The sequence below is a fragment of the Malaclemys terrapin genome, chromosome 3 (genome assembly GCF_027887155.1).
Source record: "Malaclemys terrapin pileata isolate rMalTer1 chromosome 3, rMalTer1.hap1, whole genome shotgun sequence".
NCBI classification, from domain to species: Eukaryota; Metazoa; Chordata; order Testudines; family Emydidae; genus Malaclemys; species Malaclemys terrapin.
In genome coordinates this window covers 81,075,675-81,188,796 of record NC_071507.1, presented here as the reverse complement: position 1 = coordinate 81,188,796, position 113,122 = coordinate 81,075,675, and the positions used below count along the sequence as shown (strand labels likewise).

The 113,122-nt window shown below is 40.9% G+C and overlaps 2 protein-coding genes and 1 pseudogene across 5 annotated transcripts; 1 reads left to right on the top strand and 2 right to left on the bottom strand.

Moving 5' to 3' along the window:
* Positions 1–13,456: 13,456 nt before the first annotated feature.
* On the bottom strand, positions 13,457–34,900 carry ARV1 (ARV1 homolog, fatty acid homeostasis modulator). 2 transcript variants are annotated; one of them, XM_054022621.1, is made up of 5 exons: positions 34,608–34,900; positions 20,617–20,736; positions 17,426–17,579; positions 15,325–15,549; positions 13,457–14,434 (listed from the first exon to the last, which is right to left on the bottom strand). In XM_054022621.1, exons 1-5 carry the CDS (start codon positions 34,824–34,826, stop codon positions 14,328–14,330), a joined length of 825 nt encoding a protein of 274 aa, XP_053878596.1. In that variant the 5' UTR covers positions 34,827–34,900; the 3' UTR covers positions 13,457–14,327. The 2 variants fall into 2 exon arrangements, with proteins under 2 accessions (XP_053878596.1, XP_053878597.1); XM_054022622.1 differs by lacking the exon at positions 34,608–34,900 and adding an exon at positions 33,644–33,822.
* Positions 32,832–32,913, bottom strand: LOC128835179 (U4 spliceosomal RNA; annotated as a pseudogene).
* Positions 33,981–107,011, top strand: TTC13 (tetratricopeptide repeat domain 13). Of its 3 annotated transcripts, none has more exons than XM_054022615.1 (23): positions 33,982–34,246; positions 38,733–38,827; positions 50,776–50,851; positions 55,085–55,155; positions 57,418–57,483; positions 59,959–60,051; positions 66,415–66,531; positions 68,429–68,539; positions 70,618–70,700; positions 75,321–75,462; positions 76,952–77,126; positions 77,545–77,701; positions 78,828–78,958; positions 79,563–79,695; positions 85,407–85,499; positions 90,422–90,505; positions 92,568–92,652; positions 93,802–93,911; positions 97,236–97,371; positions 98,433–98,512; positions 98,987–99,065; positions 103,983–104,062; positions 106,860–107,011. In XM_054022615.1, exons 1-23 carry the CDS (start codon positions 34,006–34,008, stop codon positions 106,981–106,983), a joined length of 2,562 nt encoding a protein of 853 aa, XP_053878590.1. In that variant the 5' UTR covers positions 33,982–34,005; the 3' UTR covers positions 106,984–107,011. The 3 variants fall into 3 exon arrangements, with proteins under 3 accessions (XP_053878592.1, XP_053878590.1, XP_053878591.1); XM_054022616.1 differs by having other exon boundaries at positions 33,983–34,246; positions 93,805–93,911; XM_054022617.1 differs by lacking the exons at positions 98,433–98,512; positions 98,987–99,065 and having other exon boundaries at positions 33,981–34,246.
* The last annotated feature ends 6,111 nt before the right edge of the window (positions 107,012–113,122 follow it).

Genomic DNA, 113,122 nt, shown 5'->3' with positions numbered 1-113,122 from the left:
CCCTCAATTTTTTCTCCCTACATACCAAAAAATAAAGCTGAAATGAACATAGCGGACTTGCAGCTACTTGTAGAATGTCTTCTTATGGCAAAATACTTTAAAGTCGCTAGGAGTAGGACTGAGCCCCTGACTTGCAGGGCCAGCAAAACTTAAGCTAGTGGTTAAAAAGAAAAACAGCAGTGACTAGTTGCAATGAAACAAATATTTACTAGGTCAGTATAGAAATGACCAACTTGTACAGTATCTTTGTGAAATAATAGAGCTTATTACACTCAATCTATTTTACTCTAAAGTAAGGAAATTAAAAGTTAAGACACCTACTACATACTCTCTTCCCCTCCACAAATAATGTAAATCCCTACTAGGTGATAAAACAGAGTGTGGTAGAAAGTCAGCATCCCTGTGGAGCAAACTTAAGAGTGGCATATGATATTTGGAATACTTAAGACACAAAGGAGAATTTTTCAGAAACTCATGAATGATGGAAAGAAAGGGATTATAGTTGAAACACTTTACAACCTTTCTAACAGTGTTTCCTGCTGAGTGAACACTAAAGTTATAACTATTTGTCTTTCTTTTTACTAATTTATTCTGGCATATGCCTTCTGATGGTACAAGCAGTGAGTTGGATGTTGAGTAAATGATGTAGCCCCTATCATGGCAGTCATCCAGAGCTGTCAAGCACATCCATTCACCATCAAGAGGATAAAAAGGGCAGTCCATAAGCATAACTTGAGCTCCACAGGGGCAGGGTGGGGAGCTCAAGAAGCCTCAGCAATAGTTAACCCCACCCCCGGTGACCACAATAGAGCCTGTTATAACAAAGAAGGATCTTTTGGTTCATATAGTTGTTCTTTGGGGGCATGTGAGAGCTGAGCCAGTGAGACGAGGGGACTCAGACCTGAGTTGTCTATCTGCCAAGAAATGCACCGCTGATCCAAAATATAATCCTGCACCACCTGTTGCTGCTGTTCTGATGTACTGTCTGAGAGGCTCGACTTTTTCAGAAAAGGAGTGTCTTGACTTTAACAGGGATTTTGATGTGGCTTTGGGATGAAATTATGAAGTAAGCTGTCTTGATAGTTTACCACATATAATAATGTGGCCAGGGCCCTGCCTTCACACCTAGCTGCCAGGGGAGCATGGTAGTCAGGACCAGAAGGTTGGAAATGAGTTGTCCGGGTTGCACCGATGATGATATGAAGGGCAGTGTTGACACTGAGTCCAGCTTTCCACAATGATGTCTGAAGCCCCATGTGGCTGCACGGTATTTGGCAGATGCAATAATTAGGGCATTGGAAGATGTTTATAAGGTTGCAGCACTTCCGCACCATGAGTTGCCAGAAAGAGGAGTGTGACTCTCGACTGGATTTTAGGGAGTGTCTTCTTTGAAAAGTACTCAGCCAAGATGTCAAGATCAGGTAACAGACGAGACTCCAGTGCCTCAAGCTTCTTCTGGCTCTTGCCAGGTAGATGCTATTAGTGTACACGAACTTAGCTGCCTAGGTGGGCGGCAGGTCAGCTATATATATATTAAAGAGCATCAGCACTAGTCCAGATCCCTCGGGAAGTCTGTTGTTCATACAATATGGGAACCTTGAACTGTCTCCACACTTGATGATCACTGTTCTGTTATAAATGAGCTGCATAATAAAATCTACATTTTTCTTGTCCAGGATGATAAAATATAATTTTAACTTATTAGCAGCTTGTTTTACTAACTGAATAAGGTAAAAGCAATTTATATTTCCAAGACCAAGAAAGGGAAAAAGATAAATGTTTAACCTTACTACCCCAAGGTGGACAGTTTTTCCTGCAATAGTAAAATATCTTGAGGGTAAGATTCCATTGCCAAATCACCACCTTTAAAAGAAAAAAGATCCCCTCCACTAAGCAGTTTTACAGACTCATCAGCTATGAGTTTACACTGGTTAAAAATGAAAAGAGAGTAAGTAAGGCTTCTGTTACTAAGGCCATGTCTACATTTACAAGCTTACAGCAGCACAGCTGTACCAATACAGTCCTCAATGAGCGGCGGTAGCTGTGTTGGTGGGAAAGCGTCTCTTGCCTACATAACACTGTGCACACAAGTGTTTATGCCAGCAAGACTTATGTCGTTCACATCCCTGTGCGACAAAAGTTTTGCTGCCATAAGTGCTAATATAGACATGGCCTAAGTTACTTTTTGATTTTATGAAGTGTACAAAAATAGCAGTAGAAGCCAGAAATGTCACGTTGGTAAATTACTATTTAGTTGCTTTGAAATGTTCTCCATCTCCAAAAGGAGAAAAAATCTCTTATGGGCATTCTGCTGCTATATCCCCTCCCTCATGAATCAAAGTCAAAGTTCCCAGGAGCCAATGGCTCAACAGGCTGAGGTGGGTAAGGCACAAGGTGTCATACCTAATGGAACAGAAAGGGAGCAATGTAGCCAACATCACATCCAACTGCCTTTGACTGCCCTAACCTGCTGGATCAGGTAGCCAGGTTGGCCTTTCAGTGGGAGATCAAGCAAGACTCAAACCCACACCTTTCAGGATTGTGGTCAAGCACTGTAACAACCCATCTATCTGTGGCAGCCCCTATAAAGAGATGGATGGCTGCAGGGCTTACAGCTATGGTGAATGGGTTTTTAGGACCAGATCCAACTTCTGTTGAAGTCAATGGAAGTTTTACCATGGTTTTTAATGGAGCTGGATCAAACCCTTAGTAAAGGAGTTCAAAACTAAAGCTAAGTCGAGTTAGATTATTTCCAGGACTATGGATGATTAACATGAAATGACATTTCAACACTACCACATAGGAGGTGCTTAGTTAAAACCTTCAGATCCTCACTGTACATACTATTTACTGTGTAACAATGAAATCTGTCTTAAACCATTAAAATGACTCATGAAACATGGTTGCTTAAAAGAAGTAGCTTTCTAACAAAGGTGGAGCAGAATTGTACTCTGTATGTTTGGGATACTTTGGGCCAGTCTCTTAAGACAAGAAGCTGCCTAATAAGGGTGGTATCTCTTACAAGTTTCACTGTAGACATTGTAAAGTGGAAAGACCAGGTGTCCTAGGACTGTGTCCTTGGATATCTACTGGGAAACAGATGTACAAGGGATCAACACTTGAGCAACAGTGACAGGCATGTCCTTGTCAAGAGTCTAGCCATGCCTTATAGCTGCAGATTACTTTGAACTGCACTTGGTATAGATTACACATCCTACCCCATGCTTAATTTCAAATTAATCAAGATTCAGAATAATGGACACTCAGATTCTTCCACACTTTGGAGGGGAAAAGTCATGTCACGCTGAACAGCAGTGCACGCTTTTGTCTGTCGAGTTAAACAGAACAGATTCAGTCTTTTCTCTATGAAATGGAGAGTCATCTGTTTTCAGTTCACTAGAGCTAATATATTTGTCATTTCATACTTGACAAATCGTTTACAGCCCTGACCTGCTTTCAGTGAACACCTTGGGAATCTCTTCAGGGACTGTATTGGGCATTAGATTGGGCTTTTATCAGTATAACAAATAAAAGATAATGCAACTCTGAATTGTAATAGAGAATTACTTAAGATATAATGTTAATTCTGAGGCCATAGAAAAAAGATTAATGCTGATATCTGAATTTAAAGCCATTGAGATTAAAGCTTTCTTTCCAGCCAAACTGTGAGATTTGTTGATGAGAAGAAATTCATACTGAGATTTTGACATTGCCAAAGCTTTTCGAACAGGTTAATTAGGTGACAGGCATGTTTCAATGCAGAAGAACTGGATAACTTTGATCATGGCCCTGATCCTGCAACTTGTTCCATGTGAGTGCCCCTTGAGCCTGCACAAATCTATATCGACAGGAGTCTGTCCATATGGAAAAAGTTGCAGGATTGAGGACTAGATGGGTAAAATTATTGGTTACTGAATAGTCTTTTAATATGTTGTGTGGCATTGCTTTTTATAAACAACAAAATGTATCTATAAGCAGATGGGTTTTTAATTCCTATTTGCTTTATTCCTGGCTCTGTTTTTTGGGGAATGGATGTTTGTTTGAATTGCTCAAGTTGTTTTTCAGGACTTTTTGTATCATGTTTTTATTTTTATTAAGATAGCCTCCAATGAATTAAGTCTGCAAAATTATAAATAAAATGGAGAAGGAGAGTGAAAGTTCCAAAATCCTTATATAGTAATAGCTCTACCACTTACTGTCCACTTCTTAAATGGGGATCCCTACCCCTTTTCTTTTTGTGTTCTTTTTCACTGTGGTTTAAAGACTAGATAACTATACTTTACTGGTTGTTATATTAATGAGAAGGTGAGTTACATCCAGTTGTTGCAGGATGCCAGTTTGCCTAATTGGAACATACCTGCTGTAATTAGGTTGCTACATAGCAAAACCAAAACAATTTTATTTAAAAAATTAGGTAATACTAAGATTAATGTAGCATCCTCAGCTAACTAATTCCCTCCCCCTGGGGAATTCAGCTAATTGTAAGGTGAGAAACTTGAAACAGGTGGACTAATAGGTACGTGTTATAGCCTCAACTATTTGTCAAAACATAATAATTTTTCATTTAGGGTTGTCTGCAAGCTATTACCAAATCATTTACATCTAGTTTCTTGGTACCTGCCATTTGAGGTCACATTGAGAAACCTGTTTAAGGCTCATATTCCTTGTCATACCCTGCATGCATTTTCTTAAAGGACAATTAATTTAATTTGAATGCTAGATAATGCAAGACTAAAGAGACTCATTTAGAAGGATTTCATTTGTCAGTTGGCTCTTACAGTAACTTACATAGAAGTAATTTATGAGCCAAACCATTGCCTTACTCACCAGATACTTGGTTTTTTGGCGTGCTTAAATCCCGCAAGGATCCACATAGGGTGGACCCACAAGGACCAACTATTCTGGGACCAGATCGCCTCAAAAAACAGCCATAGCCTACAGTTTGTGGAGGTGCTCAAGCATAGATATAGTAGATTAAACTATGTAGCTAGGCTTGATTTGTGCTTTGTTGGGGTCTATAGCTACCAGGCAAATAAAATTGATCTCAGAGTACTAGGTGTTCTGTGATCTTATTGATTCACGCTGCAAAGGTACAGATTCAATAAGAGCACACTGGACTGAGGTACACAGAAAATACCTTTTGTGAATAAGCTAATAATTTTGGACCAAGTTCTCTGCTGGCGTAGCTCAGTTGACCAGCAGAGAATTTTGCGCTCTGTTTTTTTTAAATGACAAAATTCAATATTTTTGGATGACACTGTCATATCCACAGCAGGAGCCCATTTCCCCTGCTTCCTTGGCTTCCTGTTGTCCCTGCTAATCAGGAAACTGCACCAGAGAATGTGGAAATAGCAAGCACTGCGCAATCTGAAACTGATCTAATTTCAGAGGAATGTGGTTTTAGCAAGAGAATTTGTATTTTATAGATAAAGGTGGTAAGTAATTTAAAGAGATTAATTCATTTATTTCTGAAACATAGCACTATTTCAGTAGCCAACTAAACTTCATTATTACTGTACTATTGTTGAAAATTAATGACTATTGTGTTTAGACTTTAAAAAAACAAAACAAAAAACAACCCTTTTCCTGGACCCCTCAATTTAAAATCAGCACAGGAAGTTTCCCAAAATCCTGGATTACACACACTCTGGAAACATGGCAGCCATTGACTACAGTCTGCTGTTCATTATTGTATTGTGACATAGTGTGGTGATGTTTAGCTGTCAAATTATTGTCTTAAATTCATAATGGCAAAGACTTTTCTTCTTTCTTGCAGCACTCTGTGTGCTCCCCTTTCAGAAACCAGAAACATTTCTCACATGGGTCATAAATCTCTGTTTGTGATTATCTGGGTAGACATATGAGTAATAGTTCTAGAGCCCTGTCACAAATGATAATTATGCCTGTCTGAGTCCTATCAGTTATCGCTTAAACTGTTCTGACTGTCAAACAGCAAAGCCATTTGAATCATTTAAAAAAAAAAAAAGCCAGTGTGTTAAGGTCATTATTTCTTCTGTAAACGTAGCAGTACAATACATGGTTCTTTTTACAAGATTCCAGGGGGAGGTTGGTATTTTGTTAATTTTCATCTAATCTTGACCCTTTATAGTGCCTTCAACTTAAATGAATCAATATGTCATTTTAACCAAAGCCTCTATCACTAATCATTTAGATTAAAAAAATAACATTCAGATTTTTATTATGAGCAGTTTTGGTATTGGCATGTTTAGAGAGTAAAAATAAAAATGATCCAAAGATTTGAATGAGAAGAAAAAGCTCAGATAAGACCCATTTTAGTAAAAGATGCCAATTATAAGTTGTTCAGCTTTTAACAAGACCACTGTATGTTGTCCATGCGATGGAATGAACCCCATTTTATATACACTATGTTATACTGAATATAAACCATTTCTCTGAATCAAAGTGATAACATACTTGTTTGAGCTAAGATGAAGTACTATTCTTATCAGAATCAGCTCATGATGAAAAATTTACTTCAAATGTGGCAGACAATTATATTTTCTCTCACACAGTTTGAATTTCAAAAACCTCTTTTGTCCTTCAGCTACAGCCATTTTGTCTTTTAACCACAGCACCTCTATATTTCCTTTAAAGGTATGATTTTAAAAGTCCTGGAGTGCTTTCTTTCTTCTGTGTGATATTCACCACAGAGTCTCAGATCTCATCATATCATAAGGGGTCTTTACCAGTATCTGCAGATTGTCTTTGTTCTTTTCATACATTTAATCACATCTTTCAGCTTGGAACAGATTATTTCTTCCTCTTGCAAAGCCATTATAGCATATCATTTACTTGCAGAGAGAAAGAAAATATAATATCGATTCAGCATATTATTATTATTATCATCTCTATATATTTATTAAGGAGAAGAGACATTTATGGGCAAAGGTCTAATGTATTTTGGGAACTGTAATTGGACCAATAAAGGATTAAATTTTAATGATTAACAATTTGGGGTAGAATAGGATAGAGTACAGCTGAGAGGAAAGGTCATCTTCCCCATTTGTTTCCTATATTGCTTCTCTCATACCCTCTTTCATGTCCAATGGGGTTTTCTTTAGATCTATGCTTATCACATATAGATCTAAGATAATAGCAAAATATTGACTCTTGCCTGGCACAAATGCTATTTTATGATTATGCAATTAGACTTTTTCCTCTCATGTCTTGTCGCTAGCCATTCATGCAAAAAGTCCTTTTTATTTATGTTTTACATGCATAGCTTTTCCACAACTTTAAATATTATACATTCCTATGGCTGTACAGCCCTCCTCTGTATCATTCAATTCTTGTGTATATATACATCAACCAATCCTACAGAGGTCAAGGGTATATCACCATTCCTATAGACACACTAATTTGGTAGTGCATTACTCAAAGTAGGCTAAGTGCAACAATATAGGCTGCAAAATATTTCTGTTATAAGCAAAAAAGTGAGATTATGCACAGCTGTGTTTATTATCCTAGAACAGGGATTACAACTAATGGGTCATCCCCATCCACCTTTTCTTCCATTTTAAAATCATTTAAAAAAAATGTCACTAGCTCTTAGGGTTGCAGTGATCACTTTTTTTTTTTTTGGTTTGCCATGTATATTCTAGTGCAGGGGTGCCTTCCTGAATCTAAAGACAGCCTGGAATAATGGCTCTAAGAGGTGTGAGCTGCCCTAGTCAAGTGCATATGGACTCTGAAATTCTGCAGGCATGGAATTTGACATTTTTTCCAATATGCCATAGATTGCAGCAGTAGCTGGCAAAGGATTATGGGGTATGAATATGCTCACTAAAAGGAAGGGGCACTGACCAATTTGTAGACCACACCTCTATCTTTACACCAAACACTTCACATTAAAGCTTATACATTTATAAACTCAGCAGACTGTTTAATTAAATGGCAATACTGTAAACATGAGCCCCTCTGAGTGTCATATTAAGTGTCAGTACACATAGCCAAAGCTGCCATGCCTCAGAACAGGGGAAACTCTGATTGGGAGCCCATATCTTGGATCGTGGGAGTTGCTGCTGCCATCAAGTCAAAACAAAACAATTTGCAGCTGACAAATTCATGATCTAGGTCCAGGTGTTCAGGAACAGCTGTTTAGAAGAGTCCAGGAGAGCCAGTATTTATTAATACAGTACAACTGAATGTCATCATCCACCCACCTTTTATTATTTTCCATGCTGAGTGGGACGGCTCCATACATAAAGACTTCCTTTTTTGCTGTGCTCTGACAGGATGTATTAGAGAGGGGAGAAAAAGAAGTCTTTGAAGCTCTCTACAAATCAGCTCCTGCAGTTGAGTTGGATTGGTATCACTGTGTTGGTATTTGCAATGACGGAGACCAAGCAATGAGAGGAAAGCCTGGTCTACACCCATTTTTGTACAGTTTATATTGGTACAGTCCCCATGTGGATGCAGTTATACCCGTGTAAAGATACCTTATACCCATATAGCTTATTTGCCTCTGTGCAGGCCCAGCTATACCGGAATGGGCATCTTTCTATTAATACAGGGGTAGGCAACCTATGGCACACATGCCAAAGGCGGCACGCGAGCTGATTTTCAGTGGCACTCACACTGCCCTGGTCCTGGCCACTGGTCCGGGGGACTCTGCATTTTAATTTAATTTTAAATGAAGCTTCTTAAACATTTTAAAAACCTTATTTACATTACATACAACAATAGTTTAGTTCTATATTATAGACTTATAGAAAGAGACCTTCTAAAAACATTAAAATGTATTACTGGCACGCGAAACCTTAAATTAGAGTGAATAAATGAAGACTCGGCCCACCACTTCTGAAAGGTTGCTGACCCCCCTATTAATGTAACTATGTCCACACTGTGCGGAAGGGGTTATACAATTTTTGTTGTAGACGAGCCTGAAAATACAGAGGCTACTCAACTAGGATTATATTCCAAGCTATTTGGGCACATTGTTCAATTCACCAGGAAGCTTTTGCAGAAAAGAGGATGCCACTGGAAACGAGAGGTACTTGACAAGGCTGTTAAAGATGTGAACTTTAATAGAGCCAAGCCTCTTCCCTATTTTATATGAAGAACTGGGCACCCAACATTGGCAGCTCCTCAGCCACCATGAAGTTTGTTAGTTTTCACCCGGTGAAAATTTGAAGCTCTTGCTTGAGTGCAGAGACATACCAAGGGTTTTCTTTACTGAATGTGGCTCTGCCCCTGCTGAATACTTCACTGATCTGCAATGGCTTACGTTGAATGCTTCTCTTGAGGGGCAGAAAGTGACAGGGGTTTTCAACCTGGGGGTTGTAAGTCGCCTGCCCTTCCCATATTGTTAAGTGGAAGGGAGGCCCCAGCAGGGAAAAGGTTGAGACCCATTGTCCTAGAAATGATTATATTCATTCTCACACTCTCTAGCCTGAACATCCCCAGACATTTTTCCTAATATAGGTATAGTGTTGGTACTGGGTCCTTGCTATTTTCAATCTCTTCTGTACCTCATTCAACAGTAGTATAAATTTCCACTCTAGTTAGTTGTGATCATTTTATTTTAGCTTAGAATTTTATAATGCTATTTGTATTATTTGAGCACATTCCTGATTTAAAAGATTAGCAAAGGCCATAGTGGGCTTCATGGAGTCTGTTTCCCCTCCAACCCCTCTTTTTAACGAGATAGAAAGCTCTGCCTAGGATAGGATTTTTTTTGTTATTTTTTGGGGGGGGAAAGGGGATCGTGGGGAGCCAGGGTTGATTTGACAGGGGAATGGCTGATATTGTGAATGTTTTTCTGGTTATGTAAAAAAGCTTTAGCAAAGCAAGAATGTTGTGCAGAGTTTCCTAAAGGTTGGTCAGATTCTGGATTACTCTGCTCTGCGGCAGTTCATTCCACCTGTGATCACCTCAGTTGAGAATGTTTTGCTGTCAGTTTAAATGTGCATGATTCTGGACTTTGTGAATGGTATTGTGCCAGCAGAGCAGGTAATTTGTAGAGAAAAATGCTCTCGCTAACTTAGCTGGGACTTGATCCATTATTTGCTTTGAAGATTAGGACCAATGCCTTAAAGAACAGAGGCTTGATGCATTTATGGCAGCCTAATCTGAGGAGGCAGCAGGTAACTAATAGGCAGGAATAGCACACGTAGAAATAGCAATATGAAAGTAATAACCATAGTGGCCTATGTGAAATACTTACTCTGGGAAAAGTGCTGAAGGTGATTAGAAGCACTGCTGAGGTTTTTTTTTTTTTTTTTAAATGCAGATTACAGTTTAGATCAGATATTGGATTAATTTGTCATCAGAAGATTGTTTGTTCTCCTTAAGATCTGTTAACTTTCACCCACCATTTCCCAAACTAATTTCACGCTTATTTGGTACAGGGCAACTAGGATAACATCTAAAACTTCACATTAAGGAAAGCAGAGCTTTCTGTATGCATTGTGAAGAGTCTGCAGCTTCCTCTGCTATGGAACAGTATGTTAGGAAGAGTCAAAATCAATGCTTCACTTAACATAACTAAGAAGGATTCTTTAAACGTGCCATCTTGAATAATTTCATATTCTCAGGTTCTTGGCTTGTCCGTTTTAATATCAGAGTTCAGAGTACTTACTGACTTCCAACCTGCAGCTAGGAGAAAAAAACCTCTTATCCTTTTCATCTGCAGACAGACATTAGCCATTTAATCCTCTTGTTACCCCTGTAAGGCAGGTATTGTTACCCTCATTTTACAGACAGGGGGACAGCAGTAAATGACTTGGCCAAGGTCACAGAAGACATCAGTCTCAGATCTGGAAGAGAATTCAGAATATCTTGTTTTCAATTCCTTTGCTCAATTAACCAGGCCTCTTGCTCTAGTTTATGCACAACAATCCTATTGCTTAACAATGGTTTCAGAGTTCTATATAAGTTTGATAAGTTTAGACTTAGGAATTTCCGCTAAATCTTACCCCAAAACACAAAACAAACGTCATCCTTTCATGAATAACAATGAAACCCTTATTGATTCTATCCCTATCATAGCATCCTTTCCCCAAATTTGCTGCTTTTTTATATAGTACCTAAACATGTGCTAGGGCTTTAGAAATGTAAGCCAACAGGTCACGTTTTTGAACTTTTTAGAAAAATGCTACCCTTCTCCGTTCCTCCTCCTAGCCACCCCCAAAAATGCAATATCACTAGAAAAGCAGCACTTTAAAAGCATGAGAGAAAAACACAAGTCACATTAGTGACCTTCTTGCAAAATCCTCATTACCATATCTGGGGCATGATCCTATTCCCAATTAACTCAATGACAAAACTCCCATTGATCTCCCTTGCAAAGGAGCAGCCTCATACAGCTAGCATGTGTAGTCTCATTGAACATAATGGTACTACTTGTGATAATCAGAGTTTGCACTATCTTGTAATCTTAAACAGATGTCCACTGCAAAGTAACTTTCATTAAACAGGTTTCATTGGTGACTGTGTAATATTATGTGCCTTTACTTTTCAAGTAATCACAAAACCAGTTATTTTATGTACTCTATCATGAGCATTATCATCACTTATTTTTAACACTTCTACAAAAGTAGAATAAAACTTTTAATTTAGAAAAAAAATTGAATTTGTAAAGGTTTACATAAAAAATTTAAAGTGTTAAGCCAAAATATTTAGTTTTAACAGAACCGGAATGAAATTTAAAAGGAAAAAAGCATACATCAACTTCCAAATACACTTTCCTATTGAACAGTTTTGAAAGCAAAACTAAGTCCCTTTCATTTTGGACTCCAGGTGGCACTGTGGGCACTAGTATTGCTTGGTTGGGAGAGCAGAGATGAAGTACTCAAAAAACATACGGCTTTCTCGACAGACAATTGCTTTCTTTTTTGAAAAGAAGCTGGGAAATAACTTTTCAATTGAGATTAGTTATTTTATTCCCTGTTCCAGCCACAGTCTATTAAGACTAGGCTAACAAATTTTAGTATATATGTCTCTAGCTTGGCTAATGGGTTGACAGAATACTAATCAATGAGAAAGGAAAGGAAGGCCTAGCTGATTTCCTTGTGTTTAGTCTGCTAATCAGGACGTCTTCATTACAATACATTCTCAAGGGATGGGGCTATCAGAGTCCCTAGGGCTATCAGTATCACATTCTCAAGGGATGGCTATCAGTATCACATTCCACAGTTTAGGAGACCTTACCCTCAATGTTATGAAATGTTTCTTGGGCCTGGTCCACACTAACCCCCCACTTCGGACTAAGGTACGCAAATTCAGCTACGATTCGAAGTACCTTAGTCCGAACTTACCGCTGGTCCAGACTCGGCAGGCAGGCTCTCCTGTCGATGCTGCGTACTCTTCTCACTGAGCTGGAGTACCGGCGTCGACGGCAAGCACTTCCAGGATCGATCCGGGATCGATTTATTGCGTCTAGACAAGACGCGATAAATCGATCCCAGAAGATCGATCGCTTACATCCGGACCAGGAAGTAAGTATAGATGTACCCTTGGAATCTCTTTATACCACGTTGGCCCACTCAAATAATACCGGTTTCTTTAATGTTTGTCCTTTTAATATTTAGAGACACATATGATATCCATATACACAATCATATAATCATTCCTCATAAGGTAACCCCTTCAGACTCCCTCATCCCTCTCTCTTGCTACTGGGGCTTGCTGGGCAAGGAGGGGGTAGGCCTTTTTATTATGTATGAGGAAGGCTCTGGCCCAGAAATGTAGCAGCCTGCACGCCTAGTAACATGTCTATAAATCAAAAAAAAAAAAAACCACAATTAAGTATTAGTACCATGTTACTGAAAATTGTTTGTTTTTAAAGAAAATAGCTTTTGAAAAAAAAAAAAACAAACCCACATTTTGTTAATGTTGCTGTTGATGGTTAAGTGATCTCATTCCAAGGCAGAAATGTAGCAGCCTGCCTCAGTCAACTCCCCCAGGAGCATAGAACGTGTAAAAGTTTTAAGGCTCCTACCTTGCCAGAGTGATGTAAAGCCCTATAAATGGGAATCAGCTAGGAAAATCTATGTGCTTTTTCACTTTTTTTCCTGTGCCAAAGTGGCACAATGGGGTTAGATTACAGCTCAGGATTTATTTTACTTCCCCATTAAAAAACAAAACAAAACGACTTAGAGGGAAAATAAAACATTTACCAAGCAGTCAATAAAACGTAAGGACAATCAGAACCAAGCAATTCCGAAAGTACCCAGCCAGGTACAATGATTAGCAAAACTGTATGACTTTCATGTGTGAAAGTCTGAGCAATTTAAAATGACATTCTACTTTTTTTTTTTTTTTTTTTGGGCTGTTTAGTGTTCTGTAATGTAATTTAAATGAAAATCCAGGATTATAACTGGAATGCAGGGTATTAGTTACCAAGTGTTTGTAACTTAACTTTCATATTTTTAAGAAATGCTGAATAGTTAGTGAATTTTTTCTGTATTGTAGTTTAAATAACTTACCAAAACAATTGAAAATGTGATTATATTGTATTATTTTGACAAAAATTTCAAAATTTTTCAGATTTTTTGGCGCAGAATCCCCCCAGAAGTAGTTTCTGAAGCACTGTAAAGTATCTTTTCTTAAAGGCATAGGCCAGATATTCAGCATAAACTGGCAGATTTACAACAAGTTAGGATCTCACCTATATTATGTGTTAGACCACTTCAAATCCATTTTACCACAGTTTGGTTTGTTGTTGCTGTCCCTTTGAACACGTCCTTTAAAACACTGTCACAAATATTACATTTTGTAGATTAAAATACAAATAACTCCTTTATTGTTTAGACTTGTTTCGCAAACATCCGAGAATGAAGCTTAGTCTGTCCATTGTAAGTGTACTGTACCACGGAACAGTCAATTCTGGCCCTACTTAGTTCTTTATCTGTTCATGACTCTGAGAAAGTACTGGTTTTGTTTTCCTATTTCAATTTTCTCAATAACTCCTTTTCCCTCCTAAGGAAAATATCTCATCCAACTCCTTCTGAAAAAACATCTGAAGTAGTGATTGGTGGTAGTACTGAAATTTTTAGTCTCCATTTTCCTGTTACAGCTGGATCTATGAAAGCTATTAGGATAGTGGCACACTCATATTTTTGGTGGGAAAGTAAGCAAGTTTAGACTGAAGTTTTCTGGTATAACACACACACAATAGTCAGACTACTGAAGTTTTTCATTTTAAATCATAATGGTTTACAGTCAATTATCATGGAAAGTTTTTGTTCAGAAAACTATTTGAGGCTTGCTGTAGGAGGATAATTCTTTGAGAATGTACCATGTTGGTTTTTCTTTAGATTTTCAATGTAATCCAAGATTTAGAAAATGGACACTGGGCTGCCTTTTCAAACATTCCATCCCATTCTCTGGAACAAGTAGACTATACCATTTTCCAACATTAATCCACTCAAGATGGCCAACAAAGTGAGCTTTTGGCTTAAATTCAAGGTAACTGCAAAAGAAAACAGAACAAAATGCTCAGTATGTCCAATAATTGTATTACTGTGGGAGAGGTTTAAACAGTTTGGTCAAAACCTCTCTGAAGTCAATGGAAAGTTTGTGTGAGACTTTAGATCAATATGTATATTTAAGCAGGTCACACAGAAAAGATTCTATGCACACCTGGGGAAAAAATGCCTCCTTAAAAGCTAACATACAATTTTCAACTTCAGTAAAAATGATGACAATCAAACTAAATATATGTTACATAAATCATGAATTCTATTTTCCTTCTATGTCTGAGTGACCCACATTGAGTTGCCTCAATTTGTAACTGATTTGCACCTACAGAGATAATTATTGTGAGATAAATTTAAGTTTTCCACACACATTTTCTGCTTCATTCACTTTTGATGAAAGGTCCGGTGTTAAAATTTTAGGCTAAAAAACCAACCAACCACCCCTATTTCAACAATACTTCAGATATGAAACAGATTGTTTTTTTAAATCACTGAAAATGTAAGTAGAACAATGTGTAGTGGTAACTTACGTAATAGCAACAGTATCTCTTAGGCTACATCTATACTTACCTCCGGGTCCGGCAGTAAGCAATCGATCTTCTGGGATCGATTTATCGCGTCTTGTCTAGACGCGATAAATTGATCCCGAAGTGCTCGCTGTCGACGCCGGTACTCCTGCTCCGCGAGAGGAGTACGTGGAGTCGACGGGGGAGCCTGCCTGCCGCGTGTGGACCCGCGGTAAGTTCGAACTAAGATACTTCAACTTCAGCTACGTTATTCGCGTAGCTGAAGTTGCATATCTTAGTTCGAAGTGGGGGGTTAGTGTGGACCAGGCCCTTCATTTAACAGATATTATACTAATAAAACAGAAGCAGAAAAGTACCTCTAATCGCTTGAGAGTTTGATGTCAGGACAAAGACTTTTATGAGTTTGAGGCACAAAGGCGTATAGTCGTGTTCCCAAATAACAGCTGGAATCAGCAGAAGTTTTCCATAGCTAGACAACAGCAGGGCTTTCAGAAGAAAGATGAAGTCTGACTTTGTTTTCAGACTCTCAGGTCTTGCTAGCCAAAGGGCAGTAAAGATGCCAACCAAAAATGCAGTTTGTTCTGAGTGGAAAATGGGAGGAAAAACAGCATGACACACCAAATCGAAACCTTTCTTGATTAATCTTAGTGAAACGACAAGTGCCAAATACAATTGAGCTTCTGACTATTTAAAGAAAATTTTATAATCAGTTATGAACAAAACAGCCTCTCATTGTCTCCACACCCACCGTATATCTTTATTAACCTAGCCAAGCATGACTCATTCTACCAATAACCCAAATCAGTCCAATCTCCATCAAAAGGATTCAGTCACTTCCATCTATATGACTGCACACATCACAGGAAAATTAATGTGCAAACTTTCCTCTATTTCTACTTTTCCTTCCTAAATACAGTCTGTCTTTTCAGCTAGTCTTTACCCGGTTAGCCAATGTCAACATTACGTATATTCCCTGAAAGGTTAGCAACAAAGAATCTTTTGGCTCAGGGAAGAACACAAAAGCTCAAAGTGTTACTGAATTACTAGGCCTTCCTTACACTAGTAGCATTTGGATTAATTCACCATCAGTGCTGCTCCAGCAATGGTAGCACTGGAGGAAGTGCTAGCGAAGGCCGAGCTCAGAGGCACTTTTACCACCCTTTAATAAAAACCTGCTCAGAGCAAGGTTAGATACAGCAATATAAACACCAATCCTCATCTACAGTAGCACTTTTGCTGAGGATGTACACAGGTGATGAATTACAGTTAGTAACTTCAGTCTAGGGGTGTAGCTATGCTACCAAAAACTAAGGATTCTCTCAACTCTGAAGTTTATGGTTCTATTAGATGTGTCTGAATTAGACAGCAGTACCACAAGGATTTAAATATACTTAAAAAAAAAAAAAGTTAAATTTTTATTTTTTCCCCTTCTGTTGTTTCAAATGCACTTTTAGAAGCTTGGAAACAACATCTCTTCCCTACCTACCAGGTTTGTCATTGTTCATTCTGGCAAATGTTTTTAAAAAATTATTTGTTTAAGGTTTAGAAGTCAACATGTTTTTTCCTGGTTACTGTTTATTTTCATAAGCATCATCGTCAATATCACTTCAACTCTAGGAATAAGCTTTGCAGTGAATCAATATGTAAGGAATTTATGTTTCCAGTTGCTAATTGCCTCTACAGTAAAAGAATTAAAATAACATTTGGCCAGTCAGGAGACGTGGTTTTAGTTCTCTTTTCTTTCTCAATGGCATGTAAAACAAACTAGCTATAGAGAATCCATACAACATTTCCCAAAGGTTCCTAACATTTTTAGAATAGGACAAACGAGAATCTTCAACTACTAATAGGATGCATTAAACAGGCTATATTTAGAAGCAGTATATTTTGGACTGATCTGGCTTCAACATGTGGAAAGGCAACTGGCATTAAAATGTAATGGTGGGCAACCTAAAATAAGACACAAAGCATGTGGCAGAACACGTTCGTTAACTGATATTTGAATCAATTAAATCTTACATAAAATGCAGCATGCTGCTAATATCCTAAAATAAGGCATAGCTGTCCATTACCCCTTATAAACAACACCGTGTAAATGGATGCCTATTCAGACCTAGTATTCTGAAATACTGTCATCGTCTGGCACTGATATTTAATGCTGATCACCCCAGACTGCACTGCAATCAGGTGATTGCCATGTACAGTGGCATTAAAGGAAGGCAGGAAACAGAATATGAATATATGAAGTAACTTATGTTGTGCTATTTTTCCCTGAAGGACCACAGAAATGTTTTCGACTGTCTATATATAAATCTAATCTATCAGAGAGATCACTCAGCCACCTCTGGGGTGGAATATGACATGCATTCTGTACTAGCAAATTCTTCAATGTATTCATCTTTAAGATTTAATATAAAAGATCATTTGATAATGATATGAAATAATCATAGTTCTCACCTAAAGAAGCAATTCCAAACATTCTATAAAAATCCCATTCTTTGGCATATCTGATTAAGTCATCAGGGTCTGTGTTTTGGCTTGAATCCTGTAGCTGCAGCCACCTGAGATAAGCTTCACAAAGCAAACAAAATATGCAAAGCTTCCCGTGAATCTGATATGAAAGAATGTTGAAAGCATCAGTATTAAGTATTTTTAATTCAAGGTAATCTCTTAGCATCTCTAGGCACACAAGTGAGGTAGCTTTATTACTTTTGCTCAGGAATAGAAACAAATGACCGTTGTTCAGTTCTACTTGATTAGCACACTTTTTAATAACAATTAGCTGCTTTAACACATTAGCCCAATCGGAGAGTTTGGGCTTGACAAGTCATATGAGCAGCTTGGGGCAGAAGAAAAAGTTGTAGTATGTGAGTGTGTTTGGATGTGGAGGGGAAGAAAAGGGGCTCAATGCAAGCATAATTCAGTGTCTCAAACAGAGCTTAAAGTATCACCAGAAAAATGTGACTGTAAAAAAAAATGGCACAGGCTGTTTGTGTTCAAAATAAATGTGTATGCATATCTAATGTGCCTGGTTTATAAATAAAGTGATCTTCCATCACTAGCAATAGGAAAACTCAATCAGGGATGTGACTATCAGCCTAGTTCAGGGATAATCTATGTTTTGTCAAGTTCCAAATCTCTTGGTCAAAGCATAGTCAAGATCCAGACCTCCATCCAATTCCCCTCCCCTAACCAGCCCGAGCTCCCCAATTGCCTGCCAGCTCCCTGCCCACATTTATGTGATCTTATTTCCCTAAACTGAAAACAGGATGCACGGGGCTGGCCTGAGCCACCTGGCATTGCTGCTCAGCGCCCCAAAAAACATTTCTCTGTGCCCCCAGTTGAGCAAAGTAGCAGAAATGGAGTGGAAGGGAGGGAGAGGAATGGGTATGGGCTGGGATCTGGGCAACCAAGCAGGGTGTGAATGTGTACTTTTTGAGCTTGGAGCCAGGAGGTGAAGCTATTGGACTATGATCCTACTAGTGGTGTGAAGCTCCTTTGGGGATTGGGTAACAGAGGGGCAGGAAGGAGGCTCTGGGTCATGAAAGGGACCAAGGAGACTCCAGATAGTAGCCCTGGGGAGATAGGGGGAGGCCGGGATGTGGCAGAAGCGGGTAATGAGGTGGACTGGGGAGGGAAAGAAGCCAGTTGGGGCAGGGGCTAGAAAGGGCTCCAGGGACTGGCACCGAAGGACAGGGGGTAGGGAAGACATGAGGCCAGGGTGAGGGGCTCCAGGAACTGCTCAGGGGCAGGGGGCATGAGACCAGGGTGAGTGGGCTCCAGTGACTTCTGAGGGCTGCGGGGCACAAGGCCTGGGTGGGCTCCAGGGAGGGGGTACATGAGGCCAGCGGGTGGGCTCCAGAGACTGCTTGGGGGCAGGGAGCACGAGGCCTGTGTGGGGCGGTGGGCACAGTGGTGGAGCATTGGGCTCTGGGGACCGCTGGGAGCACAAAGCATAGCTCTGCATGGCTCCAGCCCCAGCTCCAGAAGAACTAGGGGTCACCAAATGAAAATTAATAGGCAGCAGGTTTAAAACAAAAGTATTTCTTCACACAATGCACAGTCAACCTGTGGAACTCTGTGTCAGAGGATGTTGTGAAGGCCAAGACCATAACAGGATTAAAAAAAGAACTTGATAAATTCATGGAGGATAGGTCCATCAATGGCTATTAGCCAGGATGGGCGGGAATGGTATCTCTAGCTTCTGTTTGCCAGAAGTTGGGAGTGAGCGCCATGGGATGGATCACTTGATGATTACCTGTTCTGTTCATTCCCTCTGGGGCACCTGGCATGGGCCACTGTTGGCAGACAGGATACTGGACTGAATGGACCTTTGGTCTGACCCAGTAGGGTCATTCTTATGTTAACTAAACCAATTTCAGTTACATTGGTGCAATTTCTCAATATAGATAAGCCCTTTCAGAAGCCTCAAGTAAGACGTCTCTATCCTGTCTCCAGAAGCAGGTATTTTGCCCCCTCAAGTCTTATTGCTTAAACTCTATGCTCCTTTTCACCCTTCAGCTCCTGCACTTCTCACCTGGGAAATCACTAGTCCACAATTGCTCACCAAGATCACATGGCCTAGAAAGATGACCCTGAGTGACTAACTTTCCTTTTGTGCAGCTGCTCTGCAGCACAAAGGGCTTGTCTACACGGTGTGATAATGCGCACTAGAAAGATATGAATTCTGAAGTGCACCAAAGTGTTGTGCATTAACTGGCTTATGTAAACCCTGCTGGTGTGCATTAAGAGTTTTAGCGGGAACTTTTTGTGTGCACCAGCAGGGTTTACATTGGCCAGTTAGCGTGCAAAACTTGAGTGCACTTTAGAATTCACACCCCTCCTGTATGCGTTGTTGCACTGTGTAGACATGCACATAGGAACTTCAGAATTTCAACTGAGACACATGGAAGTGCTTTAACCCACACAATACTCTCAACAGCTCTCTGGATCCTGTCATTGCATGGCAGCTTTAGCTCTTTCTACGGCATTTCACAGTGGGTACTTAAGCATCAGCGATTCCTAACATGCAACCATCATCATCTTTTGCCATAATAATTTTTCTAACTGGTTTTACTACAGTAGAGGAAGCCTGTAAAAGGGTAATACTAGTCTCTTCTAGTATACTAATATGTTAGTATTGTACCTTATATTACTGCTGAATTTAAAGAGATGCATTTCTAGTGGTGATTGTAATAAGCAATTTGCAGCAGAAGCAGACCTCTTCCAATGGCTCTGGTCAGAAAATGACTACTGAAATATGGCCTCTTCTTGTTCAACAGCTCTGCTCCTTGTGTGTATTCCAAATCACGTGTGCTCACTCTTCTGACAAAAATAAGTTTTTAACTCTTGTAAGCAATATCTTTAATATGATAGCTGTGTTTGCTAACTCTACCTAGATGGTAGCTCTCCCAGCAGCAGCTACAGAGTTTGGTATTCCACATGCTTTGTTTATAGCATTTGACCCTTAATTTGGGCAGAGAACAAAATAGTAGTTAAACTTCTTAGGACTTGTGGAGGGGCAGGAGAAAGAAAAAACTCTTAGGACAGCTACAAAAGCTTGTTTTCACTGTGATTCTTATTCACTTGTCATCAGAGTCTTATACATCTCGTACAAAGCCAAAGGGAGAAAAAACCCAACAACTTACATTTATCTGTGTATTGAAAAGAATATGCCTATAAGCCTGTGTTTTGCATAAGATGGCATTAATCAAGATGATAACAGGATCATACTCAATGTACTTGTCCACAGGTTTCTGGCAGGATTTCTGAAATTAACAAAGTAACAAGAAGTAAGAACAAGCATGAGTTTATTGAAAAACCTGCTGTTCTTATTTGTTTACAGCAACACTATAGAGGCATCAAAGTATTTCTTTAAGTTATGTCAGGATTTCTGTGGTGAAGCCCCTATTTGCAATGGATTTTAATTCAGGCAAAAAAGTTCATTTTTTTATTCTGGCATTCAAGCTTTCAATTGGTTTCCCCACCCCAACAAAATAAAAGATATCAGCTATTTTTATATGTTCTAAAATTAAGTTCTGATTTATATAGAACAATAAATTACACCTGGGTATGCTACATGGTATTTTGTGACATCTCAGTCAGACACAACTGAGTGCCTTTAAACATCTAAGGAATTCACCAGCAGCCTGCTAAGGCTTGTTATTTGAGCATGGCTGATTTATATTTTCATTTTTAAAAAAACCTAACCTTATATTGCAATAATTTCTGTAACGTAAAGAAAGATAGTTCAGAGTAGAAAGCTAAGAGACAATGTTGGGGAAAAGAACCCTTTTCCTTGCTGTGCAGCCCTTTCACAATACAGTAAATGCTGTGTTATCTGGCCCTGTACCAACCAGAAAGCTCTATAAACCAGCATTTCTAATCTTCATAGAAAGTCTGGTTTATCGTCCAGTTGGCATGGGACCAGTAGGCTCCCCGGAAGCGGCGACATGTCCATGCTTCTCCTAGGCGGAGGAACGGCCACGAGGGGTTCGGAGTGTGTGGGGGGAGGAGGGATGCGGGGCTAGGGTGCGGGGCATGGGCTCTGTGAGGAGTTTGGGTGCAGGGCAAGGAATTGGGGCATGGGAGGGGGTGCAGGATGCTGTATCCCAGGGGCGCTCACCTCAGGCGGCTCCCTGCAAGTGGCAGCCAGTCCCTGCAGCCCCTAGGCAGAGGCGTGGCAGGCAGCTCTGCATGCTGCCTCCACCTCTGCCCCGCCCTGAGCGCTGGCTCCGCAGCTCCCATTGGCTGGGAACCTCCATTTTTGATCCTGTTATTGTTGGAGAGTTTAAGAATCCAAAAACAGTTAATGAAATTTACCAAAAATTTGACATCATCAGTAGTGAAGCCACCATCAGGAGCATTGAGTCACAAGGCTTTGTGATAGAGCAGGAGCGGGCAAACTTTTTGGCCTGAGGGCCGCATCGGGTTTCAGAAATTGTATGGAGGGCTGGTTATGGAGGGCTCTGCCTCCCCAAACAGGCAGGCATGGCCTGACCCCTACTCCCTATTCCCCCCCCACACTCCCTGTCCCCTGACCGCCCCCGGAATCCCCACCCCTGACTGCCCCCTGCCGCCCCAACCAATCCCTCCTCTCATTCCTGACTGCCCCCCTGGAACTCCTGCCCCATCCATCCACCCAACCCTTCTCCCTAACTGCCCCCGGAACCCCTGCCCGACTGCCCCCTGCTGCCCCATCCAACCCCCACTCCTTCCTGACTGCCCCCTGGGATCCCTGCACCCATTCAACTCCCCCGTTCCCCACCCTCTGACCGCCCGACCCCTATCCACACCCCCACCCCTGACCACCACCCCAAACTCTCCTGCCCTCTATCCAACACCATCTCATAGACTCATAGACTTTAAGGTCAGAAGGGACCACTATGATCATCTGGTCTGACCCCCTGCATGCCGCAGGCCACAAAACCCTTCCGTGGACTCTGCCGTTGAAGTCCCCAATCCTGTGTTTTAGTGACCTCAATCGGCAGAGACCCTCCTGCTAGTGATCCCTGCCCCATGCTGCGGAGGAAGGCGAAAAACCTCCAGAGGCTCAGCCAATCTACCCTGGAGGAAAATTCCTTCCCGACCCCAAATATGGCGATCAGTAAGACCCCGAGCATGTAGGCAAGAGTCTCTAGCCTGACCCCTGTTGGCCATTATACTATTTACGTACCATTGCTTGGTTTTCCTTGGCTACTATGTTTTACCATTAAACCATTCCCTCCATAAACTTATCTAACTTAATCTTAAAACCGGACAGGTCCGTCGCCCCCACCGTTTCCCTCGGAAGGCCGTTCCAATATTTCACCCCTCTGACGGTCAGAAACCTTCGTCTAATTTCAAGCCTGAACTTCCCCACGGCCCTGCTCCCTGCCTCCTTACCGCGCTGGCTGGAGCATCAGTGGCTGGTGGCGCTACAGGCTGCAGCTCTACAGCAATGCTGCCTGGCCACCGAGAGCATTGCACCAGCGGTGCGGCGCGCTGAGGCTGCAGGGGAGGTGGAACAGCAGGGGAGGGGCCGGGGGGGCTGGATGTTGCCCACCTCTGTGCTAGAGGTATGGTGTCCCCCCCCAAACCAGTATAGTTTGGCCAGGTTCTAAGGGAACCACATTTTGGATCAGAGAAGAAAATGTTACATAGGATTATGTAGCAGGACAGAGTTAGAGGTAATGGATTCAAAAATTGACTTAATTAACCAGCAGTTTGATAGGCTTGAAATTAAAGTCAGAGAGATGGAAGAAAGGATACAATTAATTGACGAATGTAACGACCATTTAATAGTGTGTGAAATCTACCATGGAACAGATTACAGCTCTAATTAAAGGCAATGTCTCACTTCATTTTTTTTCCCCTAAAGAAGAATCATGAAAGAACATTCTGAAAAGGCAGTAATTTACACAGGCTTCAGGCTGGTGTAGCACAAGAAACTTGTAAAGAACTGTTTGGGGTTGTGTTCACAGAAATTCTGGACAGTCAGAAGCAAAACGAACTCACCTTTGAGCACAAGGGAATAGCGTAGGTGCTTGATGGAGACAGATGCAAGGTGCCCCCATGTTCACATTAAAAGCACAAAACTTTAAAGCATGGATGCATAAGTGCAACTCTAGGAGAGACTTCCCTATTTGGAGCCAACAAAGAAGAAAAGGATGACAGAGCCAAAGTAAGGGAACATGCAGAAAGACTACACTGAAGAAGGTCAACTAAGCAAATGCCTGTGTCAAGGATACAGGCAGCATACTATTAGTGAATGATTTGCATGCAGTTTAGAAATACCAGACCATCCCACTCTACCCAGACTATGAACAAAAATCCCTACAGGGATTCCTGTGAGGAGGCTGCTGTGAACACGCACATATAAATAGCAATTTTGATGACAACTGTGGGTTTTCTACTTTGCAGCTTCTGGAAACCATATACACACAAAACATATGAAACAGACAATGTAGCATCATGAATAGGAGTTCTAGTCTGTCACCACCAACACATGCTATACATAGAACACAACAGAAAGAGGATTAGTAGGAATGAAAGCTTGTCACATCACAAATGGCTGGGCGTTTTGACAAATTAAATAGTCTGCAATAACTGCTGAAGTATGCAAATTGATAATCCTTCTTCAGCCATCTTGCAGAGATAAGATGCATTGAGAAAAAGGTAATTGCATATTATTATTAAATTAGACCATTTAAGTCTTAGATTGTATTGAAGTTAAATCCTCTGTCTTTATTCTGCCAGTGGCCCGATTTGCATGAACTCCCTCAGACTAATAGTAGGGAAACACTTCTAATACCACATAATTCTGCTGAATTATATATATATACATATATATATATATGTATATATAAGAATGATAACACGTATTTTATTTTCAGTGTTGCTTTTGGACTCCTGACAGCCTCTTTGCCCCATCTCCACCACATGAATACTTAGCCCTCATCCCTGCTTTTTCTCTCTCCTCCTTGCTGCTTAAAAAAAAAAAAAAAAAAAAAAGGGCTTTTCAATTAAATTTTAACTGCATAAACGCTAACTGCAGATCGTGTGCATATTGCTCAATTAATCCAGCTGTTTTATTGTAAAGTTTGAGGGAGAGACTGGTTGAATTACATAAAAGTGCCTTGAATTGCTTATGGGGTGTCACCTAGGATTATGAATTTTACCTCACTGAAGCCTTCCTTTTAAATGCTAGATGTTTCCCTACCTTCTCTTTCCTTCCTTCTATCAATGAGGTTTGTTTACAAAAACTGAAATTTTCTCTCAATTTTTGGGCATTGTCAAACCTTGATAACTTCCCTTCACTTTCTTTGCAGCGTGTCTCCAGGATGGGAAGCTGGATCACCCTTTAACTATGGCCACCCAAGATAAAGGAAATCATATATCCTCTATCTTCCCAGGGGCACTGAGGCATGGAGAAGACTTCTACTGAAAAATGGCAATTGATAACCAATATGTAGAATTTGGTGAATTTATGTATGGATGTCCACATGGCCATCTAGTAGATCTCATTAGTGGAGACATGACTTTTGTCCTCAGACTGTGCTCTTACCGCATGAACTATGATGCTTGACGGAAGGAATACTATTTCTTGAATTTACTTTGTGACTCAATGTTATGACAGTTGTGAGGACTACCTATCTGAACAACAATAGAATAGTGGGTCTCATCCAAGAAGGCTCCCAACTTCAAAAGCTCATTTGATTAGAGATAATAATTACACTGCTCTACAGCCAAAATGCTTCTGAAATAAATGTAGTCAAACTTTACTAATTCTGGGTCACTGAGAACGAAAATGATGCTTAAAATTGTTGATTGGCTCTAGTTTTCAAGATATGCTATTGGGCAGGATATACGACCCTTGACTTGGGAATGGTGGAGGATAAGTGAGTTATAAAGGGAAGGGATCTCAATTTAAACCAGAAATGACTAAAATACATCTTTTATTTCATGGATTCTATGAATAAATCTATGACTGGGTTTGGACAGTACTTGCTTTTTAGGCAAAAAAATGAATGATGCAATCTGAAGCTGGTATTGCATCATACATGATCTGAATTGCATCATGTTATTCCTAGAAGTCATGGATTATGCAATCATAATGAAGCTTACAACACTCTGCTGAACAAATTGCCCTATATCAGCTCTAGAAATCATACAGTGGTGTGCTCTCTTATTTGTCAGTGTTTGATTTTGCAAAGGGACACGTTTCTGTTTAGCCAAAGTGAGCAGAGATGCCTCGTACGTGTGTGAACAGTGCAGATAACTTCTGCTATGTTTGTGGTGAAGTGACTTTTGCATCACAAAAGCACAGTATAACCACTATGGTTAAGAAAGCCTATCACCTTTATTTTGGCTGCAAAATTGGAGATCAGGACAAGAGGTGGGTCCCACACATATGCTGCAACACTTGTGAAACAAATCTTTGCCAGTGGTTGAACAGGAAAAGGAAAGCTATGCCTGTATCCCGATCTGTGTTTGTTTCAGCTTTTTCTCTGCACACAGCCCTGATCAGAATTTTCCAGGAAGAGATAGGCATGAATTTCCTTCTTCCTTAACCAATATTAATACTACCATGATCCTGAAAGAGACCCTGGAACCACTCATCACACTGTAATGATCGGAGTTGAAGAAAAAAATACCATTCATATGCAAAGTGGAGAATTGTCCATCAAATGATAAAATGGGAATGTGAAGATAAATATCTAAAGAAATTCCTTAATGAAGCTTCTTATGGAGCCTTGGGCTATTTATTCCTGATAACCTGAGGCTAGAAATAGTATAGGGAACAGCTCTTGAGGGGACGTAGGTTATATTATTCTGAAGTTGATGATGTAGGTTTCATTAATGTACTGACATTTCCCTGGGTGCTGGAGCTGCATGGACATCACTAATAAGGCAAAACTGTTCCTGTGATTCTTGCACAGCCCTACAGAGTACCTCCTTCTGAGAATATCTAGTGACCTCATTTTGAGTAAAGGTAATAGGTACCCCTTCCCTCCACCCCCCAATATGAAAGAAAATCTGGCACTATGTCAGGGGTCAAAGTCCAGACAGGGCTGCTTGAGAGTTACGCAGATTACTCGAAGGCACTTCACCTCACATCAGCACCCGAGACTTGTTCCAGCTACCATTTGCAAAGTGGTATTCTCTCTTGTACTTCAGGGATTGCTTCAACTTGCAATGTGACCTGCATTCCATTCTATAGTGTTGGTAGGAACCAAGATTTTCCAGTGACTTTGTAAATAGCCTCAGCTTTCTAACGATCTCCCTTAGAGAACGGTGGGAACTGATATGCCTGGGCACTGGACCTCAATGATCAAGGCCCCATATATTTGCAAAAAACAGTGTTTCTCTACTCCCCCCCCCGGAGAGGATATTGGTCTATTTAACTTTTAGGTTGAAAGGGAGTATACTTGCAATATTGACCACCCATTGTAGCATTGGTTGTGAAAGCAGGTGGAGGGAGTCAAAAGACATTTCATACTTTATTTTTGTTATTGGTCTGCTGCAGCTAGTTTTCATGCCCAGGGGAGAGAAAGGAAGAGATGTCTTCCTGGACTTGGCTGTCTCTAAAAGACCAGTATAGCAAGACCACCATTTTTTCCCAGGTAAAAAAAAAAATCTCCCCCACACAATAAACACTGGATACCCTTGACCATCAGGGAAGATAGCCACATTTACCTTTGGTGGTGACACCAGGTTGAATTTGGATTGATATCCATTGAAGAACCTTGTGTCCTTATAAAATAGAGGTCATAAGGAGTAGAAAGAAGGAAGCCAAGAAGTCCTTTAGAGCCTGTTTGTTCTTTCGTATGTGGGTTGGGAAAGGAGGCAGAGGCGGTACACTATGACAACCTGTAGCAGCAACTGGGAACAATAATCTGGACATTAAGGTGTGGTGAACCCCCAGTGGCAGCCAGTGGCAAAAGCATGATAGTTCAGAATAAATGAAGAATATCATATACAATTAAAATCACATGGGGAATTTTAAGTAGACAAACTGTAAATTGGACTTGACACTAGCATTAACACCCTCAACTTGTGCAAAAAGCAACTTTGATTTTTTAATAACCACAAGTTGCCCAGACTTCTGTTTTGCATCTAATCTGGACCATGCCCCTCCAGAATCACAGAACCCCTTAATACCAGTTTGTTAAATACTGAACCAGAGGAAAGAGTGCCACTTACTGGACATCAACAAGGCTCCTGAGTTTTCCCTGGAAGTTACTTCCTCCAAATACTCACCATGACTGATCCACATTAGTTTATGAGATGTGATAAATCTGATGTGCTATGGCTTGAGGTGTAAATATTGCACTTGTTTTATGGCATAGTATTTGAAGTGCCTTTGATTTCCATATTTGCACTGTTGTAGTTGTGCAGGTCCCAAGATATTAGAGAGACAAGGTAGGTGAGAATATTTTTTATTGCACAACTTCTGTTGGTGGAAGAGACAAGCTTTCAACGTCTGTTAGTGTAAGCTCAAAATCTTGTCTCTTTCACTAATGGAAATTGGTCCAAGAAAAGATATTACCTCGCCCATCTTGTTTCTCTTGATTTCCCTTTAACAGATTTAAAATTTTTATTAAACCTCATATTAAAAAGTTATAATACTCTTTCTTAACGTGTGTATCTGTTCGTCTGGGTATAGTACTTAGATTATCCACAACTACAAAGTTTGTTTTTAAAAGTCGTAAGATACATATAGTGCATAATTAGCAATAACCCAAATTTAGGTGAATAAATTTAACAATACAGTTTAGATATTAGCATCCAAGTATTCAGGTACATCACTCATGAAAAGTTATACAGTTAGTTGTGGAAAGCAAATATAGCAATGAGTGAGGATTGTCCCTCAGTAATTGAGAATTTAGGGTAGGTTGTCCATTTAGACGATACTTTCCCAACTGCGCTTATCAGCACTGCAGCTCATCCCTCCTGGTATTGCCGATGTCCCTCGAGCACCTGATGGCATCCGACACCATGAGTTGCCGCTACCATTAAACAGTTCCAGAATAGTGTTTATATTCCTACTGTACACTAGAATGATACACCATTGCAAAGATCTTTTAATTTGCATCTTATCAATGATTTACATAGTTTGTAGCATAGATCCATTACTAACATGATACATTACACTAAAACCAAGGGGGGGGGGGGTAGGAGGGAAGGGAAAAGTCAATCTTTCATTGCAATGTGCATTTAAGACCTGCAGAAATCTCCATTATAATGCCTTGTCTTTGCCCTGAGAGATCTACTGAACTGTGCACATTTCTAATGAGTCTGCAGAGATTTTGAGCATGCTTGCAGCTGTTTGATCATTAATTGATTGCTCTAGTGGGAGAGGAAGAGGATGAGAATGTCAACTTTCTCCATCATAATAAATAATTTATCTCTGCCTCGTGTTCAGCCTCTTCTGGGTCAAGGAAGACACTCTCTCTGTTCTATCTCAACTTATGCTAACCACTACTTTTTAAAAACCAAAATTAACCTAAGACCTTCACAAACCAGGTGTTTACTGTATATGCTGTTTACTATTAATATCAGAAATGTTCAAGCATAAAACTGAAGTGACAGAACACTTAAAGTTATTGTACATTTTGTCCAAATTCCCTGCTCAACTATTTCGTGTTGTGTGCCCATCATTTGGAGTTTAGTTACAAATTTAGGGCTTGGCAGGTGGCAAGATATTGCATTATTTCTTCTCAAGCTAAGAGCCCAAATATCATGCAAAAAATATATGAAGTATATACTGGATAATAACAATGACATTCCAAATGATACAAGGGTAATTTTTTAGCATAAACATTTTTCTATGAATTGTGCCATAAGCAAATTTTTCTGATTTGCAAGGAATAAACAAGTTCAGGGGTTGTACTGGGACATAACATGAACATGAATGGAAACCAACGGGTAATTGAGGCACACTTCCAGGTACTTCCATTTCAATACCAAAAATCAAAATCAAAGTCTTTCATACAATTCTGTAAGTGACCCTATTTTTCACCCACTACTAGAAATAAACAAGCCATTGGCAACAAAAACACAGGTAAGTACTACCAAAAATTGAAAGCTATAAATAAGGAAAGGTCTAAAACAGAAAGGATATTTCAACCTTAACTATGAAGTCAGTAAGAACATTTGGGAGAGAAAAACAGAAGTAAGCCTTTTCAAGCAGAATCGAAACGCACTGGACAAAGTGAAGTGTTTTGGAGGCAAATTGTCAAGAAAAAAGATTAAATATCCATAATAAAAAAGGAAATGCTCCTCAAATAGGTACTGCTTGGTATGTACAGCCTCTAATGGAGGCATTAAAGACTGGGATATGAAGGAGTAATTATAATAGTTCTCAGATGCACATAAAAGTGACCACCATTCTAACCCTGGTGTTGAGGCAGGCTGCCTCCCAATCTCATTCAAGAGTAACCTTCAGGTTTGGGTTTTGAAACACATGAAACCCAGAAGTGAGGGATGGGACCTCTTCGCAAGATAGTACTGACTTTAGTATGAGACTGTGAGGTCTGGTGGCATGAGAATACCCTGAACTAGGCACAGCTAGCCAGCAATTAGGATACAATCTACCAGAACCTGCTCATTGAAAATATTTGTTACTAAGACTGACTGACCACCAAATTGAGGGAAAGAGGAAATATCCATTCCAAACATATGGCCTGACTAGTGGTGGTGGGAGGGGGAAGGAGGGAGGTTTGCAGGAGGATGAGTAAGTAGACAGAAAACAAAACAAAATTTAGACTGAGGGAATTTGGTGAGTTCAGTGTTTTCCCCAGGAATTGAAATGGGGGTAGTGGTGGTCTAATTTACGAGGGGGGTGTCAGGGCCAATGAGGGGTGAGACTGAGGGTTAAGGTGGGCTGTATAGCACCATATTAAAAACTGAAAAATGTTTCATGACTATTTTATTAGATTTAACTCATGTTTCTAAAATCATCACACAAATTAAAGTTGGCTACTCAAGTCTTCTATGAAGCACTATATCTACATCCTTCTTGGTTTCTTGTTATAATTTTGCACAACTCAGTTAATGAACTTCTTGAATGCAATGCGTTCATCTTTGGTGGCTTCTCGTGTGTCCGGTACTTCCATTCCTTCAATTGATATGCTCATTAGTTCATTCACATGATCAGGCAGAAAGCGACTTCTTTCAGAACACAAAATTCTATTCAATAAGAACGCTCAACGGTAGCTGTTGTGACTGGGAGTACAAGAGATGAATTCCTATTTCTTTCATCCCAAGAAAGAGCATAAAGATCGGGTTAAGCCACTAGTGATGATAAAAAAAAGTTGAAATCAAATCTTCATTCATTCATTGTATGATATTCCACTCTATGTTCAAATTCTGTATTCTGTCCTGAGTACATGGCCGCCCCATTGCTGGTAGTGTCTCACTCCACTCAACTGTCGGTGTTTTATAGGACACGTAGATTTTTAAGAATAAAGTCTGTGTACTTTTTCAGTTGTCTTAAACACTTCTTGTCCTCTTCACTTAAGGATTCAATATAAATGCCTTCATTAATCAACTTCTGAAGTCTTTGCTTCTTCCAGTACTTTTTCAATGGATAGCTCACTGATTGATCCAAATGTAGCTTCTATTGCTGGACAAAGATCTACTACTGTTGTAGAAGATGCCTGGATGGCATTGTTTAATGATCCAAGTGGTTTCAACAGTAGACTTACAAGAAAGAGAATGGCAATAGTCTTCTCTGAACATAGTAGCAAAAGTAATCCATGAGCCTCACTACTTAGATCCATCCCATCTTGGTAGATACTTTCCAAAGCCAGAAATAACGTCTGGAGTAATTTTAAGACAACACCCAAAGATCGCTCATGAGAAAGCCAGAGGGTTTTCCCAGGTTGGACTAATTTGAACTTCAGTCCCAGTGTATCTTCTATATTTTCCAAGATATTCGGTCTTGTTGGACTCTTGCTGAAAAAATAATATAATGAAGACATTAAATGTATAGCTTTTTAAATGTATTTTGAAAAGTCTGCAGCTTGTACTAGCACTAGTTGGAGTAGATGGCCTCTGCAGTATGTATAGGAGAGATTAGATTTGCACTTTTATCTGAGAAAAGCTTATACTGAACCACGTCTTCCAGAGAAATTTGCAGCTCCACCAAATGCACAAGTAGCCATCTGTTTGGGGTCCACTTGACAAGAATTTAACTCTTCTAAGTTGTGGGTTGTCACAGATGCAGCCGATGTGTCTTCTATAACTTGAACATCTAGAAATGCATCAACTGGCCTACCACGGACATCAAGATAATGTACACAATGACTTAATAACTTGATGCCCATTTGCACTGGTGCATTCATCAGCCATATATGCAATTTTTTTGAATGTGGTGAGAAAGTTCTTTACTTTTTCACCACATGTTTCTGGCCAGTCAATTGAGTTTCTTGCAGAAAAATAGTTAGCATTTGCTGGTCTTGTTCGGAACCAGTGTTCAACTTCAGGATGAACAAGTGACAATGCACTTTACAAACTGGAGGCCAATGTTAAGTGCAGTATAGCTTACTTAAATAGAAAGTATGATGCCACAGCCATGTTTGTTCGCATGAACTGTCTTGTGTCTCCAGCATTCTTAACAGCCTCATTAACACTCACCAGTGTTGTCCTTGGTCGGCGGAGACTCAGAGGTGTTTTCACATGAGTTCACCTCCCAGGTGGGGGGCAAGAAGGCACCTTGCTCGTTCCCCCAGCTGCTCACTGTTTGCTCTGGCCACTGTTGTTCATTGTGCCACCGTTCATGCCATTGTTCTGTTGCCAATGGCCCTGTGCCATCACCTTCTGCTCCCACCTGCCACTGTGGCCTCTGGGAGTTGCTCTCTTGAGGTTCCACCCAGCTCTATGATTTCAGCTGAGCTGTCAGTGGGGGAACCTCACTGCTAGTGCAGACTGGGCCATCTCTTCCACAGAAACACTGTCCCACAGCAGGTCTAAGCACTTAGACCTGATTATCAGTGATTTCAGCTATAGTAGTCACTTAACAAAACAAAAGACTATCTATGGAGCCTAATCAGCTGTGTCTTTAAAAACAGTGGCGGGGGCAAGTTAACTAGTACTTGTGACTCAGGCAGACCATCAAGCAAAACACCTGTCCCCACCCTCTCTTGATAGCCTGTGCTAATTGAGGGTAAGTTCATTTCATTACCCCCTCTTCTCCCCCTCCATTCAAGTGATTTGTAACACAACCCCAGCCAAAATCTATCACTTGGGCAATACAGCTCTGTTTGCTGGATACCTAGGTAGATTAGGTGTGAATGTAAATACAGTCTGGTCCTGAAGCCTTTCCCCCCACAGCTCATCACTAGCTGTCAGGGAAAACTCATTTAGACTTTGCTTACAAATCATCATTTGAAATTTTCAATTAGCAATAATCGCGCCTCAGATTAACCTCATTGGCTATAATACTGCCACTGCACAAAGCTAATATTAGGTTGGCCAACATCACCAAAATGAATGCACTGACATGGTCATAAAAAACAACAGCTGTATAAGGGAGCTAGTCTATGTTCAAACTTTTCAAATCTATTATACTTTTTCAGATATGTGCATTTTATCATACACTTTAAATGCTTTAAAAGTGTGTATTAATGTTTCAATTTCAATTCAAGTTTCCAAACAATCACTAAATTAGCAACACTGCATGTAACTAGTTCACAAAACTGGGGGGGCGGGGAGGGTGTTGGGAAATCCCTGGGTGGGTTTGTGGGAATGAGAGATTAAAGAGATGCGGGACCAAAAATAATCACACCGCACAACGTCCTGGAGCAACCTGTAGGATTGAGCCGTTGCGGGGGGAGGGAACGGGTCAGACCCCAGGTTTTTGATTCCCGGTCTCGGGTTAGACAGCCCGGGGTAATCCCTGCCACAGCGCCGCTCGCACGGGGGCTGCCACCCGCGCAGCTGCACCCGGGACGGCTTGAAGGTTGCTCGGGCTGCGGACACGACGTAAGTGCGCGTGTGTATGTACAATGCCGAAAGCAAAGGGGCCGGTGTGACTAAAACACCCGCCCAGAGGAGAGCTCAGGAGACCGGGCGCCTGCCCCCGAACCAGGACGGACAGGGCCTGAGCTCGGGGGACCCCACCCGCTTCAGACACCCTCACTCCGGAGCCCCCACCCCACCCCACCCCACCCCACGGCCCGGCCCACTCACGCAGATGGCGATGCGCAGCACCCCGCGCTGATAGTCCCTGTAAAGCTCAGGAGCTTCCCGGTTGCACTCGACACACCTGTAGCCGCCGGGCTCCCCCATCCTTGGCGAGTGGCCGTTACCAGAGGAACCCCTCCCGGCCGCTTTAAATTGCCTCGCTTCCCGGTTCAGGGCAATGAGGAGGCGAGACGCCGCGCAGTGCATCATGGGAGTTGTAGTTTCCAGACTATGCTCGTTCAGGGGATGCAACGGCCGGAAACTACAAGTCCCATGAGGGAGCGAGGCCGCAGCTTCCCCCCACCTGTCGCTGTGGGGGGCGCGGCAGAAAGGAACCACCTTGAACATGCAAAGGGGGAGGCGCACGCATGCGCGCTGAGAAGATGGCATCTGCCACCGGGACCTGCTGCCGCTGTTACTGGGGCGCCGTTGCGCTGGGACTGCTCGTGCTGCTGCTGCTGGGGGCGGCCCGGGCGGCGCTGGCCCTGACCGAGCAGTACCCGGCCCTGTCGTTGCTCAAGCAGGAGCTGCACCGGCAGCCGCGGCAGGGCCAGGCTGGGGGCTGCCCCCAGGCGCCGGACTGGGGGGAACAATACTCGGCCGAGTGCGGTAAGTCGGGTCGGGCAGCGCCACGTCCTGCCCCGCTGCCTGCTGGGGGAGCCGCCGGGCAAGGGCCAGCGGAGGCGGCGGCAAGGAGTGGTGCATAGAAGAGGTTCCCGCTTGTCCTGGGACCCCTCTATGTAGGGGCGGCGTGTCACTGCGCGTGGGAGGCGCGCGGCGTGTTACCGGGCGTGGCGGTGGGAGGCGCGCGCGCGCGGCATGTCCTGGGGTATGAGTGCGCGTAGGGTGCGCGCGGCGTGTTCTTCCTTGTCCGTGGCTCTCAGGAGGTGGTGGCCGCTAGTCATTCCTTGCTGCCCTCCGCCGCGGGGTCCTTTCTCCCAGCCCCGTGATGGGTCCCATAGCTACTTACCCTACGAGCAGTGGGCTTGCCCTGTTTTGCTTGGCCAGCCTTGGCCTCTCTGCCAGCCCCCGTCTCCGCGGTGCCATGAGCCTGGCAAGCCTCTGAGGTGAGGTGAATGGTCAATACCTTCGTTAGGTACCTGTCACCTGAAGGCAGTGGGATGATGTGGACTTCTCCCCTCCTTTGACTGTATCTTGGAGAAGGAAGGGGTGTGAGTGATAGAGGCATTTCTAGTGAAATTCACTTCTTTTCTGTGCTTTGTGGGGCTGGGATGACCCTGGAGGTGACTGAAAGTAAAACAGGAAAAACAAAGCACAGAGTGATCTCTTGTCATAGGGACACTGATCAATTTCAGATAGACGAGAGAATTTTGGTTCAGGTCCTCTCGGCTGCTTTGCATGGGCAAACATCGCAGGGCTTAATTTGGGCACAAGTCCATGAACATGAAGCAATTTGTAGGCTCTGGTCCTTTAATTATAAGAAATGCTGGTGATATAGCCCTGTTTTTTGGATAACTTAGCTTCAGATAATCAAGATTTAAATGTTCAACATAACTTATTGTTACAGCATCTTTTGTATAAACCGTATTCCCGACAAACACTTTAGAGTTGTAGAGTACATTAAAAATTATCAGTGATGGTACCAAATCATGACTTTGGCTGTTGCAATAAGCTAACATGAAGAAAAAAGTTTTTAGTTTTCAAAAGGCCAACAGAAAGTGTGAGTCCTCTTGACTGATGTCGTTGGTTCTAATCCAAAATGAATGAAAAGAGAACTGGCAGGTTTGCAAAGTGCAAATACAGAGCCTGTGCAAGCCTGAATTGTGTATTTGGTGGTATGGAGACTTGCCAGCTCCTTATTTGTTAGTGTGTTGAATAGGGTTCAGTTTAAAAAAAAAAAAAAAAAAAAAAAAAGTTGTCTTGCTGGTAAAGTTAATGTTTCACTAGTACTATTTGTTTTGTTTGTTAATAAAGAATCTGCCTAATCTTGCAAAGGTTTAAGCATGTGCATAACTTTACTCACATGAGAAGCCCTCAGTGGGACTAAAGTTCTGCATACACTTAAGTCTTTGTAGGACATTCAGTATAACATTTGATCATAAGCATGTATTTGTTCATCCTTTGTGACTTAGATATAATGCACATCACTTACAGGCAATACATGTGAACAAAACCAAATGAATATAGAAATATGAAAAATAGAAAAAAAAATCCAATGTAATAAAGAAACTGCCAGAGTTATTTATGTAACTCTAGCTTGTGACTTCCATAGTTTCCAGTGTTGTTGTTGTTTTTGTGCTGTGTGTACTGGCATATCCTACTAAGGTTATTTAGAGAAGTTTAAAACAAGTTTAGCAAAGACTCGTGAAAAAATATTTTTGTCTTTATGTGCAAATATATATATATTTGGATATGGAAATATATTTGGCTCTGCTCTTAAGACTGCTGCCCTTTAAATTGTTTATGTAAAGCATCCACCTTATAGCAAATGGAAATGATTAGTTCAGGGGTCAGCAACCTTTCAGAAGTGGTGGGCCAAGTCTTCATTTATTCACTCCAATTTATGGTTTCGCGTGCCAGTAATACATTTTAACTTTTTTAGAAGGTCTCTTTCTATAAGTCTATAATATATAACTAAATTATTGTTGTATGTAAAGTAAATAAGGTTTCAAAATGTTTAAGAAGCTTCATTTAAAATTAAATTAAAATGCAGAGCCCCCCAGACCGGTGGCCAGGACCTGGGCAATGTGAGAGCCACTGAAAATCAGCTTGCATGCTGCCTTTGGCACAGGTGCCATAGGTTGCCTACCCCTGGGTTAGTTGTTTGTATTACTGTAGCACCTAGGAGCCTTAGTCAGGGACCACGTCCCCATTTTGCTAGGTGCTGTAAAAACACAATACAAAATTGGTCCCCACTTCAAGGAGTATAAAACACAAAATTCTTAGCACTGTTTGTTTGTTCCATGTAGCTTGCAGGCAAAGCAAGTCTGGTACTTTTATATGTTTACAGGTTGCATCCTAATAAATATAACATAGCTTATCCATTCCAGTGACCTGCTGTTTCTTATGTTCATAATGAAATAGGTACTTGTATGACAGGCTGAGTTAGGATTCTCCAATGGAGAGATGGTTGAAAGATGTAAATTTCGATGTACTGGTTGGGATACAGCTTGTAGCAATATCTGTGCTAGTTTTAAAACCAGTGGCACACCAATCCATTCTCAGCTGTTTACAAATCTTTCAGTTCTGGTTAAATGAATCAATAATTGGAAAAACTCTCCTTTTGGCTAAGAGGATTTGGTTTTCTCAAACTTCCCTACTGCTGTCATGCTCAGTCAGTTCCTGTCTATATTGTAGATCCAGTATGGCTTCTCCTTTGGTTGGATTCTCTACTTTGTGGTTCATAAAGTTGTCTTCTGCGTAACCTAGGAAACAATTTGATGCAAGTTTGACAGTATTTATTAACCTAAAGATTTATGGGTAGTGAAATCCCTCCATAAATAGATTTAATCTTAAGAGTTTTGAGAATCTTGTAAATTGGTCCAGGATATCTTTTTAAATGTCCTCTCTATCCTGTGATTTGTAACAGATAGTCCACTCTAATTTTTTCCTTGTATCCTTACGCAAAGAACTTAATCATTAAACACCTAGTAGTTGAATTGTAGCTCATTGGCATAGTAAATACTTCTGATGTAATGGCACGGCACTCCACCCCTTCACCTTGATTCTTTATGCAGATTAGGCACATTGCAGGAATTACTGGATGAAAATTTATATCCTGCATTAGGCAGAAGGTCACACTAGGTGATCATTGTAGTCCCTTCTGGTCTTAAAATCTGTGAATCTTGGGCTCCTCAAACAGTATAATTCCTGTTATGAGAATCCTCCCCCCAAGTTTCGTTTATGGTTCATTTAGAACTATAACTTCATTTTCTACTTGCAGTGACTAATTTTTAGTTGCTGTTCCAACTTGTATTTTATAAATAGACTGTGTTGCTTTTTGTTCTGTTGATCTCTCTCTCTCTGAATTACCTGGTTATACCATTTTTGTTTGGGTTTTATAATCAGGACACACAAGTAAGATGTATCCTACAATAGTAAAGAGGAGGAGCAACAGCTTAACAAAATTGAAACAAGAAGGCTCTTACAGAGTTTTTTGCCTTTCCACTGATAAATGTTTGTTAAAACTTTGCTATTTGCAGTAGATAAGTAAATGGTTAATATTGTTTCTTGCACATGTGGTAGAAGTCTTTTGCCTTCTTCAATATTTCAAACTGGTGAAGATTATTTTTATTTTAGTTTCTTGTATCTGTCAGTCCAGTTAACTGTAGTCATTAAACTCTGTAATGCCTCAGATTCTATTTTGATTTCTACAATTACGCAATGTATTATTTTTTTTCTTCCCTTTGCTCTCCCCCACTTCCCCACCCCATTTACATACTCTTTCTGGGTGTATTCCATATTTGGATTTTTATTCATGTTAAACTTTCTATAGTGCCTTTCACTGTAATATCTTAACTGCTACTTTTTCATGTGTTTGTGTCCCATCCCTTATTTTTACCATTCTTTCTACTCTTGTCTCCTTAATCTTTCTCATCTATCCCTTTCCAGTCTTTACCCCACTGTTTGCTGGCCAGCATACCAGACACCTTTCCTCCATCTGAAGGCTGGACATAGACCCATCCAGTGATTCTCCCTAGGACCTGAATGTGCTGGCTCAAAGAATGAGGGACCAAATAGTCTCAAACTGACATGCACTGCTTTTCCCAATCACTTTCACACTTCTTCCTCCTCACATTCCCCCCCCCTCCTCCTCATCTCCTGGTTTTCTCCCCATCCAGCTTCTCTGTGCTACTACTCTTGCACACAAATTTTGGTCTGCTCCATAGGCAGAAATAGTATAACAAGGTTCATGTCAGCTACTGCACTTCTTGCCATCACTCCTGGAACAAACATGATGTATGGAACATATGAACAATCCTACTCTATGGGACTGCTCTGTAGTGGAATTTTTAAAAGGTGGGGTTGGCATGAGGAAACATGTCATTTGCATTATCTGATACGTTTATACTCTGTTTAAGTATAACAGTTCAAGTAGACTATCCAGAGATAATTCAAATTTTTGTTTTTGCAGATTCACCACTTTTGCACTTCCATGAATCAGACTGTGAACTAAGAGGGTCTTCATCCTGTGAATCTCTGCTTTCTCTCAATACTGAAAAAATTCTGGTATGCTGTATACTGTTTTATTATGTACAATAAGAATGCTAATTGGTTGTAGATGTGAGAGAAATGGGTTTGTGTATCAATTTACTAGATGTCGGAATTATTATTAATATTATAAATTATTAATATTATGGGAGAGACCATAAGACACTAATTTTACCAAAAATTCATGTTTTTAAGTCCAAAGGCCAAATGGCATTTTCTAGCATTGTTCTGAACATGCCTAACAGTTTAAAAATAAGCAGTCAGTTCACCCAATACAGTAACAAAGTATTCATAAGCATATGATCAGTATACTTACTAAATAGACTTGACCAAGGGAAAACCATCTCATTGTGGTGTGCTCCAACATGATCAAATAGGGTCTAACAAAGAAACCTTAGATTCATAATGTGATGTGTCATTCCATATTCTTTATGAAAATATGCTTATCATATGAATATGACATAACTGAGATATACTTTATGCCAGATGGCTCATGTGAGATATCATTGGAAAGGTTATGATTTACTGAATGCGATTATCCAATTTGTATGCCTGTATCATTTCTGTATCTGAAGTTAGGAATATTGACTATGTATCTGTATTCCTACTATGCTACTTTGGGTGACGCCCACTGCTAATACTTCAGGTGTAACAATGGAAACGACAAACGGGGCGGATGGCCCATCAGCAAGGACAATGAGCTGTGAAAAGCCTGGCCTTCCTGTGGATGCTCCATACTGCCACTGATTCATGGAGGCTGTGATACTACAGAGTCAGGTGGTCTTGTCACTTGATACTACGCTTGATCTTAGCTCATAGAGCCGAGATACTAAACATTACCTGGGATTTATGGTAACTTTCCACTGTAAGGGAAGAAGGCGGGGGTCAAGTTTGGGAAACAAAGGATTCCTGCCTTATGTAAATCCTATGTAAGGGTGGGGAGTAAGGCAGACAGGACTCCTCTCCCTGGCCTGTCTGCCCAAGAAGAAAGACTGCAAAAGGGAAAGCAAGATGGGGAGTCCAGACTGAGACTGGGGTCCAGTCTAAAAAGGAATATAACTGGAACTCTGAACCACAGAAACTTTGCAAACTGCCTGCAACAATATCTAGGCTGAGAAATACTATCTGTAACCAATTCCTTTACTGAAATTAGCTTAGTTTGCATGTTTGGTTTTATTTACTTAGTAATTTGCTTGTTTCCCCTTCTACCACTTAAAATCCTGCCTTTTATAGTTAATACAATTTATTTTGTTTATTATTAAACCTAGTTTCTGCAATTTCTAACTGGGGTGGGGAGAAGTGTGCATACTTCTCTCCACATTGCGGGTGTGGGGGGCAGCAATTTCATAATATCTCTCTGGGTCCGCACTCCAAGGAAGGTGGACATCTGAGTGCTGGAGCAAGTCTCTTAAGCTGAATCTTCCCAGAGCCGATCTGCAGCTGGGTGTAGCCCTGCCTGTGTGTGTGTTAGAGGAGGTTTTGAGAGCCTGGCTCAGCAAGACAGGTTAAAGGGGACCCATGCTGGCAGAACAGGTAGACTCAGTGGTATCTCAGCACATCAGGTGGCTTCCCAAGGGGTCCAACCCGTCACACATAACTCTTTTTATACCCCTTAACAAACAAATGATGTCATTGTTTTTGAGAGGAAGTCAATAATTGGCAATTTGAGACAATTCACCCTTCATTCCAGTCTTACTCCAAATAAGATTTTCTTCCCAAGGCCTTTCCTCTCCTCCTCCTTGCTGACCAACATTTTTTCCATTGCAGCTGGGTCCACATATGCTTTACTTTTAAGAAAAAAGAACAAGGAGTACTTGTGGCACCTTAGAGACTAACAAGAAAGCTTATGCTCAAATAAATTTGTTAGTCTCTAAGGTGCCACAAGTACTCCTCGTTCTTTTTGCGGATACAGACTAACACGACTGCTACTCTGAAACCTTCACTTTTAAGATAACACTGGTATGTAGGGTGGGAAAGTTTATGTTGGCTCCTTTTAAGACAGATTCCTTTTGTCTTATTTAAAACCATGTGAAGTCACACCTGTTGGTCAGAGGCCTTCTTTTTAGAAACTTCCCTGTATCATATTAGATATTCTTTGAACCAGACATCCTCCCTATCTCATTCCTTCTGGCCTTATAACTCATTATTTTCAAGGCCTTCCTTCTACTTGCTAGTCAGGGCCTGTCTTTATAACACATATATTTTCTTAACCAAACTTAAGCTAATTTTAAATTCTTTAATTTCATATTCATCCTGCACTACAAATTTAGTTCAATTTGGCTATGTAGAGGGAATTTGTACAAATTATTTGCTGCTATGGCCACCTGCTCTTGGATCAATACACTACACAAGAAAAGTGCTCATGAAAGATAGTAGATTGACATCTTTGGATACTTAGGACTTCTACCCATGGAACTAATGCTACAACCAGGCCCGTGCACACAGCTTACTTGCACTCTGTTAGTATGTCTCAACTCCTTTCAAGAAATGCTGCCTCTGGAAGTGATAGATTAGTGCACGGGCTTCATAATGAATCTTCTACTTCTGAGACTGCGGGTATGTCAACACTACGGGATTAATCCGAATTTACAGAATTTGAATTTTGGAAACAGATTGTATAAAGTCAAATGTATGCGGCCACACTAAGCACATTAATTCGGTGGTGTGCGTCCATGTATCTGGGCTAGCGTCGATTTCCGGAGCATTGCACTGTGGGTAGTTATCCCATAGCAATCCCATAGTTCCCGCAGTCTCCCCCGCCCATTGGAATTCTGGGTTGAGATCCCAGTGCCTGATAGGGCAAAAAACATTGTCGCAGGTGGTTCTGGCTACAGCATCACCCCTCCCTCCATGAAAGCAACGGCAGACAACCATTTCGCGCCTTTTTTCCTGGGTGAACACTGCAGACTCCATACTACGGCAAGCATGGAGCCCGCTCAGCTCAAGACAGCAGTCATGAACATTGTAAACACCTCGCGTGTTCTCGTGCAGTTTATGCTGAACCAGGACCAGAAAAACAAGGAGAGGAGGAGGCGGCGACAGCAGCGCAGAGACAAGAGTGATGAGGACATGGACACAGAATTCTCTCAAACCGCAGGCCCCCGGTGCTTTGGAGATCATGTTGTTAATGGGGCAGGTTCTATCCGTGGAACGCCGATTCTGGGCCTGGGAAACAAGCACAGACTGGTGGGACCGCATAGTGTTGCAGGTGTGGGACGATTCCCAGTGGCTGCAAAACTTTCGCATGCGTAAGGGCACTTTCATGGAACTTTGTGACTTGCTTTCCCCTGCCCTGAAGTGCCAGAATACCAAGATGAGAGCAGCCCTCACAGTTGAGAAGCGAGTGGCGATAGCCCTGTGGAAGCTTGCAACGCCAGACAGCTACCGGTCAGTCGGGAATCAATTTGGAGTGGGCAAATCTACTGTGGGGGCTGCTGTGATGCAAGTAGCCAAAGCAATCACTGAGCTGCTGCTACGAAAGGTAGTGACTCTGGGAAATGTGCAGGTCATAGTGGATGGCTTTACTGCAATGGGATTCCCTAACTGTGGTGGGGCGATAGATGGAACCCATATCCCTATCTTGGCACCGGAGCACCAGGGTACCCAGTACATAAAGCGCAAGGGGTACTTTTCAATGGTGCTGCAAGCACTTGTGGATCACAAGGGACGTTTCACCAACATCAACGTGGGCTGGCCGGGAAGGGTTCATGATGCTCGCGTCTTCAGGAACACTAATCTGTTTAAACGGCTGCAGCAAGGGACTTACTTCCCGGACCAGAAAATAACCGTTGGGGATGTTGAAATGCCAATAGTTATTCTTGGGGACCCAGCCTACCCTTTAATGCCATGACTCATGAAGCCATACACAGGCAGCCTGGACAGGAGTCAGGAGCTGTTCAACTACAGGCTGAGCAAGTGCAGAATGGTGGTAGAATGTGCATTTGGCCGTTTAAAAGGTCGCTGGCGATCATTACTGACTCAGTCAGACCTTAGCCAAACCAGTATCCCCATTGTTATTGCTGCTTGCTGTGTGCTCCACAATCTCTGTGAAAGTAAGGGGGAGACCTTTATGGCGGGGTGGGAGGCTGAGGCAAATCGCCTGGCTGCTGATTACGCGCAGCCAGACACCAGGGCGATTAGAAGAGCACACTAGGAAGCGCTGCGCATCAGAGAAGCTTTGAAAACCAGTTTCAGTACTGGCCAGGCTATAGTGTGAAATTTCTGTTTGTTTCTCCTTCATGAAAACCCACCCCCTTTATTTACTCATTCTCTGTAAGGAACCCACCCTCCCCCTTCCCCCAGCTTGCTTTCAAAGGAAATAAAGTCACTATCGTTTAAAAATCATTTATTCTTTATTAATTGATTATAAAAAGAGGGAGAGAACCCGGGTGGGGTTTGGGAGGAGGATCGGTGGGAAGGAAAAGGCCACTAAAAAAGGTTAAAAAAAAATGACAGCCTTTTGCTTGGGCTGTCCACTGGGGTGGAATGGGAGGGTGTACAGAGCATTCCTCCCCCCCCCACCCGCGTTCTTACACGTCTGGGTGAGGAGGCTATGGAACATGGGGAGGGGGTTATACATGGGCTGTAGCAGCACTCTGTTATCCTGCTGCCGTTCCTGAAGCTCCACCAGACGCCGGAGCATGTCTGTTTGCTCACGCAGCAGCCCCAGCGTTGCCTCCTGCCTCCTCTGATCTTCCTGACGCCACCTCTCATCTCGAGCGTCTCTCCTGTCCTCACGTTGGTCCCTCCTGTCCTCACGTTCACTGGCATCTTTCCTATACTTTGAAACTATGTCCTTCCACTCATTCAGATGAGCTCTTTCACTGCGGGTGGATTCCATGATTTCCGCGAACATCTCATCTCGCGTATTCTTTTTCCGACGCCTTATCTGAGATAGCCTTTGGGACGGAGGAGGGAGGCTTGAAAAATTTGCAGCTGCTGGAGAGAGGGGAAAAAAGGAGAGAATTTTTTAAAAAGATGCATTTTACAGAACAATGCTTATACTCTTTCATGGTGACCAACACTATTCACATTACATAGCACATGTGATTTCTGTGCAAGGTCGCATTTTGCCTCTTAATATTGAGTGCCTGTGGCTTTGGTGCTAGAGATCACAGACGCAGGTCCGGGCAACAGAATTCGGCTTGCATGTGGCCATGGTAAGCCATTGTCTTTCGGCTTCTGTGCCCTCCTTTCCCACATACCAAGCAAAGCCCGTTGAGTGCTGCGGTTTTCCTGTTAACCTTCAGTAGCAGAAAACAAACTAACCGCCCTCCCACCCCTATCCAATTCTCTGGATGATCGCTTTATCCCTCCCCCCACCGCGTGGCTGGTATCAGGGAAGATCCCTGCTAGCCAAACGTGAAAAGCTCAGGGCCAATTCCTCCCCTCCCCCCCCCCCCCCCCCCCCCCCCCCCCCCCCCCCGTGCGCTTGGCTAACTGCAGGGAAGGATTTCTTTTCAGCCACAGGCAAACAGCCCAGTAGGAATGGCCACCTCTGTCCCCTTAATTAAATTCCCGTATTTCAACCAGGTTACCATGAGCGATATCACTCTCCTGAGGATTACACAGCAAGATAAAGAACAGATGTTGCTTGAATGCCAGCAAACACCGGGACCATACGCTGCCAGGCTTTGTCATGCAATGATACCAGATTACTTGCTACTAGCATGGCGCGGTCAAGTGTCCTACCATGGAGGACGGAATAAGGCTGCACTGCCCAGAAACCTTGTGGCAAGGCTTTTGGAGTACCTCCAGGAGAGCTTCATGGAGATGTCCCTGGAGGATTTCCGCTCCATCCCCAGACACGTTAACAGACTTTTCCAGTAACTGTACTGGCTGCGAATGCATCCCAAGTCCTCAGGGCAAAGTAATCATTAAAAAAACGCTTGCTTTTAAAACAAGTTTTATATTTTAAAAGGTAAACTCAGCTGAGGTCCCTTCCATGGGGTCATGGTCTTGGATACTGGGTTGGGAGGGTACTTCAGTCAGGCTGAGAAAAAGATCCTGGCTGTTGGGGAGAATGGAGTGCTGTGTGCTCTCCGCAAGCTCATGCTCATCCTCCTCCTCCTCTTCCCCGTCCGCAGAATCCTCAGGTGTAGCTGATGAGATTACCCCGCCTCGGAATCCACGGTCAGAGGTGGGGTGGTGGTGGCGGCTCCCCCTAGAACTGCATGCAGCTCGGCGTAGAAGCGGCATGTCCGCGGCTCTGACCAGGCGCGACCGTTTGCCTCCTTTGTTTTTTGATAGGCTTGTCTGAGCTCCTTGACTTTCACATGGCACTGATCTGAGTCCCTATTGTGGCCTCTCTCTATCATGCCCTTGGAGATTTTTTCAAAAGTTTTGGCATTTCGTCTTTTTGAACGAAGTTCTGCTAGCACTGAATCCTCTCCCCATATAGCGATCAGATCCCGTACCTCCCGTATGGGTCCATGCTGGTGCTCTTTTTCGATTATCGGCCTGCATGGTTATCTGTGCTGATGAGCTCTCTGTGGTCACTTGTGCTCTCCACGCTGGGCAAACAGGAAATAAAATTCAAATGTTCGCGGGGCTTTTCCTGTCTACCTGGCCAGTGCATCCGAGTTCAGATTGCTGTCCAGAGCGGTCACAATGGTGCACTGTGGGATAGCTCCCGGAGGCCAATACCATCGAATTGCGGCTACACTAACCCTAATTCAAAATGACAATATCGATTTTGGCGTTACTCCGCTCGTCGGGGTGGAGTACAGAAATCGATTTTAAGAGCCCTTTATTTCGAAATAAATGGCTTCGTTGTGTGGCCAGGTGCAGGGTTAATTCGATTTAACGCTGCTAAATCCGAATTAAAGTCATAGTGTAGACCAGGCCTGCCAAAGGTGCCAGGACCTGGTCTGACACCACAAGAGCATTTAATGTAGGACTCTATCAGTAACTAATTTAAGTTACTACAGAATGGCCACTATGAACTGGTGATGTAAAAGGAAGAAGTTTTGTATCCCATTATCTGTCTCCTAATCAATTCAGTCACTCTGCATCACATTTTGTCATGATCTACTATCATTGCATAGAGAATTCTGAAGGGACAGCTTCAAGATAAAAAAAAAAAAATCATAGTGTTTTATAACAATAATGCTGGCTACCCAACTTATTTTATTAAAGATCACAGTAGGTTTACAGGATATATGATCTCAGTGCTGTATAATGGTCACTGACTTTGTGGAATCTCTTATTTCTTTAGTATGTCAGCGAGAGAGAGATTCATGGTGTGTGTGTTTGCAGGGGAAACTGTTTTAAAAAATAATTGGTCATAGCCTGTGTAAACATGCACTCTGAGAAGACTATCCCAGTTGGAAGCAATCACTGTTGGGGTAATTTAAAAACAAAAAAAGCTTAACTCTCCTATGACAGGTTTCAGAATAGTCTCTAAGGTGCTACAAGTGCTCCTGTTCTTTTAACTCTCCTATGTAGTGCAAATCGGCCATTGCAGTTCTCAGTCTTAATTTTTTGTTCTGTCACCACAGCAGTTATTTATTTGGCCAAATCTCCTGATTGACCTAGTGATTCCAGGGTGTTCACTCCATACTAATGAAATATACTTGCATGTCTATAACTTTCCCTGTAGTTCAAGACCATAATCTTTCTGAAATATAGAACAAAAAAATATTGAAGAAATCAGTGCTGTTCTTACAGTTACTTTCCAGGGAACTGGATGGATGAATTGGATAAAGCACCTTATTTCCATATCCCAAGCAAATAAAAACAAGCTAATGATGGAATTCATCAATAATATTTGAGATTATTGATATGAGAGACCACCAAGTACTAATTTAATCATAAATTCCTTTAAGGCCAAAGGCCAAATGGGATTTTATACAATTGCTCTAAACATGTTTTACAGCCTAAAAAATAAGCAATCATTACACCTAATATTGTAACAAAATATTCATAAGATGTGATTAGTATATGTACAAACAGGCTAGACCTAGGGAAAACCAAATTTAAAATAACTCTTAATTCTTTAATTTCATACTTACTCTACAGCTAATCTCTCTAATCCTGGACCCTGTTAATTTAAATTGCCCAGGAAAATTAAAGTGGAAACACCATTCTGTTATCACAGCTGGGAATTTTTTTCTGACTTCAATGATACAAACTCTATATCCCAGCTCGTTGGTGTCACCACCAGCTCCTGTGATTTGCCCCTATATCAAGTCATGCAAGTTCCTTTTTGATTGAAATTTATTTTCCACTTGAAATCTTGAGCAGAATGCTAGTTCCAAAAACATTTCATGTCAGATGTATATCTGGTACCTAGACATATGGTGAAAGGTGCATTAGAAATATGTGCAGTACGGAGGAAGCAGGTCATGATTATTCATATCTTAATTTTAATAACAGATTTTAAAAGATTAATCTACAGATGTGAACTACAAGATCTTGTATGATGGATTTTCTATAAACAAAACCTTTTAGTTCATTCACTAATACCTTGTAACTACCATTGACACTCTAGCCTTGCAAAGTATTCTTTTGTAAATGTACCTTTAAACATAGCAGTGAAATCCAAAAATGATTACCATCCGTTTGGATTTCTAACTGTATCAGGGTGTTTAGTGTAACTCTAATTTCCTAGTTCAGACAACAATTGAAATATTATTACACTTGATCCTGTTGTTCATTCCAATCTTGTATAACAAAGAAACCATGCCTATCCTATCATAATTGAGGCATCAGATTCCAGAAACTGAAACAATAATACGGAGACTGTATGAGAATTATAACCTTTTCAATAAGAAATGCCAGTCTCATGGATAGGGAAATCATAATTAAGATTTATTGCATATAATAAAGAAACTGATATTCCTGTCAATAAAACCCCAATTAAATATCGGTCACTATTGATTTGCTTTTCCCTGAAGATTTTTTTTTTACCAAAGATAACTGGTATGTATTGGCATTTGAAGAATGCTAACAGTTTCTGGAAAAGGTTTTTCTTCCAGCCAGAACTATGGCTCTAGCATGTATTGGGCAGTGGCTCTCTTGTGCAGTTTAGGCAATGTTTGTTCTAGGGTGTGGATCATTCCATTAGTAAGGCTAAGATTTAGTCACAGGTATTTTTAGTAAAGGTCATGGACCGGTTACAGGCAATAAACAAACATTCACGGCCTGTGACCTGTCCATGATTTTTACTATATAAATACCCCCGACTAAAACTTAGCAGCTCCTGGAGCCCTGGACACTGCTGCTCTGGGGCCCCAGGACCCTGCTGCTGTGGGGCCCCAGCCACCCCTGTTCCGAGGCCCTGGGGACCACAGCCTGGGTGCTGCTCGGGTGCTTCCACCGGGCCAGCCGCCCGAGCAGCGACCGCAGGACCGCTGCTCGAACCCTCCTCAGGGCTGCTCCTGGAACCGCTGCTCAGGTGCTCCCTGGGGCCAGCCACCCCAAGCTGCCTGAGCAGTGGTCGGTGCAGCTGGCAGGACCGCTGCTCGGGAGCTCCCCAGAGCCAGCTGCCCTGGGACTGCCGGCTGGCTCCGGGATCAGCCGCACTGGCCCTTGCAGCTGCAAAAGTCACAGAGGTCGCGGAAAGTCACGGAATCCGTGACTTCCGCGACCTGCATGACAGAATTGCAGCCTTATCCATTAGTGCCCATTACTCAGATGCACTATGGAGTGAAACTTTTTAATGTAACAATTCTATGCTTGTTTGAAGGGGACAAGAACAAGGCTGAAGCCTTTTGCTGGGGAGGAAAAAACAGGAATGAAGTTGAAGACATGGGTGGGAGAGGGACATCTAAAGCAGAAGAAGAAAACTGAAGACCTGTCTCTCGCTTGCTTCTTGACATAACTCACTTTTGGAAAGCCTTTATCCAATGAGCTGTTATATTTAAATTCTTGAGTGCATGCAGTTTGATACTTCCCTTAGAATAATTTAGATGAGCAGTAATCTAAATTTGGGTAGCATTGACTTCAGTAGCAAAAATCTTTCACCCAACTTTGGTTAAATTCATCATTATTTTTTTTTTAGTTGTAAGTTTTTTAAAATTTATCAATGTAAATGTGGTTACAAATAAATAAAACATTAATCTTGTGGTAATGCCCAAAGGCCCCAGTCAGGATCAGACCCCATTGTGCTAGGTGCTGTACAAGCATGCAGGACAGACCAAAAAAGTCAGACTGACTGATCAAGAGCTTCAGGATTGTGTTCCCTCTGTGCAATGGGATTTGCTTTTGGTACTAAAAATGCTGTCCACGTTTCTTTGATTCTTTTAGAATTAATATGCCTTAAATTTCTCTCAGCCAAAGATTTAGCTGCATTGACTTCAACAAGAAAAATTGGAGACAGTAGTACAAAGTCTTTTGGATTGGTTGTTCAGCTACTTCTGGCTACAATTTTGCTCCTATAGTCCATTTCAATGCCTTCAGTTGTTTTGTGTGGTGTTTGCTGCACTGTATACTTACGTTGTGGCAAAACATGGCTGACTTAGCCTTGAAGTTCTGGCAACTGGCATAATGTGAGCATATCTTGATGCTGGCAAGAGTTGGGACTCCTTGATGTATACGGTTTTTGTGGGCAGAGAGGCAAAAACTTTTATAATAGACATTTAAAGATAGCAAGTAGAGAGTTGGTAACTTTGGAGATCCATCCTTTTTGTTTATTTGGTAGCAATTGTCTAGTTATTTTTGTAAATGCAATCAGTTATTACATGATAATGGACATAATCCATCTCAAAATAAAGGATTCTGATATATCTGCAGCAAGATCCTACTCTGGGTCCATGGTGCAATAGTTCAGTCAGCAGTGTTCTGTCATTTACCATTTCTGTTTTCAAGGTTGCCAGACATGACCCATTGACTAGACATGTGTTGCTCTGAATGGTGTGCGAGGGATATAATATGTACAACTCCTAAATAATGAGGTAGCTGACATATTAATGAAGTGATCTAATAACTTCTGTGATCTACATTTGGGGGGAAAAAAACATGGGACCAGATTCACAGCTGATGTAAATTGACTTAGCTTATTGACACTCAGTTATGCCAGTTTACTCCGGCAAGGATCTGGTACAAGATCTTTAGATCATTTGGAGCCCTCTTTCTTCTCTACAGCTTTGACAAAAAAGGAACTAAACCACTTAAAAATGTACTTGAATTAAATTAGTAAAGATTACTAGCCCAAACATCACATCCTCCATTTAAACTTGATCCATAAGAGGTATGTTTGCATCACAGTTTGAGAAAAGCATCTTTGTGGCCCTAAACTGCAATGGGAGTTCTAGGCAAGACTCAAGGAATCAGTGGGCGTTCTCTGTATGAATCAAAGGGGTTTATACTTGTTTGGACATCTCCATGTGCACTTCATTTTATATTATCCTGTTCTGCAGATACGTTTTCTGGAAAGAGATTTTTCCAGGCAAGTCAGCTTTTGTGGTCCCTACTTTCTCTATAATTCCAATATATATGTTTTAATTGTAAAGGCATGTAGTAGTGAAGAGATTAACAATTCCAGATTTAAAAAAAATTATTGGGTCTATTTTCTTATGTATTTGTTTTATAGTCCTCACTCTCTCTTCTCACTGGACAAAGGGTAAAACTTTCCTCCCACTATGTAATACATTGCTTAGGGACATTTCCATAATTCAAGTTAAAATGGGATGTATACTATAGTAAGGATATTGTTTTATATTTTTTGGTTGTCCTAGGTGTATATACTTTCATCTGGTATGTTAAGTTGGCTGTAGTATCAGAGGATAGCAGTCACATCTGAAAAGCAATTTATCCCCTCACAAAAGGTTAGGAATAAATTTTAGTGCCTTTCTTCAGTTTTGTTATATCATGGATTTTGCTTTAATAGTAGTAGTTACTTTGATGTCAGATGTTCTTTTAAGGATTTAAGCCTTAAATTGTCCAATGCTAAATTCTGATTTTGTAGGATTTTTTTTTTTTTTTTGCTATTGTCAGCTAAACGTTAAAACCATAATGTTTTACAGAGCCAAGCAAAGTCACTTGCAGAACAAAAGCGATTCCCATTTGCCACTGATAATGACAACACAAATGAAGATTTGGGTAAGATAATTATATAAGGTTTATGGGGGTGGTTCTAGATGCCACTCAGAGGCACAATGTTTTGATACTGTAAAATTATAGTTGGTAATTCTGATGGATGCTTTAGGATCACTTTTATCACTCCTGCGCAATAAAATTTCAGCCTTTTGTTTTTAATTATGTGGAAAGAACATCATGTACCTTTTTTCCTCATAGTACTTCTTTCTACTCTGCACAGTGGGAAATTTCACCATTCATTTGGTCATGCAAATGTGAAGAAAATATTTTCCCAAACCCTGTTAAACACTCATGAACTCTTTCTACTCTCTTTCCTGTCATGGTTGATAACTGAAGATTTTCTGGATGTTTGAGAGAAGCTTTCTCTCAAGCGAACTTGCTGCTCCATGGAGCTTGGAACTGCTGTTTTTCCTACCTTTTCTAAGTCTGATAGACTGGTGGGAGGTTCTTGTGGATTTCTTTCTCTATGCAGTCTACTTGTTGGCACCCTCTAGAAGTGCACCTGGTGAACTGCTGTGACGTTGCTCTACAGCCTTCTGCTTCTGTGCTGAGAGGCAGATGTCTTGTAAACAGGTATCTGAGGGAAACCTGTGCTGCTGAGGGTTTTTTTATGTTTTTGTTTTTTTGAATTGTTTGCCATTTTTTCTCTCTCTTGCTTCAGCTTGGTCTCTGTCTGGTAGGGGGAAAGTTCTCGGGAGAATTTTGAGGAAGGTTGGAAACTTCCTTAGTCTAGCAGTACATTTTCAGCCCCTCCAGTGGTTCAGCATTTGCCACATGGGAGCCCAGGCAGCAATGTCAAAGGAACCCCATTCCCATGTTTGGCTCCATGGCCTGTCATCCGACCTGCCCTACTCCTCCTTTAGGTAGATCTTTTCGGGAGTGTCTTCTTAGGAGTTTCCTAGATGTCTGGCATTTTTCTGAGCCTAGGTCCTTCTATTTGTGCTTCTCCTGCTCTAGTAAACCTTAGGGGAAGAAATGTGAATTGTGTGGGGACTCCTCAAAGCGTGCACTGCTCATATCACCTACAACATTCTAGGCAGTGTCTTTTCACTGTTTTGCTCCTTTCCCCAATCCTTCTCTTTCCCACAAAACTAGTGTATTCAGTCATCAGTCTGCCTTTATGTGACAATAGTTTATTACCTTGGGAATGATTGTGATACCATATGAATGATGGCTAATGAAGTAGATTTAAGAATTTGGCAGAGAAGAAGGACAAATGAAGAAAATCCAAGGAGCCTTTCTAGTTGCCATTGGGTCCCTTTCACTCCTCATACTGCAGCAATACTGTGTGCAGCCTCACCTCCTAACTGATTCTCATGTGGTGTATGCATAGTGACGATTTTTGTATATATACAAAGGCATATCCCTATACAGGATAAACAAACACTTTACCCTGCCCAGTGCACACATGTTAATAGTGATGCAGGTTGGGCTGGCCTTCTCCTAAACCAATTCCCAGGACAAAATTAAGAAATGTCTCCGCACAATGACAGCACTGTCCACCTGTATATGTATTTTTTTCTTTCCTTTACATCAGCAATGGCGTGCAACAATGCCACCTGAATGTGTTTGCTTTGCAAAAGCCAGGTTCTTCATGACAGAAAAACATCGAGATTGCTGTTAATTAGCACCTTTGTTGGCAATCTCAGCTGAGATGCCAAGGGTTGAATAGGCTGAAGAATGGTTCTCTTGTCCCTAGAAATTATCCCTCCAAGTCGGTTGGGAACTTTTGGCATGGGAAAATCTGTACTCAATCTCTACCTGTTTTGTGGATAAATGGGTCATTGTTCCCTAGGGATATATATCCAGCACCTTTCACAAACACTAAACTCACTGAAAAATATACTACATATTCTAGGTATTTATGTCATGGTGATAGATGAACATGTTAGAAAAATGAGTTTAACAAAACTTGCTTTCATCTTGCTTACTAAAGGGCTATTTAGAAATTGAGAAGTAGCCTGAATTCCTACTGCCTTTTTCTGACTCCTCCTCTGACAAACTTAGCTGGGCTGTCACCAAAAACAAATATTTTACTGAAAGCCTATGTCTGCCATACCTCTCCACCAAGTACTACATCCTAAAATAAACTTAATATGTTGAGTTTCTACTAATAACTCTTCTGATGCTTGAAAAATAAAGCCTTGGTAACTCCTTTTAGCAATACAGCTGTCAAGGTAAACTAACACACACACAAAAAAGTTTCTGATAACTTTAGCTGTCTTAATCTCTGCAGTTATAAAATGTTCTGAACAAACAAACAGACTTGTATCTTAAGCTACTACAGCCAAATTTTGCAATTTGATGGGCACATGCAGTTCCCATTATCTTCAGTAGAAGTTGCATCTGTGTATCCAAGAGCAGGTTTTGGCTCTTAAACTTTATTGAAGAGCTTGCTGCCAGACCTATTTAGAAGACCTACTAAAAGTGTTTTGTCATAAATGTGTAAAATTTCATCCCTGACACTTGCAACATAAATACTGCCATAGGTTCAGACTTTTTCTCCAATATAACTATAAAAGTTAAGTTATCTAAACCATTCTAAGAAGTTTTGCAATCTTCTCCAAGAAACATGACATACCACTGTTGAGTAAACAAGTGGAAAAAACACAGTAGCCTCTCATGTGAAGTATTTTTTTAGTTAAGTATTTGCAGTTGAAATGGTGTGGACTATTCTTTATACCAGACCGTAAGCTGTGGAGGGCAGGTATTGGTCTTCAAAAAGAAAAATAACATTGTCCAAATGGCCCAACATTATATAAGTGCAGAAGACAGGATTAGGAAAAGCCACAATAAAAGCCCTCTACTTTCTAACCTATCATCATCATTTATGTCTCCCAATGTGGACCTATCTTGTGTATCTTCTAGACTCCAAGCTCCGTAGCACAGGGTCTGTCTTTGTGTCTTATTCTATACTGACCATATCAACACTTAATAATAAGCAAAAATTCAACTAATCCATGTGTAATAATGTCTACCATCTGAGGATTTCAAACTGTTCTATGATCACTAATAAATTTAGCCTCACAATATCTTTTATGATATGGAGAAAATTTTACACATAAGGAAACTGAAATAGGAAGGCTAGGTGCCTGATTTTCAGATGTTCTGAGTACCCACGTCTAAATTTGTGGAGCAGGCACCCTGAACCTTTCAAAAATAATCCCTAAGTGACTTCTTATTATACATAATAAACCTGTGTCAGAGGTGGAATAGAACCCAAGTCTACTGACTCCCTATACTGTGCTTTAATCACAATACCATCCTCTTATTTATACTACTCACTCGCTTGCTGGAATGTTAAGGTTTCAAAGTCAAGCTCTCTGAAGTTAGGAAATGACAGAATTAAGGTTATATCAATCCTAGTCTCCTAGCTCCTTGTCCCAGACTTTCCCTAATCCCAGGGCAATCAATTATTTTTGTCAAGGTATAGTCAAGGTCCAGACTCCAGAGAAAATACAAAAATAATAACAAAGATAATAAGAAGTAAAAACAAAAACAAACAAACAATTTCACAGTCTATTCAAAAGCATCTGGCGGTCCTGATTTGGCCCCCCATTCTGCCTAGTGCATACCCTTGCCCTAACCAGTCCCAGTTCTCCTTCTGCACCCCAGTTCATTGTCAGCTCATCTCCCATTCCCCTGATGCTGGTTCCTAGTCCCAGTCTTTGTCCAGCCAGTCCCAGTCTCTTCTGGCTCCTCATCTGATCTGTATTTCGCCCTCCCTGTTTCCCTCAACGGCTCCCATCCTCCTTGTCCAGTCAGTACCAGCCTCCCCTCCGTCTTACACTCCAGCTATCGTTGCTCAGCCAGTCCTAGTTTCTCTTCTCTGCCCCCAACCTAGGGTTGCCAACCATCCCGGATTGGCCAGGAGTCTACCAGAATCTGCATTGATCTCCCGGTGGCTGTTGAAAGCAATCCGGGAGATTTTAATAGACTGCTAGAAGTCCAGTGGCAGCGGAGCGGGGCTAAGGCAGGCTCCCTACATGCCCTGGCTCCGTGTAGCTCCCGGAAGCAACCGGCATGTCCCTCTGGCTTCTAGGCAACTAGCCCTGCCTATAACTATGATAGCATCTAGTGGCTATATTTGGGATTGGGATCCCCTTGTGCTAAGTGATTTACAGTAAGATACTTAGTTTACATTTTGTTAAATGTGACCAAATTTTTGAATATTTGAAAATTTGACATGTTATCTATGTTGCTTTTATTTTAATGTTTGTAATCTTGCTTTGCCAGCAATTGCCTACGTGTTGATTGGCAGCGGCCTATATGATGAAGCAATAAGACATTTTTCAACAATGCTACAGGTAACTGTTTGCTTGTTCTAGTTTTGTAATTTTAAACTTAAAGATGATGAACCTTGAAATTAATCACTGAGGAAATTGGTTTGTATAAAATACAGATTGTTATAAAATTCTATCTTAGAACCATTATAGCATTTGTGGCTGACAAAGCAGATAAAATACTTAACTCTTAATAAATCCCAGGACTTAAATTGGAGAGATTCTGTTATCAGATGTGAAAATGAATACAATGGATAAATGTGGTTTTAAAAAAATCTCATTACCTCAGTCTCCTAATAAACTAGTAAAAAGTAAGCCAACTTACTTAACTGTTTTAGAAGGAATAGCTACAAAAGAACAAAAAACATACTTTATTTTGCACAGTTCAGTTTCCTAAAAGTTCACTTGATTAGGACTTCTTAGTGTATTAGATTGAGATTTTTTTTTTTTTTTTTTTACTACATTCTTGGTTATAATTAACATTTTGCCAGTAACTTACTGGCAGAATAACCTCATATGTGGCACTGGCATTATGGGAGCTCCATGTTATAAACCAGACTCCATCCCAGGTTAATACTGGGTTCTCAGTTAAAAACTTGGCTGCTGTAATATTTAAGCAAAATGTTATTTATTCTCTAGCATAAATTCTTTTTCTGATTGGATGGAGTGGAGTCCATATTATTTTATCAGATTGTTTAATGGCAGGCTGACAATTTTTTAAAAAGGGTACCATAGCTTAGTCATACTTGATTTATAAATATGTATACTTATAGATAAGATAGTCTAATTGACTGAAGCATAGGCCTGCTTTTTAAGCCAATACATATATAAAATACATCCGGGGTAGGCTATAAAATGCCATTAAAAAGTTCTGCATTGTAATGTAATAGCATCCTGCTATGTGTTTTTTTTTTTTTTTTTTTTTTTTAACTCTTTCTAATGGCATATGTGTTTATATGTACACTGGGGGTATGTTTGCACTACAGCTGCTACAGTGACACAGCTGTGGCACTGCAGCTATGCCTCTGTAGTGTAGACAGTTTCCACATCAACAGAAGGGTTTTCATCTATGTAGGTAATGCACCTCTCTGAGAGATGGTGGCTGAAGTCCTTTTGTCAACTGGGAGTTAGGTTGACCTAGCTATGGTGCTCAGGGTGCAAAATTTTTCACACCCCTGAATGACGTAGCTAGATCAACCTAAGTTTTAAGTGTGGATCAGGCCACCCGGGGGAGGGGGCAGCTCCCACCCAGGGCAGTAGCAGGACCTGGCTGGCTCCTTTCCTGGAGGAACCCATGGCATGGATCAGCCCCGGGCTCCTTGCCTGCCTCCCTCTCCCTGCCCAGAGCCTCTTGCTCCTGCAGGCTCTAGAACAGAGGTTTTCAAACTGGGTATTGGGACCCCTGAGGGGGTCATGAGGTTATTACATGGGGGGTCGTGAGCTGTCAGCCTCCATCCCAAATTCCGCTTTGCCTCCAGCATTTATAATGGTGTTAAATATATACAAAAGTGTTTTTAATTTATATGGGGGGTCACACTCAGAGGCTTGCTATATGAAAGGTGTCATCAGTATAAAAGTTTGAGAATCACTGCTCTAGAAGATCTAAAATATAGAAGGCTGCAGCTGGCTAGGTATCCAGGGCAGTAGCAGGGAGAGCATGCAGGGAGTCCCCAGCGATCAGGGAGAGGAGGAGGGGAAGAGCACCAGGGTGGGGCTGTGCTTCTTCCCCACCCCTGCAACCACTGGGGACTCCGTGCACACTCTCCTCTCTGTTGCCCTGCCTTGGCCTGGGCACCTGGCTAGCCACAGCCCCGTACGTCCTATGGTGTGGGAATCTCTGAAATAGAAAAAATGAGCACAAAAGTTACCTATGTGTTGATTTGCTGATGACTGCCCATGCCACATTTTAATATCGGGTATTTTTGCTATAGCTTTCATTTAAAAAAAACTGTGTGGTTAGAATTATTTTTACCATGGGAAAAGGGATTTCTCCTCACTAACTCTACTCAGATTTGGTGAAGACATTTTGCTCATTTTCCAAGTAATTCCCCTGCAGGCAGACATGAAACATGGACATTTTCAGCTTATAAATTGTGAGTTATGAGCTTGTGATGATGATGGATTATAATAATCTCTTTTGTGTTTTTACCTGGAGACCATGACTAATGCCTGCTAATTTTAAATACTGAGCATTAAGTAAAAGTAGGCAGCTGAAGAAAGACACCTTCGATTCACTTAGTCTAATTTTTTTTAAAGATTGTTTTACTTGTGTTTTCCTCTGAATAGGAAGATCCAGAGCTGGTTAGTGCTATTTATGGACGAGGGATAGCATATGGGAAAAAAGGACTACATGTGAGTATTTAATAATTTAAATGATTGTCAGGAGTACTTGCCTACAAACTGTAAGAGATTACAGGAGCTAGATCAACTAGAATTTATTAAACATATATACAGTTCCAAAGGCTTTCAGTATGTGTAGTCATGCTATTAATGTTTTCTCTGAAACATCCTCTTCCTCTTATCTGAAGATGCTATATGACTGGGGACCATACTTGTCAGGCATCAAAATCTTGTGTGTGTGCATAACCTCCTGGAGATCCCTGAAGACTGATAAGAAGTGGTAGAGGGGCACCAGCTACTTTGTTTAGCAAACATAGAGTGAGATGCTCCTGATGGCATTACTGTTTGGGCTGTTTCAAGCAGCTTCTATTTTGTATTCTTTGAATTGTCTTATTTATGTTCTGTAGTGTCTGTTGCTCCCCTTCCTCCTGGGGGTCATCCCTAAATACATATCCCATTCTTGGATTCAAGTCCTCAGTGGCACTAACATGAATAATTTGTTTTTTTTATTTTTTTTTATTTTTTTTTTGTTAAATAAGAAGTATCTGAAATGTACAGAGCCTTTCTTGTTTAACACAATAGCACTTAATTGAGCCATTTTCAAAGCAGTTTGTAATCTAAAGATCAATAGGTAAAGACCAACACAATGATCCAGAGTTTGAAGAGTTGGCTATTAATGATTGAAAAAAATTAGTAAGGAAAAATAGATTTTAAAAAATAGCCCTTTGTTTTATGTAGTATAATTAACGTATCCAGATCCTGTCAGGAAGCTGAAATTGGCTTTTAGAATTCTGACTTCCTCCAGTCCAGATTAATTGGATGACTCAGTGGAAAATCCCATTGTGCAGAACCACTGTGTGCTAGAGAAGGTTGACAGGTACTCCCTTTCTGTGATCTTCACATTTCTGTCTCAGCAAAAAGTTCTCTGGTTTTGGCAGCTGATTATAAAAAAAAGTCCACTCCACAAAAGATGGCTTCTGTGAGAAATATTTTGAAGTTTTTTTTTCCTGACTTGATTCTAAAGATGGGCAAAAGGTTCAGGCAAAAGCTCCAAATCACTCAAAATTCCTTCCCTTCCCCAAAAACTCAAACAAACAAATGAACCAACCAATAAAAACAAAACAAAACCCTTATCTCGAGTAGAGTTTCTCTAGCCCAAAACAACAGAAGAGTTAAAAGTTATAAAGTCTAATGTGGACTTTGCCAATCTATTTTATGTGTAAGTTACTCTGGTACTAGGATAATGCGTGGCAGTATTGCAAAACCTTTAGATAGGTAGGGGAAGTACTGGGAATGCCACCATATTTTCTAACCCAGATAATCAAAAGGTCTAGATGACATTGGTTTAAAGCACTAGTGGTTCCGCACAGTTCCCATCATCGTTGCAGGTGAATCAGTAGTGATAATGGTGGTAAACTTTAGGGAAAAGTTTAGTATAGACAAGGCCTAAGGAAATATTTTCTCCAGAGACTTGTGGGATAAAAAGAGGAGGCCTTATGAACCAGATATAATATTATCTGTGTAGACTTTGCAGCTAGTTTTGTCATGGTTCAGCTAGGTTATTGGAGATAAGGATGTCTTTCAGTTAACTTGATTTTTGAAAGTCCTTAACTATGAAACACAGCATTGGCCTTTCTGGCCGATGCAGCTAATGAATTGCTAATTTGTTCTTCCAGATAAAGCTTTGCTCTTTCTTGGGAAAGAGTGTCAGGAGGAGCTTGTTATATCACAGAAGGGAAGGAACTCCAGTCACATTTATCTGGCTGTAGCTGTTTCTGCTGGGACTGCTTTACTCAGCAAGAAAAAAAATAGTGTAAACTGAATCAGACAAAACCGTTTTATGGCACATGTTGTAGATCCTCATATTTTTTGGTTACAAGGGAGCGTGACGATGGCTTTATATTAGCTGACAAAATGCACTTCGTAGTACCATGATTCTTGTGAAGAGATTTTGAGCACTAAAACATAATGCTTATTGTATAAAGAATATTTGCGGTGCAACCCCAGTAAGTGAAGATGAAACACTGGGGGGTCTGTTTGCAAAATATTGCAGATGATGCATATGGATAAAAGTTTTAGTTATTAAGTTTTAGTATACAAACAGCTTGTTCAGTTAATACACCTCTACCCCGATATAACGCGACCTGATATAACACGAATTCGGATATAACGCAGTAAAGCAGTGCTCCAGGGAAGTGGGGCTGAGTACTCCGGTGGATCAAAGCAAGTTTGATATAACGCGGTTTCACCTATAGTGCGGTAAGATTTTTTGGCTCCCAAGGACAGCGTTATATCGAGGTAGAGATGTACTTGCAATATAGAGTATCTTATCCCTATTAGAAATGACATTGAAGTACTTTGATGGCTGGAGGTTACTGTTTATTGATTGTCTTTTGATCTTTGTCCTTAAAAATTATTAGTGTAACTCTAAGATCACTTAATAAAGTATGCACTGGCTGTTCATATAGTTTAATTTCTCTTTTTAAGGACATAAACAATGCTGAGCTTGCCCTGTATGAGCTGAGCAGAGTAATTAGTCTGGAACCAGATCGCCCTGAAGTATTTGAACAGCGAGCAGAGGTGAGATTTTTCTTTCTCAGACTTTCCAATTGCAATTCTTTCAAATATTTAAAAGTATTTCTTCTGGCTTCATTCACCTTTTTAATTGTTAAAACTCTTGCTTTCTCCACTAGATATATCTCCCTGTTTAAATGCTTTTAAAGTATACATATTTGCTACAAGAAAAGTACATATTTCATGGTATTTGAAAACTTGTATAGAATGTGTAGTGACTAAAGCCACATAGATTGGCAGGTAATTGACATAAACAAGTGTTTAGCTTTGTATATATTGAATAATGCAGAATCATACTTTTCTTTGTAACTTGTTGTAATGAATCAAATAGTACATAAAAACCCTGTTCAGTTATGGTTATTCTACTACAAAAAATTCCTAAGTTCAATCCTATTGCATTATGGCTGCCAGTTAAAACATCCAGCATTCAAAGTATGTGTTAATGTAGCACTTTTGTGTTCAGAAACATAAACGAGATTAATCAAGAATGCCGTAACTTTTAACTGAAGATAATGTTCAGTGTGGTCAATTACAAAAATGTGCACAATTTCTGCAGCCCAGCATCTCCCACAATTCTCAGTGTCTGGGCTCCTTCTCTCCTCTCTGCAGTTATTGAAGGTGGATCAAAGTCCTGGTGCCTCGTGCTCGGGCCACTCTCCCGTTCTCCCACTTGCCACCAGATTCTCGGTCTCCATGGCAGCATGTGGACAGTAGTTCTGTCTCTCCTGCCTATTTTCTTCGGTGAGCTTTCTGGTAATTTTGGGGATGGAGAGCAGTGTTCTCCCTTTCCTCCTCCCTGGTTTGGTTTACAGAGGGTGACTTAACCCACCCTGCTCCTCTGCTACAGTGTCTTCCCTGCTGGCTCCTCTGCACCTCTCAGGCATGACAGAGCAGCCCAAAAAGCACCAAACAAAATCTAAATGGTTCTCCATTTGTGAGACCGCCTTCCTGGGCTTAGCAGATAGTGAGTTGTGCCCAGGCTGTACCCAGTTTTCTGTCTGTAGCTCAGTTAGGTCCTGAGGCTATGATCTCTCCTGGCTGAAAGATCTCAGGGTCATAAAGAGTAGAGATCACCCTGACTTTGGCTCTATTTTAAATAGTTTCCCTGGCAACAGCATTCATGGATGAGGCCTCAAGGGGTGCAATGAGGTTCTCAGCCATAGCCATGGTTTCCAGCTCAGTAACCAGGAACCAGCTACCACTCCATCCCTGGAAGATGGATACCCACTCAAAGCACATTCTGTGTTCTGCCAGGTTTACAGACTCCCTTCTTTTCAGGGAAAAGCTAGACAGGGCAGTGGCGGACCATGTGGAAAAATCAAATCAGTCTTTCCTGGTGCTACTTACTGCTTTCAGTAGAGAGTACAGACCGGCCTTCAGACAGAGAGGCTCCTTTTGGCCTTCATCCTCTCAGATACACTAGAGAAGGCAGAGCAGATTCTTCAAAGGAGAGCTGTGGAACTGGGTTTTGGGGGAAAGCCCAAAGGGAGCACCACCCTTTCCAAAGCCTCTTTATGACAAAGACCACATAGGTCTCTGCCCAGAGCTGAAGCTAGAGGGCAGGCAGAATTTCCTGTTTCCTGGAGGAGTGGGTTGCATTGACTACAGACAGGTGGGTAAGGGAGATAGTGAGCCAGGGATATTCCCTCGAGCAACGGGCTCCCCTCATCCATTATTCATCCATTCCCCCATCTCCCACAACCCTATAAAGTGCAATCTGATTCAGAATGAGATGTCTTGTCTCTTAGATATGGAAGCAATTGAAAGTATTCCCTCAGAAGCACATGGTGGGAATCTGAGCCATTCTTGTCCTTAAAAGGTTCAACAAGTGGATGAAGAAAACAAAGTTTCGGATGGAGACCCTGGCATCTATAGTGTCATCCCTGCCTTGGGGAATCTTCTGGCTTCAGTGGACCTGGCAGATACATGCTTCCATATTTCTATCACATTGTGGCACTGCAGATTTCTAAGGTTTGCTTATGGCAGGAAGCATTATCAATACTGGATGTTCCCATTTCGCCTGCTCTTAGCCCCCAATGTCTTTGCCAACAACTTCTTTGCAATCAGCCAGACTCACATTGCAGGATATCCTCTGGTATCCCTTCCTGGAGTCCTGGATGACATCTTGATCAGCGCTCCATCTCAGTCATTAACACACACAGCCGTGTCCTTGACACTTAATCTCCTGCAGGTACACTTCTTTGTTACCAATGTCAAGAAAAGCCTCTTGACTCCATCCACCAAAAATACCTTACTTAGGAATGGACATAGATACCTTCATAGCAAAGATCTGCCCATCCCTAGAAAGGTTCCAGAAGATTCAGGACCTTCTTCCATTATTCTGGAGCCACAAGAGGCCTACCAAAGCACTGAGCCTTCTACTTTAGGCCTCCTAGTGTTGTGCACAGGGATCAATCCATGGGTGCAATCACACATCAGGTGCCTTCAAGGCTCCATCTTAAATGTGTGGGACCACTCCCCAGAACACATTATCACTAAAGGTCTTGATGCAGGTGCTCATCTTCTTAAAATGGTGGTCAGTCCAGGGCAATGTCCATGAAGATATGCCCCTATGTCTTCCAGATTCTCTGGTTCTCACAACCCAATGCCAGCCTGGAGGACTGGAAAGCACACCTGGGGATGCGAGCAGCTCAAGACATCTGAAGCCTGGAGGAAATGGCTCATAGCATAAACCACCTAGTACTAATAGCAGTCAAGCTGGCACTATGATGGTTCCAATCCAGTATAGTGGGGAACTACATCCTAATTCATGATCGCATATGTGAACAAACCAGGGGGAGCAAAGAGCCCAGTGCTACACGTGAAAGAATGGAAATTATGTGGTGGGTGGAGCACTTTCTCCTATCTCTCAGAGCGATTTATGTAAAAGGGAGACCTGAACCAAAGGTGGATAGCTCGACTCTGAATGGTCCCTGAATCATGAGGTCTTTGAGTTAATCAGCCAACCTTCCCTCAGCTGACTTCATTAGAGAATTGTATGAATATGAAGAAACCAAAATACTCCACCAGGGTGGTAGATCCCAGTTCCATGTGGACCGATGCCCTATGCACAGATGACTGCAGAGTTTCCTCTATGCATTTCCACCTTTCCCATTACTAGGGAAATTGGTCCAAATATAAAGCGAGAGCAGGTGTCAGTAATACCGATAACCCCACATTGGCTGAGGAGACCCTGGTTTTCAGACCTGATAGAGCTGAAAATAGGACCTCCGCCACCACTTCCAAAGAGACAAGACATTCTCTTGCAACGTCCTCTTCATCATCTGAACCTGAACTGGCTGCAGCTAAGAACCTGCTATTGAAAAGGAAGTGCTAGTATCACTGGGTCTGTCGTCCAAAGTCATCAAGACACTACTTACATCTAGAAAAATATCCACACTAAAAGTGTATTCCTCTGTCTGGTCCAGGGTCTGTGGCTAGTGCCAGGAACATGAGGCATATCTCAGGAATTTGGGTCATTTTTAACTTTCTCCAAGAAGGCTTGGACAAAGGTCCCTAACTGAACATTCTAGCATGTCAGGTGTTTGTCCTTAGTAGTGTGGGGTTTGCAGGATCCACAGGTTTGCTGGTGCGACAACGTGGGAATTTTCTGTAATATTTTTATGAAGCCTGGGCATGCCTCAGTTTCCTTCTATACTTTGCATTGCTATCCAATAGGTACAAACGGGTTAATTCTGCTCTTGGAGCAGAGCAGGAGATATCAGGTGGTTGGGTCACGTAGCTGTCTGGGGTGGAATGGATCAGTGATGAATCTGGAAGGACAACAGAATTCCTAACAACTGAACAATTAACATCTAAAAGCAGGAAATTCCAGCAGGTAGGCATGTGAATTCAGCATGTCTCTGACTGAGGATAAAGAACCAAAAGGTGTCAGGTGGCTGAAATAAGGGCTACCTTTGCTGGCAAGACCGAGCACTCACTTTGGACTGACAGAGACCAAGGAAAAGAGCCATAATGGACCCCATGGGTGCTTGGCGGTGGAATGCTGGCTTGGCCAGAATGGAGACTGTCTTAACCTTTATTTCTATGTGCTAACCTAAGGACTTCCCGATGCTGTGTTCTAGTTGACTAATAAACCCTACTCTGTTTTGAAAAGACAGCCTGGGTCACAGCAAACGCTTGCTGAGGTGCTTTGATCCCTGAAGAATGTAAAAAGTCTCTGACCAGGAGTCTTTTAGTTAGACTCCATGGGCCTAGAGCTCATGGTGTCAAACAGGACTGCTGGAGCTCAGAGGCTCAGTCTCAGAGGAATTGAGGTTGCATGGCCTACTCCTAAGAAGGAATGGGACTCCTTGGGGGTCTGCCACACAGAAGAGGTTCCTCCAAGTGACTGTTTGTAGCACAGATCCTGTGGTCTGGTAGAGAACCCACAGGTAGGCAGATTTCTTAGAGCAATCCGATTAGCCAAATCAGTGGTCAGACTGCTTTTTCAAAGAACCTGTTGCTTGTGCTGAGAGCCCTGACAAGTCATCTCTTCGAACCACTAACACCAGCATCAGCATTCTGTTTGTCTATCATTACGTGCTTTCTGATAGCCATCACGTCTGCCACATGAGTGTCGGAGCTGGTGGCCTTATCTATGCAGGAACCTTACTGCTTGTTCCATGAGGACACGGTGGTGCTCAGAACTCTGGAATCGTTTATTCCATGCTTCCCAAGAGGAGGTTATTCCTTCATTCTATCTGAGGTCACAACATCCTACAGAGAAGAGATGGTGCACCTTTGATGTCAGAAGAGCCTGAAAATCTACTTCAAACATACAGAATCCTTGAAAAGGTTGGGTGCCCTATTCATGTCTTTCCACCCAAAATGCAAAGGACCCAGAGCTTCCAAGCCTCCATTGCTAGATGGATTAGTCTGTGCATTATGGAGGCATACAAGGCATCAGAAAGTCCAATCCTGGAAAGGTTCAGGGCACGCTCCCAGCAATCCCTGGCTAACTCCTAGGCAGAACGAGCAAATGGCACACAAGCAATTGGCAAGGCAGCCACCTGGTCAACAGCTGCTACCTTTATCAAGCACTATAAGGTGGCCTTCCTGTCATCTGCAGAAGCTCCCTTTGGCAAGAAGGTGCTGGAGATAATAGCCCAGATATAAATCTTTTAAATGGGGAGGGATACCTTCGCCCCCCCCATCTTCTTTCTGGCCTTTTCTACAACCCTCCCTACATCTATTCACCTCTTGCTACTTCCCAGACATCCAGACTTGTGGAAAACGCTGGACTGTAGAACTGAAAATTTCTTACCGACAGTTTCCTTTCTGCTAGTAGAGGCTCCCACAATTTTACCCACCCCAAATGGTTTTTATAAGCCAAAAAGTCAGATACTGGCATGGGGTTTTTACCATGTGAACATTTTATGGTTAACTGTACATAGTTGGTCTAAAGCGACAAAGAGTCCTGTGGCACCTTATAGACTAACAGATGTATTGGAGCATAAGCTTTCATTGGTGAATGCTCACTTCATCAGATGCATGTCATGCATAGTTGGTCTAGTTACCTCTGGAGTGTTTGTTACTAATATTGTTTATAGAAGTTTGTATGGCTTTGGAATAACTCATCTGATAGTAAGTGGGATCAAAGGGGGAATGGCCCAGAGCACATAGCTCTGAGACTTTGATTTGCATTGGTGAGCTGCAGAAAGAAGGGGAGCTGCTCAGACATCCAAATATGTGGGAGACACTCCTAGCAGAAAGGAAATTATGAGTAAGAAATGTTCAGTTTTTTGCATTCCAAATATCAAGAAAATAAACATCTGTCAAAGCACAACATAATTGTGTATACATTTTTTTCTAATAAGTTCTGATTCACAGTTTTCATGCTATTTTAGGTATGGTGGTTTTGCAATACTCTCTTAATTTGTATCTAAGGGTGTATATACTAGAGTTGGTCAAAAACATTTCAATGGAACAGTTTTCTGTTGGAAAATACTATTTCGTTTGAAATCAAAAAGTTGATTGTGTCAACTTCAACTATTTTGACTGAAGTTTCAAAGTGAATTAAAATCAGAATAGACTATTTCAACTCATTTTGTTCTGATGTAGTATATTGTATTGACATTATCAAAATTCAAGTATATTTCCAAATATTTTGTTCTGTGAGATATTTTGAGATTTTGACTTTGTCCTGAATCAGGAGAAAAACGTCAGAATTTTCAGTGAGATGAAAATTCTGTTTTCTGACCAGCTCTAGTAAATACACAAAATAAACTGTGTATACTTGAGAACAAGATTAATTGTACAGGCATGAAAGTAAAAACCTATTGCAAGATAAAACAGTTCTAAGATTGCTCAGCATACTCTAGGACAACTGTACTCTTTCTAGGTTAATTGCTTACTTTGGATTTATAGATATTGTCTCCCCTGGGCCGAATTAGTGAGGCATTGGCTGATCTCACCAAAGCTATTCAGCTGCAGCCATCGGCACGGCTTTACAGGCACAGAGGTACTCTTTACTTCATATCTGAGGTTAGTTTTTTGCCATTAGATGCTACTTTCATGAAAGAATAAGGATTTCGCCCCTCCCCATTGAAAACTGATCTTCAAATAGTTGTGATTGACCAGTAGTTTACTTACCTTTTTAGAGAATTGTGATCAGAGGAGGCTTTAAAGTATTTTGTTTTCATGAATTACTTAGTGGAGAGGAGCAAAATGGAGATATGATGTATAAAAATGAATGCAGACAATCTATAATCTCATAACTATTTTTGTGCCTTCTGGGGTTAGTGGGGGTGCACAGAGAAACTTGCTTTGATAGTGAAGATCATAATTGCCCATGGGGATTATTGTTGGATACTCATTTTTAAAAAGGAAAAATATACAGAAGTGTGTGTGTGTGTGTGAGAGAGTGGGAGAGAGAGAGAACACCCCAGACCAGCAATATAAAACAATCTGTTATCCTTGCAAAATGCTGAAATCCTATCTTCTTGCTATGAAAATAATTATTACAGTACAAGCTGTTTTATCCGGCACTTCCCCAACCAGAAAGCTCTACAGGGGAGTCGCATCTTATGCGGGGGTTAGGTTCTGAAGTCTGCGCATAAGGCAAAAATCGCGTGTAGTCAAACGCTCATTGAGTGGAATGGCGGGCGGAATTGCCCGCACTACAGGTACAGTATTTAAATGGTTGTTTTTCTCTTTTTTGTTTTGTTTTGCCGAGCGCGTTTAGTTAAAATTGCGTAAATTAAATGCGCCTATGATGCGACTCCACTTTATTTCTATTTCTGATCTTAGTTTAAATACCGGTTTATAGTATGGTTGGTGCAAGGCCGGCAGGGGATTGGGGCACGGGAAGGAGGTAGAGCGTGAGCTCTGGGAGGGAATTTGGGTGCGGGAGGGGGTGCGGGGCTGGGGATTGGGGCGTACATGAGGTTGGGATGCGGGGTGCCAGATCTGGGGGGCACTCATCTTAGGCGGCTCCCCGCAAACAGCGACCTGTCCCAGCTGCTCCTGGGTGGAGGTGCGATAGGCAGCTCTGTGCGCTGCCTCTGCCTTTAAGTGCTGCCCCTGCAGCTCCCATTGGCCGTGGTTCTCAGCCAATGGGAGCTGCGGAGCTAGTGCTTGGGGCGGGGTGGGAGCAGCACGCAGAGCTGCCTGCTGCGCCTCCAACTAGGAGCAGCCAGGACAGGTCACTTGCGGGGAGCCGCCCAAGGTGAGTGCCCCCCCGGATCCGGCACCCCGCACCACCTCCCTCTTAGTTAATCACCACCCCAACCCTCTGGCCTGAGCCTCCTCCCGCACCCAAACTCCCTCCCTCTTAGTTAATCAGCATTTTTCACTTACCGGCACCCCCTCTTCCCCCAACATGCCAGATAAAACAGCTTTTACTGTATTATTATTTTGGCATTTTTAAGGACACGGCTTCAGGTTAGTTTAGATACTGTTGCCTCAAAAATGGTATGCATATTGAATTGCTGATATCCCAAGGGAATGATGTAAAATCAATTTATTCAGTTGACTTCACTCGGCCTATTTTCAACCCGTTTCTCCATTCACTTCATCCCATTTTTTTCTCGCAGCAGTTGCTATGAGAGGAAAGATGGAAATAAATTGTGCTGTACATTCCTTTTAGTTTGCCATTCTGACTGACATTTGGCTATCTCTGCTGCTTTAAATGGTACTGGAGCTGAATGCCTTCTATTTTCCTTCTTAAGGATATTTGCTTTCTTTGTTCCTTCTAAAGAAGAGGCATTTTATATTAGCACTGTTGAGATTGAGTCAGCATATTAGTATAAACCTAGAACTCGAGATCACTCCGTTGGAGCAAAATGCATACATGTAACCATAAGAGGGTTTGTTTGTATTCCTCTTTATCACCTAGATCTAGCAATTTCTATGTCATCTGAAAGCTATTTTTGTCCAACAGGACTATGCAACAGCTCATGAAGACTTTCAGCGCTCCTTGGAACTGAACAAAAACCAGCCTATAGCTATGCTATACAAAGGCTTAACCTTTTTCCATAGAGGACTTCTGAAGGTAAATTTGTTTTTAAATATCCACTTACAGAACAATGCCTTTAATATTATTTTATTCCTATAAAATATTCTAGCTGTTGTAGGTGTCCTTGTTTTTTCTCATGACTGAGATAAATCATTATACCAAACCTTTTTAGGCTCTGTTAAATCCAGTGGCACTTCTTGGTTCACTGAAAATATATCTGATGCATTATGTAGATATGTGCCGTGTAGATATCAGATATTCTCACTGGTACGCGTGTGACTGATGGAATATCTGATGTCAAATAGGGACAGATTTTCAAAAGTGCTTGACACCCAGGGTCTGACACTGAAAATATGTCCAGTTAAGTCCAAAATTTCTTTCTATCAAATGAAAAAGAATGCCTAGGAATATTGACAAGGAAGGGGGCTGGAGAGGAAAACACTGGTAGCTTCCTTACCGCATGAATCAGGAGAGGGTAAGGAGAGTCCCCTCCAGGCAGCCAGTGGGGATCTTTACATATGCATTTAATGCATGCCAAACCTGAAACTCTCATGCATACATTATGGAAAGGAAAAGCCATGTGCCTCCAAAGACTTGAAACAGAAGGCAAATAACTCTTCTCACAAAATGGATTTTCTAAAAATCACATAATTTTTGAACGTCTGACTCAGATTTTTGAATGTTTGAGGTTGGCAATACCGGTTCTGTTCCTAACTTACTGGAGTGGGAGGAGCTGCTGGTGCTTTTTTCTCAGGGTTCCTCCCTCCCAATCCATCTCCCAGCTGCTGCTTGTTTTCCCCTATACTTTTTCCATTCCTGGACTTTCAATCAAAAATCAGGAAAGAGCAGGTTAAGGACCTTAAATTGTCAGGCTGTCTATTGTAAATCTTATCTGAAAGTAGCACAGTGGCCCTTGGTAATGAACTAGATCCCCGGTGTAGTGCTGACTTGAGAGAAATGTGCTACCTACTGAATCACTGCCACCACTTCCTATGGCACCCTGGGTTATCATTGGTGTACTTCTATCTAAATTGTGATCTAAACCCACCCTGATTAATTTGAGACTTGATGAGATTAGATCCTGGAGTAGATGTTTGATTGTAATTAGTGCAGTAACTGAATTCTTAACACACTCAAACTAGAATTGAAATACTGTAATTTGCCAGTTCCGTCATTTACCTGTTCTCTAAATCAGAACACGTCTATTCATTTGTTTAAATCCCATCTTTGCCTAAAGGCTTAGTGGGCCTTAAATTCTTCTACTAAATGAAGTCCTACCTGTGTTGTTTGTCATTTAGTAAAGCATTAAACTAAGAAGTATCAAGAGAATTAATTTGAGTCCTAGTTAATGAGCTATGACTCTGAGGTTTAGGTTAATGAAGTCTGGACCATATAAAGTAATTTGAACTCCAACTGACATGGCTCTGCCAGCAAAAATCCTACTGTAGATGCAGTTATACCAGCAAAAAAATATTTTGCTAATGTAACTTATTCCATTTGGGCAATTAGTTTAAACTATACCAGCAGAAGAACTCTTTTGCCAGTATAAGCTGTATTTCCATGAGGGCAATATACTGGTATATCTATCCTGGCAGACCACTTTTAAGTATAGACAAGGAATTAATTCCCTCTGTGGGGCTTTGAGCACGAATCTGTAGCCACTTGAATACATCAGAACAATAAGGGGCAGGGCTGTGAAGTGAGTCTGTGTGTAAAAGTTAAAAGGGGTGTTGTGAGTGAGGCGGGGATCTGGAGGAAGAAAGGATGGCCTTGTAGTTAAGACGTTGGACTGAATCTCAGCAGAAGAGAGTTCTGTCCCTCGCTCCATGTGGTATTGGGAGAGTTGCTTACTTCATAGCTTATTATAGCCATAAAAAGGATTATAGCATTTTTTTATTGTGTGATTTGAAGCACAAACTACTGTAATATTTTACTTGTACACTTTTGGATTTTGTAATGTATAACGCCTTGGTCAAACTTTCCACAGGTCTTACATAACAGCACAAAATCCTTAGTAATTACTGAATTACTTTAAATTTAAAGTTATTGAATTTAACTTTAGACAGGGATAATTAATGACAGCTAATCATGATGCCTACTTGTGTTTTATGTAGGAAGCTATTGAATCATTCAAAGAAGCCCTGAAGCAGAAAGCTGATTTCATAGATGCATATAAGAGTCTGGGACAGGCCTATAGGTAAGCACATTCAGAAATAGCTTTTTAATACCACTGGCTTAAAGCCTCTACCACACTTTCAACACTACATATCAATAAAAATAACACAAGAGTCTTTAATCACAGATTTGTTTCTCTATATTTTGATGCGTTATTGTTGATAGTTATCGATAGCATGGTTGATAACACTTCAGGGTTGAGCTCAATATAAATGGAACAAAGGCAAAGAGGTTTTAGTATAAATCCAAAGTAAACAGGTCTCTTAGTGTATATCTACACTGTAGTCAGAGGTGTGATTGCAGCTTGGGTAGGCATACCCCTGCTAGCTTTAATCTAGCTAGCACTGCTAAAAATAGCAGTGAAGATGTGGTGTTGGGGGGGGGCCCGGCATGAGCTGGCAATACAAACATGTACCCAGGAGACCTTGTACAGTCCATGCCGCCACGTCTTCACTGCTATTTTAGCCTTGCTAGCTATATTAAAGCTAACACGAGTATATCTACCCGAGCTGCAATCACACTTCCAACTGCCATGTAGACATACCCCTTAGGCCCTCATTTACCTGATTTTTGGCTTCTATCAGGACCATAGTTGAAACATATCCCCAAGTGATATTGTATAAAGTAGGGTAAACATTATGAACCACAGTTGAATATTTTATTCTCATAATAAGAACTTGCTAGATGGTTTCTGAAATCATCATAATATTTAGACAGCAATGAGTGGTTTTTGTATGTTTAAGTTTTGACTTAATTATATAGCGCCACAAGTGTGATAGATATTATATAAATTAATATAAACACAGGGTCTCTGCCCTTAAGTGTTTGCAATCTAAATACTTACACTAAAACTGGGAAGTAATTATTTTTAAAAACCAACCTGTTGTTTTTTGCTTTAAGTATCAGCAAAATAAATACATTCCTTTTGAAAAACCTAATTTAAATTGCACTCTTATTCAGGAGTTAGGTAATGGGTCATTCTTTTGTTTTGCTTTTAATAATGATACTGAAATGATGAGAAGAGAACTTCACTTTGTTTATTAAGGCTTTGAATTTATATGTCTTTAAAAAGGTGATCTACAGATAATAACTAGGTAGAAAAGCAGTTGTGGATAGGTTATATATTTAAAAAAATTAATAATACATAAACCAGTCATTATCCTGACTACTATGCCTGTATATTGTATTTCCTCTCTTCCCCACAACCTTCTGTACTTCGTCAGTTTTTTCTTTTATATTTTGGACTATTGTGTTTGGAAAACACCTACATTGTGTGATTTGGTGCTACTGCAATATAAATTGTTGCCTGTGTAATCTTAATTTGGCCCCCGGGCAATACACTTTATAATATAGTCTTGAATTCCATGATCACCTACTATTTTTTCCTACAGGACCCCTGCCTCATTTTGTGCACAGGATGCACTGTGCACCTATTCGCAAGTTTTTATCCTTATCATTCAGTGTGTTATTTGCCTATGTCTTATTTACCACAGCATCTAAACTTTGCACTGAGTATGCAATTATTAATTCCTCATGGGTTTTCTGTGACACTCATCACTGTAGTATGGATGCTTCACAGACATGAATTCATTGATCTTCACAACAATCCTTTTATTCCTGTTCTATACATGGAAAATGGAAGCAAAAATTGTCAAATGTCTCCTATGTTTGGGTGCCCAGTTAAAGGATCCTAGGGCCTGACTTTTTCAGGTAATTCAGTATTGCCAACCCCAAAGGTTCAAAAATCATGAGTCAAACTCCCCAAAATCATGTGATTATTTTTTAAAAGATTATGTTGTGATTTTGATCTGTTGTTTTTTAACACTCTGCCCAATGTGTGGGTGTGGCAGTTAGCATTGCCAGCTCTCCCTGATTTGAGTAAGGTGATTTTGGCCACCACAACAGGAGCTTTTACTGTGTCCCTGATGGTGCAGAGCTTCCAGCATCTCTCTAATCCCAAAATTCTAATTAATTGTCCCTCCATCTGACCAGCTCCCTCGCCCCCAAGCCCAGCAATTCATTATACAACCCTCTCAGCCCTCGCATCAGTTCTGTCCTCTCCCATCTCCCACATCTACTGCTCCTGTAGGTTCATGAGTCTTCGCTGCCTGTAGTGGGGGCAGGTCCAGGGGCTCTTTCCCTTCCCAGTCCTTGTGTTGCAGGGATAGAGAAGGGAAGGGGGAGGAGCAGAGGGAAGATTGATCCATCTTTCACAGCAGGGAGGAGGAAGCAGAGCATCCTTGCACTGCTGGGCTTTGTGTTCCTCCTGTGAGAATGGTGTTGACTGCTCCCTCTCCCTTCTCTCTGCTCATGTGAGTGGAGCAGAGAGAGATCTGCCTGCTCCTATGGCTGTTTCCCAGGAGATAGGAGATAGGGGCCCTTGCACCAGGCAGGGTTGAAATTCAAGAGAGGGATGGAGCTTCTTGCATCATCGTGAGTCTGGTTCAACCCCCAGCCAAAATTGTGTTACTTGTGAGGAAATTGCAAGAGTTGGGGGACACTGGAATATTAAACATTTTATTGCCCTTTAAATGTTCATAACACAGATCCCATTGACTTCATTTACATTTATTAACGCTTAGCACTGCTACAAATCAGACCCCAGCACCTCAAGTTGGGAACCCAGAAAATGAGGAACACACAATTAGTGACCATCTCTGAAAAGCCTGGTTTAAGTGATTTCTTCAGAGTCCTATAGGAACTCTATGGTAGAGTAGGGATAGAATCCAGTTCTCCAGGATGGCCTTCAACTGTCTTCACCATGAGACGCTTCTTTCTCTTCCTACAGTCCCCTGCCTCATTCATTACACATCTTCCAACTTCTGTAACAAATGTGGCTAGGATTCTACAGAAAAAAGCCTCCTTCATTGTGCACTCTTGTTTCATTCCCTGAGCACCATTCATCCTGTCCACTGAATAAAAAAGGCAGAGATCCTGCAGGGGGAAAAAAGTATGGTTATCATGCAGTTAAAGACTATGCACGAGGGGGCAGAATTAACAATTGCACAAGCAACCTTATAATAGCATATTTAAAAAAAATAGCCTATTAAGGTTATGTAGTGGATGTCTCAAAATAGACCTGGTAGAGTAGTATTTCAGCACATTAAGTTCAAACTTACCTCCTTTTGTCTTTCTTGCCAAGCACAGACCCAATGCAATCACCAGTGCCTTGGTGCACATCTAATCATGCACTTTCCTGGTAACATCATACCCACCATGGCTGAGTGCTGGAGCCTGCCTGTAAGGCAAGTCCTGTTTTATTTTCCCCAGTAGTGAATGTGTAAATCTGTATCCATTAAGATACACGATATTAACTTCTTGAAAAGTAACCTCTTTATTCTTTAGGAGGTTTTTCAGCACAACTATTCTTTCTTTTCTAATATAGTCAAGCTCCGTCAGTGGGGTTTTTGGCAACTGTTAGCAAAATGGGTGTTGGGATATGCAACTGAACAGGAGCTGGCAGTCATGGGTATGCAGGAGTGTTGTTTCATTTCTTATTCAGGTCTGCTAATTTAAAGTTTAGCAAATATTAAAAACATGCCAAAATGTCTCTCTCAAGTCATTTGGAAAACAAAGTTTTATTTGCCAACATTTTTCAAACATTATTTGTAGATCACCTTTTAAGCTAACGATAAGATCATAAATTCATAGAATTTTTTTAAGGACAGAAGGGGTTCATTGTGATGATCTATTCTGACTGCCTACATAACACAAATCTTAAAATATCACCCAGTAACTCCTGCATCAAATTCAATAACTTGTGGTTGAAATAGAATGTATCTTTTTTCAGATCATCTGCTTTTGAAAAGGCTTTTGAATATGAACATTAATCAGTTAATGAACCAGCTTCAAAAATATAAATTAGTTCTTCTGCTTGGTAACTGCATGTGCTTTGATTCTTTATTTTTAATGCTGCTATCTTAAATGTGTGTGGTTGATTGGAACTCATTTAATATATTAAAATTGGATATTGTAAACTGAATTCAGAATCTTTGGTTTTACATTCCAGTTTTATCAAAAGGATATTAATTTAATTTAATTTTTACAACTAGATCATATTCTATTGGCTGTATCTACTTCTGAAATTAAATAATTCTAAATGTAATGATCAGTTTGGCCACTAACTGAAAACTGGCACATGTTTTTTCAAATGGCAGCTTCTGAAAAACATAAAATTTACTTACACTTCTGAATCCTATAAATAGCTTGGGGGTGGGGCTATCAGCTGGACGTCTTCAATTGTATCTTATTCAAGGGTGCTCATTGTAGGAGGCTTTCATTCTTGTCGATTCTGAGGAAGAACTGTCCAGGAAATGCATAAAGTTTCATAGTCAATAGTTAATGCCCACAGAGAATTGTGTGAATCCAGGCTCTAGTGGGATTCTGTATCCAAGAGTAGATCCTTTAGGTGAAGAATTGTGAACAACAGTTTGGTTGTCACTGCTGAAGAAGTTGCAGAACTCTTACCTTACTCAAAGAAATTGTCCCTAATGTGATTTAAAAAAAATCAGCCATAGCTAGATCATGTCTTTTCTTAATATCTTCATTTGGATTGCATTAAAATTATTTGGTAAAAAGGTAGGTTTGTATGTTCACCATTGCTTTTTATGTTCCTCACTTATGACTTTATGGAATTACCTAGGGAACTTGGTAACTTTGATGCTGCCACGGAGAGCTTCCAGAAGGCTTTGTTGCTAAATCAAAATCACGTTCAGACGTTACAGCTCAGGGGAATGATGCTTTACCATCATGGTAGCCTAGATGAGGCACTGACGAATTTTAAGGTAAGCACAGGTAGACCTTAGAGATGTGTACTAAATTAAGGATTGATATTTTTTAATTAGACCTAATACTTATCAAATTACAATTAAAATGAAATACAATAATGTTATGTTCCACATTCTGAATATGAATGAAAATTTGTATTGCAAGTAAAATACAATTCTGTATACAATCTGTTTTGTAAGCATGATTTGTAGTCTTACAATTAGTGAATGATGAATTAGTTCTGGCATGGGAGGGAACTGAGACATTTTCCCCCAGACTTACCAATTGTTAATACTAGACTCTTAAATGGTATTTTATAAGGTTTTGAAATGCTCAGATTGGTTTTATTCAGTAATTTGGTCAGAAGCGGTACCCAAAGTTTTGAAATTCCATAAGGGGTTGGAGGGCTGTTCTCATAAAACAAGAAGCCAATTTTGTAATCTCAAGGTTCAGATAAGCATCTGAACTTTTGGATCTGAATCTTTTGAGTTTTCTCCATCATGAACAATAAAAGCTAACACTTTTGTGCAGAGTGATCCATCTGAAATTGTAAAAACACGTGCCTGTCCATGAGGTAGATAAATTATATTCTAATTTTGCAGATCCAGAAACTAAGGCACAGATGTTAAATGACTTGCACAAAGTCTCACAGTGAGTCATCGGCAGAGCAAGGAACAGAGCCAAGTCTAAGAATCCCTACTTCCCTATCTTAACAAGCACACTTTCCTTTTTGTTTATTTAGAACATTGTATATCTTTATGTAAATTACCATGTGTCCCTGCTTTGTGACTCAATTTGTAGATCTTGTTGTATTTTAAAAAACAGTTTAAATAGCAAATGCTGTGTGAAGAGATGCAGGTAACTCCTGAGTGTTTAATACATCCATGTGGTCAGAGAATTTTGTTTTGGGGTACCAAATTCTAAAGTATCCTATTGTCTAGCATTATGCTAAAACTATCATGATGTAGTACAGAATTGACTGTCAGGTAATGGTAGTGCAGTGCGTGAATTTCAGAGCTATGATGCTTGGTGGAAGAGAAGAACTGATGGTGGATACATTGTATAAAGTTGCATCTTAAGAAAAATGTCTCCTATTTTTAGGGTCGGTTTGCACTAGGAAATGACATGTTATGCCAATGCTTGTCAACAGTGGTTCCTTCTAGCCTCTCATCTGGTGCTGAAAACTGTTTAGCTGCGAGTGTAGCTTCAACAAAATCACTTGGTTACCGAAAGTATGATCAAGATCAAGTTTCACCAACACTGTTACATTTTATGTAATGGTGATGAAAATATTTTCTCCATCTTAGCTAGCAATTAATTAAATTGTTTTTAACATCAGTTGAAGAAAAGTCATTGGGAAAACAGTTGCTGACAACTTTTGAAAGTAAAAGACCATTCCCTGGTGTCGGCCTTGTGACTAAAGAGCTTAGTAATGTATATTAGACAGTTCCAAGATACCCAGGTTAACTTTTTTTTATTTATTGACTTGTTTCTTTAATCTTCTAGAGATGTCTTCAGCTAGAGCCATATAATGAAGTATGCCAGTATATGAAAGGTCTCAGTCATGTTGCAATGGGGCAGTTTTATGAGGGCATAAAAGCTCAGACCAAGGTTATGTTAAATGATCCACTACCAGGCCAGAAGGCTACCCCAGAGTACCTAAAAGTGAAATACCTCCGAGGTAAGTTACGGTTGGGGGGGGAAATGTCCTTTGACATAGGACTAAAATTGCCTAAGTGTAAGAGTCACTTATGGAAAACTATTTTAAGTAAGATGTATTTATTCATCTGAGTGTTGTGTTGAGTGAGCTGACTTCATAGGTGTCTTGGCGCTTGTTTGTTCAGAGTTAAAAGCCAGGACCAGAAATCAAACTTGGGTCTTGGTTTAGTAGTAAAAGTAACTATGGTACCACTTAACTGGCCTAGACTTTTAACTGTTTAGCTAGGATCAAGTTTAACATTGATTAATTTAGTAAGGTATTTATCTTAAATATCTTAACAAATATATACTCCTGTTTTAAATTCTTCTTTGGGGGAAAGTAACTGTTGGCCGAGAACAAAAATAACACTTATTTGTATTGTTTTTCTTTACCTCTGCAGAATATTCTCGATATTTGCATGCCCATCTTGATACCCCTCTTACGGAATATAATGTAGATACAGATCTTCCTGGAAACTTTAAGGACCATTGGGCCAAAAACCTTCCCTTTTTAATAGAAGACTATGAAGAACAGCCAGGATTGCAGCCACATATAAAGTGAGTGGTTTTTAGACAGACCATTTAGAGCATTCCTGGTAGGATTTTTTCAAAAAATGGCATCTGAGGATTAATTTATCACAAATGTTTAACACTGCCTGAAGCCCACAGAAAATGTTGGGCACTTTTCAAATTCAGAGGGGCTTCAAATGCTTGATCCAGCTCAGTAAAAAAGAGGTGGAATCAGAACTTGGTCAAAATGATCTTCTCTAGTTCCATGTAATTCAGTAAAGATAATTCAGGTTATACAGCCATGTTAACTGTTTTGTTCTTTATTTTGTCTTGGAACTGGATTAGTAATTAGATTATAGAACACTTTAGTACTAGAGAAACTCAGGATAGACTTCCATCTGGACATCCATCCCTAGTGTAGAAACCTCAATCTGGAGTTTTCTTACTGTTAAGTATTTAAGATTTTTTTTTAAGGGTATAATTTCTCAGTTACTTGGACATTAGATATATTAATTGTAACTCTGACTGAAGGAAATTGTCTTACGCTCCACCTCTAGAGTGGTGGTAATCAGTCACCAAAGCAAAGGCTTTATCAGATTAGGATTTAAAAGTTTATCAGGGAAGTAGACCTTTTCCCTACATGAGATTTTCTCTTTCTGAAAACTAGCCTTCAGTTTTATGGTCATTTCACACAACATGGCTTAGAAACTTGCCATTTTGTAGGTATGGGCTCAAACCTGCATTTCTTATGCATGCAAAACATCTACTGACTTCAGTCGGCATTTTAGAGAAGAAATTACAGAATCAGACCCCTAGTCTGTGTTAGTCCTCATGTTTTCTTTCATGCCATAGCTCTGATCCCTATGAAATTGAGGATTAATATACACTGAGGAGGTGACTCACTATAAAGCCTTTTGCAATAATTAAGTCTGATGGTGAAATACTGTTCCTGTTGAGATGAATGAGTTTTGCTATTGACTTCATTGGGGTCAGAATTTCACCTCGTTTGGTTTGTGTGTGTATCTACAACACCTGTGTTTTTTGGTACCGCTTTTAATTCTTTTCTGGGCTTATGTTACTGACCACCACAAATAGATTGTTTTTAAGCTGTTTTCAGGAGCCATCATGGCAGATGGTGGTTGATATTTACTTTGTGACATTTTTTTTCTTCAAGGGATGTGCTGTTTCAGAATTTTGAAAGCTATAAACCTGAAGTGCAAGAACTTGTATGTGTGGCTGATCGTCTGGGTTCACTGATGCAATATGAGACACCAGGATTCCTTCCAAATAAGAGAATACACAGAGGTATGCGGGGGGACTCTCCACCTGGGAATGGAAACTAAAAATGTCGATGCTTGCTTTGATAGCACTTTGAGCTAATAAACTTAAGGTTGTTTTACACTGGATACTTATCGGCATAATGACGTCTCAGGGATGTGCAAAATCCACATCCCTGAAGGATGTAGCTTTGCCAACTGACTCCTGATGTAGACAGCACTAGGTCGATGCAGAATTCTTCCGTAGACCTAGCTACCAGTTATACGGGAGGTGCATTACCTACAGTGATGCAGCTGCAGCGGTTTAAGTAAAAATATACTCTTAAAGTGATATGCAGTTGTAAAACCTTTTTCTTTACATTTCCATTCATCTGAAATGTATTCTACAAAAATGTGTAGATGTAAAATTTACAGATAACCACACTTCGTATCTTAATAGGTACATATTTTCTGAGGCATCGTGGTCTAGCTCTGGACTGGAAGCCATGAGCTACTGGGTCTTAATACCAGCATTAATACTAGCTACTTCTGTTCCCTTGAACAGGTCTGTTATCTTGGCTGCTTCAGTTCCCCCTATACAATGGAAAGGCTCTGAGTGGACTAATTGGTTCTATATATTCTTTGTTGTTCAGCAATGGGGCTGGCTGCTTTGGAAGTAATGCAAGCTGTGCAGCGGACATGGGCAAACTCAAAAGTTCGAATGAATGGGAAAACCAGATTGATGCAGTGGAGAGATATGTTTGACATTGCTGTGAAATGGCGAAGGTAATGCTTAAGAGAAGAGAGCTACTAAGCCTTATCTTGTGATATTGATGTAAGTTCCAGTTAGTGGAATTTAAGACAGACTGAACAACTGCAGGCTTTGTACTAGATGTGGAGGCAGATCTCTTTGGAATCTTAGCTCCTACTGCTTTAACTGCATCCTCACTTATGGGCTGGTCCACTGTGCAGTGTTTGCAGGGATTTTCATAAAGGGATGTTTAACAACTCTTCATCCAAAGGAGGAATACTCTTGCAGGTTGAGGTCTCCTCGGTCTGCACTTGGCAGAGATTAGAGGCACTGCACTTTTTCACAAAATGAATTTGAAAAACTAAAATAAATAAGTGTTTTAAAGGAGACGGGGTAGTGGGATACAAATTCAGCTAGCAGAATAGAGGTTGGTTATTGTAAAGTAGTTTAGACTTTCTTCACACGCAAAGGACTCTTGCATTGTATTTTTTTCCATCAGTTAATCCATTTGGGGAGGGAAGTCCATTAAATAGTATGACCACTACTGAGTTAACTGTAGGAATCAAAAAGATTTGGTATGCAGAGCATGCTTTAAAGTTCCTTTTTATAAAGAAATTTCTGGGATTTTTTTTCTGAACTTTGCAAGGAAGAATAAAAACAAGTTGATCTCTTGTGATGACATGCATTGTTTTTAAATGGGAGCCTGAATCTAACCATCTTTCTAGCCTCTGCTTTCAATTTTACTTGTTCTCAATAAGGTAAAAATAACTTGAATAGTAAGACTATTTTTGTTGTAAAAATTGTTAACAAAATTTATACACTACATCTATTGAGTTATTTACAAAAATCTTACATTTTTTTTCACCGCTTCCTCCAACATACTGCCCCTTCCTGGGAGTTGCAATTCAGTTTGAAGAACTTTGTTCTAGATTACTGTTTCAAATGCAGTCCAACTGATGTCCATTTCTCAGAAACTTTTGGTCAAGGCACAATAATTAGCACCCTTAGTGACAGTCTCAGCAGAGATATAAATGAGAATCAACTATTTCATTCTTTTTTGAGTGATTGGCCCATGGATGTCACTCTTGGCATGTGTGTGTGTGTGATTGGATTCTTTTAAAAAGAACAGGAGTACTTGTGGCACCCTAGAGACTAACAAATTTATTAGGGCATAAGCTTTCGTGGACTACAGCCCACTTCTTCGGATGCATATAGAGTGGAATATATATTGAGGAGATCTATATACACACATACAGAGAGCATGAACAGGGGGGAGTTGTCTTACCAACTCTGAGAGGCCAATTAAGTAAGAGGAAAAAAACCTTTGGAAGTGATAATCAAGATAGCCCAGTACAGACAGTTTGATAAGAAGTGTGAGAATACTTACAAGGGGAGATAGATTCAATGTTTGTAATGGCTCAGCCATTCCCAGTCCTTATTCAATCCTAAGTGGATTGTATCTAGTTTGCATATCAATTCCAGCTCAGCAGTCTCTCGTTGGAGTCTGTTTTTGAAGTTTTTCTGTTGTAAGATAGCCACCCGCAGGTCTGTCATTGAATGGCCAGACAGGTTAAAGTGTTCTCCCACTGGTTTTTGAGTATTATGATTCCTGATGTCAGATTTGTGTCCATTAATTCTTTTGCGTAGAGACTGTCCGGTTTGGCCAATGTACATGGCAGAGGGGCATTGCTGGCACGTGATGGCATATATCACATTGGTAGATGTGCAGGTGAATGAGCCCCTGATGGTATGGCTGATGAAAAAAATTTCAATAATTTCCATCCCACGAAAGCTTATGCTCTAATAGATTTGTTAGTCTCTAAGGTGCCACAAGTACTCCTGTTCTTTTTGCGGATACAGACTAACACGGCTGCTACTCTGAAACCTGGATTCTTTTAGTTCTTAGTGTCTGTTAGGGCCATGCCTGTGCTGTAGATGGCTGTAAGCTGCCCACCCCACCCCCCACACACACCTGAGGGCCCAACTGTCCCTCAGTTCCTTCTTACTGCCTGTGACGGCGAAATGAAACTCTTGTAATGTCCACTCTTTGCTCTGTGCGTTGCTAGTGTGAATTGGGATTATAGTTGGTAAAATGCATGTTGATTTAAAAAAAATTGCTTTGTTAGATAGTCCAGATAGACTGGACACCCCAACCCCCAATAGAGGGTTGCTAGCAACACGGCAGAAACTAAATCACCAGAATTCATTGCTTATCCCTTGTGTGTTGCTTTGATGTCTATGAATCATGAGTGCCTCTGCCCAGGGCCGGCACCAGTGCAGCAAGCGGGTGCTTGGGGTGGCCAATGGAGGGGGCGGCATGTCTGGCTCTTCAGCGGCAATTCGGCGGCGGGTCCCTCAGTCCCTCTCGGAGGGAAGGACTTGCCACCAAATTGCCGCCGAAGAATGAAGCAGCGGCGGTAGAAGTGCTGATCGCGCCTCTTCTCCCTGCCCCCCGCACCCCTTTGCTGCTTGGGGCAGCAAAAACATTGGAGACGGCCCTGACTCTGCCTAGGAGAGGGACCCATCCCTGGGTGATGTTCTGTATGTTGCTCCTTCTGTGCATGCACTTAGAGCTAGAGCAGCCTGCTGGAAGCAGTTCCTCCTTCAGAAATTGATACAAGCCTCCTCTGACTCATAGAGGAAAGCTACTGCCCAGCCTCAGACATCTGTAAGTCTTGCTCCATTAGTGCCCTGATGAGCTGAGATTTCAGTCTGAGTTTTTAGGCCACATCTACTCAAAGGCCCCATTTGTCTGCCATTATTCTGGCATTGACGTCCTCTGGTGGGCAGGAAAGAACATGGTTTTAGGGATGAGCAAAGCACAGGTCACCATCTCTGGTGCCTAGTAAGTTGAGGCACAAGAGTCGTCATGCTTCTGATTTGTGTTGCACTCCATCTAAGAGCCAGAAGCCTGTTAAGGCCCCTTCTGCTTCCCAGGTACTGACCACTAAGCGAGCAGAAGTGGTACCTACTAAATATGTGGACTGCACTTCTCTTGGTACCAACCTTACCACTGAGCACCTTAGAACACAGAGTCTTGGCACCAAATGCATCAGAACTAGAAGCCTGGTACCTTCCGCCTCAGTCTTGGTTGCCTTGAAACAGTGTCCAGCAGTACTTGCTACCAGCTATCTTGGTACTAAAGCATACATGGTGCCAAATGGATTTGGTGCTGGAGTCACCTTTCCTTAAGAGCGTGACGGTGGTGATGTCCAAACCACCAGCTTCAGAGTTACCAGAATATCAGGCTAAGGAGGTATTCCTGGTACTGACCTCTCCTTCAGAGGCAGGGCAGTCCCAGTAGAATGGCCCCTTCCCTTGGAGGAAGTATATTACTCCTCCTCCTCCTCCACCTCTGAACATGGTAGGGACTCATCTCCCACCCATTGCTCTCAACTCCCTGGATAACACAGTGGGAATTGGGAAGACATTCTAAAGAAGATTCCTTGAGAGTAGCAGAAAGAGACCTGGGAGTCATAGGGAACATCCCTCCTGGAACCCCTCCATGTGCTGTTCACACCGCAGTGCATACTATGGCTAATGCAATAGCAATGAGGAAAGTCATCATAGCTTCACTACCTGGGGAATCCCAGGGAGTTCTAGACAACAAGCAAGGACTTACCATTTGAGGGCAACAAACTTTGGCCCTCCACTCCTTTAAAGACCTACGGGTAACTCTGTACTCTCTGGGCCTCTTTTTTCTGCCCCAAAAAGAAAATAAAAAAGTCAGAACCCTTATTCAGACAGCACTTCTCTGTCCAATATTGTCATCAGCCACAGAGGACTTCAGAGCTACAGAGGAAGAGAGAGAGAGTCCACTGGAGATGGCCCTCTGTCTGGTCTTCTGCTGCTCCTCAATCTGAGGCTTCCACCAGTCAATTTCAAAAGCTTGGTAGAACCATCAGAGGATACTTTAGACCCCTCCCTGCCCTTTCCACATCAACTTGGCAACTGCCTCTTTTATTTCCAGGAAGGTTGGGCTAGAATCATCTTGGACCAGTGGGTCCTACAACTGGAAGCAGTGGAGGAAGTGCCCTTAGAATTTAGGGGCAGACATTTTTATTCCCGTTACTTTCTCATTCCAAAGTACCATTAGTTGGTGACCCATCCTGGATTTTCAACATGCCAACAACTTCATTTGCTGTTTCAAATTCTGGATGTTCATTTGGCCTCCATAATTTTCTTGTTAGATCCTCAAGGCTCGTTTGCAGCTCTCGACATGCAAAATGCCTGTTTCCATACATCCATTCATCCAGCCCGCTAGATATACCTCAGATTCCTGATAGAAACATCTCACTAAATGACCCCCTCATCGCTGTAGTGTCTGAACATGTCAGTCTTTAATGTATTTATCCTCACAACACGCACATGAGGTAAGGAAGTGCGATTATCTCCATTTTACAGACAACGAACCAAGACACAGAGAGACTAATTGGCTTGCCCAAGATCACACAGGTAATCTGGCAGAGCAAGGAGTTAAATTTAGGGCCTCTAATTCCTAGGCCACTGCCCTAAACACTGGACCATCTATCAGTGAGTCCATCACTACCAGTACAGAGTTCTGCTTTTTAGTTTTCTATAGCACTGAGGATGCTCATCAAGTACTACTACAGACTCTGGCTAAAGAACTGAGAGACAATGGGGAGGGACGCATTAGGGCATTGACATGACCCCAATCGATATTGCTGGCCAGAAGAATCCAGTCTCATGCACATACTCACCAAAAGCTGGAAGTCATGTGGACAATACATCCTGAAGAACCATGTATGTTTGTAACTGTAGGCATTACTTTAGTATTGCCTAGAGTCCTTAACCAAGTCAGGACCCCATTGTGCTAGACTCTGTACAGACATGAAGTAAAAAGAGAGTACCTATCCAAGAGAAGTTAGTCTAAAAGACAAGATATATAACATGGATGAAACAAGTGGGAGAAGGGGGATGTAGTAACAATAACATGAAAAGGTTTTTATCCTAGACTGGCGGTGTGCACAATTATTAGGTGTAACGAGCTAATAAGTAGCAGTAATCTGTTACTGTTCTTAAATGTAAATCTACCCCCAAATAATATTTGAAGCATACCTGTCGGGCAATATTGGGGAAGCTTGACCTCCCACCACTTGTGCTCCACCTGTTCTTTGGATAAATGGAGAACTTTGCTCTTGAGCTAGTGCCCCCATTTTAGCAGCCCTACATGAGAAAAGATAGGGAAGTGAAGTTACTGCCCTCTTTTTCTTATGGGAAGTGGTTCTCGGATACCAGAAGAGGATACAAGTTGCTAGGTTAGAGCATGTGTTAAAATGAACCCACAGAAATTTTTATTCCTGAAAATATTCTTGTTTTCCCTTTTGTATTAGGTAGTTAAAAAAGAGCTATGAAAGATTGCAGGATACTTTGCAGCGATTTACTCTGCTAGCAAAGAGTTAACTATTTCAAACTGTCTAGCTGCATTAGTGAGAATTTTATGAGCTGCTTTCTTCCTGTTACAGAAGCTGATACACATTTCAGAAAAAAAAAAAAAATCAGCACCTTGTTTTATGATCTCTGAATTCAAGCTTTGCTTAAAGGCATTGATGCATGAACCAGCTTCTCAGAGCCATAGGTTACATCAGATGGCAGCACAGGTTGGCAGTTATGTTTAAGATGGAACTTTAGACATTTTCATAACTGATATTTTCTTGATTTTAAAATATGACCTGTAATAAGACTTCTTTAGGTGCACAAATTTTAACAGGGTATTTCTTTGTAGGATAGCTGATCCAGACCAGCCTGTGCTTTGGTTAGACCAAATGCCAGCTCGAAGTCTTAGTAGAGGCTTTAATAACCACATCAATCTAATCAGGTATGAAGTTTTTGCCTAATCTTGTTTGCATTAGGAATTGTGCTAAAATATGTAGGCTGTTCGTGAATTATTATAGCTGACCGTGTTCAGTGTGTACATACTATGTAATGTCTAACATTTTGACTGTTTTGTTTATTTTTCCACTCATTAAAAACAAATTATCCTCTCTCATGATTTTTTTTCACCCCCTTCTTTTTTCTGAATCTAATGTTTTACATTATCTTTATTATGGCGAGAGATAAATAGGTCCCAAAAGATAACTTTTCATTCTAGTTTTTAATTCCCAAATTAAAATACCTACTTCATATACCTAAGATTAAACCCATTGTCATTGATGTATTTTCCACAAATGCTACTCCCAGAAGGCAGTACTGCCAGCTGTAATTGCACAGTACTAGGCAATCTGTGTTTCCTACTTTGTAACCATCATCCATTAGTAGTATTTAGAGGAAATGTTTCAGCATGGAAAGGTTAAAGACACAGGTGTCAAAATACCTAAGAAGCTGAAAGGTAACTGCAGTTTCAGAAAAAGGTTCAAACTTGAAAAATTCAAATCATTGTTGTACGTTCCTCCTTCTTCATACCATAAAACAAGATTCTGTATCGCAAGCATTACAGCTCCACCTACCACGAAGCAATGGAGAAAGGAGAGACATGTGGCAAAATCACTGTCAGTCATGGATGGAGAGTGTGTGTACGCTCGCAAATATGTAGCCATGCTCCCATCTTCCTTTATGAGAAGCAGAATCCTTGTTCAGTCCTGCTACTTTTATTTCTAACCCTGTTTTTCAGTGTTACTCAAAAAGAAAAAAATTAGAAAAAGAACTTTCTAAAAATATTTTACAGAAAGAATTACTGACGTTTAAAGCTCTCAGTGCACAGGATGATAGTGTTCTTTCTCTCTCTCTCGGCAACTCCTACCATTTCCCATTCCACAAAATGGAGCCCAGCCGTCTGACGTTTTTTCTGGGGTATGCAAGTACAGGTTTGGCTGAAACTCTGATGTAGCTCAGTAACTGCCTTGTAGGGCCAGATACATTAGCTATTTCCAGCTCTTCAGGGCCAATGTTGTGCTCAGACTTCTGTATTCTTCCTCTCATATTAAATTCTGCTTCCTGGGCCCCAGTCTTCTCTTGACTTTTGCTTTATCCTCCTCTCTCTCCCATTAAAGATGTAGCAGAATCCAAACACTCTTCATTCTTAAAGGGTGGAGGGCAACCCCTACCTCAGGCCATAACTCATTACCTGTGTTTTTTCCTCAATATGGGAGATAGCGGGAGAAGCGGAGCTTGAACCTCCAGCTTTGGCTTGCATCGTCAGCAGAAAAAAGAGAACTCTAAGGAATGCCCTACTCTTGCTAGTGTTATTAATAGTGAGGAAAGAGTGCCTACTTTGCAAAGGCATTTCTCTGTCCCTGATCTTCAATTCAGTAACCCCGCTTGTCTCTCAGTAGTCTAAATATTTTTTATGCCTTTCTCTCATCAGATAACACTACCAATCCTATAGTTTGATGTTCCAACAAGTCTAGTGAGTCCCTGTGAGATGTCTAGGCTATACTTGTACTGAAATGGGTTACTGTCTCTTCATAAAGTGCAGGACCAGACTGAATCAATTTCTCACTTTTCTTTTGGCCTGACCTGTGCTCCTTGGGTCTGTACCATGGCTTGAATAATACTATAGTGCTTTCTTGACAGAAAGATTGTAATCCAGGTAGGGATATTAATCAGTTTGCAGGGGCCTAAATCTTCCCAGACTAGTGAACCTTCACGCTTCCCCATCACAAATTTTGACTGCATCCTTTCTGAGTCCAAGAGCCCACTTTCTCCTTTGCACACTACTGAATTCCTTTCTGAGAATAACCATTTAATCTGGGATTGAATGAGGCAGTTGGAGAGAGTAGTAGGTAGTGGTAGCTCTGCCTTCCATCCACTCATGACATCAAAATGAGATATCACTTGCAATAGATTATGCAAATCTGCACAAATAGGATAATCCCTTCTTGTGTGCTTTAATCAGCCATGAAATAGTTTTGAAATACAGCTAATTCGTATATCATAACTAGGCTTCAGAATGAAAACCTTGTTGAGATGAATGGGATCATTTCACACCTCTGGGCTGTTGTTTCAGGCACACTTAAGCATTGGTTTCTGTTCAGTTTATATATTGAAGGTTATTTTCACAACCATAAAGGCTAGAGTCTTACTCTTTATCAAGCTTGGATTCTTGAGCACAAGACAGCAGGCTCAAAAAAGTAGTACTAATTTGCAGAGCTGCATGAACTAGCCCAATTTGATTTCTATATATGGTAGTTAGATGAACAAAAAAATTGTGTAGGTTGTTTCAATGAGTACCAAGAGCAGTAAGTGGAGGGAGGGGATAGCTCAGTGGTTTGAGCATTGGCCTGCTAAGCCCAGGGTTGTGAGTTCAATCCTTGGGGGGCCACTTAGGGATCTGGGGCAAAATCAGTACTTGGCCCTGCTAGTGAAGGCAGGGGGCTGGACTCAATGACCTTTCAAGGTCCTTTCCAGTTCTAGGAGATAGGATATCTCCATTAATTTATAAGTTTGATTGCTTGCAGTAGAGCCCATAGTAGACTGCTGGGAAGCTGGAGGTGAACCAAAATTACCTCTTTTTTCACACTTTGATTTGCAGGATAAAGTACGTGTTCTCCTGGGAATGGGGGAAAGGGTTTGGAAACTTGTTACCTCCACTCACTTGATTCTCTTGCATAGTTATAAAAGATCAGGTCAGACGGTGCTCAGCCTAGTCTCATAGGATCCCTTTGTCCCATACAGTCACCTATTGTTTCTGTACATAATAGTCCTTTTGTTAGGTCCATGCTAACGATATACCTTCTTTGCAGGGACTCCTTTATGCAAGGTCCAATTCCATTCAACAGTTCTTACTACTTGAGTCTGTCATCTTGGAGGATGATAAATGATGGTTTCTGCATTCGATTTTTTTTTCCTTGTAGAGGTTTAACATCTGGAAAGTACCAGAAAACTTTCCACCGTAGTCTTTTAGTCACTCTAATTTGGAACATTTCTGTTGGGTGGTCCTTTGGGAACATCTGACAAGTGTTTACAAAGTCTTTTTACTTGATCTTCTTAGGGTTCTGTAAGGGTGTAGGGCTTAGCATTCTTAAGGTGCAGATATTAAGCTGTCGTTTCTGCTCTTCTGAGTCAGTATAAGAGTGCCTTTGGCTCACTTCCATCCCGTTGTAAGGTTATAAGTTATCAGATCTTACTTTGCCTTTTTGAAAGTCTAAACTTTTGTTTTCATGGGCAAAACGAGGATTTGAGACCTGTTCTGACTGATGAAAGCTGTCAGTATTCTTCCAAATATATGTTGAGACACCCACTACTACTATTTGTTCTTGGGAATTCTGAAGAGGTGGCAATGCCTATCAAGTAGAGGGAGTTGAGGAACAACAAACGACTCTTGAGTCACTACCTGATGTCTTTCCTTATTCATTACCACTCCTCACTGACTAGATCCAACATCCTTTTAGGCTGACTTTGATATCTGAGTTCTCCAAGCTACCATTCAAGGAAATCCTGTTTTCTTATTTTTACTCCTTCATACTTCTGCCTGTTGTACAGAAAGCTTTTGTGTAGGATGGAATAAGATGGGACGTACAACAAGGGCAAATCGTATCAGTAACTGTTTATCATCTATTCTCTTTCCCTTTCTTTTCTAACATACACACTTGAATATTCTAATTCTGATCAGTGTTTATTCCCATTGAGGTAAATTTAAAATCAGTGAGACTGTGTGAGTAGTAAGGTGTGCAGCACAAAATGAGTTAAGGTGCTAGAATCAAGCTCTGAATAATTATAGAAAGAGGATAGAGACTATAAACATATCTCCTATGATTGACAGTGGTTTTAGCCTCCTGGTATATGTAGCTGTAACATTTGCTGTATAAAATCTTATTTTGTAGACTGGAGAACATGAAGGATTCCTACAAATGCAATAATGGTACGTAATGTTCCCGTTGAAGGCATTATGTATGGCTACAATCCTGACAGGGCTCTTTTGAGAGTTTACAGGCTCATACCTAATGTTCAAGGAAGAAGGCACCAAGTCAGCTGTTTGTTTGCTTGTGAACTGCTGATTACATACTTAATTTCCTGGAAGAGCAGTAGAGTGCAGTATTTAGATAGCAACTAGAAATGAAAATGTTCTTGAAAATGTCCTGGAGTTTGAAACATCTGGTGTCTTTCTAAAACATGTTTCCATATAAAGTTATTGCACTCCACTCATTCTTCCCCCCCTTTAATAATAAGAAGAAAAAAAAAGTGAATACTTGATATTTTGCAGTGTCCTTAAGATATTCCCCCTGCTCTGAATCAGGGTTCAGTGAATCATCCCAGAAAACTTTGATTTAAAAAAAAAAAAATTACAATTTTATGTGTGGGATTTAGGGACAGTTAATACAAACACATCCATGAGAAGAGGATACTTAAGTTGTTTAGAACAGACATCACAATCACATACCAGTGCTCAAAGTAAACCAGTTACAGTTAGGATTATCAGTCCCTGCATTTATCTTCACATATAAACACACACAGCTTTCTACCAGGGTAAATAGTTGTATACAAAAAATATTTGCAAATCCAAATTGGTAATTGTGGTACTGTTTTTTTTAAACTGTACACAAGAACACTGGTGGTAGTGGGGGAGCACCCATGAAAAGTAGCTTGTTGAAAAGCAGCAAGAGATTCTACAAGTCCCCTGTTGAAAATAAATGGCTTGCTTATTTATTCAGACAAACCTCTGATTAAGCTTTCACTACTCTTCCATACACTGCTGTATAGAAATCACATATCATGCTTTTATGAACGCATACATGTTAGTTATGAAGTGGATTGTCCTAGTAAACATTTAAAAAGTATTTTTTATTTATCTTCTATCTACAGGGGACAAGTCATTAACATGAGGTACCTGGAATATTTTGAAAAAATACTTCATTTTATCAAAGACAGGATCCTTGTTTATCATGGGTAAATGGTTTATTTAATATTTTTTCCTTCCTCCTTCAATATCAGTTCAAATTTGTATTATATTCATAGGCCATACAGAAAGTCTGGGGAAATATTTTCTTAAAGTTCCAGTACCAGTCATAACTGTGCCCTCTTACCAATGGGAGAAGCTCACTAATTGCCATATGAAAGAAAGCAAAGTAATCTTCTCTTTTACATATGAATGATAATAGTAATTCAAGTAATTAACATTTAAGAGTACTTGTACCCACCCTGCTGGCCTTTATCAGGCATGGGTGGATCTTAGCCCTGTCTTACAAGGGAGGGTGTGTGTTGTTCAAGGTGGTCATGGAAAATGTTGATTCATACTCCAGGTTACGGGAGTATGAATTAATTAACTTTTCAGACCAATATTGGTGGTTGATGTGTGAAGCCTATGGCAGGGTGGGAGATGTGGGTATGGCTTTGTATGGATTATCTGTGGAGGGTAATATATAGGAAATTGTGATCTTTGACAGGTATTACGAAGGCTGGGAGTCAGTGTTTTCAGCCCTTATAAGTGAGTGTGATCTGTAGTTTAAAAAGCCACCCTAAAGGCTTTTCTCTGGAATAGTGAGGTTTGGAGAAAGTTAAATGGAAGGTGATTAAGGAGAAAAGGAAGATACTTAACATTGCTGTTGGACTATAGAGGATATTTTCAGACTCCTGACAAGTGAATTAGCCTCTGGGAGATAGAGCCCGATTCCGGGAGACTCACGGTAAAACTGGGAGGGTTGGCAACCCTAATTCAGTCATAGAAAGAAAATCATTGGGTAAAAAATGTCGTCTTCTACTGTTTAATTTTCACCCCCTGACCAAATGGGAGGAGCGGGGAAATTTGCCAAGGGAAATGCAGTAGAATATAATGTAGTAGTTCACTACATTGACCATCAGAAATGGTTGGTTACATTGAAACTAGACCAGGGATCGGCAGCCTTTCAGAAGTGGTGTGCCAAGTCTTCACTTATGCACTTTAACTTAAGGTTTCGCGTGTCGGTAATACATTTTAACGTTTTTTAGAAGGTCTCTCTTTATAAGTCTATATTATATAACTAAACTATTGTTGTATGTAAAGTAAACAAGGTTTTCAAAATGTTTAAGAAGCTTAATTTAAAATTAAATTAAAATGCTGATCTTACGCCACTGGCCCACTCAGCCCGCTGCCGGCCTGGGGTTCCATTCACCTAGTTCGGCAGCGGGCTGAGCGGGTCCTGCAGGACCCCGGCTGGTAAGGGGCCGACAGCCAGAACCCCAGACTGGGGGTGCAGGTGGGAATGTGAGAGGTGGGTGCAGGAGCTCCCATTTGGTGCTCAGGGTGGGGATGTGGAGGGGTGCAAGAGTCAGGGCATGAGGTGTGGGGGGTGCAGGAGTCAGAATGGGGTCTGGAGGTAAATGAGGGGTGCAGGGGTCAGGGCAGAGGGCTGTGTGTGTGGAGTGGTGCAGGGGTCAGGGCAGAGGGCTGTGTGTGGGGGAGGTGGTCAGGACAGAGGGCTGGGTGTGTGCGTGAGGGAGGTGCAGGGGTCAGGGCAGAGGGCTGGGGTGCTCGGCTCCTGGGGAGGGGTTAACGGCAGGGGGCTGGAGGGGATATGCCCTGTCCCCACCTCTTCCCCCAGGGCTCTGTCCCCACCTCTTCTCTGCTTCCTCCCCAGAGCAGCGAGCATGCTGCAGCTCAGCTCGGCTTGGCTCCACTCCCCCTCCCCCTCCCCCTCGCAAGGGCGATCAGCTAATCGGTGGCAGGGAGAGGAAGTGGGAGGGGCAGGAAAGCACCACGCTGGGGGAAGAAGCGGGGGAGGAGGGAGCTTGGCTGCCGGCATGACCAAGCTTCTGCCTCCTGCCCCCGCAGGAGAAATCGGTGGGCAGGGGGGCTGAGTGTGGCCAGGACCCCGGCAGGCAGCAGCGTGCCATCAAAAATCGGCTCGCGTGCCGTCTTTGGCATGCGTGCCGCAGGTTGCCGACCCCTGAATTAGATGGATGTTCTGAAAAATGCTAATTTGTTTGACCATTGTGTTGCTGTATGTTAAAATTGTTGCATGTTTTATTTTAGTGCTAATAATCCTAAAGGTCTGCTAGAAGTTAGAGAAGCACTGGAAAATGTACATAAAGTAGAAGACCTTCTTCCCATAATGAAGGTAAGTTTTGCAACAACCTTCAGCTCATGTGGATAACAATTTAAATGGACAGTTGTATGTCTAATTGAAAATGAACAACTATAGGAACTGTCCTGTACAACACATTATGATATTGGAAATCATAACGTAAGGCCCTCAAGCAAAATGGATGCCACTTTTTGCAGAAGTGCTTGACAGAGGGAAATGTTATCAGCTGATTCTAAAACACAGATTAGTACAGAGAGATGACAAAAATGTATAACTATTTAAGGGACTATGAATGATTTAGCTAGAAATAAATATCTCTTCCTAAGAACTGGCAGCAAATATTCCCGGTCTTCAAAAAACTGATTTTGATCTGGTTTGGATTGCATGTATACCATTCTCAATTGTACATGTCACATTGGAATGCTGTTTCTCAATAAAAGCTTTTAATTTTTAAAAAAAATGAAATCCCATTGGCCAAAACATAATTCCATGGATCATACTATTATATTTTAAAATACATGGTTGCAAAAACCATTCACTCAACAATGGAAATGGAGCAGTTGTCTTTAATGCTGCATGGATACATTGAGAGAGCCGGTTAGTACTTAAGTGGTCTGGTTGTTCAAATAGGTGGGTAACTTTGAATAGAACTTGTCTCTTAGTTTTATTTGAATAAAGTTATTGTGGTTTATAATTGACATATTAGTTATGGCCTTTGGCTTCTATTTTAAATTTAAATCACTATTTTTTGGCTTTGCAAAATTTGAAAAGGTGTTTTGTTTTGTGTTTTTCCTTCTGGTGAGGAGAAAAATATACAAAGGATGTTGAATGAGATTGGCTAACAGTTAAAAATTGGTTTCAGATTGTGAGCTATGTTCTGGAATGCAATTTAGAGTAATTCATGTACTTACAAAGTATAAACCTAAAATACAGACTCTACAACTCGTATTACTGTTTTCACATTAATATGCCAAATGGTGAATATCATATTGGGGCTTGGGAAAAACATTTGTCTGTATAGTTCTAGCTTAGTCTTTTTTTATTTAAATTTTTTATTTAGGAGACCATAGCTGCACTAGATCTCTTGTTAAAACTGTCCTCTAGAAATCTGTGTTACAGAACAGTGGCTAGAAAGCTTGTCCTTCTATATTTATTCTAATATATTTCCTTTTTTTCTGAAAGCAGTTTAACAGTAAAACAAGAGATGGGTTTACTGTAAACACAAAAGTCCCTAGCCTCAAAGATCAAGGGAAAGAATATGATGGATTCACAATTACAATAACGGGAGACAAGTACGTTTGCTTTAAAAATTCATATTTTTAATCTAATCTTTAAGGAAATGACAATGAAGAAATGTTGAAGTATTATGAATTATCAATAGCAATTAATTTCTTGTTCTAATGGCATTTTGTACTTGTGTGATTGGGTCCTTTGTGTAGATGACTTAGTTTCTCTGAGTCTGGAAGTGGTTCTCAAGTGTGCAGTGTCTCAGCCGACAGTGACCCTATTATTCAACTCATGCTGTTGAATGCACATTGAAAAGTTTTATCCTTCATAATAGTATCCACAAAATTCTGATCAGCAGAACTGTATGGCTGACAGCTTGGTGAATCAGAGCTGTCTCCGCTCAGATAGAGTTAAATGTTTTCTGCTCTGAGAACTTTTCAGTCTACTTCATAGACCATAAAAACAGATCTGAATGCTCTGAATCAGAATGGATTGGAAACCACCATCATAGTGGATCCATTCTAAAAGTGGGGATGGACAGAACAGGGGTTTTTGGCCTTCTCACTTTACTGAGATTTTTGAGTGTTTTCTGATGCTTCAGGCAATACTCTACAAGTTAGACTCATGTAATTCCTAGTTGGTAAAGTGTAGTGAGGAGGCATTGGGTCCATTACTGGTTGAGATAGTAAATACCCCCTTTGAGAGGCAAGAAGCTAGCACTCCTAAAGAGTGATTTTTAAGCCTATGTTCTCTATGGTCCCACTACAACAGTATGGAATTGATAATTTTCTTAGACATTCTTTCCATTCAGATTACTTAGGGATTCTAAATTCTACACCATCATTTAAAGTGTTCTACAATCTACTGTGGACATCTTTAGTGTGGAAGGTAGACATTTTACTGCATCCCAGTGGATTTTTCCCTTTTGAATTTTAATCTCTAGACCTTCTGCACATTCGTAATGGGATGATGCACAAGATAGTTTCATTATATTGGGAAAATATTTATCTGTGTGAAACTGTCACATCTATGAAAATTCAATCACAAGTGTAAAATTTTGGTAAGAATCTGAATAGTTCCACATGCAGACCAAACAGTACAATTTTGTAGTAATTAGCACTAATTAGGAAACAATTCCATTTCTGGAGTTTCAAAGTTAACAAAACAAACATGCTGTGGATTCTAAACAAATAAAACAGACTGAAATAGAAAAGTACCATGAGAGAACATAAGAATGGCCATATTGGGTCAGACCAAAGGTCTATCTAGCCCAGTATCCTGTCTTCTGACAGTGGCCAATGCCAGGTGCCCCAGAGGGAATGAACAGGACAGGTATTCATCAAGTGATCCATCCCCTGTCGCCCATTCCCAGCTTCTGGCAAACAGACGCTAGGAACACTATCCCTGCCCATCCTGGCTAATAGCCATTGATGAACCTATCCTCCATGAATTTATCTAGTTCTTTTTTGAACCCTGTTATAGTCTTGGCCTTCAACATCCTCTGGCAAGAAGTTCCACAGGTTGACTGTGCATTGTGTGGAAAAATACTTTTTTGTTTGTTTTTAAACCTGCTGCCTATTAATTTCATTTGGTTGCCCCTAGTTCTTGTGTTATTTACCTTCTCCACACCAGTCATGATTTTATAGACCTCTATCATATCCTCCCCCTTAGTTGTCTCTTTTCCAAGCTGAAAAATCCTAGTTTTAGTAATATCTCCTCATTAATCTCGCCATTCCATACCCCTAATCGTTTTTGTTGCCCTTTTCTGAACCTTTTCCAAGTCCAATATATCTTTTTTGAGATGGGACGACCACATCTGCATGCAGTATTCAAGATGTGGGTGTACCATGGATTTATAGAGGCAATATGATATTTTCTATCTTATTATCTATCCCTTTCTTAATGATTTCCCACATTCTGTTAGTTTTTTTTGATTGCTGGTGCACATTGAGTGGATGTTTTCAGAGAACTATTCACAATTACTCCAAGATCTCTTTCTTGAGTGGTAACAGCAAATTTAGAATCCATCATTTTATATGTAAAGTTGGGATTATGTTTTCCAATGTGCATTACTTTGCATTTATCAACATTGAATTTCATCTGCCATTTTGTTGCCCAGTCACCCAGTTTTGAGAGATCTTTTGTAGCGCTTCGCAGTCTGCCTGGGACTTAACTATCTTGAGTAGTTTTGTATCATCTGCAGATTTTGCCACCTCACTGTTTAGCCCTTTTTCCAGATCATTTTAAATTTCTTGTTTCATATTGTGTGGATAAAAGATTTTTTTCTGAGTAACACCTCTGAAAAGTTACAAAGACAGACAACTTGGCAAAAATAGTAGGTCAAGTAGGGCTCAAATTTAGTTATGGTAAAACAAATATCCTTTAAACTCAGACATTAAGCAGTAACGTCCTATTAGAAGGCAAAAATATTGAGAGTAGAACAGTTCATATACCTGTGCAGCACTATGTTAGCCAACAGAGACCTTAAGAAGGAAGTGATATCAGGGATAGGAAAGGCATCTATTGCATTTACTAAACTCAACAGCATATGGAAATCAAAGATGTATGGCACTAAAACACAACTAAGAATTTTCAATTCAAACCTAATCTCATTGCTAACATACAACGGAGAGAGCTGGAGATCTACTAAAATGTCAAACCGAAAACTAGACACATTTGAAAATAAATGCCTATGAAAGAATCTGGGCATTGGTTGGAAAGACTTATTCACCAATGAAAAGACTTGAGAAATCACCAACTGGCAACTCATTTCTACCAGAAGCAGAAAGAAAGCGTTGGACGTGTTTGAGGCATCTACTCGTGGTGCCAGCACACAGACTCCCTCAGGAAGCTGTTAAGTGGAAACCAACTGGTATGAGGAAATGAGGGCACCCAAGAGAAACCTTAAGAAGAGCCCTTAGGAGAAAGGGCAGGCTAGTCTATCTCAATACCACAGAGCAAATTGAAGGAGCAGCAAATTATGGTGGCTAATGGGAGAGACTGGTTTCCACCCTGTGTGCCAATATTGGTGCGGGAAGGGTGTAAATGTAAAAATAAAACTTTAATGCTCTGTCTAAAAAAAAACCCAAAAGCCTCTAGACTTCCTTCCATCAAAATATTAGCAGTTATTTGCAATAAAAAATTGCAGATAACACCTACCACTTTGTCAGTAAGAATATTAAAATATATTCTCTGATGTTTCTATTTCAACCTCAGTGCTTCTCATTTGAATGGGCAGCAGATTTGTTTTCTTGCTTTAAGTAGGGGTGATATGGGAGAAGGTTTTGGGGGAGGGAAGAAATATTAATCTGAACTATCCTGCATTTTTGCACCTCTTTCAAGTATTTGATTAGTGTCTTGAAATTTATTCAAATAATCTTTTGTATTAGAGTTGGGAACATATTATTTTCAGTGGAAACTCAGACAACAGAAGAAAGAACACAACTGTATCATGCAGAAATAGATGCCCTATATAAGGATCTAACAGCCAAAGGAAAAGTACTAATTCTATCTGCAGAACTTGGGGTAAGGTTTTTATGGAAACAATTAATTCATGCTAGCTTCAACTTCAAATTTTGTCCGGATGTAATGTGGGTAATTAACCGTTGAAATACTTACCAAGGGTTGTCATGGATTTTCCATCACTGGCAATTTTAAAATCAAATTGTTTTTTGCTGTTTTTTCTAAAAGATATTCTCTGGTTCAAACAGGAATTAATTAGGGAAGTTCTGTGGCCTGTATTATGCTTAAAGTCAGATTGGATGATAGCAGTGGTCTCTTCTGGCCTTGTAATCCATGAATCCTTTATATAATTAATTTTTAATATCTATACTATCATTTTTTATTTTTGTCAAAATACAATCCAGTTTACTGTGCATTGCTCTAATATTCAGATTTTTTGGCACCGTTCCTAAACAAGTAATAAAATTCACCTCATACAGAAATGCTACTAGTAAGACGAAATTAAGTGAAAGGTTTCCATTGTTTAAGGGTAATCTATTAAGTTGCTCTGCTTTGCTAAAGTAATAGTTTAATTCCAAACACACCGCATGAAATGTTCCATAATAAAAATGCCATTATTTTTTTTATCCTGGCTTGCAATCACTGCATATTATTACCATGATGAGCACTATTTAATGTTGTTCATAGACTGGTTCCTGACGGCCAGTTTTAAATTGAGAATTGACATAAATACATGACAAAACAATAGAATAGTTTTCAGGTTGATTGCATTCTACCTGAGAAGCTGGCTGTACTTTAGATTTATCAGGATCTTTGACATAGCATAATGCCTTAGTGCTGGGTGAAATACAATGCTAGTTTGTTGTTCAAGCTAATTCCTTAGCTTGACCTTTTTGAGTTACTTGATCTTCCAACGTTCACAATAGGGATGGTTCAATTTTATTGAAACTTATGATATATTTTTCTTTATTTAAAAAAAAACCCACACCTTAGGGTTGAATATATTGTATCATTACTTAATGGAGGGTATTACAAAGTGCACTAACATTCTTATGTTTCTTCATCTCATATCTGTACACTAAAGTATTTTTTGAGCCCCTGCTTGCATTTTTTTTTTAATCTAGGAGGCAGATGCTGTGTGCAATCTAATCCTGTCTTTAGTTTATTACTTCTATAACTTAATGCCACTCTCAAGAGGATCCAGGTTAGTGACTGATCTTGTGCATTATCTCTCCATCTGCTATTCTATTTTAGTGTATGTGGGATTGTTTATCTGCTCAGTGGATTTGTTAATAAAGGGACTTGTGATAAATTGCAGTTGTTTCTCATGTGTTTCTAGGGTCTCTTATTCTGATGATACTGATAACATTCCTGATGCTGTAGCCCTCAGGAGACTGAACCTTTATTGACCACTATGGTCTGAGGCTAATCAATATTAACTAATTAATCAATCAGTAAACAATCCATCAATAAGGCTACAGAACTACAGTTCCTCAGTACCTGAATCCCCGATTTTTACGGAGGTGTCAGATGTCTGTTTTTATCTCTAATAAAAAAAAATATCGTGAAGTGCTTTTTTAATTTTTAACTGAGGAGTAAGAAGTTGAATTTGTATAATGTAAAATACTTCCAATTGAAAAATGTTACGGAAAGAGACTTGTTGCTCTTTATTTTTTAGTGTGATAGCTTATTCGGTGATCATGGGAGCACTGATGGCAAGTGGGAAGGAAGTAGCAGGAAAAATACCAAAAGGAAAGGCAAGTTCTACATAAAAATGCACTGGCTCAACCTAGATAACAGAAGTGATACTTCTAAGTATGGAGAAGCAGCTGAAGGAATAAGCAAGGACTCAGAGTGTGTGTATCAAGTGTTTGTCCATGCTTTACCATGGTGGCTTACAATTTTATAGTGTTTTTTAGGATTCATTGCTTTTTGTGTTTTTGTGGATTCTCAGATGACAACTGTGTGATATATAGTATATTTCAGCATCTATTGTTAGCCCTGAGGCTGCAGTTGTTCTCCTCTGATGTGGACCTTTTATAGTAATCCATGCCTTTTATAACCTTGAGGCCAGATCCCAGTGGTGACCTCCTACTTGTGGTTCCCCTTGAAGTCTCTGAAGATTCAGCTTGAGCAGAATGCAAATCTTATCTCTGGAGTGCAGTGGGCTCTTATGGGCATGCAATAGTAGTGTTTCCTCTTTGCTTTCAGATGAAGTTCAATGTGGTTGCAATTTACAGAATTCTGAAACACATTTATATGAAAGAGCATCTCACCCCATCTTCTGCCACAGGAGTTATGTATGATCTGCTGAATTACCTTTGCTGTTGGTTCTGGAATTTAAAGTGAAGTTCTGGTCTGAAAAGTGACTATGTAAAAATGATACCACCTCATTCATCGGATATGTTCCTTTTGTGTAGTTAGTCATAGCTGCTGACTTTACTGACAAAAATAAGCTGCTTTGAGAAGTATCTCTAGGGGGTCACACTTCAGGTGCACATGCACCTCTCGAGACTGGGACCTCAATCTGGTTCTCAATTACAGTAGAACCTCACAGTTATGAACACGTCAGAAATGGAGGTTGTTTGTAACTCTGAACAAAACCTTATGGTTGTTCTTTCAAAAGTTTACAACTGAACATTTACTTAATACAGCTTTGAAATATTACTATGCAGAAGAAAAATGCTGCTTTTAACCATCTTAATTTAAATGAAACAAGCACAGAAACAGTTTCCTTACCTTGTCAAATCTTTTTTTTAACTTTCCCTTTTTTTTAGTAGTTTACATTTAACACAGTACTGTACTTGCTTTTTGGGGGGGCGGGGGGGAGGTCTCTGCTGCTGCCTGATTGCATACTTCTGGTTCCAAATGAGGCGTGTGGTTGACTGGTCAGTTCACAACCCTGAGATTCTGTTGTACCTTATGAAACATCCATTTGAACCTATGGCAGCCTGTTCTCTGTTCCATTTATCTATGAAGATGGCCTTTTTAGTAGCCATCATGTTGGCCTGTAGAGTTGGGGAGATTGGTGTCTTGATAGCAGATCCTCCCTTTACAGTATTCTTCAAGGATAAGGTTTCTTTACATACACATCCTAAATTCTTACCTAAGGTTCTCCTGGAGGTTCCTTCTTTGCCAATATGTTCATTTTACCAGTGTTTTTCCCAAAGCCACATAACTCTCTGCAGGGGCCTCTTTTAATACCCTGGGTGTTAGAAAGGCTGTGGCCTCCTACTTGGATAGGACAAAGCAATTTTGAAGGTTACCCAGGCTGTTCATCTTTACGAATAGATCCAAGGGATCCACAATTTCAGCTCAAACACTATCAGGATAGATACCTGGATGTATCACTTGTTATGAGACTGCAGGCTTTCATCCTCTTCAAAGGATGATAGCACATTCTACCAGGTCTCAAGCAACATCCACTGCTTTGCTTAAGAACATACTAGTGTCTGAGATGTGTAGAGCTGCTGCCTGGGTTTTTGTACGTACATTTTTGAAGCTCTACTCTTTAATCCATGCCATCAGATCCAATGCAGCTCTCACTGCTGCAGTACTAGCTTCAGTTCTGGACTCAGTTCCAAAGCTCGCTCCTCCCTTTGGAAAAACTGCTCAGAAGTCACCTGAAGTGGAGCACTCAGAGACACTACTCGAAGGAGAGGAAGAGGTTACTCACCATGTGCTGTAACTGCAATTTTTTGAGATATATATCTCTATAAGTACTCCACTACCTGCCCTTCCTTCACCTCTGCTTAGGATTGTTCTATGTGGACACATTTGTGTGGAGAAGGATCTGAGGGTGGTTTGCCCGCGCATCCCTACATTGCCTCCGTGTCCAGCACGAGGAGGCTTTTAGGGCGTGTGTGCAGGCTGAAAGGGCACTGCTAGAGTATGAATCTCTCATCATGGACTCGAGAGGTGCATGTGCAATGGAAGTTGAGCATCTATAGGGGGACACAACTTGGACAAACTGCAGTTACTGCACAAGGTGAGTAACCCCTCTTTTTACTGTTAGCTGAATTGGTTCTGCAGTGTTAAGGGAGAATGACCTGGATTCTATTCCTCCTTTGAAACCATTGAAGAAAATTGTATTATACAGGTGTAACTGATAACCAAGTTTGGCTTGCAATACCTTTTACTGGGGATGAGGCATGAAAAAGGAAGTACAGAACCTAGCTTCTCTGTTCACTATTGATGAGTTTAGAGGGCTGATAGCTAGCAAGAAAAAATTGAGCTCATTCAGTATTGAAAATTGACAATAAGCAGAGAACAAATAAGAATGGCCATGCTGTGTCAGACCAGTGGTCAATCTTGCCCAGTATCCTGTCTTCTTACTGTGGCCAGTGCCAGATGCTTCGGAGGGAGTGAACAGAACAGGGCAATTTTGAGCAATCCATATCTTTTCATCCAGTCCCAGCTTTTTGCAGTTTGCAGTTTTGAGACATCTGGTGCAAGGGGTTGCATCCGTGACCATCTTTTGAACCCCCAATTATACTTGTGGCCTTCATAATGTGCCATGGCAACGAGTTCCACAGGTTGATTTTGTGTTGTGTGAAGAAGTACATCCTTATGTTGTTTTAAACCTACTGCCTGTTAATTTCACTGGGTGACCCCTAATTCTTGTGTGTATGTGAATGGGTAAATAACACTTTCTCCACACCACTCTTGTTTTTATAGACCTGTCATATCCCCTCTTAGTTGTCTCTTTCCCAAGCTGAAAGGTCCCAGTCTTTTTAATCTCTCCTCATATGGAAGCTGTTCCATACCCCTTCTCTGTACTTTTTCCAATTCTAATATATCCTTTTTGAGATGGGTAAACAGAATTGCACACAGTATTTAAGGTGTGGGCGTACCATGGGTTTATATATTGGCATTATGATATTTTCTGTTATCTGTCAGTTTCCTAATGGTTCATAACATTGTTAGCTTTTTTGATTGCTGCCTCACACTGAGCAGATGTTGTCAGAAAATTATCCACAATAACTCCAAGATCTCTTTCTGGAGTGATAACAGCTAAATTAGACCCCATCATTTTGTATGTATAGTTGGGATTAGGTTTTCAAGTGTACATTTCTTTACACTTACCAAAAATGCTGAATTTCATCTGCCATTTTGTCGCCCAGTCACCCAGTTTACTGAGATCCCTTTGTAACTTTCGCAGTCAGCTTTGGACTTAACTATCTCAAGTCACTTTGTATTGTCTTTAGATTTTGCCACCTCACTGCTCATCCCCTTTTCCAGATCATTTATGAATATATTGAACAGGTAGGTTCCCAGTACAGATTCTTGGGGGACCTTGCTATTTACCTATCTCCACTGTGAAAAAGGAAACAAAGAATAAATGGTCCGATCTTTTACTTATCCATGAGAGGACCCTCCCTCTTATCCCTGACTGCTTAGTTTGCTAAAGAGCCTTTGGTGAGGGACCTTGTCAAAGGCTTTCTAATAATCCAAGTACACTGTATCAGCTGGATCACCTTTGTCCACATGCTTGACACCCTCAAAGAATTCTAATAGAACCTCACTGCCACTTCTAGTCACTTCAAAGTGAAATGCACTTTGAACTTTCCATGTCCAGCAGCAAGTCTTTCTCAGTGGAGGGCCAATTACTAATCTGTTCTCTTCAGCAATCCACCAGAGCATGAATTTGGTAAGCTTCAGGGCAGAATGCAAAATGTATTTTTCTGACTAGTTTTTTGATTCTTCTTTATGAGAAGAAATAGGGCAGTGGTGGACAACCTGGGGCCCGTGGGCCGCACGCAACCTATCCGGGTAATCCGCTGGTGAGCCGTGAGACAGTTTGTTTACATTGACCGTCCACAGGCACAGCCACCCGCAGCTTCCAGTGGCTGTGGTTCACCGTTGCCAGCCAATGGGAGCTGCGGGAAGCGGCATGGCTGGGCCACAGGGACGTGCTGGCCGCCACTTCCTTCAGCTCCCATTGGCCAGGAACGGAGAACCGCGGTCACTGGGAGCTGTGGGCGGCCGTGCCTGCGGATGGTCAATGTAAACAAACTGTCTTGCGGCCTGCCAGCCCTGATGGGCTGCGTGAGGCCCACAGGTTGCCCACCACTGAAATAGGGTATTGCACTTTGACTGGCCTTTATTGATGTGAAGTTGCCCAGGTATCTTGGCTGTGTTTAGTAGTATACATGTCAAAATTACAAAAAAAAAAAAAAAACCCACCCTTAAATCATAGTTGTTACTAATGCTAAACTGGAGTTCAGAAATATGTAATGGGAAGAATTAGATTAATGTAAAATGCTAGAAGAGCCCAATATTATCCCAGATTTCTGGCATTACTGAATTTTTTTCAGTAGGCCATCAACTAATACTACAGAACAAACATCCAGCCTTCCAATTTGTATTTATTAATGGGGAATAAAATCTATTGTTTTAAAACCACCCTTGATTTTATAATTTTATGGCATTTAATCACTAGTGTCCATTAATTCTGATTAAGACATAAGATTTGCTAGATTCCACTGCAAAAGGATGAAAACGTTGGTGACAACCCAGGTACTTATCTAATTCCACGGGTTTAGTTTTTCTTAATAGATTAGGAAAGGCATTGTGCCTTCCCATGGATGTGCTAACAATAAGTTAGCGTTTTTCAAAATGCTATATTTTCTTACTCCTTTGTAATTATTTGTTGATGATATGTTTTGTTTCAGTTGGTTGATTTTGAAGCCATGACAGCACCTGGTTCTGAGGCTTTTAGCAAAATAGCCAGAAGCTGGATGAATCTCCAAAGGTAAACGATTGTCAAAGAAAAAAAATTCAAAACTATTCTATGCAGACTTAAACAAAATGTGTATGTGTATGTAAAACAAATATGACCTGTGATAGTCCTTAGTAAACCATAAATGTTAAGATGATCATGCTTCCTGTGAGCCAGTTTATTGTACTTCAGCCTGTCATGATAAAATTCACTCTAGTGCAGAGGGCATGCACAAGGCTATATGTACCAATGAAAATCCACTTAATGCCTATGCTACAGGTTAATGTGGTACATATAGTCTTGCATAGACCCTCTGTACTGCGGTGAATTTCACCATTGGTCCCCAGCAGGATACTAGAATTCAGTCTGTGTTAAATTGTTTAAACTGTAACTTAATACAGATTTTTTAAAAAAAATTGCCACCAACTAAATGCCCTGTAGCACCTGCGCATAGTAAAATTAGTGACTTTCAATATTAAGTTTAAATAATAAGTCATGGGCCTGCCCAGCAATCTAGGAGTAGTACAGCAACTCCTCACTTAACGTTGTAGTTATGTTCCTGAAAAATGCGACTTTAAGTGAAACGATGTTAAGCAAATCCAATTTCCCCATAAGAATGAATGTAAATGGGGGCGGGGGGTTAGATTCCAGGGAAATTTCTTTTTGCCGTACAGTACAGTACTATAGTTGGGAGATGCCCCTGCCTTACCCCACACAGGCACAGCCCACTGGCACTGGAGACCATGAAGCAGGCAAGGAGGCTGAAGTTGCTGTAGGCTGGGAGAAGTACATTGTGCAGCAGCAGCAGTAGCTTCCCCCACTCTGCAAGCACCAGGGGTGGGGGGGCTCAACCCTAGGCCCGTCCACTCCACCCCTTCCCCCAACCCACCCCCCTTTACTCTGCACGCCGCATCCTTGCTCCTCCTTCCTCCCTCCCCTTCCTCCTGCCCACGGCAATCAGCTGGCTTGTGGCGTTCAGGAGGTAGGGGGAAGGAGTGAGGACACAGTGCGCAGGCTCCCCCTCCCTTCCCTGCCTCCTGAACGCCACAAGCCAGCTGATTGCCGCCGACAGGAGGCAGGGGAGGGATGGGGGAGACGTGCTGCGTCCTCACTCCTCCCCACTCCCTCCTGCCCTTGGCAATCAGCTGGCTTGCGACGTTCAGGGGGCAGGAGGGAGAGGGAAGGAACGAGGACTCGGTGCACAGCCTCCCCCCTCCCTCCCCTGCCTCCTGCCCATGGCAATCAGCTGGTTTGCAGCATTCGGGAGGCAGGGCGGGGGGGGGGGAGGGGGAGGAGCCTGCACTCCGAGTTCTGGCTCCTCCCCACTCTCTCCTGAACACTGCAAGCCAGCTGATTGCCGTGGGCAGGAGGCCGGGGGAGGTGGGGGAAGGCACTGATCGGTGGGGTCTGTCGGCGAGTGGGTGGTGGGGGAGCATAGGGGAGCTGATGGGGGGCTGCCAGCTGTGGACAAAGCAGGCAGCCAAACGACGTTCTAGCAAAGCATTGCACGACTTTAAATGGAGCATGTTCTGTAATTGAGCAGGGACATAAGATCGAAACAACGTTAAGCGAGAGGGAGTTACTGTACAAGGTGTTGAAGCACACAGGGATAAGGATTTGGGTTTGGTAGCACCAGGGGGAAAAGTGAGTCACTATTGATCCATCCTACTTTGGCTAATTCACGTGGCGCTGGAAGGATCCACATCTAGCTCATTTCCTGGAGGGTCTCAGCAATACCAGGCCTCTGTGGGCATTTATGGAGGAGAAATTAAAAGGGGTTAAAAATGTGAATGTTTTTAGTGCAGAATGAAATCTAGTATTTTAAAACTACCCTTTTGTTACATAAATATATTCTAGTGTGTGTGTATCCAGACATATTTACAATGGAGTACACACGTTCATTCCTTGTAAACAGGTGCTCATATCCCAAACTTGACACTAATTGTCCCCTTTGTGGTCATTCTCAGTACAAAAGCAAAATTTTGAATGGGCTGGAGACTGAAATAGGTTCCTAAACATTCCTAAAGGTGATCCCTCTAGGTCAGGATTTAGGCACTTTGTGGGGTAGCTTACGGAGATCCTGCACTGCTGCTCTGTGCTGTACCTCTTCTGTTGATAGTTTAACTTAATTATCTATGGTTGTCAGTCTGCTAACTTTCACTAGAACTATATTCTATTTAAATGAAGGAAAGCATAAACATTCAGGTACATTAATTTGAATCTGAGATCAACGGCACTTTCAGATAATAAATTTACTTGTAAGTCAAACAAATTAAATTTCCTTATATGAAGGAAAGGAACACATTAAATATACTCCACTGATGCAACATTGAAGCAGACCATTTTTTTTAATTGAATCCACACAAACTTTGACTTTATTATCTTAATACTCATGATGTGCAAACTGTAAATGTTCATTTTGCAATTTTTACTCACAGTTTTCATTAATGTATTATTAAAGTATTAAAACAAGTGTTGACACCACCTTCACTATGAAGAGTACTGAAATGATGTATCTGAATGAAATCAACTTCTCCCAATTTGTGGTTAGCAGTTTGGAGTGGTTATTTTACAAAATGAATACTGGTTGTTAGAGAAGTAAATCTTAGTTCATCCTAATTATTGCCATCCCAGAAGGCGCCTTTATATAGTAATTGCCTCATTCTCCATGCTGAGGCTACTTGCTGAGATGTGAGTCATGGTGAGCAAAAGATTTGAGCAACAAACTCCTGACCAAGATTGGGCTCTAAATCAGGACAGACTGAAACTTTGTCCTTGAAGTAAATTTTAAAATTCTATTGCAGTTTGTTAATTTTGTTCTCTTTTTCAGTATTTCTCCTTCTTACAAGAGTCTCCCATCAGTATCAGAGACTTTTCCAACATTAAGAACAATGACTGAGGTGCTAAATGCAGATTCTTCTCGTTGTCTTAAAAAAACTATAGTTGCTGTATAATTTATACAAATAAAGGGCCAAGACCTCTTGTTTTGTAAATTATTTTTGAAAAGGAAAAATTATGAAGAAACTGGGTCCTTTGTTACTTTTTATACAATTTTTTATAAATGTAATGTTTGAACCATTTTCTTTACCTTAGGGCTCTCAACAAATGGGAAAATCTTTGGATGAATGTTTCCATGCATAATTTAATGCCACTGCTATCCTAATAGCAAATTTATTTCAGTGACCAATCCTAAGGGTGATATGATATAATTGAATGGGAACTATTTCAAACCTGCTGCAGATATGGATTTTGTTCTTAAAGAATGTTTTCCTTAATGCACTTTGAAAATCCCATATCTCCTCTGTCTTTCAGTCATATGTCTTCAGGTTCTTCAAAACAAAAAATTTAACTGTGAAAACTTTATGAACCATACTAAGTGTGTAATGCATAAATACACACTTTACATAATGTCCTATGAAGAAGCGTTTCAAATACCTGTTTGACAAATAATGTCAGGAACACTTGTAAAGAAATTGGTTTCAGGTGAACAAACTTTGGAAATAAAAATAAACAAATGATATGCTTAAAATGAGCCTTTTCTGGTGAGCAAATGACAGACTTATACTGATGGGCGTTGTTACTTGCAAGTGAGGCTGGCATGCTGCTCTTGGGTTTCTTGATGTGGAGGGCACCAATAGGTTGTGAATGTACTGGGAGAGTCATCTGGAATGCTACTTAGGCTGGTTTGTCAGATGGTGGTAGGAAGGGACACATCCTGCAGAAACTCAGAGCTAGTAGGGTAGCCCATCAGGCTGGCCAGGCTCAACTCAGGCAGTGAGAGTGACACCACAGACTGTATTTCATAGAAAGAGGTGGGTTTTCTTTCAGGCAGCAACAAAAGTGACCACCATGATTTGCAGGGAGTCCCAGTACATTGTGGCTTATCTTCAGAATCAGGGGGAGCTATGTAACCTATGTAGATTCTGTCTCCTTAGTGATCTTGGCAGCTTTTGTGGAGTAGGTGGCTTCAGCCACAAAATCTCCAGTAGACTAGGGTGGGTTAGATGGTTTATTTCCTCAATGTGGCCATTTTCTCAGTTACTTAATCTGGGCTAGTTTTTGGTCTTTAATGTTCTCCTGCACCTCAAAAACAGTAAACAAAAGAAAAAAAAACACTTCTGTTTCTAGGATCATGACTTTCAGAAGTCTTTTTTTTTTTTTTTTTTTTTTTTTTTTACAATATCACTTTACAAAATTCACTCTTTGTTGTCACAAGCACTTTGTGGGCACAGTATTCCCTCTGCTAGTCTCCATTAACTATGTTCTTTGTTTTATGTACTCTGAATTTTCCAGAGCTCAGGGTTATGTGGGCAACTGCAAGGCTGTCCCCTAATCAGAGAGTGTGTGAAAAATATCTGAGGGAGCAACTTCTTTGCAAGGGGTGTAAAATTGACATACCTGCAGCCGTTTGGAGCTTGAATGTGACAGGTGCAGAGAGATCATTTAGCAGCAGAGGGCAGGCAATCCCCAACACCCTGATTATCAGACACTGCCCAGAAGAAAATAGCTACACATCTTTACGTAACCCTTCCTCCTCCAGGCAGTGAGTGCTGCAGCTCCCTGATGAACTCTAACAACTCAAGATACACACAGCTTCCCCTCTCTAACACCCTACTGCCACAAGAGGTGGCTTTTTGAATGTTTGAGGATGTACATGAGGAATAAATAATGTCCCCCTAAAGAAAGTGGCAAAGAACTGAGAATGTCCATGTCTGTGACTGAAAGAAGGGGCCTCTGAGAATAGAATTGGTGGTGCAGTGGAGTTAGGGTAGGGAGGGGATTTAAAAAATGCACCCCTGAAGAGGAATTAAGTATTAAAAAACAATACTGTGCTGTCACCAGTAGACTATATTACAGAGTGATTGCCATCACTCCATGCTTAAGATTGCATGTGAGTTTCCATTATAAGCTCAGTGTTCCCCTGTCCCTAAAATTCAGTCACACTGCTCTCAAATCAGTAGGTTAGATCTGGGGCTGTGACAGAATCTTTCATCAAAGTTTGAAGTTACCTGAACAGGAGGGCTTCCTAATTTGACATCCTAAAGATAGTGTATGGGAGAGTTTAGTTTTCTAAAAAAGTCACTATAGAAAAGAACAGAAAACGAGAGAAATCAAAACTTAGTTTATGGGGCTCCCCAAGCAGATCTAGAGCAGAGGTTCTCAACCAGGGGTATGTGTACTTCTGGGGGTACCAGAGGTCTTCCAGGGGGTATTCAATTCATCTAGATCAGTGTTTCTCAACCTGGGGGTTGTGACACTCGGGGGTCATGGGATGAGTTTAGGGGTGGCAAGCATGGCAATTGCCCGGGGCACCATACCACAAGGGGCCCTGTGAAGCTACATTACATGCTTCTGCTCTGGGAGGTGGGGCTTGGGCTTCAGACAAGGCTCACAAGTGAAAAACAGGCTTAAATAGCACACTGAAATGTAAGTACAATATTTATATTCCAATTGATGTATTTTATAATTATATGGTAAAAATGAGAAAGGAAGCAATTTTTCAGTAATAGTGTGCTGACACACTTTTTGGTATTTTTATGTCTGATTTTGTAAGCAAGTAGTATTTAAATTAGGTGAAACTTGGGGTACACAAGACAAATCCGATTCCTGAAAGGGATACAGTAGTCTGGAAAGATTGAGAACCACTGATCTAGAGACTACACTACACTAAAATGTTTGTGGATTTACAACCCAATTTCAGTAGTTAACTAGGATCATTGCCACCTTAAAAAAGAACATCACTTGATAGCTGGAGACATAAACTTTCACTTGTATAAAAAGCATCTCTTGCCCATTTCTTTGCGGGGGGAGAGACCTCAATGTAATCTCAAAAAATGGGTGTGGTTGGAGCCCCTGTTCACTTTGAACATTATAGTTCATAGTGCACACCAAAGTTACATGAGAAGGGTAGTGAAAACATCCATCTCCTTCCACTTATCTCTTACTCCTCCCATACATTACTGAAACAAATCATACTTTGTTCCACATTAGCTACCCCCCAGTGTAATGCAAGTGAGGTTCAAATACTTTTTTTCCATTGTGCATTTGTAACTCCCACTTAATGCTAATGGAGTTGCAAGTGCAGCAAGAGTGGTTCTTTGGAGAGAAGAGATAATTTAAGATAGGATTAGATTTTAAAGATGATTGAATCTTGGTACATTATTGGTATACATGCACTCACCAGACAACCTGTTTAATATCTTTTGGGCGGCTAGATCCAGACAGCGCTTGAAGACCTCATATGCAAGCAGACCCAGGGCTGCAAGAATAGTCAGTCACATTTGACTGGAAAGTGCTGTGACTTCCCCCAGTCAAGAGTTATACCAGTAACAGTGGTTCAGCAGGAAGTATACGGCTATTAGGAAACACTATTTCACTAGGAGGGTGGTGAAGCACTGGAATGCGTTACATAGGGAAGTGGTGGAGTCTCCTTCCTTGGAGGTTTTTAAGGCCCGGCTTGACAAAGCCCTGGCTGGGATGATTTAGTTGGGAATTCGTCCTGCTTTGAGCAGGGGGTTGGACTAGATGACCTCTTGATGTCCCTTCCAACCCTGATATTCTATGATTCTATTCCTTTCACCTCCCTTCCCCAACTATTTTTGGTTTTCCTCCTGCAATGTTGCAGAAATGGACAGACCTTGCCCAAAGATCAGAAAAGCAGACAGTTATGAGCAGGGGTCTGGATACAGGAAGTTTTCCGTAGAGCCATGCTCTCTACTCACTCCTGCCTACGTGCAACAGGAACATTTCTGAGTTGGATATTCAAAGAGCAGAGCTCACTTGAGAGAGCTTATTTCTATAAAACAATTTTTGGGACCAATAAGTGTGACTTTAGGGTACTAAACTTCAGCATCCTAAACTCTAGAATCCCCCAGGAAGTCTAGAATAATGGACAAATATTTCATGGAAATTCAGTGTATGGTATAGTTACTAGGGAGTATTTGTCCAACTCACAAAATTGTCACAGCATTTGGAATGATTGGCATTACTTGCTCAAGAGAGGGACGTGCGAGACTAGAACAGCAGCAGAAGTTAAAGTGCAGACCTAGGCCCATTGGCAAAGCTTGTATTACGGGAATATTTGCACACAGCCTTCCTGCACTGTCTGGCTCTAACTAGTACTAATGATCATTCTCTTCAAAGTCTTATGATCAAAAGGGAGTACGTTTAAAAGCCTAAAATAAGTGTGATGTTCCCCATAAGAGAGATGGGAGCTGTTACAGTAATTTACTGCCAAATTGTGGTGTAGAGGTCTTATCTTTTTCACCCTCCTGTTTGGACTTCTTTTTTACCTCCCTTCCTATAAGTAAGTACTACCCATTTCTATTGGACCTTCTATCTAAGGATCTCAAACAATAATAAATTAAATAGAATATCCCTATGATAAAAGTAATTACCTTTAGCCTGGTGGAAAAACTGAGATACAGCAGCTTTGAAGCTGAGATCTCTGGGCTGGCTTTATTATAGCTATAAGATATCTTTCCTTCCATATTGTAAGTTTTCCTGTGATTGTATCATTTAGGCAGAAGGGGGAAACATATTCTAGGGCAGGCTAGCTGGCAAGTTACCTTTGTGCTTTCTCTTATGCTGTCCTTCATGCCTGGGAGTAATAAAATCAGGCCTTAAGTGAGTCACATTTTTGTTTGCTTTTTTTTTTTTTTTAAAGCTAAGTTTTCACCACCTCAGTATCCTTCAAATCCCTCTTTAAAACCCTTCTCTGTTTTAATGCTTACAAAAAGCTTGACAACTTGGTTGCTGACCAATATTGTCTTAACATTTCCTTATAGTCACAGGGCCGTCTTTCTGTGTCCATCAGTTGTTGCTTGTCTGATACTTAGTCCCTGCCCCCAAAGTGCTTAATCTGTCTTTTTATTCTGTGTTTGTACGGTGCCTACCATGATGGGATCCTGGTCCTTGACTAGGGCTGCTAGGTGCTATGATGATGATAAAATCAAAGGGAAACGTTTTTTGAGGTGGGAGGGGGCAGGAACATTTCCCTGGCCGCCTCCACAAACAAATCCCTGCTGTTGATATTTTTATTTACCATTCTTTCTTCCACTCTTCTGACTTTATTTTGGAAGAAGGGGTGGACATAAAGGCATCTAGAAGAAAAATTATAGTAATTGAAAATGAATAGACAGGTGTGGTGTGTCAACTTGCTTCTCTGGGTGTGATATACAGAGGCTGATTAATGAAGAGTGAGCTTTAGTCAGATGCTTCCAAACTAGTTTAACAAACATAATGATTGGGCTAATGGAAGAAGCCTATTATATGGTAAGAAGTTAACCTCCATCCTTTCCCCCATCAGTCCAGACACAGTGGGTTTTGTGGCAATACTATTTTCAGCTCAGAGATTGGTACATTTGGCTATGACAGCCCAAACCCTTGCAACATCAGAGAATCATCAGCCTGTAATCTTCAGCCATATGCATGAACCCATATGGACACTGATTAGAATTAATGTGTTTACCTTGCAATCAGTACCTATAGTAGAGAGAGCTCTAGTGATGAGCGTTTCTGTTGTGGCAGCTAGTATCTCTTTAATTTTTAATGAAACAATTCTCCTTCTGCACTTCTTTTAACCCTTTATGCTATTGGAAACATTCCTCTTGTACTCTCAGAGCAAAAGTTTTATTTATTGTATTTGTTTGTAGAAAAATCATTCAATCATGCATTGCTCTGGGTACTTTCACAATAATAGAAATACTATCCAATACTTCTATATATTTATGCAAGAAAATATAATTATTCTAACACTGCCCAGTTGGTCAAGCTACTGAACTTTCACTTATCTTAAAAAAAAAAAAAAAAAAAATCCAAACACTACTACTGAGCCTGTTTTAATATGTTGGGGTAACCAACTCCACCCAGCATAACTCAATTAGTAAGAGCTTGCTAAATCTCTCTACTGTTGGGGGGACAAAGTGAGAAGGGTAAACTGATTAGGAGGCAGGAGATTGGATTCTATTTCTTGCTCTGTCACGGACCTGCTGGGTGACCGTAGGCAAGTAATTGCCCCATGCCTCAGTTTCCCCCTCAGTAATTACCTCCTTTGGAAAGCACTGGGTATTAATAATTACTGTGGAAAAAGCA

Excerpts from the sequence above, each read along its gene's own strand:
- TTC13 (XM_054022615.1), top strand. The coding sequence starts at position 34,006 with ATGCGCGCTGAGAAGATGGCATCTGCCACCGGGACCTGCTGCCGCTGT. Across the intron at positions 70,701-75,320 it reads AGTCTGGGACAGGCCTATAG|GGAACTTGGTAACTTTGATG; the intron begins GTAAGCACATTC and ends GGAATTACCTAG. Across the intron at positions 98,513-98,986 it reads CCACTCTCAAGAGGATCCAG|TGTGATAGCTTATTCGGTGA; the intron begins GTTAGTGACTGA and ends TTTATTTTTTAG.
- ARV1 (XM_054022621.1), bottom strand. The coding sequence starts at position 34,826 with ATGCCTCTATCACTCACACCCCTTCCTTCTCCAAGATACAGTCAAAGG. Across the intron at positions 20,737-34,607 it reads GCAAGCCCACTGCTCGTAGG|AAATCCTGCCAGAAACCTGT; the intron begins GTAAGTAGCTAT and ends TGTTAATTTCAG. Across the intron at positions 15,550-17,425 it reads GTTTGGAATTGCTTCTTTAG|AACAAACTGCATTTTTGGTT; the intron begins GTGAGAACTATG and ends TTTTCCACTCAG.